The 132865-nt window shown below is 35.1% G+C and overlaps 3 protein-coding genes and 1 non-coding gene across 6 annotated transcripts; 3 read left to right on the top strand and 1 right to left on the bottom strand.

Annotated features, from left to right (window-relative positions):
- Window positions 1-53565: 53565 nt before the first annotated feature.
- Window positions 53566-110313, top strand: LOC121416354 (peptidyl-glycine alpha-amidating monooxygenase B-like). 3 transcript variants are annotated; one of them, XM_041609926.1, is made up of 20 exons: window positions 53566-53713; window positions 57156-57686; window positions 65075-65129; window positions 65710-65800; window positions 66726-66811; window positions 69527-69613; window positions 75193-75241; window positions 79849-79916; window positions 80735-80895; window positions 82242-82342; window positions 83982-84439; window positions 85142-85271; window positions 86379-86492; window positions 88631-88923; window positions 90311-90514; window positions 99391-99503; window positions 99813-99915; window positions 102281-102382; window positions 104740-104960; window positions 106007-110313. In XM_041609926.1, exons 2-20 carry the CDS (start codon window positions 57501-57503, stop codon window positions 106172-106174), a joined length of 2790 nt encoding a protein of 929 aa, XP_041465860.1. In that variant the 5' UTR covers window positions 53566-53713; window positions 57156-57500; the 3' UTR covers window positions 106175-110313. The 3 variants fall into 3 exon arrangements, with proteins under 3 accessions (XP_041465860.1, XP_041465861.1, XP_041465862.1); XM_041609927.1 differs by having other exon boundaries at window positions 53566-53727; XM_041609928.1 differs by lacking the exon at window positions 102281-102382.
- On the bottom strand, window positions 96295-96426 carry LOC121416398. Its single transcript, XR_005970167.1, has one exon. It is a non-coding gene; the product is annotated as a U4atac minor spliceosomal RNA (small nuclear RNA).
- Window positions 110314-113257: 2944 nt separating the features above from the next.
- On the top strand, window positions 113258-118797 carry LOC121416353 (parkin coregulated gene protein homolog). The gene is made up of 3 exons (XM_041609925.1): window positions 113258-113813; window positions 114574-114756; window positions 115946-118797. Exons 1-3 carry the CDS (start codon window positions 113466-113468, stop codon window positions 116261-116263), a joined length of 849 nt encoding a protein of 282 aa, XP_041465859.1. The 5' UTR covers window positions 113258-113465; the 3' UTR covers window positions 116264-118797.
- Window positions 118798-121010: 2213 nt separating this feature from the next.
- On the top strand, window positions 121011-132204 carry LOC121416352 (neo-calmodulin-like). Its single transcript, XM_041609923.1, has 6 exons — window positions 121011-121236; window positions 128382-128409; window positions 129282-129425; window positions 130159-130288; window positions 130569-130684; window positions 131808-132204. The coding sequence occupies exons 1-6, from the start codon at window positions 121096-121098 to the stop codon at window positions 131837-131839; spliced, it is 591 nt and encodes a 196-aa protein (XP_041465857.1). The 5' UTR covers window positions 121011-121095; the 3' UTR covers window positions 131840-132204.
- The last annotated feature ends 661 nt before the right edge of the window (window positions 132205-132865 follow it).

Raw genomic sequence — 132865 nt, 5'->3', positions numbered from 1 at the left:
TAAAAGAACTGTCATGTGAATTTGCTCATTTCTGCCTGCATACTTTTTTTTTTTTTTATAATACATCACCATGAGAATTACCATGTCTCAACTTGCCCCATGTTGATTTGGCTTGAATTACCCCAGTCCAAACTAATTGCGATATTTTCACATTAACACATTTCTTATGCATTCATCATGTAAAAGAGTATGACAAGAATGAGAATCCATACCTGGACTAACAATATTGTTGTTATTTCAATAATATTTTTTAAGACGTGTGTGGGTAAAAAGCACTTATCTATTTAACACACTTTTTTACTATTTTGGCTGAAATTTGTATTTTTCCATCTAAAAAAGTACTTTTTGTTTCAAAGTTGAAAACAAAGTGGTGGGGTTAAGGGTTATGCAATGGGTCATCAATACACCACCACAATCTCTGACTCATTCATTTTTAGCCTGGGGGTGGTGGCTCAACTTGCCCCTATGCTCAACTTACCCCGCCTTCCCCTGATTTTAATATAACTTTACATATTTAAAACCAATATCCTTAAAATTAACCTATTTTTGTATAATATAGGTCCATAATCGTACATATATATATATATAATCTGCCTACACAGATGATAGAGAGTATACATATATATTCTTTAAGACATCTGTTTATAGATTTTCTTAAGGCTCCTGCCAAATCATGATCGACTTAAATTAGCCTTACTTAAAGCCTGTGTATAGCTTTGGTAAAGGGTCAATAATGTGATTGATAATCGAATATCATCTAATATGACAGTCTTACTGAAGCGTAGAGACCGTTAGATATTTTTCCAACTGAACTTCTCTGAGAAAATTTCAAATATTCAAATCTTGGATATATAGCGCCCTCTCTCGGCGATGCTTGTTTTAAATTAAAAAAATGGGCATTCAAGCACTTATTTTATAAATTTAGTGATTAGATATCCAAAAGTTACAGACAAAGAACATATCTTGAAAGTTTCAGCCCATTCCATGATTTGGAATAGGATTTAATTGAAAGACAAAAACACACAGATATTTTAATTTGATCGGGTGACCCGATCAAGTTAAATTTCCATGTAAAATCGCAAAATTTATCCTGTAAAACACATTTTCATTTCATATCCTCCACATCATAACTGTTATAGGGCATATCCATTCATATTAGCTAGCAATGAATTGGAATAGTGATAGGTGCATTTTGGTGGATTTGCCAAAACTATACACAAGCTTTAAGTTGTAGTAACCTTCTTCTGTTTATACATATTCCGCAAATTTGTTTTTTACGTTATGATCACTTGTTTTTCTTGTATTTCAGAAACATGATAAGAAGGCCCAATTATGGCCGAAAACTTGTGATTAAACTGCATGAACCCTGGCTACGTCTCATTGCTTTTTCTCGCTGTATTAGCATCCTCTCAAATATATACTAGAAAGCACCTCGCATGTACATGTAACTATAGATCCCTGCTTCTCACAACTATATATATATATATATATATATATAAAGCTTTACACACACACACACACACACATATATATATATATATATATATATATATATATATTTCTTTTTTCATTCAATAATTGCTCATTTATTATTCATGATGACGTTTCCCTTCATTTATCTTTATATCATGCTATATTACTTGTTAATTTTTACTTCAGCTGCTAACTAAGGACTTTCCAATACACTAATGATAATGAAAAAATATTGTTTGAGAACGATTGTCTACCTTTATAAATATTGACGGATGTTTTGAGACAAAGCCACGGCGACTAAGACATAAACAAACCGAAAAAGCTTTTTATCTGTCAACACCAATATCGGATTGGAAGCTTCTATATCCTTTCAAACGGTAGTTCCCAAGCTCCCGGGTATCAGATTCTAACAAGGTAAGGATACTAGGTATATATCCTTTGACAAGAAATAATAATAATAATTACAATAATTGTGACTACTTATAGTGCACAGGTCCTCATTTTGCTGCTCATTACGCTTCAAGAAAATTAAACACACGTACACAAATACCAATGTGGGTTGAGCTGAATAAGAACCATCTGTCAAAGGCGGATCCAGACCTAGGGTGAAGGCGGTCACCACCCCACTACCACCAATAATCTTGAAATTAATTTTTGTACAAGGATACTTGAAATATTTGTTTATATGTCAAAATGAACAAAACAAACTGTAATTGTTGAAAATGTAAATAAACGAAATGAAATGAAATATATGTTATTCGGTGAAAATAGAAAATATTTGAGGTCACTGATAACTGATATATTCACTCGTTCTTTTCGCTCGCATGCTTGTTTAATGAAATCCACATCTTATTCAATAGGATTGAATGGCGCTTTAAATTCCTCGTTTCGAACTCAATATACAAAGAAATATTTAAGCTTACACAGTAAATTTTCACTATTTTGCTCTATTACACACCCTGTTTATGAGAACAAAAAAGTGTTAAAATGTATTCTTCTTTTAAGGTCTGAATATAAAAAAAAAGAATAGCTCGCGCTGCCCGCCCGCATAAGTTGTGAGATATGTCCTGTTATATAACAAATTAAGTCCTCAAAATATATCCTGTAAGGGCCCAGGCGCGTAGCCAGGGGGGCGGTCGCCCCCCCCAAAAAAAAAAAAAAAACGTCGCCAAAAAGAAAAAAAAGGAAAAAAGAGAGGAGAAAAGGAAAAGGGAAGGGATGAAAGGGAATAAAGGAAGGTAGCTTTGTGCTTTTTTTATTTTTATTCTTTATTTTTTTCTCAAAAGAGAAACTCCTTCACTCTTCTTGCTCTAAATTTATGAATTTTGCTTCCGCGCTGCGCGCGGTTAAATGACAGTATTGAAGTTCTCCATTGTTTCCCCCATCTTTTCTCTAACCCTGTTTTTCCACCTCAGCTATGTGCTTCTTGCCAGTTAAGTTAAAATTGTATACATTAGGGCATGAATTTGATCAAGGTTAGGCCGAAGTAAATATATGAAGTTATCTTTTTTTCAATTGATCGCGCAACTTCTGGTCTGGGCGGCTCCGAGCGGGTAAAATTTTTATATCAGTTTCTGCCGTCACCTCCATAAAGTCAACTTCTCCCGCTTTTCAGCTCATTACTAAACAACCATAATTTTGGGGCAAACAGGTTCCTAATTTAAAAAGAGGAAGGTATGCAATTCGTGTCGTATTAAATAAAAAAGTACAATATTTTTTATCAAATTGTATTAAACTTCATGTCATTTCCCTGTATACATTCATGACATTCATCTCCTGTCCTGTTTTGCGCCCTCAGTTTGAAATTTTGAATGACACTTCAGTTTCTTTATATTCAAAATGGAGCGCTTTAGGATAAGTCAAAAAAATTAGGCATCCTTTTTTTATATAGATAGATAGTTTCAATAAATCACAGAAGTTTCAACTTTTTGCGCACTATTTGCATTGTAATTAAGTTCAATAATCTTAGAAAATCAATTGAATTAGAGCCGATTGGGTATTAGAGATATCTACATTTGATGAAACTTCCGTCCTTTGAAATTTCAGAGTTTCATTGCTCTGCGCGGGGAGGAATATCTTTCTCTATCAATCTTCTCCTCTGTTTTGCGAGTTAAAATATGCACTGTTGCTAAATTGTTTGTAATCAAATCTGATCTTTCCAAAGAAAGTATTCAATATATCTTTGAGAAAACCCTTTTCTCGGGACCCTTTTTATGGCAAGAAAAATTGATAAAACGCTTTAGCTTCCGCGCTTCGCGCGGAGTTATTATAATCTTAATTTCCTCCATTGGATACCTCTTTTGTGCATTCACAATCACTTTTGAAAACAAGGTTCAAAATCGCAATATAGTCAACCGAATTGGAGGTACTAGAGACAAGAGAAACGGCTCCTTTTCATTTTAATTTATGAAACACTAAAAGCTTCGCGCGGGAGGGGGAAACTCCCCCTACCCGCACCCACCCCCTAGGGAGCGCGCTTCGCGCGCTCTGTAAGTGTTGGCACGCTTCGCGTGCATCTACCGCTCCCTCCAAAATGAAATCCTGGCTACGCGGTTGTGTAAGGCCTGATTGTTGAAACTTATATCAACTCATTTGGATGAGTGAAATTTGTATCCTATTCATGACCTCTTGCAAACAGTTCGACTGTCCCCTTGTCATGTCAGTATAATTATTCAAATTTTCGGCTCATGCTTCGCGATTGCATGATTAGTGAGTAGTAAAGCCTTGGTATGCTATGTTTTATTACAAAAAGTGGTCAAAATATCCCGTTTTTAGGACTGAAATATAAAAACAAATCCAGCAGCTATCCGTGATCGCAATAGGCATATATATCCTGCACATGAATTCCTACAAAAATCCTTTTAAAAATTCCTTTTGAGGTCACTATATCAACAATGTCCACCAAACATTTCGTGCTGGTAATGTCCTGTTTCTTGGTCTGAACGTTATAAACCTACTCCGGGCAGAACTTATTTACATATAAATAAGTAATAAGAGTATAAGTCACAAAGCAAAATGCTGAAAATGTCATAAAATTCTGATAACAAAGTTATTAAATTTACAGTTAAGCTATATTTTGTGAAAACAAGGAAAAATTTATTAAACCTAATTTCATATAATAAAATACGAAAGAACAAGTGGGGATATGACATCATCAATTTTCTCATCGAACATGTCGAATATTTATGAAGACAAGCATAGAACTATTTCACCAGAATAATGCAAAACTTTAAAATGTCATAACTTTTCTATTCCTTGTCCGATTTTGATCACATTTTCAGTGCTTCGTTTGTGTGATTTTTCTGTATCTGTTAAAATCATATTATCCTCAGTCTGGAGTATCCCTTAAAAAAACAATTCGCGATTTATGATCACATTATTCACTGGGTTGGTATATGATTCTTTTTTTAAGTTTTAGTATCACACAGAGCTTAAAATTTTCTTTTTATAACATTATCTATCAAAAATAGCTCAAGCTTAGCTTTCGCAGTTGCGTGGAAATCCACTTTATCTCCTATTAGTTTTATATGTTTAAAGTGCTTAAAATGTCCCCTCTGAATTTATATACATATATATATATTAAGATAAATCAACTCGCCCTCGAGCTTGCATTATTTTATCATGATGGAACACTGTTGTCCTCGTCATGAGCCCCTGTTGAGCGGACAGTAAATTCTCCTCTTTTTCAGGTCAATGAATAAAATTTCAGCTCGCGCTACGCGCTTGCATCAATTGCTATGTTATAGATACGCATATTACAAAAACTGCTTACACTTAAAAAATATATATTAGGTAAAAGTGCTCCATGAGGGTAATTATCATGATTATGTGTCCAATCAACATTGGACTTTTCTTTTGGGCATTTTTATTCATCCAGCGTGATGAAAATTGTGCTCATTCTAATGTAACTGCTGCTTATTTACCTTACTGGACAATATGCTTCCCACATTGGGTAAAATACTTCCCCAAATTTGGTGGACACATAATTACCCTTGTGGTATTAAAAATTGTAGCAAATATTTTTACAGTGTATAATGTTTCGATTTCGAGTTGTTTGGGGGTCTGAATGCATAAAGTATAAAAAAGGGAATTAATTCATAATCTTACCCCCCCCCTCCCTCTAAGCAAACTCAGTCCTTGGCTCTTCAAACTACCCATTTAGGGCTAATGGGGATGATTTTTTCCACCCTTACCCTTATTGCAAGGCTGGACCCGCCCCTGGATAATATAGGGTCGGCTGAAAATATATGCGTTCTCTACTTAGACATAACATAGAACTGAAATAAAATGTCCGGAGGTTGTAAGACAACATCTCATCGAGTGAGTGCTAAGACGGGTATATGAATGACCCTGTAATTTTCAAGTAGTGATAATAAATGCCGGTACATAATTAAAGCAAAAACTTATAGCAAATGGCAGGACTTAAAATAATACGAAATGTTTTATCATATGCGATCTTTAACATGGATGTACAAAAAAAAACAGGGTTAAGTGCAATGTCATTTTGTTTGAATAGTTTAAGAAAAACGACAACAGAAAGTTAAACATGATCAGTAAAACCATCGGAAGTCGAAACTGATTCACAATTCTCGTCCAATCAATGTCGAATCTAGAAAATGAAATGATACAAAATAAGCACAGCATCGGTAACAAGGATTCAGGTCTATAAAAATTGTCTGGTGATTATTTTGGTTTCGAAGGAAGTTCGCAACTAAGCAGATGTTTGTTTGATTCTCTTCACATGGATTCGGGTTGGAGTTCTGCATGGATGAGAGAAATTTGATTCCAATCTTCCTTTCACACAAGTTCGAATGAAAATAGAAGAGCTAACTGTATCGATGGTTAACCTAAAGTCACCGTTAAAGGAGTACTCCGGGATAAAATAATTGATACCTGAATAAATAGAGTAAAATTCCCCAAGCAAAACTTATTGAATTTCAGGATTTAGCAATATTTTGTTAAAAAGGCACTTCGTCATGGATATTCATTAGGTTAGATCATGATGTCACATCCCCACTTTTCTTTGTTACTTCGTGTTTTTACATGACATCATAATATATTCAATGTTTTCATACACGTGTGTATATGCCTCTCTTTTAATACAGGAAGTTGCAATATAATATCCAATGCATTAAATCAGATATCAATCATAATAGGGATGTGACATCATCTCTTTGCTCATTGAATATTCATGAAGACATAAACATAAATGTTTTACCGAAATAATTAAGTTCTTTAAAATGTCATAACTTTGTTATTCCTTGGCCCATTTTGATGCAATTTTCAGTCTGTCTGTGTTGTGTGTGTCTGATTTTCTTTATCTGTTCAAATCATATTATTTTCAGGCTGGAGTATTCCTTTAAACGGCTTCCCAGCCCTGTAGGTCTGCCAAGCGGGGGTTCTGTCTCTAGTCAATATTAAGAACTCAGTACGATGAAGAATTCGATTCTTTATCAAATCACAATTTTGTGCCCAAGAATTTGTTTCTTTCAAGAAAAAAAAATTGATATCAAGTAATGTGATTATCCAGTAAATTGGATTGACATAAGTAAGTGATCATACACTGATTATAAGGTGTAATGGGGGATAGTAATGAGGTGATATTGATCATGTAAATGCGAACAATAAGATTTCCCATTGTGGACAATAACAACAAACTTAATCTGAAGAGTGCTTATTATCTACTGTTATTATTTTTTATTCATATTCTATTCCATTGAAATTTGGTAATAGGAAAACAATGATTACGATGTACCCAAATTAATAAATAAATGATCAGCATAGCCACAGTAGCTATCTGGTTGAATTACACGTGCATGGATTTATAACAAAATGGAACGTAATATAATGTTGTTTAATAATTTGATATAGACAATATTGGAGAGATATAAGGTTATAGGAGAAAGGGAATAATAATGATAAAAAATAAGGAGTTACAATAAGAAGAGGTAATATTAAAACAGCACGCACTTTTTATTATCTGATCATAACATAATATTATGTCAAACTCACCATGATTGTCAGATAAAATGGGTACGTGTGTCAAATCACTTTCCTGGTTACTTACCAACAAAAATTATTTTTGTTTCATAAATTGTATGGTATATCATCATCCTTGCAATGTTCTCCGATAGACATAGTATGTATTATGTATTACATAATCATCAGTATGCATATTCAGGAGAGTGTGCATAAAACAATGCTAAACTTAAAAATTCAATATCTTCGTTATTTATTATCAGAATTTGATAAAACTTTCAGCGTTTTCCTTGGTGAATTTCACTCTATTTATTACGTATAAGTATTCTCAGCCAGGGTCACCCATTGATTATGATAGAAAAAAGGTATGCTTTATTTCTAGCGTGTTTTTCTTTTTAATTCATTACCATAACGTGATCAAACCGCATCGCTATAGGAGGCTACATAGTTTAGCAGTGATTCCATCTACTTCCAGCTGTGCATCTAAAAAACAGCTCCATATATGGAACAATGTCGTCATGACACACAAATCATTTACCTGTTTATGTTTTATGTTTGACCAAGGAGCTTGGTTTGACGTAGCTGGGGCTATAATGAACCCATAAACAAGATAAACAGAGCCATTAATGGAGAGAGTTCGGCTACTCGTACACACTGATCTAAATACATCATAATTAGATCATATTTAGATCAGTGCTAGTAACCCGGTTTGCGTAGTTTCCCCTACCTGCGATCAGGACGATATTAGACAAACTCTGTTTTGAAGGCTTTAAATCAGACTTCAAATCTTGGACTTGTATTTTTCAGAGTCTTGTCTCAATTTAAATTTTTATAAAATGGTTGTGTGAAAAACTGATGACGCGTAGTCTGCCTATAAAAATCCTATTGTGTACCATTCATGTTATCGTAAATGGGGGATAAGCACCCGGTTTCAATGGGTTATTGGCGCATCATTCTTTGTAAGGCCCCCATTCCACAGAAGATAGACTTTTGAAGCACATTTGAAAGACCAAGAATTGACAAGGTCTTACAGCAGTCTCCAAGATCACTGAATTTTGTCATCTCTGTGGAATGGCTCCGAAAGACTCCTCAGAGAACTCCGAAAAACTGATTGCTTATTGGGCTTACAGTAGACTAGTCAGCTAGTCCTGTAGAGATCTTACACTAGTCACCTAGTCCTGTACAGATCTTTCAATAATCTTTCAGAGATCTTTTCTGCAAGCGATTTTTTAGAATTCTTTCAACGGACTTTTCCTGGTCTTTCAATTTCTCACAAGTCTTTCAGTGATCTCCGCACAAAGCTCGATAGATGTCAAAATATCAAAGAATAACAAGAACTTTGAGAGTTCATCAAACAGTGTCAAAAGACCGCTGAAAGACCATCAACAGACCATTTTCCTGAAAGACCACCGATAGACTGTTTTGAACTGTTTAAAAAAAAGTGTTTGAGAGATCACTGAATGATCAATCAGGAATTTGAAAGACCTCGGAGATCTTTGAAAGTTCATTGAAAAACCTCTGAAAGTTCAAGCTTCATGATCTTACAAGGGTCTGAGGTCTTGCCCTCTGTTGAATGAGGGTTCCATTCAAAGAAATAGGGCAAACCGGATTGGACAAACTATCTCTATCAATGACTTGCATAAGATCAACATGATCAAGGTTGCCATCATTTCATATTTCTACTTTTTGTTAAAAAGCAGTGAAAAAAAAAATTCTAAAATTGAGTTAAAACACTTTAAGAAGGTGTGTGTACGACTTAATGTCGAATGCTTAGATTCATTGGCGGCGGAAGCCAAAAATTTTAGGAGGGGACAACCAAAAAATTTTTGACAAGCAAAAAAAAAAGTTCTCAACCCAAAAATTTTAGGGGGAACGTAGGAAAATAAATTGACAAGCAAAAAAAAATAAATAAAAAAAAAAGGTCATCAACAACAAATTTAGGGGGACCGTCCCCCCCTCCTCAAATTTAGGGGGGGACACGTCCCCCCGCTTCCGCCGCCTATGCTTATATTGCACCATAACTTGTTATTTATATTGTCCCATTTACAAGAGTCGTTGATTTTTTTCGGGGGAATGGAACTTCTTTGTTGTTGTAGTCTTTAGTTCTGAATCATTCAAAACTTTAAATAAAATGGAGGGTATATACATGTACTTTCTCAAATCATCTAGTTCTTATATTTCATTTTACTTTGTCTTGTTCTTGTAATGTATTCCTTAAACGTTTTGTTTTGTGGTGTCCCATTCTCTTTTCTTGTCATATCTCGTTATTCATTTGTCTTTCATTATGGGGATTATAATAAAAGTAATATCAATGCATTTGAAAGAACTTTATATTTACATAAACCAAAATATTATTGATGTATTGTTTTAGCCTTTCGCGTTATTTGTCACTTATTCATTTATTCAAGGGTCCTTTATTAAGAATTTTTGCTTTCCAGGAGGTTCCTATTTCATTTCATTATGTTGCCTTGTATTTTTGCCTTACTTTGTGATTTTTGGTTAAAAATTCGAAATTAAATAATTTCATTATCAATCGATATGAATGAGGGATTTTAGAATCGGTGCATTGATGTTGTCAACTCAAAGTTGCCCCATGCATTACTGAAACCTTTAAAACAAATAAATAAATTAAAAAAAACAACTCTGTCGTGGTTTCAACAAATCAAACATAATATATGTTTGGATAACCTATATAAGTATTGTGAATTTTGAAAATGGGGAAAATGAGAATTTAAAAATCATAAATAAGAAAACTATGGTTCTATTATTTTGAAACCAAATAAAGGCATGGGAAGGCTCCAATCCTAAGTAGCTTGTTTGATAAGATGGGCAGAAATTAAAATGTTTGATCAATAAAGTAAAGCTTAAAATGTATATACAGTGCGTATGAATAAAACGTTTACACTTTTAAAAGTCCTGGGAATTGAAAAATATTTAACATGGGGATATATTTTTCACATTTTTGAGGGGTTTGGGTCTCATCTATCAAATAAAAGTAAAGGAATTGACAGCAATTACTCTTGAGTGAGCACTGTCCATTTTGTAATGCCCATTTTCACGTTGTGTAAAAGAAAATGGCGATAAAAATTGATTTATTTTGCATGTTCAGCAAATTGAAATAAAACAGATACAGGCAAACATTTTGTAACCACCAGTTTGCTACCCATATCAATATTTCAACCCGAGGAAAGCACAAACCTTTACCTTTCTGTGCAAGCTGGATCTGAGGACATAACTGAATGGAAACAAGTTTATATCAGACATCTCCAGCATTCCATCACTAGGTTTATATCATTTAAAGCGGGACAACGTTTCATATTTCATTTAAAACTTGTTTATCCACACTTTTCTCAAGCTAGACAATAATATTAATGATTAACAAAACAAACATCAAGCCTCAGCCATCATGTGAATCACAGCTCCGTGTAAAGCAGATATCACCACGACGGCCTCGGTGTGTGGGGAGATATGGGAGGGGCGCTGTGGCGCTCTATGAAGTGTTTTGGGTGAGAAAACAATTTAAAAGGGTAAAAGATATCTTCAAATCAATCTTCCTCGCTAAATACCTTGTGTTCTCCATGATTAAAGTCTACTTCTTTTTAATGATTTTTTTCAAAAGTAAATGGTGTTCACTCAAGCGGAAAGATTTTTTTAGCAAATTTACTGTCATTGCTTTAATAGATCTGTATCTATCTTTAAATGTGGAAAAATCTTCAGGATATTACAAATATATAATTTTACTTGGTTATTTCTAAGAGTAAACTGGTTAGCCGCTTATATTACAGATCAATAATCATGACTTAAAGGACAAGTCCACCCCAACAGAAAAAATATCTGAATAAAAAAAGAAAAATTCAACAAGCATAACACTGACAATTTCATAAAAATCGGATGTAAAATAAGAAGGTTATTACATTTTAAAGTTTCGCTTAATTTCACAAAACAGTTATATGCACATCCTGGTCGGCATGCAAATGATGAGACTGATGACGTCACCCACTCACTATTTCTTTTGTATTTTATTATATGAAATATGAAATATTCTAATTTTCTCCTCATTGTCAAGTGAAACAGTGATTAATTCCTTCCTATACATGTGGAATTAGCATTGTTTAATACAATATGGTTCAGTCAAGTCGGTTCCTATGGTCTTATCTGTAAAAAAAATGAAACATTGTATAATTCAAACAATAAAAAACAAAAGAAATAGTGAGTGATGGACATCATCGACTGACTCCTTTTCATGTCACTGAGCTGTGCATATTTTGTGAAAAATAAGCGAAACTTTAAAATGCCATAAAATTTTTACTTAACATCCGATTTTGATGAAGTTTTCAGTGTTATTCTAATTTGATTTTTCTCTATTTATTCAAATCAACAGTTTGATTGGGTGGATTTGACCTTTATTAATAATTATTGATGTGTATTCCACCTTGACCGTACTGACGGCCGCCGTTGAGGGGGTATGATCATACTATCCACTATCCTCTATGTCTAAAAAACGTCATTAAAGGGATGGTTCAGGCTGGAGATATTCATATCTAAATAAATAAAATAAAATTCACAAAGCAAAACGCTGAAAATTTATCAAAATCATATAACAAATAACAAAGTTATTGAATTTGAAAGTTTGGCAATATTTTGTGAAAACAGTAATTTGCATGTCGTCATGAATATTCATTAGGTGGGGTGATGATATCACATTCCCACTTTCCTTTTTCTTATTCATTCCATGAAATCATAATTTTTTCATTTTTTCATACATGTGTAAATGATGTGCCTCCAATATGACGAAACAAGTAGCAGCAATAAATAACTAATGCACTTAATTAGTTGTCAATCCAATTGTTTTAGTTCTCGGTAGAAAATACTTGAATAAACCTTATTTCATATAATGAGATATAAAAAAACAAATGGGCATATGACATCATCAGCCCATCTAATGAATATTCATTAAATTATGCTAAGAACTTTTTCACCGGAATAATGCATAACTTTAAAATTTAATAACTTCGTTATTTGTTATCCGATTTTGAGCATTTTGCTTTGTGAATTTAACTCTATTTATTGATATATAAATATCTTTAGCCTGGAATATCCCTTTAATGACGTTGAAAAACATAAGTATAGGTGATCATTATTTCATATTTACTTACATCAGCTTTATAGTCTACCATTAATGAACACAAAACTAAACAATCTCGTAATTTTGAATACTTTGATGACGACAATTTTGTTATATCCATTTTCACTATTATTGAATGAATGAACGAGAAAATAGGAAATCATCTTGTCGTTAAATCCCGTTTCGAAGTGTGATTCTTGAGGACAATGAGATTTTAGGTTTCGATGTGTTTTTGTTGAAATCCATTTTGATTACTAAGTACACACCATTCTTACCAATGTCGACACAATCTCTCACTGACTTCTGACGAATATCAAGGTAAGAGATTGGGAACAAAACGTTTATACTGAAATAAAAAAAATAATACCATGGGAGCTATAACTCCATGATTATACTGCATACATGGCATACCGATCTGCTAATTGAAATAATCGTCCATGTATTCATTTGTATCTTATATCGTGGAGATATATAAATATATATATTAGCATATCCATGACAATTTTTTTTCTGCTTATAAAAGTCACGCAGAATGAATCTTAAAACAAAAAGGTAACAATTACCTCCCAGCTAAAACTGTGATCTCGCGAGCATGAACGAACGAACGTAGAGGGCAGCAACATACAGCTGAGATCGACATGATAAAGTCAAAATGCTGCACTAAAAAAATGCAATTCATGATCACTCATGCATTAAATTTCAATTTAATATCGCATGCAATTTTTTCAAACAACAAACTGATCACAATTGATCATTAATTCATCACAAAACCCTCAACTTTGCAAGTTCCAAACAAAAAAAAACTGAAAGAAATTGGAAGGCTAATTCCAGCCTAATTTTCATTCCCTTTGTTTCAGTGAGCAGTGCTCGCTCAAGCATCAAAAGTTTTCCAACTTTGAAAGTTGACTTTATTTGCTTCTATATGTATAAGCCTACCCCTCCAAAGTGAAATATCTTTTATTTTGCAGCCATTTCAAACCCCTTTTTTTTTGGGGGGGGAGGACCCACTGTACGGCGATATTTTAGTTATGTCACAGACGTCGGTTTTACCTTAAGCTATACATCATTGGGTATACGGCCCAACCTCCCACACCTCGCGCAAATCGGACTCTAAACAAGAAGTGTTGATGGGGCAAAAGTACATCTTTCATCACATTTTTATACCCTCGCAAATGTACTTCTGTTTCCTAAACACGTAGCCTTCCTATCGAAATAGATACCTTTTTTCATTATCTTAGTGTTTTTGACACCCTTATTACGTTACGTACGTTACGTACGTAACGTGCCCTATCTTGAAATTCTTTTTGGGTAGCGCATGGTATCAACTCGTCAATGTAAGGTCACCCCCCCCCCCCCGATTAAAGAAAACAATACTAATTGTGATTTAGGTTTCCTATGAATTAAAAAAAAAATCTTTAAAATTCTTTGGTGTTAAGATTTACCGCAAAACGTGGAAAGACCATGCATATCAATTTATAAAATATGGGAAAGCATATCGATTTTACACCAAAACGTACAAAAAGATTAATTACTAATTCAACATACATTTCCCATACAGACCCATTGGTTTGGAAGATTACAATTCAAAAGTAATGGCTATTTTCTTACATGTTTCTTGATTTATTAATCCGAAGGGGCCCTACTATATGGTTACTTTAAACAGTTAACAGTAACAAACAAATGTAATCAACAAGAAATATCAATAAATTTCATTTCCAAAATATGTGTAGATATTTTTATCAAAAAATGATTAGATACGAAGGACTACAAAGCAAAAACTGTGGTGTTAACCGGTGTACATAGAGGACCACACAAGTTGTTTTATACCGGTGTTAAATTGGTGGTGTTAGTTTTACACCCATAAGTGTTATTACAACACCTTTGCTTGTTATGTTTACACTCTTTGGTGTTATGTTCAATCTCTAGGGTGTAGTTTTAACACATCAGGCATGTCAGGGTGTGGTCCTCTATTAACACCAACTGGTGTCAGTTTTAACACCACAGTTTTTACAGTGTAGTCACCTGTAACTATTTGGACAACATAAATTGAAATGTGTTCATCTCTATCGTCATGATATAGGGAATAACTAAGTAGGCCTCCCTTTATTATATTATTTAAAACAAAAATGTAAGTCATTATTTGTCGGCTCTCCATTTGTATAACTTTATAGGGCTTGACCTCGATATAGAACTCTGGCCTTTGCCAATCATTTTCATCATCTGCATGTTGGTTTTACCGTTTTCCTGTAGTCATGATACTGATTTGTAGTGTATTGTTTTAATTTCATTGTATATATTCACATTATATATATATATATATATATATATATATATATATATATATATATATATATATATATATATATATATATATATATATATATATACAATTGAATTGAATTTATTTCCGTTAAAAAACAAATAACAATACAAATAAAATGATACATGAAAAAACGGGAGGATGGCCATACTCAGAAGCATCATGGTACTGCTGGTCTACCGAGGGGTCCTCATATAGCATAAAAGAAAATTACACAAAAATTATACACTATATAAAAATAACATAACAAAACAATAAGAAATTAAAAAAATAATCTGTCAGGACATCTAGCCCCCACCCTCCCCCTACGTTAACACACCATACACTTCAATGTATAGGAATTGAGCAACAGAGAATAATGTACAGTCAGATCCAATTCTCATTTAATAACTACGTTATTAAATGAACTATAAGAAACATAACATTTAGCATCACGTGGCAATTCATTAAAATATGTCGTACCCCTGTATGAAAACATTCTTCTACAGTATTCAGTCCATGGTTTTGAGAGAGAAAGATTTTTTATCAGAACGGAGAGAATATTTATGAGTACTGAAATATTATTACTGTTATAAACCATTGAAAGAGTATGTTTTATACGCCTAGATTTTAATGACTCCCTGTTTAAGAGTACGTTTCAATTTTGAGCATTATTCTACAAGTTCTAGCTTACATTTCAAATTTGATGAATCAAAGACTTCATCAGCATAATCAAACAATGGAAAATTACTGAACGATAAATTAATTACAGACTATCCTCATTTAAAAATGTACGAAGCCGACCAAGGAAATTTACTAATTTACTGATTTTAGCAAAAATTTTATCAATGTGGCAATTCCATTTTAACTCTGGATCAATATAAGAACCTTAAATATTTCAAAAATTATTTAGACTGAATATATTTTCCTGAAATTCTGACATTAAGAGACTTGTGCACAGACAACATATGACGTGAACCAAATAACATACTTTCAGTTTTGTCGATATCCATTCGTATATAAGTTTTAGATCAGCATTTAAATTGCTTTCAAGATATTTACGTCATTATCAGAAAAATACAAAACGGAATCATCACCGTAAACATGGATTTGACAGTGCTTAACTTGTTTAACTAAGTCATATATATATATAGTAAATAAACACATAGTAAAATGGGGGATGTGACATCATCAGCCCATCTAGTGAATATTCATGACGACGTGCATATAACTGTTTTTAAAGTATATTGCTAAACTTTAAAATTCAATATCTTCGCTAGTTTTTTTTACATATTTTTGATGAGAATTTCAGCTTTTTACTCCATTTATTTAAAGATATGAATATTTTCAGCCCAGTGCATCACTAAGAGTGAGGTGGTTAAAGGAGGGTCAAAAAGGTAATATATATCGATTTATTCCTTAGTGTTTAACTATAACGATTTGGTTATCTGAAATCGTAATTCATGAAATGTTTGAGTTATGACAGAAGTGTGCACTAGTGATGACAGATCGTTATATACCTCAGTCAAATTACCACGGTCGTACGGCGAGTCGAAAACAGCCGTTTTATTAATTTTTTTTTATTCAAACCACATATAATTATGTAGCTGTTTTCGACTCTCCTTCGGCCCCCGTGTGGAAATGTGACCGAGTTATTACCATGATTAATAGTGTCCATGCTATGTGGGGTTCTCAAGCAACGGCCCGAGGCCATGGGCTTGATCCGGCTCTCGTAGCTTCTCTCAATCTATGGTGAGGCTCTTCGACAATGATCCTTCCCTCATTATGATTGCTTAGTGTGTCCATGCATACAATGATAAAACTGATGGAAGTCAAAATATTTTGACTTTTAAACAAAGGTCTCTACTAGTTTGTTATTTGGTGTTACGAAACATAATTAACAAACTTAATTGCACAGATTAAATCACTCATTTATTACAGGTGTGAAAGCTTATTTTCCATGTAAAGTGAACATTACAAAAAATCAACAAACTGACCAGTGAAGACAGTGTCAAGTCTACTTTGATTTAGAAAGTTCTGTCTCCTACTTTTTAAAACTGACTTCGGTAAAATTATAATTAATTTATTTAAAAATACAACTTTCTTTCATTACAGCTCTTGACTCTCATGCATTTTGTATATTTGAGATCACGAAGCATGTGTTCGACTTAGGATGTTCATTTTTCCCCAGAGCTAACATATTGTACTTTATATTCAATAATCAGAAATCTTCTTCAAATGGTTTTGCTCAACTAACGTACCGCTACTTAATCAGGCAAAACGTAATTGTTAATCTGTTTCCATCCAATTACCTTTTGAAGTTTTGTTACTTGAGTATCCCCCTTTCTTTTTGCCCCTAACGAAAACACTTTCCGCTGCCACTGATCCCACCTGAATAAGTTTATCAAATATCCATTCAAAAGTATGAACACCTGTGCGTATATGTCCTTCTCAAAAGAGGAAGTAAGTCCCTTGTTCGCTGTGCATCGATCCCCCTCCGACTTTCAACTTCGCTCCACCGTCTCTGGGTAATACAATGTGAGTGTTTTAACGAATAGTCGGAGGAAATATCTGATTCTACTGACATGATAGAGAAATATGGCAGGAAGTTGTAATTGTTATCATTACATCCAGATCCATCTGTGCAAGGAAAATACAAATTATTTCAATAACACTTTCATTTTAATATTATCATTAAACGATAGTTAAAGTGGGGAGGAGTAGAATATTATAGATGGAGAACGATGGAGACCATTCTTCTATTCATTTATTTATTTATCTACATATTTATTTATTCATTCTTTCATTTATTTATTTATTTATTTATTTATTTATTATTCATTTATTTATCTATTTACCTATTTATTTATTTATCATTTACATGATTTATACATTAAAGTATACTTATTCAGGTATAATAGCAAAAATCTGTTTTTCATCAAAGACCTGATGAAAAAAGAGTCACGATGTAAATAAAATCTAATTCAGTCATTAGTCCATATTCTGAAGTCAGGTTTAATTTAGACCACGGTCTAACTCTGTGCTAAAATTATGGGGAGCCAAAAGTTCAAAATTCTGTATATTTCTTATGTTTACAATTTGGTTTCCTTTTGCTTTCATAAGGAAGAAAATACTTAAGTGTATCATTCCCAGACAATTATGAACAATTTGGATGTCGTATGAGTTAATAATTGAATGTGTACTGTTAGGGATTTGTGCTCCAATCGGCTCTCCATAGTTAAACCACAACTTTAAACCAGGGTTAAATTTAAATCTTACTTCAGAATACGGGCCATAAGCTTTATGCTTGATAACATAAATAAATATTTTACATACATGATAGCATGACAATGAATGAAATATTTAAAGTTATCACAAGGGAAAATGTAGATAAAAACTAAAATTGAATTATTTGATATTGTACAATGAATTTTTTTTCGATATTACACCTATACAAGAATATAATCCTGACCATATATCCTTGAAAACAGGATATATATCAACTTTTACAGTCACATCAACTCGAAATAAATCTTTAATAATCGGTGTGTGTGACTGCACCGTGACACAATCATTGTTACAGAGGAAGGACGGAAAGGGTGAGGCTAAATTATATTTTGATGTTTATCCTTGGACTAAACATGGATCCTAATAGTTCTAGTGGGATTCATGGACTTTGTTTATATTGTATAGGCTTATATGATTGCCCGAGGATTGTAGAACTGATGATAATGATTTCATTCTGAAACTAAAGCACACATTGCTACCATCACATCTGCCATTCACACCTAACTACATCCATCACCATTTCAACAATAGAACCACACTCTTAACTATTGCTAAGTGTAATGAGGAACTAAACCAAAATTGGATTAATCCAAGTTTTTCAGAATGGAAAATCAATCTTATTGATTAAACTATAAATTCTAAATCCGATTTTCTATTGGTCCCTGATAAAAAAACGTTAAGATTTATTTTTAATCTAAGACAGACACGACTACCAATCCTCGCCACACTACATCCAGTGCCACTAAGAACATAATCATTACCATTCATCACCACAAAACCCACCACCGTTATACAAGAAACCTACCATTATAACAACAGATCCACCCTACACCCACCATTAACAAAAGATCCACTAGTCAAATCATCACCACGCTACCCCTACCACTATTAAAAACAGCCTACCATTAACAAGAATTATCAGGTAATATGAAATGTTTTTAAACGAAATTATGAATCTAGATGTCTAAAAACCCTTGCCTGTCAAGTTTTAATGTCGAAATATAAAAATTTTCAAATCGCGCTTTGTGCACTTATAGTTTTAAACCAATCCTGTTCATCATGTTCGTGTTAAAAAAGGGGGGTGCTTACAATTATTATTATTATTAGGTAATTCAATTCAATTTGAACACACTTGTAATCGATTTTCAGCCCATTCTTGCCTCTGTCCTTCCTAGCTTGTTATGCACTTCAAAGTCAGTTTTAAAGTCAGTTTTTAATGTGTTTTTTCTTATTATACACAGCTGTGTATCCTCGCTGCAATTTTGTATTGCCTAATTATCATTCCGTTTAAGCTTTTTTCTCTCCCTCTCTATCTCTTTCTGTCTCTCTCTCTGCTATGATTTCCCTTTACCTTTTTTGCTCACTTTCCTTCTCCAGTGTGTCCACTTTTGTTCTATCCAACTAATTCTTTCTCTTCCTGCTTGCATGGTCTCTTCAATCTATCTCTAAGCCGTTTCTTACTCTTTGTCTTTGATGGGTAAATTATTTGACATCTCCCTTCTATGTTGTATTGCAATGTATGTTTGCATTGTTTATGTATATTTTATTTTAATATATTCGCCCAATGTATATGTCGTTTGTGTTTGTATATATACTTTATATCATTTGTATGTACAGCCTTTGGAGGCCAAATTTCTAAGCATTTTATCATAGATCAATAATAAATGAATCTGAATCTGAAAGTCATGTTTTTCAGGTGGGATTCAGCCCCATTCGGCTTGTTTTTCACTCTCGCGTTAAATGAAAACTTAGATACTAGGAGTTCAATGATTCCAAAAAGTGCTTTAAACGACACGTTTTATGTTGGAAATTCATTTTTTGGCTCGCCGTTTGCGATCAAATCGTGTCTTTTCTGTACTTAAATAAAACGTGTTTGAAATTTCAATTTTCAGGTTCACGCTGCGCGCTCGCATTAGTTATGCTCGAAACTGTACATAAAGGAAACCAAACAACAGAAAAAAAAACTTTTATTGGAAAGAGTAAAATGAGAAGAACAATTTAAAACAAGTTTCATCAAAATCGGTTATGAAATAAGCAAGTTATGGACGTTTAACAAGTCCTGGTGTACTTTCTATGGGGATCTTCAAATTGGCCACCATTCTCCAGAATCACAGATTTTGTGGATAATTCTCCGTTTGTTTTGTACACAAATTTAAAGATTTTCCCCCTTCATCTTTCAAATTGCATATTGCCTCCTTCTGAGCATAACATAATTATGTCATGGCAAAATACAATGCACACCACATTATGTCAAGGTCAGGAGAAGATAATGTGAAATATTCAAAATAAAGGAGAAAATACGAAAATCTGTGTACAAAACAAATGCAGAGTTGTCCACAATTTCAGCCATTTTGAAGTCTGTTTGCCAATTTGAAGATCCCCATAGAAAGTACAACAAGACATTTCAAACTTCCATAACTCGTTTATACAACATATTTTGATGAAACAAGTATTAGATTACTCCTCTCATTTTATTCTTTCTGATGGATTCTATTCTTGTATTTTGGTTTCCTTTAAAACAATGGTTAAAGTGTGTTTTTTTTAGATGTTATGCATGAACTATCCACAAAGATAAATAGAATACATATCTTTCAAATCTAAAAATGTGAGCGCGATATTTCGACCTGAAAACTCGATTGTAACTATTACGGAGAGAATGGATGTATTAACCAAACAATTAATGTGAGCGCGAAGCGCGAGCAGAAAATATTGATTTTCGACCATAAAACCAGACATTCTAAGCTGAAAATGATGAAAATCCATAATTTATTGTTCGAAATAGACATGAAATGAAAAATTTGCTTTGCCCAATTGATCGTGGGCCCGGCAGCCGCTGTGCAGCGCCAGATCGACGAGGCTCTACTCGTATGAATCATATGTAATAATATTAATGATAATGATAATAATAATGATAACGGCATATTTACCTAGGGTAGCCAATTCAGTTCCGAAAACTGTTCTCCCAGCGGGCTCTGCTATTATTATTATGTGTATATAACTCAACAATTCACGTAAACGCAAGCTTTAACTTTTAATTAACTAATTTAAGAAAAAAGATATGTTAATGGCTGTTTGCAGTACCTCATGAATAGAACAACAATTGTCACTTATCAAATGGAGCAAGCGAGAAGCGCGAGCTGATTTTTTTTTTTTTAGATATTCGACCTGCAAATTGGAGTAGTTAAGCATCTTCTTGATACAGAACACAGTAAACAAGAGCGAGTTGAGTTTTCCTTCGGATTTAGGACTCAAAAACAGGACATTCTTAGCTATATAACCATGAATAGGACGGCAATAGAACTATATTAGCTACTGTTGCGAGCGCGAAGCGCGAGTTGAAAATTTTCGATTTTACAGCCAGAAAATTTGACATTCTTAACCTTTTTTAAAAATTTAATCATGAACACGATGGGAGGCTATTTGATAACACAAGCAATACGAGCGCTTTTTTTAGATTTAGACTTAAAATCAGACATTCCAAGCATTTTTTGTCAAAAGAAAAGGTATCAATGAATGATGCGGGAGTGAAGCACGATTTTAAAATTGTTGATGATATTTTGACTTGAAAAACATTTTTACATATTTCATATAAAGAACAGACTCACATTCCGCATGTGTGATTGAACAAGCTGTGTATCTCAATAAAAAAATTGAAAAAAACGATGCAAAGGCGAAGCGTAAGCTGAAATTTTTTTTTAGTGACGCGAAAGGAAACTTTTTAAGCATTGTCTGACATGAAGGAAAATTGTGAAGAGGATATGAATCTCGCTTGATATATGATGCAAGCGCAAAGCGCGAGTTGAAAATTTTATGACATTTAGACCATAAACCGGGACGGCAGAGGTAATAATGGCAGAGGTAAAAATGGCAGAGGTAAAAATGGCAGAGGTAATAATGGCAGAGGTAATAATGGCAGAGGTAAAATGGCAGAGGTAAAAATGGCAGAGGTCATAATGGTATAGGTAAAAAAAAGGCCCCGCATGTAAGCCCTACATAGATTAACTAAGAAAGGTTCTAAGAAAATAAAAATAATGGAAGGGGTGACATTCTTAAAATCATAGATAGATCGTCTGCACCAAATTGATAATCTTTTGGCTAGAATATCTTATTTTTTCTGGACTCTCATGGACGGCCTTCTCATGTCCAATCGCTGTATTAGTATTCGAATTTGAAGCACACTCTTGATCGCAATTGTACTTAATTCATTACAGGGGAAGTTCAACGTCAGTTAAAAGTCATTGTAGAATAGCAGAAAAAATAAAAAATTATTGTGAGGGTTTTAGGAAATCAATCAAAGATTAAAAAGCTATATTTTAATGATGACGTCATTTGCGAGCAGCATAGAAAATATTAATGAAATGTAATTTTCTAGAAAAAATATCATTTTTTTTTAATCTTCAGTATATATCAAGAGACAAATCATTTCACTGACGCTCCTGAAATACTTTTTTTAAAAACAATTATGAACCATTTTTAGTGCATAAAATGTCATAGGACAGCTTCCCATATATGACGTCAAACCTTTTGGAAACCTGGCATACACTTGGACTAGCTGCATTGAGGTATTGCCGAACAATAATTGTATCATTTAAATTTAACGTATCACATTAATCAGGGGCAGATCCAGGATTTTCCAAGGGGGGGCACATTTTCCTTAAAAAAATGACAAGCAAAAAAGTTGTTCGCCTACTAACTCGTCCACAAAAATAATTAGCAAGCAGAAAAGGGTCTCGCTTTAAAAAAAGGGCACACTTGAGTTAGCATATTTCTTAAGATTTGTACCTCTCAAGGGGGGGGCACGGGCCAGCTGTGCCCCATGGATCCGCCAGTGACATCAATATCTATTCATTATGATCCATCATGATATATAAATAAAAAAAAATACTTTTATTACAGAATGTTCAGTTATTTTTTTATCCAGTTTAAATTATGAATTCGACGTAGACCCGAACTTGTTCGTTTCAGAGGGTTAGTGGCTGCACACATTGGTGTTTACATTTAAAAAAAAATCGTTGGGTTTCTATGTAAAGCGTTGTTCTGCTGACGAACTTAAGATCCTTTCATCATGCAGTCACTAATTGAAATCATTTTGGCAAGAAAATGCTTGAAATTAGTCATATAAATGATAGAGTATAGATCTTAAATGACGAAATACAACGTAATATTTAATCAGTTTTTATAGCCCATTTCGTCGACAAGAGTCCGGTCATGGATGATAATTATTATGATGTGGCTTATCTTTATCATCTTTACCTCTGCCATTTTTACCTCTGCCATTACTACCTCTGCCATTTTTACCTCTGCCATTTTTACCTCTGCCATTATTACCTCTGCCATTTTTACCTCTGCCATTTTTACCTCTGCCATTATTACCTCTGCCATTTTGACCTCTGCCACTTTTACCTCTGCCATTACTACCTCTGCCATTTTTACCTCTGCCATTTTTACCTCTGCCATCATTACCTCTGCCATTTTTACCTCTGCCATTTTTACCACTGCCATTATTACCTCTGCCATTATTACCTTTGCCATTACTACCTCTGCCATTTTGACCTCTGCCATTTTGACCTTTGCCATTATTACCTCTGCCACTTTTACCTCTGCCATTATTACCTCTGCCATTTTTACCTCTGCCATTTTTACCTCTGCCATTTTTACCTTTGCCATTTTTACCTATGCCATTTTACCTCTGCCATTTTTACCTGGCACCAACCGTGACATATATTCATGTCGGTATGTAAGTACTAAAACTGACAACTTTGGATATTTCGACTTGAAAGGTTTAAAATTTTACACGTTTTTATAAAAAGAACAAATTCAGATTCCGCAATAAGCAATGTGAGCGCTAAGTGTGAGGTAAAATTTTGATATACTTAAAGGACAAGTCCACCCCAACAAAAACTTGATTTGAATAAAAAGAGAAAAATTCAACAAGCATATCACTGAAAATTTCATCAAAATCGGATGTAAAATAAGAAAGTTATGGCATTTTAAAGTTTCGCTTATTTTCAACAAAATAGTTATATGAATGAACGAGCCAGTTACATCCAAATGAGAGAGTTGATGACATCACTCACTATTTCTTTTGTATTTTATTAAATGAAATATGAAATATTGTTATTTTATCGTCATTGTCATGTGAAATGAAGTTTCATTCCTCCCTGAACACGTGGAATTCCATTATTTTAACATTTTGTGCTTCAGGCAAGGAGGTCCTAATCGTCAAATTCGTAAAAATTGAAATATTGTATAATTCAAACAATAAAAAACAAAAGAAATAGTGAGTGAGTGACATCATCGACTCTCTCATTTGGATATAACTGGCTCGTTCATATACTATTTTGTTGAAAATAAGCGAAACTTTGAAATGTCATAACTTTCTTTTTTTACATCCGATTTTGATGAAATTTTCAGCATTGTGCTTGTCTGATTTTTCTCTATTGATTCAAATCAACATTTTTCTGAGGTGGACTTGACCTTTAACCGAAATGAAACTTTATACCAACATGAAGGTAAATTGTGGAGAGGATATGGATCTCACGAGCGCGAAGCGCGAGCTGAAAGGTTGTATGACATTTAAACCTTAAACTGGGACCTTTTAGTCAATATCTGTACAGAGAGCTCTCCACGCTCCCATTTCGAAAAAAAATCAAATTAAATGACATTTTAACGATAAGCATAAGCAATTTGACAATTATCGTCAAAGATAATGGAGCTATAAGACCGAGCAATAACAAGGTACATGGATCAGTTGGAACAGCCAGTCTTGTCATTTTCCCGGCAGGCGTCAGTCCAACATTCATGTGCTTGCGCAACAGATAATGTATCATTTTCAAACAACTCCGCATCTTTGATAACAACGACACAATACCTCGTCTACCCCGTCCCCTTCTCTTTTTTGATTCTTTCCTTCCATTTTCTCCCTTCTTTGTTTGTACCTTTCTCTTTGCCCATTTTTTCTTCCTTCTTTTCTTTTTCTTTTTTATCATTTTTTCTTTCGCACTTTCTCTTCTGTCCCTTTTACTTTCATCTTTCTTACTTCTTTTTTTATCTCTCGCCCCTTTTCTTCATTATTCCCCACGGCAGTGCAGATTTACCGACAATATTCAAAGCAGTGAGGGTGTCGCAACCCCCCCCCCCCCCCTTTAGCGACGGTCCTGTATTCAACTCCTATTCCCCGTCCAATAAAGGTCGACTGCAATACCCCACCCCATGTACTGTCCTGAATGTCTTTAATCATATCACATTTAATAGTTAGCACGAATTATTAATTATTGATATTTAAAGGGTTTTTTTTAAGAAGCAACCGAAATAATACCAAATATGAATAATGAAACTCATAGAGTGTACACAAAACAAATTATTCATAAATTATTAAAATTGTATGCCTTTAGTCTTAATGTCGCGTCCAGAATAGCAGTCAGCGACCTGCTTTCTAATGATCTAAATCTACTCATCCGAATAAGATTGATTACAACAGGAAAATAAAGATTCAAGGAGAAAAGGAAATACCCTTGACTACCACATCCTTATCACGATGTATGATGAATCCGGTTTATAGTGTTATCAAATCCGCATCATAATATTTTTGGAATAATTAGGATAGGGTGGATAATTGTTAAGTACCATTCGTTTTTATTGTATCTGCAATAAGAATTTCCTCTTGAACGGCTCCTTACAGTTAATTAGACGGAATTAGTTTTCAATCAGCTACGTCACGCTTGAGTCGTGAGTCGATACCTTTTTTGCATCTTTTATTTCCATTTACCTAGTCTCATTACACGGGAAAAAAAATAGGGTAAATACACTGTTTTGATATCTCATTCAAATTATAGCACAATATCTGAATAGAAATCAGACAAAGCGCAATGGTAAAATAATATTTTTGGTCAAGTCAGGGGGCGATAATTAGGGAGGAAGGGGACACAGTGCCCCCTCCCCACACACACACTTTTTGACTCACTGAAAAGGTTCCTTCTTAACACAAGACAAAATAAAATGTACCCTCACGATCGTATATGCCCTTTTCAACTGATGAGGACCTGTTTTAGGCGCTACCAAGTGCCCCTTTTTCGTAATAAGTGCCCATTTTTAACCCCAAAATGCTTTTCTCGAACGTGTGATGAGCCCTTTCCATCTGAGGAGGACCCATTTTAGGTGTAACCAAGTGCCATTTTAAAACAAAAATATGCCCCCTTTCGATCTTCTTCTGTACCCCTTCCGCCTGAGACGGACCAGTTTTATGTGCAAGCAAGTGACATTGTTTGTATTAGTACCACTTTTTACCCAAGAAATGTGCCCCTCACGAACGTGTTCAGTTGCCATTTCACCTGAGAAGGTCCCCGTTTTATTGCCATCTCTAAGGTGTCTTTTGTTCTTATCAGAAAAGTTGTCCTTAAAAACCGCTTCCAATTTTCTTTAATTAGTGTTCTGGTTCCTTCTACAAGTTATTATTATTATTATATTATTATAAAGTCTTATTTATCCAGGGTAGCCTCATCAGTGACGTACACTGTTCTCCCAGAGGGCCCTGCTACATTTAAACACATACAAAAGGAAAAAACAAAGGACAACAAATTAGAATGATACAAACAGAATAAAGTTTAGCGAATTGTGTCTTAAAACCTGGAATAAGATCTTCGGTTTCTCCAATAAGATGAAATAAATGATTGCAAGGTTGCCGCCCTTCTTACTGTAGATGGAATATTATTCCACAGAATTGAACCGTGTACTGAAATCCTTTTCTTTCCCTTCTCTGTTTTACACTTTTGTATTATGATCCCATTACTATCAGCATTTCTGGTACGGTATGAGTGGGTGTTTGATAATTGGATAAACAAATCTGAAATATATTGTGGGCAACTACCATTAAGGGCATTGTAAACAAGTTTGATTATTTGGAATTTCCATCTCTCCTCTATTGAAACCCAGCCTAACTTCTGCAGCACCTCTACAGTTGGGGTCCTAGTATCAACTTGTAAGATAATTCGAGCCATTCTTTTTTGTTGTTTGACAATTGCGTCTTTTACATTCAAATTACAATTGGACCAAGCCGGACTACAGTAATCAAAATGTGGCATAATTAGTGCATTGGCAAGTACTTTAGAGCATGTTTGAGTAAGGGAAGGCCGAAGCCTTCTGAGAAGTGATATTTTAGATCCTATCTTCTTGTTAATGTAATCTAAATGATTATTCCATATGAGGGATTGATCGAGGAATACACCAAGATATTTATAGGAAGTTACTCTTTCCAGTATAGTGTTTTCTACACTCAGTTCAAAAGCTTCATGAACATTACCCAACTTCTGAGGTGTTCCCATTATCATATATTTAGTTTTAGTTGTGTTCAAAACAAGTCTATTCTCTTTCAACCAGAGATTAACGTGATACAAGTCTTCATTGAGGCAGGCTTGGATTTCCATTGCTGATGAACCACTGTAAAGAATCATTGTATCATCAGCATACATCATTACTTTCCCATTCTTTATCGAACTTGGTAAGGTATTCACATAGAGTGAGAACAATTGGGGCTCAAGGATTGAACCCTGTTGTAATCCTAATCGTATATTTCTTGGCTGTGACAATGCATTTCCCAAAGTCGTGCATTGACTACGATCTTGTAAGTAATCGATGAACCATTCCCTTTCAATATCTCTGATTCCATAGCTGGACAGTTTATCTACCAATTGGTCATGATCTACGGTATCAAAAGCTTTCTTTAGATCAAGAAAGACCACTCCAGTCAAATTTCCATTATCCATTTCTTTGTATATGAGATCACTGATGTAACATAATACCATAGAGCTATGCTCCATGATAATACAGAGTTTGTTGAATGTGCTTTTCGAAAACCTGATTGTTCTTTAGTGAGAATGTCATTATCCGTGAGATATTCAAGTAGTTGACTGTTAACTGCTTTTTCAAGCATTTTCATTATTATTGGAGTAATTGAAATTGGTCTATAATTAGACATGTCATCCCTTTCTCCCCCTCCTTTGTATACAGGGGTAACTCTTGAACGTTTCCATTCCACAGGTATTTTGCCAGAATCTATAGAAAGATTGAATAAGTGCATAAGATGAGAGCATATGACTGAGGATGCTATTTTCAGTAATCTAATACTAATGCGATCAAGGCCAGTCGCTTTATTCACATTCATCACTTTTATCTCGTTTCGTATAAATTCCTCATTGACATGTTCAAGTTTGAGTTGTGACTGTGAGTGATTTAGCATCTTTCTTTGAACTGATGTATGATCGATCCCAGATACACAGTTGATACCAGCTGTCGCAAAAAAATCATTGAATTTTTCTGCAAGAACATGTTGATCGGTTTCTTGTGTACCATCAATATTACCACTCCTAATGACATTAGTCTTCTTTTTAGAGGGTGTGAGTGTTTTGAGAAATTTCCATAGCTTCTTTGGATTATTCTTGTTTTCCATTATCTGTTCCTGATAGTAACTCTTCTTAAGTTTCTTCCTCAAATTATTCACAAAATTTCTCATACTTCTGAATTGTTTCCATGTATCTCTATTTCTAGTCTTTTCTGCCCTTTCTTTCATTGGTCTCTCTGTTGTGAATAGCGTACAAAATCATCTGTCACCCATGGGGTTTTGGCCCCTCTTGCTCTTATGGAAACAATAGGAGCATGTTTGTCACACACCATTGTAAACAATTCTTTCCAAACTTGCCATGCGTCTTCAACATTAACACTTTGTAGTTAAAGTACATCCTTTAGTCGCATAATTCCTTCCAAAAGATGATTTGCCCCTTTTTATTTTGATAATGAAACTCATCCCTTTTAACCTTTTAATAAATGCCTTGCTTCAATGTGCCCTTATATTTTCTTTTAATAAAAAATGCCCCTTTCATTTTATTTTCTAGTTTGTTAAAAATTTTCAGTCTCTTAATGTCCTTTGGAACACGTGTCCCCATTTATATAATTCTAGAAAAACACATTTTAAATTTAATGAAATTCACATACAATTATCTCGCGGAATACGAGGATGTTTTATTCGAAACAAAATGCTGCTCAGAGGAAAACATAAGCGTGTTCAATGCCGTGGATCTCAGAGCCTTTGCCACACATTTTCGAAGAATTTTTTTTACCCGTGCCCCCCCCCCCCTCCCACACACACACTTTCAACTTCGCTCAGGCGCCTCTAGGTCAAGTGCTCTATTGTGGGGCTCCTGTGAACATGGTGAAGCGACCGAGCCAAATGCGAATTATTTTGGAATGAAAATGTTATTCAGCTTGCAAAGAAAAAATGTCGATAGCAAATGGGCCATATAACATAATTTTCAATAACTTATATGGGATGTGAGTTTTTTCAATCAGTACCCATTGGATCACAATTGTCAATGTTGTATAGTACACACTGAGGCATCGACTGGTATAATAATCTGAACTATTAAGAGTTAATTAACTGGAATTGATTAAAGGAAAGCTTTTAAGGAATTTAATGACCCCACTTGATGATGGGTGTATACACGATCGGTGACCAGATTATGAGGTCAGTAGTTTGATATCGACCTAGACATACACAGGGCCCCTGGATTTAGAAATTTGCATACTTAGAATTTTGTCCCACTGTCCACGCCCCCCCCCCCCCCCCCCCCCCCCCGTTGCACCACAAATTGTCGCCCCTGGACAATTTGTGGTGCACGAGCCGGTCTCAATTTTTAAGCATAATATTGTGACAATATGTGTCGGCAAAAAAAAACCCTAGATCCACAAATTGCCACAAATCTTGGTGTGTAATGTATGTGCGTCCTGGTGTGTGTCGTTCTTTGTGGTAAGGTTTAATAGTCGGTATAACCATGGACCTACCAGCAAATAGGTCCATGGTATAACTGCATAATCGTCGAATACAAAGAATGGTCTAATCGCATTTTCGTCTAAATCCCAATTAAAAAGATACGATAGAAATGAATAGATGATTACTAGTATAACTAAATGTACCTATCGTTTCATCAAAATAGTGATCATCAAATGTAAGGCACCCTAAACATTATTTTATTATTTGGCAAGCATCTGTTGAATGATTCATTAATAGAACTTACAGTAGCCAATTTGCAGGAATTAATTTCGAAAGTAAAAAGATTTTTATCTTGGGAATTATCATGGTCAATCATTCCGTTTTCGACTTTTTTTCTTGTCTTTCGCAGATCTAAACTTTCAGAATTGAATTGGTATGGTGAATCAAGCACATAGAGTTCAAGTGACATATTTCCGCCAAAACTCACCTCGATTGCGAGACAGATAAAAGAAATAAAAGTAAGCCTGGAAAAACGAAAGAGGGAGAGAGAAAACAAGAAGGGGAAGGAGTTCAGAACAATGCCCTAACACATAGAGGTTGAGTTGATTTTCTCAAGATATGATTAAGTTTTATATCCCGCTCGGAAGACACGTGGATTCCGTTGTTCATAATAGAGATCAACTGCTGCACTCCTTTATTGCGTTGAACAGAAGCAGTGCAGATCTAAACCCTTTATCATCCGGTCACAAAATATTACAATGAGAATATGATAACCCGTGCGACGAAGGGTGCTGGTACAAAAGAAAATGTGTTTGTTTTTTCTATGTTAGTTTGGCCCTGTATTGTAATATTGGTTTACCATCCGTGTCATGTCGGTAAAGAGTTATTTCAAAGTGCTTTATTTCATTCGCGAACGTTCGAATTGGAAGTGATGCGACCTACTTCATGTTTGTAAATCGAAAAATACACCCAACCCATTCTGTGATGAAGTGAATTGAGCGACTTTTGAAACAACAAGCTATAAATATTTTGAAGTACAATTTGGACGTCGAGATCATTGTCTAATTTTTTTTCTGCTAGGCCTCTCCTAAAAGCAATAGATTTTATTCGTACCATCCCTCAGGATTGTGGGGGAAATGTGGATCCGCTATCGAAATTAATTGCAGCTTGTGATGACAAATTTGTACAGAATCCGCGAAGGAAGTTGCATTATATAGCGGTAATTTAATTGAAAATGTTTTAACAGTATATACGTCCGGATTTGCGTCGATTTCAGCTATTTTTCTACCCTTATCTGTTCTCTTGCTTCATTTCTTCGATTGCTTGGCGTTGGATCGAATTCTAGACTAAGCCGACAATCATTGTACTAATAAAGAATGAATTTGGCAGGAGTTTTGCATTGCCTATTTTAGTTGACTTCATGGAATGAGCTTATTTTGAGGGCGTGTGCAAATTTAACAGGGTGGAAACAGTTTTCCCACTATTCCGGCAAAACAATTCATCACTGCGCTGAGCTTGAAAAGCATTCTTTTGAATTCGAGACCATTTTAGTTATCAGCAAACAGATATTGGAAAGATATTCAGATCATTTCACACAGATTGGTGAGACAACTAGACTTATATAATATTTATCAACCAATTTGGAATTATTGAGGAAACTACTAGAGACGATGGCTATATTATTTCAGTGTGTTCTTTTTGTAATGACTGTCGATGTGGTAGTAGGAAGCAACATTAGTATTATGGGAATTGTTAATACTACCATTACAATGCCATGTGATATAAGTGGTACGAATGGATCTCTTGTTTTCTGGTACTCAAATGAACAACGAAGATATCTCAGCTCCCAACGTGATGTTCAACAGACACTTGAATCTGATCTTTACTCTCGACTGGCCGTAAAAGGGACCAATAAGCGATACGATCTCCAAATTTCATCTTTACGATACACAGACGGTGGTGTGTACAGGTGTCGAATCTTTACTATCATCAATCGAACAGAGCAAATGTTTGTAAAGACAGTCGACTATGAGGTAGTGGTTCATGCTACTCCATTGCCTCAGTACCCTAATTGTTTGGTTAGTGGTTCAACTAACATTCATAACAGAGTTAGTATATCATGTGTATCACGTGGCGGTGTGCCACCAGCTCAGCTTAATTGGTACAGGGGAGATCAACTCTTACCAAGCACCAAGAATTTTGCAACAAATACGATAACTTACAATAAAAATATTAGCGAGGAGGATAATGGAGTAAATTTTACGTGCAGGGCATCGAGTCCTGTGATTAGAGATCGAGAATGCTCTCTTACCCTTCTTTCGGTATTGCCAACGGTTACCCTGAGACAATCACGTGGACATGTCTTTGAAAATGATGAAGTAACCTACTGGTGTTCAGGTTCTGGGATGCCTTCCGTATCATACCGATGGATGATGAATAATGTCATTGTGTCTAAAGACTCACCGAATGTTTCCTTTTATGACGAAGGTAGGGAGCTTCTATTAGATGCAGCGATGGCAGATAATGGAACAAAAGTAACGTGTCAGGTGATTACACCATCAGGATTGATGTCATCAGATAGCATCACTCTTCTTGTGTCAAAGAAAGATGATTGCAACACCAGCAGTATCTTCATCCATGTTCCCTCAAAGATTCCAATCATTGCCATCTTTGTTGCTTTCGTCGGAGGAATAGGAATGACCCTTCTATTTATGATTCTGATAAAAGCTCTGTGTAGACACCACAGAAGACGTCGTGATCAAAGAGCCAAGCGAGCAGAAGAGCTATGGACATCAAAGCACAGTGATTATTCCACCGCTGCTGAGCCGACATCTGGTGAGGATATCTTCGGCAAAGATTCGGCTTTTGTGACAAGCAGCAATGGTCTTCAGCAATCGCAGAACCCACCACCTGTAATACAAAACATTCAAGCACAAAAGAATCAATATTTTGAGATGCATTCTGGGGCATTCCGTGAGTCCTCAGCCACATTCCCTAAAAGTGGTCCTAGAAACGATTACCAGATGAAATCCACTGCTCATTCTCCTCCTATTCTTGCCATGGACCAACGAGCTTTCGGTTATGAGAATGTTGCTCGTGGTTCTGGTACTGATCTCACTGAAATCTCACATGATCTATCAATCCATGATGGTAAACCAATGATCAATATCTACATGGAGCCTAAAGTACCAAGTAGACCCATGCCTCAATCACCAAACAGAAACATGCGCTCTCAAAGCTTGCAACGAGTTACTTACGATGCAGTACCGAGAGGTTTGCGACATGATTGCGAAGTTAAGAAAAATCATCAAAGGGAGAAAGGAGAACAACCAGAATATACAGAAATAGACTGCATGGCTTATTCTCCTGTGCGAAATACGTACGAAGCATCCATCATCTCTAACTTTGAGCTGTGACATTTTATAGTGAATCGATGATTATATTAGATCATATTCCCATTTAATCACTGAAATTTTAAACATTCTCTTTTCTTGAATTCATGATGGTCCCTTGTTTTTACGCATCTTTCCGACTGCCTTAAAGAGTTTTTTGTACGGAACAAAACCTACAATTTAGTACAAAATGATCAACACTTTAATATTGAGTAGATTGTCCAAATAATAAAGAATACATATATATTTTAGGCTCCATGTAGATATATATATATATATATATATATATATATATATATATATATATATATATATATATATATATATATATATATATACATGTATATATTTCATGTATATATATAATAAAAGAAATATAATAAATAAAAATGCTATTGATTAATGAACGCAGGATACCGCCAATGTTTCTACTAATGTATATATTAATTTGTAAAGAGATGATAATGTATTTTATTTTGTATATGAATTGAAGGTGTTATCAAATGAAAAAACTTCGTAAAGGAAAACTTCGGGCTAAAGATATTTATATCTTAATAAATAGAGTAAAATTGACAAGGTGATATGCTGAAAATTTCATTAAAATCGCATAATAAATAACAAACGATTGGTCCGCGACTCAAATTTGGAATAAAACGTAGTAGAATTTGATGCTAATATTTGGAATATCTTACTGTGTAATGTTTTAATTCATCGTACGAATACCTCTGTTCAAATCTGTGACTATGCTGTCATCCTAAGAATAAAAGCAAATTTAATATCTAGTCGTAATGGCGTCATAGCAGTCGTACGATTGGCTACGATTTGAAACTAATTTGGCCTGTACTCCAAACTAAAGGCATAAAATCTTACAAAATTGTTATATTAGTATTCTTTCAATTAATTTCAACCTCAAAAAATATATGTTCCATTCACATTTTCAGAAAATTAGCAAAATGCGATTTGATCCAAAATCGGATCGCGAGCAGTCGTAAAGCCCCTTTCACAATTGATGTACGACCATTTGCGACCTTTGCGACAGGCTGCAACAGGCATCAATCGCTAGTCATCTCATAAGATCGCACAGAGGCTTTCACAGTTGCAACAGCTGTCGTACAACAGAAACAACTAGTAAACCCCGTTGCACGAGTAAGTCGCATTTGCTCTTTTGGTGCTCGTGCGATCACATGCGAGTGTTGCACGAGGGATTGCGAGTGGAACGGTCGCATAAATGCAAATGAAACGGTAGTGCAATGTTGTAAGCCGTTGCGATCGGTCTTGCAACATTCTTATGACCCATATATTATCGCACCCAGTCGCAAGACAGGTCTCTGTACATGTAGGTCGCTAGCACATGTGCAAGTGTTGTGCGAGTTCCAGTCGAGTAAATGCGACTACTTAGTTGTGCCACCTCTCGCACCAAGTCGTATAACGTTGAACAACACTCGCAAGATGATCGCCCGACCGATGGTACGACACTGGGTACGGCTGATGCGAGTGAATCGATCGTATTTGATCGCGTTCGGATTTTGAACATGTTCAAAGTTCAGCTGTGACCAGTCACGACCACCTCGAGTTCGTGCGACCGTCTACAACGACTGCGAGTTCTCGCAAGACACCAAGAGATCGATCGTGCAACAACAAGAAAAACTATTGCAAGCGGTCGTAAACTGGTCGGACGTCAATTTTTAAGGGGGCTGAACGGTCGCATACATGCGAATTCAACGGTAGTGGAATGTTGTAAGCCGTAATTTCGATCGGTCTTGCAACAGTCTTATATAATCGCACCCAGTCGCAAGACTGGTCTCTGTAGGTCACTAGCACATGTTCAATGTTGTACGACCTCCAGTCGACTAAATGCGACTATACTTAGTTGAGCCACCTCTCGCACCAAGTCGTACAACGTTGAACAACACTCACACGATGATCGCCCGACCGATGGTACGACCTGATGCGAGTGAATCAGTCGTATATAATCGCGTTTGGATTTTGAACATGTTCAAAGTTCAGATGCGACCAGTCACGACCACCTCGAGTTCGTGCGATCGTCTACAACGACTGCGAGTGATCGCAAGACACCAAGAGATCGATCGTGCAACGACAAGAAAAAACTGTTGCAGGCGGTCGTAAACAGGTCGTACGTCAATTGTGAAAGGGGCTTACGGTACGCGGTGGCCTTTATGTTATTACATGAAATCGTTATTGTTTCATTTTTTTCATACATGTGTGAATGATGTGTCTCCTTTATGATGAACTAAGTTGTAGCAAGAAATACCTAATGCACTTCATCAGTTGTCAATCCAATTGTTTTAGTTCTTGGTAGAACAATTTTGAATAATAATTTATTTCATATAATAACATACAAAAGAACAAGTGGGGATATGAGATCGTCATCCCACCTACTAAATATTCATGAAGACATGCCTAGAAACTTTTAACCGGAATAATGCAAATCTTTAAAAAATCATTAACTTTGTCATTTTTCATTCGATTTTGATCAAATTTTCAGCAATTTGCTCAATGAATTTTACTCTATTTATTCAAATATAAACATCTTCAGTCCGGAGCATCCCTTGAATACAAAAAAAGCCAGCCCAAGAATTTTGTTGGAAATGTTCCATTGAGTATTATCAACTCCCCAAACAGAAATCTTGAGAATTGTCAAAATTGTAAAACAGGGGATCGACATGCCTAATTTGATTTAATTTAAAATCTGAATGTTTATATGAAGTGTTGCTCATATACATATGGAGTGAGGCTAAAATTCAAGGGGCTGGGTTTTAACATGATCTGAAAATTTGCGAGAGCGGAAGCGAAACAAGCGACTCAACAATTATACAAAATGTATGACTTTACATTTAAATGAAACAAGGAGTTATTTATTGTAAACCGATAATGTTGTACGTATCGAATGTATTGTAATGTATTGAATACGTTTTAAATGACACCTCCTATTTTTATGTATAACCCCCCCCCCCCCGAGTGTCGTCTGAATATATTTTACCAATAAACAGCTGCAAGTGTTTCTGTAACGATTCCAGTAAAACTATAGCAATGGAGAACACCATGAAAACATTACACTATGTTTGTTATTTTGTTCAAATAATGCATCCACCGCGCAAAGCTTTGTAATGGAATTGAAATTGTTTTTTGATATCATGAAAAAACAAATGTGTTTACGTCAAACTGAAAGTCTAAAATGAAAACGAAAAAAATATATCCTTTGGTAATTTTATGGTAGATCCCGAAGTCATTATAATGATATAAATCATCTTTATTTCAAAATCAAACAGAGACAGTATAATTTACCCAGGTCCTTTGCCAATGATGATGGGACAAAGTACCCTTCATTGGCAAAAGGCAGGGTTATAATGATACGCGCATTTTTGTGATAACCACATACATGACATAGACTTCTATTTCCTCTTTAATGTAAAAAAAATATTTTCTTTTTGTAAATCTTTTATATTTTGTTCATATAAAATATATATTGTATATTTCAAACACAAGTTTAATGTGTATATGTTGATAAATTTTATTTAATTGTCCTATAAACATGGTATATGTTTTGAATTCCGATATGTAGCGAAATTAAGACCTGAGTTTTTATGCTTTGGTATGTACTTTATTCTTCTTACGTCATCATTTCATTGACAACTTTTGTGTGTGGCTAAAAAGACTTTGTAAGAACCACCCGTACCTGCAATGCATGATGTCTATTTGCAAAAAAAAAAGAAAAAACATTGTAAAGACGTTGTGAGCACGTAAATACATCTCACTTATACCACGTGTACAAAGTACGATGGTTACGGCCTTGTGAGAGACAACCCACTCCCTCCCTACTCTTGCTACTCTCTCCTCAGCTTTTTCAGAAGAAAAAAAAACGTGACTGCAGCAGTCTCCCTAGATGGTGATACATGTACGAAATCGGTCATCTCAGTGGCCATAGGTAAGGATTATAATAGAGTTTTTGGTTCAGAATAATGTAAAGATAAGGATTAGGGTTTATTCAGTTTCTGAGGTTAGATTTTATGTTTGGCTTAACTTGTCCATCGGAGCAGAGCAAATGCCTCTAAGATACGTAATTATCTTTTCATAAAAGGAAATTCGTACTGTATAAATGCGATGATTTTATATACTATATATTAGCTCTATATTTCGATAATTTTTTATCAATATCAGAAATGTATTTAATCAATAAATGAATCGCAAGAAATACCAATTGTAACGTTTTCTCTATTTAATTTATTTGTATTTCCATATCATTCCCATCTCGTTCATTATTAGCTCTTCTCATTATTACCTTGGTAACCGAATATCGTTACAGATATCAAAGCAATCTTGTCACCTATCGATCACTGCTTATGATGTTTGATTTCAATTTAGCAATTTGGTTGAACTATTTTTTTTTTCATCTCATTGCCATTTGCTATCATGATGAAGTAATGGTCTGATGAAACTTTAACAGAGAGTTGACTTGAATAAAAAAGAGAAAAATCCAACGAGTATAACAAGAATTTCATCGAAATCGGTTGTAAAATAAGAAAGTTATGACATTTCGGAGTTTCACTTAATTTCACAAAATATTCTGTCCGGTATGCAAATGAGGGGACTGATGACATCACTGACTCACTCACTCACTCTTTCTTTTATATTTCATTATATGAAATATGATTTATTCCCACTTTCTCCGCATCCTCCCCGAACACGTGGAATTACCATCGCCTTAAGATTTGTGGTTTTGTCAAGTTGGTCCTTAATGTCAACTCTGCAAAAATTGAAATATTATATATTTCAAACAATAAAAAACAAGAAATAATGAGTAAGGGACGCTTCGTCTTTTTCATAAGCATGTCATTGAAGTGTGCATATAACTGTTTTGTGAAAAATAAGCGAGAGTTTAAAATGTCATACTTATTTTACATCCGATTTTGATGAAATTTTCAGCATTATGCTTGTTTGATTTTTCTCTTGATTCAAATCAACATTTTTATAGGATGGTCTTCACATTTAAGCATAGTCATTACGGCAAAATCGCATTTTTTTTTATTGGCCCAATTTACGGTGGAAGTAGTGTAAAACTTACGAAGACCCAAATTAAACCGACGATGAAGTCTGTTTCACCGTGAACCGTATGATTTCTCGGTCATGTCGGTGGAAAGTCGCGCAACATACAGTGCGTCCACCCCCCCCCCCCAAAAAAAAAAAAACACGAAAGTTTAGCGATGACTTATCATAACTTAATCACAAATACAACAAACAAATGACCTACCATTGTAAAGCTTAGAATGTCCTCTTTTAGGTGGTATAAATACAATATTTTTTTTATTCGCGCATGATTGAGTGAAACCAATTTAAAGAAAAGATATCAAGAAGTCATTTGGCGGAGCGTTTTAAAATTTCAAAAAGCAAATCACGTGCCTAACAAGTTCAATATCTGCTCTTTAATTTGATAGCTTAATCGCAGAAAATGGTAAAAAAAATAACGAAGTTATGTTTATTCGAAACAATGCTTATAATATTATTTCCATAATTTTATGAAACATACGTGTGCATTGCTGATCGTCAACAAACGGAGTTAGGCATGTTAGGAGTAAGTCTAAAAGCTATCCTGTAAAAAACCTCTTCACCTGTTCACTTCATGAAATTATTGGAATTCAAGCCTTATTTCAAATAAACAGAATGTTCTTTTTTCTTGACCGTTTTCTGTAAGGTATCAAATTAAAGAGCAGATATTGAACTTATTAAAAGTGTCATTTTCTTTTCGAAACTCAGATACCGCCCGTTAAGTGACTTTTTGGTTTTCCTTTTTTCAAATTGTGTTTGCTCACTCATGCATGAATGAGGAATAATCTAAGTTATTACAAATGAAAGAAATAAGAGATCCTAAGCTTTACAATGATATGTCATTTGTCTATTGCATTTGCGATTAACATGATTAAGGCATGATAAATCATTTATAAATCTCGGTTTCGTTTTTTGTGGGACGCACTGTATAACCAAATAACTTTGACCAGAAATCGTGCGCAAATTTCCACGGTAAATGTTACGATTTATCGTAAATTTTAAGGGATTTTACACTGATTCCGCTGTTAATTTGGGTCTTTCGTAAATTGGGTCGGAAAAATATGGTTTCCCTGTAAAGATTACTGCAACAAACTATAACACAGGAAACGATGTCACCATTTTTCTCAATTCTGTTATATGAAATATGATATTCTCCATATTATCATATAAGTGTTAATTCCCAGGGAACTTAATCATATTAATGTGATCATGTCTTCCATGTGAACTTGTCTTTCATGTCTTAGGTGTAAACTGTCTTACATGTCTTTGGTGTAAACTTGTCTTTCATGTCTTTGGTGTAAACATGTCTTTCATGTGTTTGGTGTAAACTTGTCGTTCACGTGCAGTGTTTGACACGTTTGGTGCATGGGGCTTGTTTTTCGTGTATTTGGGGTAAACTTGTGTCATGTCTTTGGTGTAGACTTTTCTTTCATGTCTTTGGCATAAACTGTCCTTTATGTCTTTGGGGGTAAACTTGTCTTTCATGTCTTTGGTGTGGACTTTTCTTTCATGTATTAGGTGTAAACTTGTCTTTCATGTCTTTGGTGTAGACTTTTCTTTCATGTCGTAGGTGTAAACTGTCCTTCATGTATTTGGGGTGAACTTATCTGTCATGTCTTAGGTGTAGACTGCAATGGCAGAGCAAAAAAAGAAAAAAGGGAGAAAGAAGACAATAAAAAGGAAAAGAAGAAAGACAGAAGAAAAAAAGAGGAAACTAAGAGGAGGAAGAATGAAATAATGTGAGGGGAAGACTTGCCAAAATATCTTTCATATTACTATATACAATTTTTGCTTGCGCTTCGCGCCAGAATTGCCTGTTCAATGAGATTCAATATCAATCAATATACAAAACATATTTTAGCTCGGACATCGAGCTTTCGTAAAATTTTCGTTTTACGGTCTTACATATCAGCATTAAGCCCACGCTGCGTGGTCACATTGTTTGATTTGCCAAGTTCCTATTGTCTACTTGTATTCCATAATGTTCCATTAAACAAATGTATTCAGAATGCCCAGATTCTAGGTCTAATTCTAAAACATGCGCGATAGCCTGCATGTTCTTTATTTAGAATGTACTTAAATTATCCAGTTTCACATCAGAATATCAAAAATTGTCTGCTCACGCTTCACGATCGCATTATTAATGATTCCCAGTTAACTATTTCCTATTTATGATTTACAAAAATTAATATGAATAGAGTGTCCCGCTATTTTAGGTCTAAAATCTCAATTTTCTTCCTCTCGCGCTTCGCGTTCGAATCAATTGTTTACTTACATACCTATCCTATTTATTTATACAAAAAGTGCTTATAAAAATGACAATTTTTTAGGTCGGAATGTCAAAAAAAAATTGCTCGTGCTTCGCGCTCGTATTATTGAAATATATACCGTCTTCGTAGGTAACTGTAAGCAGTCCTTAACAGGTCCCTTTTCGGTAATGCTGAACAGTTAATAAAAATTTCTGCTCGCGCTTGGCGTTCGCAGTAACCATCTAGTTACATACGAATCTTGTGCAGGATCACACATAACATTGCCCAGAATATCAAATTTTCAGGACAAAGCACATGAAAGTAAAAAAAAAAAAATCGCTCGCGCTTCGCGCTCGCACTGTTTTTTTTTTATAAGGATCATGGGATTATTTCATGTTTATGTTATTTTATAGAATAAAATTAAGGTGTGACTGATCGGGTAAAATATAGGTGAAGATAATTTCAGGCCCCATCCCCTATTGACGAAAGTCGGATCCGCCCTTGTTCACACACACCGGAAAAATGGTGCCCCCCTTGAAAAAACAAGGACCCCCCAGTGCCCCCCCCAGGAAAAAAAATCCTAGCTACGCCACTGGTAAACTGTCCTTCATGTATTTGGGGTAAACTTGTCTTTCATCTCTTTGTTGTAAACTTTCTTGACACAATCAAGACCTTCCTTGCCAAATCTACAAATAAATTAATAAAATGCAAAACTGAAACAAAAACTGTGCGACGGTATGGCCCATTTGTTATGGCATTGTGTTTATCACCCATGTTATTGCTTTGTGAAAATAAGCGAAACATTGATAGACTGAAAATAAGCATGATTTGAACAGCTAACGTAAAATTATGATTTCATCTAATCATATAAGGAAAAAAGTGTTGAATGACATCATCAGTTCGGAATACGCATGACAGTGTGCATATGACTGTTTTCACAACATATTGCTAATACAAATTTAAAATCAATAAGATTTCAACCAACAGCTTTTTAACTTGTCAAAATCACACAATTATTTGGCTTTTACTAAATATCATAAAATACAATACGTAAGTGTGTGACATCACCCCCCCCCCCCTCTCTCTCTCTAATTTGCCTATATGGTTGTGAGTGCTAACTTTTTAAAACCAAAATATAGTTTTTCCTGTCCAATTTCAGTTTCGCCATTGTGCATCCAATAGTACAATTTGTGCATGCAATTTAGCACACGTATTTTTTCTATTTGTTTTATAACTTTCTCATGTTTATATTTTCCATTTTATGGGCTCACTATGTCCATATTAAAGATAAATTCCAGTTCTGGTAACGATCTCAAAAAGACTTTTTACAGAATCTAATATAATGACCACCCAAGTGTCTGTATGAATAAGAAATATGTACCAAAGGATTCTGGAAGAAATTGTGTAATTGCTGGGAAGTAAGCAAAATAGGCGTCACTTCCGTCGGGTCTTCCAGCAATAATAATACACTGTCCCACGTGTGCCTATCTGTGTTGGCGATCTTCAGTGTGAACATTTTTCAGCGTAGATTTCAAGATTTCACAAAGTTCAGTTTAGGTAACTGTACCAGATCTAGATCCTCGATGATATACTGACAAGCCTGGTTTTACAGACTTTCTCATGAAATCAGTGTTTACTGCAACTACTTGCATTTCTCTTTAACCCTAAAAAGACTGGGGGGGGGGAGCTGATTCACCCCCCCCCCCTCGACATTTTTCGCAATAAATCCGCCGCTTGAAATTTTTTGACCCCGTCGCTCGCTGACTTTTTACTTTCAAGTCTCACGCAACTTTTGAGACCAAAATTGTGACCCCTGGGTACGCGATTCCGAAATTACGCAACATTTCCTAAGAGCATGCAGACCCAATGTTACTCAAAAACGTGACTGTGTACAAATCCAATGCAAATAGTGTTTTTAGCCAAAATTCATAAATGTATCATTATTTTTCCTTTTACAGCTTAAAATCAATTTATTTTGTCTGTTTTATGGTCAAAACAACGTCCCCAACAATTTCCATTGAAAAAACAATAAAAAACAAAAAGTCGAAAAACAAAGAAATACATAAGAAATTTAGAAAACAATAGAATACATAAGAAAATAAATGTGATTTTGAATTTTTTTCAAAATGAATTTGATCAGATGCCTATCTAGAGTATGTGAAATAAAAATTAGCATTTTAGGGGCATTGTTTTATTAATTAGAGCAAAGTTATGATATTACGCATAAATTAGCATAATTACTGAGCAATGAGATTTTTCGCAGAATTTGATATTATAGTTTTGTAGATAATGCCATGGGTAACGCGCGTGCCAATTTTCGTGGCGGTTGCGCGATCGACGGCCGAGATCATAAGGGAGGGCTGAATCAGCCCCCCCCCCCCCAGTCTTCTTTGGCATCAAAATAGCCCGGTCTATTTAGGGTTAAGTTACCGAAAAAAATATAAATATCGGATGGCGAATTAACAAAGGGAAAATTTCCTGACATTTCCCTGTTTTAATTAATATGTCTTTTTTATCTTTGTAATTTTTTTGTTCTTAATGTATATTTTCTTGTATTTTGCACCATCTCTTCGATATATGCATTGACTAGAGACATAATCATAGCATGTATACAATATCATGATTTTCTTCTTTCATATTTACGTTTAATGTTCTTTTTATCTCGCATCTGTTTTCATATGACTTTAATCATTTAAAACAATAATCTTTTCATCAAAACTTAAGACATTGACTTCGATTTTCTTCCCTTATATAATTCTTTTTGAACCCTTTATATTCTAAAAAAAAACGTAATAACTAAATGTATATACTTGATATGATATCGTAATTGCAGATGGTATATAACTTCCAAAATAAGCAGGCCACTGCTTTTATGTAATTTACATGATTTTTTACAAGCATCTAAAGAATAATGTAAATTGTCCAGTGCAGTTTTATGAATGGTCACTGGTGGCACACATACTGCAGGTTGGGAAAAACAAGCGAAGAATGTTTGAATATGTATTACAAGTCATATACAGTGCTAAATTGAATGCACTAGTTATGAACATGGATACCCAATAGCGAAATTGAACGCTCTGTCTTCAGTCACGTGACCTCCGGTGTTAACTTGAGTGCACTATTGCGAATCTGAATGATGTTTTCACACTTATGATTGTTCTCAGGGTGACCAGATTTCACAAAATAAAAATACAGGACAATTGACAAACGAAGATCAACAAAGAAGCCCACACAAAGTGTTAGACTTGGGAAAAAAATATAGAGAATTGGAAGAGAAGGTGAACGAAAGAATAAAGGAGAGAAAGAAAGGAAATGATTGAGAAGGAAAGAAAATAAAGGAAAACAAAAAAAATAACAGAAAGTTAGAATAAATGAAGGATGAAAGAAATAATAAAAGGGATAAAAAAAAGGTTTCCGTCATTCTTTGAAATGAATATAGAAAGAAAGAAAGAAAGAGGAAGGGAAGATGAATAAAATGTCTGAAAGACAAAATAAAGGAGAGAATTAAAGGAGGAAAGGGTGAGAAAAAGAAGGAGGAAAGAAATAATGAAGAAAATAAACAAGTTTCCTTCATTCTTTGAAAGAAAGGAAGAAAGAATAAGGGAAAAGAATAAGAATGGAAAAAATAAAGAAAGGAAGAAAGAGCGGTTCAAGGGAAGAATGAAGGGAGGAGAGAACGCAAAAAAGAGAAAATAATGGGAGGATAGAAAGACCGAAAAGAAACATGAGACGAAGAGAAAAGGAAGCCAAGGTAATTATAAGGAAAGAAAGAATGAAGGAAATAAAAAAGGATATTTGATAAAGAAGGAAAGTAAGAGAAAGAAGGAAAGAAAGAAAAATGAACAGAGAGAGGGAAAAGAAAATGTCTATTGGAAAGAAAGAGAGGAAATAAAAATAGATGGAACAAAATAGGGCAAGCATAAAGGTTAGAGTAAGTATATAAAAGAAAGAAAAAGGGAAAAGTTCAAACTTCAAGTAAACATAATAATCCAATCATCTAATAAAAATCATAATTTTAATTGGTGTTTTTTTAAATGTATTATTGAAATTTAAGAAATAAAACGTTTTGGAAATGAATAAAATTTCAAAGTGAAACATATTGTCAAACTTAAAAATTAGGTGAAACATCGCGGCATCGTACACACCAAGACTCGAAACGAAAGCTGAAACAACTAGATCTATATGAGAAGCCAATAACTTGTTCCTCTGATTACATCTCTAAATCATTAATATGAAATCCATAGTATAATCATAAGAATTTCCCGCCGATTTTGTGATTATTTTGGTGGAAAAACTGTTTATCATGTGAGATTGTTTGCACAATTGAGAATTTGCTTCGATCCTATAGCCTAGCTAGTAGCCTGCCACACACAGGCAGGAGGCCAGTTCGTTTGCAATAATTGGGTTAGCAAGAAATCACCGCAGAACTTGCAAAAGTTTACAGTTATCGATTTAATTGTTGTCCCTGCTTCGTCAGCTGTTGGTTATTTAATGAAAATTCGTCTTTTTTTGAATGTCTTATCTACATTTTGTTCAATATTCTGAAATACGGGACAAATAGGTGTCCCGGGAAGGGTTTGTCGGGACGCCGGGACACAGGAACAAAATACGGGACAATCCCGGGAAATACGGGACGTCTGGTCACCCTGATTGTTCTATAGCCAAACTGAATGCCCATTTTGATTTTTTGGCGGCCCTATGGCGATTTTGAATTACTAGTTTGAATTTTTGGTTGCTCTTTAGCGAAATTGAAAGAACTATATCTATACTTTTGCATGCACTAAGTGCGAAATTGACCGGGAAAACTTATAATTGCGTTAGTTTTTCTTATCAAGAATTTCAAACTAATGTGTGTTTAATTTTGTGTTACTTTTATTACAAATGCAGAGTTTACAAGAGGCAACCTTTTAGAAAATAACAGCCAAGAACCAATCGGTTTTTCAATTTGATATTGCTTATGCATTTACAATAAATTCGGAAAGAATGACAGATAGAAAGTTTCATTCATTTCATTTGAATGGGCAAAAATTGCAAACAGTCGATAATAACAGGCCCAACTGGCTTGTTGGAAATTACTCTTCCAGTGAGAATTACATAAAACAAGCTAAACTGAAGTGAAGAAATAGAAACAAATTCAGTATGAGGCGATGGTGGAAGTTCTTTTTGACACTTTAAATGATTCGTTTCAATCATAGATTATGGCCTTCGATCAACATCCGTGGATTTGTTTTTCTCATTTTTAAACCTTCAAAGTAATTGGATTATACATGTTAAATGTCGTGAAGATGAAACATAATAATACTAGGTTATAGGGTTGTGCAGAAACTAAAATTGATACACCTATATTGTATTTAGTCACATAATGTTAATTATTTCATTACTCTCGCCACGTGAATATAATTGTTTCTCATGCAATGTTATTCTCATTGTACTTTCTTTTACACTTGGATAAAGCGTGAAAAATAATTTTCGTTTATTAGTACTATGCCAGTGAAAATAAATATTGTGCATGCTAGAGTATACTGTGTATAATTTGAAACTATACATGCTATACTTGTTATATAAATAGTTAACGGAAGAGGTAGGGAGAGAGGGAGTCCTAAGCTATTTTCAGGTAAAACTGTCTCCTTCCTCTTTTCAATTTCCTACCAACGACTTTAAACTTTATAGTACAGAATCTCAAAGTTTATTAGAGTTTACATGACGGAATAATAGTTTGAAACAGGGGCAGTGGATCATATTTTGGTTTGTGGGTTTGGAACAATACTGATAGTGTGATAAAAGATATAAGTCTTCGTTTGTTTGTGATATTTAAACAGTAAAATCATTGTGCAATATTGGGTTGGTATATGTTCAAAACGTTAAGAGAAATAAAAACAGGTTTTGATGAGGCTCTAACAAAAAAAAAGACGAAATTTCAAGTTGTAAAACCTGTTTTGTGGTCTGTAGTGGCGCTAATTACAACTCTTCTTTTATGTGCAGGTCATTGCAAATTAGACATCAAATTGAATTGAATTTATTTTCATACTTCGACACAAAATATAATGCCCTAAAATAAACAAACAAACAAGCCCCCCCCCCTAAAAATGTGAAACAGTTTTGTTAATAAGAATTTTCATCATTATCATTGGCTTGTCATCATGCCGGATGACTCGGCACTACATAGATAAGCGATTTTAATCAATTTTAATATAAGGCAATTGGTTACACTTCGTAATTCCAAAGCTTCGTAATTCCGAAGGTTCGTAATTCCGAAACACGTAAATTGCCTATACCTCGATGTTCGTTAATCCGAGCATTTGTGGTGTTATTCCGACGGTTCGTTTTTCCGAAGGTTCGATAATCCGAAAACGAAATAAGGTACGTTGTTCCGAAAGTTCGATAATCCGAAAACGAAATAAGATTCGTTGTTCCGAAGGTTCGTTAATACGAAAACGAAATAAGGTTCGTTGTTCCGAAGGTTCGTTAATCCGAAAACGAAATAAGGTTCGTTGTTCCGAAGGTTCGTTAATCCGAAAACGAAATAAGGTTCGTTTTTCCGAAGGTTCGTTAATCCAAAAAAGAAATAAGGTTCGTTAATCCGAAATGAGGTTCGTTTTTCCGAAGGTTCGTTAATCCGAAAACGAAATAAGGTTCGTTAATCCGAAAACAAAATAAGGTTCGTTAATCCGAAAAAATGAAAACCGGGAAAGCAGAGGCAGAGGCAAGGGGGGGGGGGCGGGGGACACTGTTGCCGTTCAATTGTAATGAGGGTGGGAAGGCAAGGGCGGACGAACGAATTTTCGTTTGAGGGTAAAGCCAAAAAATGAAACTCATGCGTCAAAATGGACACTTTTGTGATATATTCACCTTAAGATTATCATCTGCTTGAAGTCATTGTGTTTTTGATAGTGATTAAGTAGAGAAAAAACATTTTTGAAGTGATTTCTTATTATGGTAAAACGTATATTTAGGCTTTTTTCGGGAGAGAGTATAATGAGCGAGCGGCTTGGTAAACAAATTCAAAGTTGAAGTTGTAAAACGTTTTTGGGGGTCAATTATTCATTAAATGGCATTATTGTGAGGTGTTGCGAGTGTGAATCACAAGCTAAAACTTTAGGGTATTCCAATAAAAAAAAGAAAATAAGTTTTCAAAAATCCGAGCAGATTTCTGCTGTCATTAAATAGATGTGCATCTAACTAAAAAATCAACACGAGCGCAAAACGCCAGCTTAAACATACTGACCAGAAAAGGAACCTGTGAAAGAAAGCATTTAGTGACCTCTTTAGGATGCATACTTCACCAATCGAATGAGAGTGCGAAGCGCAAGCTGAAAATTTGCAATATTCCAGCATTCATGAAAACTTAACTTAACTTGTATACTTTAAAAAGAGTATTTTATTTCGAAAAAACACGAAAAACGGGATATTTATTTTTGAAAAAGGAACTTTCCCATTTTGGAAAATATTCATTTACCTGTTTTTTGTTACATTTGTGGGGTGCAAGTGCCCCCTGCCTCCCTCCCGGCGGATCCAACTTTCGTCAAATGGGGGGGCAAAAAAAAATTTCAGCCATATTTTCCTCGATCGGCAGCTTAAAGTTGATTTTTGTTTGTTTCTTTGAAAGGGTAGTCCTAACAGTCAATAATTAGCTTTATACTAATAAAGTAAATATGTAATAACATGATAAACCCTTTTTAAATAATGCGAGCGCGAGCTATATATTTTTTTATATGATGGGCAATATGTTTGTGATCTTCAAAACGAGATGCCTATGTAACTAAATTTAGATAATAACTGCGAGCAAGAAGCGCAAACAGAAATTTTAAATATATAAGCTCTGACCTGATCTAAAGGGGACATTTTAAGAACTTTTTGCAGTTAGCCATGAAGACGATGCGTGTTTCAACCAGTGGCGGCGGAACATATTTTCCTGGGGGGGGGGGGGCAAAGCAAAAAAAGGGGCCAATAGGGGCAATTTGGTGCAAACGTATATTTTCACCGTGAGATTATCATCTGTGTAAAGAGGTTGTGTGTTTTGTAGTAATTGAATTGAGCAAAATTTGTAAGTGATCACTGATTGATAAATTATATATTCACGTTTCATTTCTGCGAGCGTAGCGAGCAAGCGGTTTGGGGGGAAAGAAATCAAATATGAAGATGTAAATTTCGCCTTTTTGGTCAATTACTGTTTAAAGGGCATCATTGTGAGATGCTGCGAGCGAGTCAGGTGCTCAGACTTTTGGAAATTTCATGTAGGCCTAGAATGATAATACTGATAATAATGATATAGATATTATTTACCCTGGGAAGCCACTTCAGTTCCGAAAACTGTTCTCCCAGCTATTTTTTTTTTACAAGAATGCTTGGAATGTCCAGTTTTCAGGTTGGAAAATCGGAAAATTTTGGCTCACGTTTCTCGCTCGCATCAAGTATTGTTTATTGAGGAACTCATTCTATTCCTGGTTACAAAAAAGTATAAAATGTCCAGTTTTCAGGTGGAATATCACAAATTTTAAGCTTGCGGTTCGCGCTCTCATTATTTAGTTCGTGAGATATATATTCTATTCATGAGTCACTAAATGCAGTCCTTAAAAGATATAAACAAATTACAGCTCGCCCTCGAGTTAATTCTTTAGAAAGATACACATCTTTCTCACGATTACAAAAAAATGGTCAGAATGTTTAAGTTCACGTCTTGTTACAAGAAATGTCTACTAGTTTGAGCTTGCGATTCGCGCTTTCAACATCTCACAAGGATCATTATTAGTATTATTTTTATTACCAGCAGAAGCTGTTATTAAAAATGACATCCCCTCCAATACAAATGCTATAGAGGTTACTCGCACGCGACCAACACACTTGATCCCCGCATCTTTAAACCATTTGCTTAGGCAGCAATTGCTCAGATAAAATCGAAATTAGCCTAAGTTGATCAGGGCGCCTATTCTTATGATATGCTTTTGGCCACAACACACGCAGGTATCATCGATCGTTATTACTATCATTGCATGATATCGTGTAATCTTGTAATGACAACACCGTTTTTGTTACCAAAATAAATAATTTTCATGTTCGGAAATACGAACCTTATTTAATTTTCGGATTAACGAACCTTATTTCGTTTACGGATTGACTAACCTTCAGAATCACGAACCTCATTTCGTTTTCGGATTAACGAACCTTCGGAATTACGAACCTTATTTCGTTTTTGGATTGACGAACCTTCGGAATTACGAACCTTATTTTGTTTTCGGATTGACGAACCTTTGGAATTACGAAGGTTCGAAATTACGAATGTATGCGGCTAGTCCACTGTTTTGATTTATATTGTTATGTGACCACAACCGCGTTGCATTTCCACCTTTTACTTTTCTTGAAGTGCGTCAATTTTTTTATGTGCTGATCTCAACATGGGACCTCTGATTTATACATCCGATCCAAGGGACGGGATCAGTGGCGGCTCCATGGCGGGAATCATTATCTTACTACCTCCCCCCCCCCCCCCCGAAATTTTGAAGAACTGAAGAAAAAAAAATGTAAAGTACAAATTAAACAGGAGTTTTCACCCTTCAAGTTCCAGTTAGACAATTGTCCTATTCGGTCACTGTTAGCTCCAAAAAGTCACTAACATCTATTATGGCTAATTATCTCACAGTGTGTATCATGTTATTGGTTGAGAACTGCTAATTTAACTTGCTAAGATTTACCATCAAAATAAAATAACAAATTTTCTTGCACAATAAAAAGATAAAGAGCTCCTCTCCCTTAGACAGACAACTGAAATTATTTTATGGGGTGCCAAAAACTCCTATTTCCATGTAACCAAATTATTATAACATTTTGACATCACCTTTCACCAAAGAAAAAGCTGCATCTTCAATGCCTAATTATTTTCTAGCATCAAGGCACACTACTCAACCGGTGTGTTGGCTCCATTGCAAGAGCGTCAATAATTGGGCAAAGCAAATTTTCGGAATATTTTATTTCAAGTCTACTTCGACCAATAAAATATGGACTGGACTTTTTTTTACTTTAACCCTATCTAGGCCGGGGTATTTTCGGAGTTTTTTTTTTCATGCGAATTATTATTACGTAATTGTGATAATTTATGCGTAATTTTATGCGAAATCATACTTTTTCCTCTAACTCCATAAATAAAGCTCCAAATGTTCTAAATTTTGGCATAGAAACTTTTTGTGATGTTCTTAGCAAGTGTACATGAAAAAAATGTGATATCAGATCAATTTCTTATGCTTTATATTGTTTTTTGCAATTTCTTATGTATTTCTCTGTTTATTAGATCTTTTGTTTTTCATTGTTTCTTCAATGAAATTTGTTGGGGACTCTTCTAAGATCATAAACAGCATAAAATACATACATTTAGGCCAGCAAAACAAAAAATAATCATACATTTATGATTTTTGGTTGAAAACACAATTTACATTGACTTTGTACACGAAATCACGTTTTTGAGCAATTTTTGGTCTGACATGCACTTACATAACGTTGGGTAACTTCAGAACCGCGTACCCGGGTGAGGCAAAATTGGTCTCAAAAGCTGCTCAAGACATGAAAGTAAAAAGTCAGCGAGCAGCGCGGTCAAAAAATCGCGTGACTCGTTGAGGGGGGGGGCTCCGAGGCCCCCCCCGGCCTAGATAGGGTTAAGATATAAGCCAAGAAATAAACTTCACTCTGACTACCAAAATTATTCCCTGCACTGTAAAAAATATTGGGCAAAATTTTAACCAGCACGAGGGTAATTATATGTATCCAACCAATTTGGGGCAGTATTTTACCCAATGCGGGAAACATATTGTCCAGTAAGGTTAAAAAATAAGCAGAAATTACTTTAGAATGAGCAAATTTTCATCACACTGGATAAATAATAATCCCCAAAAGAAGTGCCCAATGTTGGTTGGATACATAATTACCATCATGGAGCATTTTTACCCAATATTTTTAAGAGTGTGGACAAAAAAGGTTTATTGTGTATTACAGAAATCAAATAGAATGAGTTCATGCTGTAGCTTTCATAGGCGGATCCAGGATACACAAGGGGGGGGGGCGGAAGGAGAAGGGAAAGAAAGGTTAAGACATGAACTTGTGACATAGAAAGGTGATTCAATATCAGACAATCTTTCAGGTCATTATTTCGCTCGCACTCTGCACTCGCATTATTCATCTGGTGAGATAAGTATATATCATTTTCAGGAGTTACTGCAAATAATCCTTTCCAAGTTCCTTTTCAAGACAGAATTATTTTGTGTAAATTTCAGCTCGCGCATCGCGCTCGATTTTGTAGCTTGCAAAAAGTTTTTTCCGTCTTTGCCCCCTCCTCCCTATGTTCGTGTTCTAATGAATGTATTTTAAGATGATTTTATATTCTAAGGAGATAAGGAATTAAATTGCGAGGCCCCACGGTGTGAAAACATTCGACGACGTAAATCAGTACGTGGCTTAGGTAAATAAAAGTTTCCATTGGAGCGTAAGGAATAGTTCTGATATTACAAGAATCTTTCATGCAAGGGGCACTGAGATCATGAATGATTTTGAAAACCATGGATTGCATATGTTTTTGTTGACGACATTCTAAAAATTCCCAGTTTAATATGATGTTGAGTTCGATATATATGTTTTATATGAGTATTATTCTTCCAGCTCCTGTTTTGCAGCTTTTGCAATTGTGTACTGACACATCGCACACTACAGACAGTATAGTAAAAAATATGAAGAATAATAATTGATTGGTAAATACATTTCAAGCTAGCCTTATTGTAGAAGACGGCCCAAAAAACGTTTCATCATCATCATCATCATCTGTACGGGAGGGTAGGTAATCCTGTACATCTCCCGGCCGTAAACACTTGATGCATAATGCGGGCGTACACGTCAGACAATTTAAATGTCTGCTTCACCAAAATAATTTAATCCGTGTTTGAATGGGTTGATGCTGGAGGACATTAATAGTATTGCAGGCAAACTATCCAAAATGATTGGATCACTTTTGAGTTAGCTTACTCGAAATTATGTTTGTCCCAATTTAAATGATGATCATCATACCCCGAGGGGGGGGGGGGGCACTTCCATTCACAAGTGGATACCATGCGCGACCATGGGGTCTCGAAAAGCACCCTAAACACGTAATTTCCATTTTCTGAAAATGCACCCCTTAACAAGTATTGGCGTTTGAAACCCTACCCTTAACAAGTATTGGAAACAAAACGATACTCTTGGCAAATGTTCCCTGAAATGAACCCCTAAACAAGTAAAGGAATGTTTCAGTTATTGTTACGGGTCCTTCGGTCGTCGGTTTTACCTTATTTGGTTTAGTACGACCCCACCTTCTACACCTCGCGCAAATCGGACCCTAAACACGAAGTGTTGGGGCAAAAAAGACATCCTTTATAAATCATTCTATCTTTGTTTTATCATCCCCGCAAATTCGACCCTAAACACGTAATTTTCCTAGCGAAATAGATACCCTTTTTTCATTATTTTTGTGTTTTTGACACCCTTATCACGTTACGTACGTAACGTGCCCTATCGTGAAAAAGACATCCTTTTTACTAACCCAGGGGGCTCCCGACCGCTACGCGGCCGGGAGCCCCCTGGGTTACCTTTTACGTGTTTTTTTGGTCGCGCATGGTATCTATGCACTCGTCAATGTAAGTGCCCCCCCCCCCCGGGTCAATAATCACTCCAATATATTTTGCACTTTCTTTAGGTAATGTGTGTATTTGAGTTTTGTCAGACGTGTATCAATCAGATATGATTATTTACGTCTGGGACCGACCTTTAACGTCACCATCCGAAAGACGTGACCAGGGCTCGAACCTCGAACCTCTGCATCAATTTGTAACTTCCCCACAGCTTGGATTACAGGCGCACGCCACAACGCCCTGTTTGACTATACTGAATCAGAAGCTCATAGGCCCGAGAAAGTCAATGATGGTAGAAGTTGGTACTGGTACATCGCCCTCATTGTACAGCTACATGACTGTTTTAGCTGAGAAGCTACGGTACATGTACTGAGCTAGCTAGCTTGCTGTATGCATTTAAGCGAGAGTAAACCGGTGGAGAGAGAGCTTGGGACCTGAAGAGGTAAATAAAATAAGGTTATGAACGCTATCTATATATCTACTGATATAACTCTATAGTGATTAATATTCAAGCTTTACGGAATTCGATTTGTATTTGTTTTAGCACCTCTAATGTGTTGAAATTAGTGAAGTAAGTGTGAGATAAATTGATTAAATTGCGAACATCTGTTTACGAGATGGCATCGTAATTGTGACTTTGTGTAATTGACAGCCGGCTGGCGCTGGTACCTACTACTAGACCTCGGCTCTGTTTACGTTTGTGTACTGTATTGATCGAGCTGGCCAGGGTCTATATACGACAAAACGTTATTGTCTTGTCTTTCCGTTAATGTCCACAATCATTGTCTTCTTGTCTTTCCGTTAATGCCCACATATGGGCATTTTCACGGTAATGACATTACATGGCACGATGTTTTCACACCTTTCATTTTGTGTATCTCTACTCTATACCGGTACTCTAGATCTAAACAACAAATGATGGGAGTTTGCTTTTGATAGAGTTAGTAAAGTGAACCTTGCTGTATACTCTGATACTAAGTTTTCCTATGTAACCACATTTTTTTAAGGCATCAGCAAGCAAAAATGTGTTGGTAACTGACATTACGCAAAAGGACATGCAATTTCAGGGTGTTCATTCAAATTGAAATATCTCATGTCCCTGAGAGTGAGAAGATGTTAATATACCTCCAGCTCCATTACTAGTGTCAAAATATTAAACAATTCGTTTTTGTCTTTTGGGGGCTACAACCATGCTGGTAACTGACATTACACTTAATTTGCCATAGAGATATTACACATTGAAGTCAAATCATTGGGAATGATGTGGAATCATTGTGTTGTATCTTCTGTGCAGGCTGGGCCTCACATGAAAGTGAGCTTGATGTGGAAGTATACCCGTCTTTTACCCGAGTTTCTAAGAACATTTCAATGAAAAAATTTTCTTAATTCCTTTCTTTGATTTGAAATTTTTTTATCATTACTTGTCGGTATTAACATTTACCAGTGCTATATGATTTTCAAAGGCATAATTTTCTTGGTACTTATGTGTATAAGGCTTTTAAAGTCATAAAAGTTTCATAATACTTCACATTTTTAATTATCAAAAGATAAATGTATGTTTTTACTTACTCGGGGGGGGGGGGGGTCATAGCAGCTACATGTTTTCCTATAGTAATTTAATATTACATTGACTTTACACAGATTTTTCTGACTATACACCCATAATATATTCATCAGTTTTATATCAATTGAATTTTTAAACCTTTTCCTTCTCCAACCTCCCCCTCCCCTCAAAAAAGGCAAAATGAATAAGGGTCTCCTCCCCTTGGCTACATGTACCCTGTAACCCCTCCCCCGAATCTCATGCAACCATGTAGTTTTATTGATTTCTATTATGGTCAGTGCAAGCAATGCTTGTTAATATCTGTCAGATTTCAATTCTCTTCATAATTTGTTTGATAATTTTCTTTGCTAATTTCTTTTTCAAGCTGTCAACAAAAAATAAACTCCAGCTTCGAAACTGAATCTGAATTATTTTTAAATTAGAAAAAAACAAAACACAGTTTTAGTAGATCCATGCAACATTGATCACAACTGTCATATTTCACCTTTCATCTATACTCGTAAACCAACAACAAAAATTGTATCACACATCCACACTACTAATACCCTTTTACACAGGATTTTCTTAGCCCCGGACTATCGCTAGCCCCGTACTATACTTAACCCCGTACTATTTTTTTCCCTTTTCACACATGCCAAATTGTTATTGCTAACCCCGGATAAGGAATGATTGCTTTTCACACACGAAACTCGCTAACCCCGGACTAGTGGTTTTTGTCGATCATTCGTAGTACAAGTACTTCACTCGTACACTTTTTACACACGCTAAAATTTCCTTAACCCCGTACTATAGGTGGGGCTAAATTGCCATTTAGCCCCACCTATAGTACGGGGTTAAGCTTAGCCCACTTTCGTTTTACACTAGCGATCTTAACCCCATACTATCGCTCTTAGCACCGCAATTGCTGGGATAACCCTGCTTTTTTGCAGGGCCAAATAATCCCGTACTAAAGGTGGGGTTAGCCCACTTTGCAAAAATGCTGTGTGAAAAGAAAGTGGGCTAAGCTTAACCCCGTACTATAGGTGGGGCTAAATGGCAATTTAGCCCCGCCTATAGTACGGGGTTAAGGAAATTTTAGCCTGTGTAAAAAGGGTATAACAGGCATAAAAACCAGGAATTTACTTTTAGCGAGGCAATGCTCAAAAGAATCCTAGAAACTAAAAAAGGGACACTGGAAATCCCCTTCATCAAAATGTTAAGCTTAAAAAATGTTGCAGATTTAGGCAATAGGTTTGGAAAAGTACCCCCCCCTCCCCGAAAACCAAACAAAAATCGTCTGATACAAACAATTACGTACTTGGTAAGTGCACGTACAAAACAATTTCATTGTAATTTTTTTTGCATGATGGGAATGCAACTTCCTTCATAATTTCATACAGTATTCCTTGTGAACTATACCTTTTAAAAGTCAGTAGCAAGCTCCTTCTGGTGTGACTTTTAAAGTGAGAGACTTCAATAACAAGTATACAATACACCGGGTGAACACCCTTCTCTTTTACGAATATATTGGTTTTAACGTGCATAGGTTGTGACTCTCCTATATGGTACGCTGGACCAACATTTGCGTCCTTTCCGATGGACGGAGTGTTTACCGACTGCATTCTCACCTGCACTGAATACAGTGGTGAGGCACGCTAACACACAATGCTAGAGCATCAGATTTTTTTGTTAGATGCATTTCGGCATGAGCGGGATTTGAACCCCTCACATTGAGATCTACGATCTTATCCGAAACATGCGCTCTAACCGACTGAGCTACGCTGCCTCCCTGTTCCAACATGACATTGTGAAATGTCCAACTCTACCTCCAGGTCGCTCAAGTCAAGACCAGAGTGACATGACAGCATTAAATTCTCTACCATTTATTTTGTCAGGGTGTGCGCTAATTCTTTCCAATTCTACTCGTACTTGTCCTAGCACACTACTACGATGTTAACCCTGGACTTGTCCGTGTAATACTAGGCAGACACATACTCTCCAAAATGGGGTAGAATGGGGTCGCATAGCACTCCAAATAAAAGGGGGAAAAATAAATTATATGCACTTACCTTGATTATGAATCTATCGTGACACAGAATCCTGATGTCGAGGCACAAACTGGAACCTCGAAAAAAGGAAAAGTTCTGTCTTGTTCGTCAATAATTGAAAACAAAATGGCTGATTGATACCGAGAACGAACGTGACGAGGTCTAACTTTTCCTTTTTTTGAGGGTCCAGTTTGTGCCTCGACCACAGGATTCTGTTTTTCAGACCATGAGGGTGACATTGTGCTTTCAAAGCAACAACAAATCATAACCCTTTCAACAATTTTTTTTTTCAGGTTGTGCATTGGAATGAAGACATTGCTTTGAGAATGGGATCAACAGACAAGGATGCTTGACCTCTGACCTACTCACCAAAATCACAAACATACATGTAGATCAGGACTGGGGAGAAGTATGCTTTGAGAAACTGGAAAAGTGCTATTTGTAACCATTTCTCAGAAGCTGGTTAATAAATTCACAGGCCATCTGATAATGAGATTCCTCTGTTAAAATATAACTTTACCTACAACTTCCCTATGTATTATTATCTAGATGAGTGACAGTACTAAATTTATTATTCCAACATTAAAGTGAGATTCAACTGATATTTATGAATATTGAAAGAAATTAATCTCGCCAAGATGACCAATATCTACGTGTATGTTCTCCTTCATGTGGTATGTGTGATGTTGTGGAACTTTTTGTCCATGTCGGATGCAAGAAATTACTACTATCAACCTTTCTCTCGGAGTAGAACACAATATACAAGACAAGAGAATGATTACTACACAATGGACATCCTCATGCCTGGAGTCAAACCATCAAGAGTAAGTCAAGGGTTATATGTAGGCCTACATGTAAATGTAGAAGTGTTTCTAAAAAAGGGTGTGGTAACCAAAGTTTAAAGGTCAGCTATTGAAGGAATAAATGATGTACATGTATTCTTGTGAATTTTATTCTTCACAACTGAGAAACTTTAAAAGTCAACTTTAATTTGACACCTTGCCCATGTCACAGAGTTCCATACATGTATGGTCCTTAAAATGGGAAGGGTACAGAACCTACTTTTTCCAAGTTTTTGGTTTTTGATAACAAACTGCAAAGAACCCACTTTCTTGTAAGGTTTGGGTTTCATCAGAGTTTTTCCCTGCAAATTTATATGTTATTCCTTTTCTATTTTTTTGGCAAAAAGAAGCTGCTGTAAACTGCTTATCTAAAAAAAGAGCCAATGGAGTAAATAAGAGAGTCAAAAGGGGCCTAAGCTTTCGATCCTAGAAGAATCTTCTTCGGAGGCAAATGGCAAACATATGAGGTGGAACAACCATGATATAGACCACAGACCTTCAACAGCAACACTGGAACAAGGAGACAAAACACCAATCAGGTTAATGAAGGGGATGAAAGAAAAGGAGTAGGCAGACACAAAGGGTAGTGTGAGTAAGGCGAAAGAAAGACCTCAAACCAAGAGGGATTAAGATAATGAGGCAGGCAACATCAAACAGGATCTGGAACAAAACAGTGATAGGGGTATGAGGAAGATATGAATAACAAGAGAATTAGTGAGAGGTGGGTCAAACAGGTAACAAAGAAAGGCATAATAAACTGGTGCATAAGAGTGGGGAAAAAAGGGAAAGAGAAGGGAACAACTGATAATGTGCAAAAGACATAAGTATGTATGATAGAGCATTCAACAAACTAAGAGAAGAAAGTAAGTGTAAAAATAAATCTGTAAGTATAAAAGTATATAAATATATCCAAAATGAAAAAATAATATATATACAAATGGTGTAACTGATATTGTAATCTGCTGGGTGTGAGGGGAAAAAACAGAAGACTATATAGTAGGAAAAAAACCCTGTATATATGGAAGGGAACCAAATTGCCCAAAAGGGTAAAAGCAAATTAAGAAGCTGATGCTGTATGAGAGAGGGGTGTATTGAGAAGAAAAAAACTAAACATAGTAAACATGAAAAAAAGCAAAATAAATAAGTGGTAAATCTAATCTAATCAAGATGGAAAGTGCGCTATATAAATCTTATGTAAACATACTTTTTTGGGGAAAAGTGGTGTCATCTAAATTAGGTCTTGTCCAAGGATGGAATGTCCCATACTTGAGGATTTTTCAAAAGTTATTTCTCATAATACAATTCTTGTATTGTTGCATCTCTGGAAAGTTCTAATTTATTATGTATGAAAATGTGTACCATAAAACGTTTCAAGAATATAGTTAACTTTTTAATTAAAAGTTAATTAAAAATTTGTTATGTATGGGACATTAACACACAATGTCAATAGGGAGATTTGTGTACAAAGTGAAGGTAGACAAACAAATTTAAAGAGTGCTCTAAAAAGTGATTATTGAACTTTTCTTCAGTATTTAAAGACGGATTTGTTATGAATACTGATTAATGAAAACAATCAAAGCAAAAAATTGTAAAAATGGAAAAATGTGAAGAAAGAAATAGAAATACATACTAAAGTAATTCATGAAACCATGAAAAACAAGAACAAAAAATTGTTGAAATGGCTAATTTCCGTTTCAGTCATATCATATGTCTCAATAGAACAAATAACTCTTATTTCCATATTTTGAATTATTTTAATTTTTGAAATTATTTGGAAAACTGTGTGTGTTCTCTATTGGGACAAACTAGTAACTGTATATGTAGCATGTCATTAATTAGAGGAATTTGGCTTTTGACATGAAACTTGCCTTTAGAGTGTTGTGACTTATCACACTAAGTTACAAGTTGTCAGATGAAACACTTTTAGAGGGGATCAGGACAACTGCCCTCAGGATAATTACCCTCCCCCAGACAGTTACCCCCCCCCGACAATTACCCCCTGGACAACTACCCCCCGGACAACTATCCCCCAGAAAATTACCCCTGGACAATTACCCCCCCCCCCCCGGACAATTACCCCTGGACAATAACCCCCGAAAACAATTACCCCCTGAGGTCAATTACCCCTGGACAATTGCCCCCAAGGAAAATTACCCCCTGGACAATTACCCCCAGAAAATCCCCCCTTCTCTCCAGCATCAATTCTAATTCTGTCCTCTGGGGTTATTGTCCAGGGGCGGTATTCTGAAAGCTCAATTAACGCTCAATTAGCATTTTGGTATTCTGAAAAAATGCCCCTTTCCTTATTTGGCAGGCTTATTTGGCGGTGCGCGCACTTGCAAGAGTACGCGTAATGACCGCACGTAGACTTAATTGAGTAGTTACGAGACTTTTGGTATTCTGAAAAGTCTCATAGCGCTCAATTAGCGGACTTTAGATAATGATGATAAGAGGTCCATTAAGTCTCATCATATCTTGCTAAATGTGGCTTTCATTTCGTATAAATATTGTCAAATCGGTTTAATACTGCGACCAAAATTAGGAGGAATGAAGAGAATAAGAGAGGGGTATAAAAAGGGAATTAGAATAAAGAGGGAAAAGGTAACAGTATATAGAAACAAGTAAAAGGACTATATTTGGTAATAAAGAAATTGGAAAAAGGGGAAAAGGAGACAGAAATTGTGTACTTATAGGGGAAATATGACTATTATTTTGTCTATATTTTATCAGCATCATAAACTATTTTGTTTTTGCACACTATTTTGACAATAATGAGATTGCCAAATCATGGTAGATGCAGCAATTTGCAGGGGTGATTTAAGCCTTGTTTCTGACAATGAAAAAATAAGCATACCGGCAGACCCTTTTAGTACAACGAATATAGAACAAAATACAAAAGAAAAAAATAGTGAGTGATGCCATCGTTTTCCCCACCTATAAAAACCTATATATGTCATGTTTTCACACCAAATTTTAATAAAATTTCGGCTTTTTTTAATTATGCTTGTTGGAGATGATTTCTGAAATATTTTTATTCAAATCAGCTTTTTGTTGGAGAAGATTTCTCATATATTGAAAAGTACGTAGTTTTTAAAATAAGTAGGAATTAAGTTAAAGAAGACCTCCCCCTCCCATCATGACCCCGAGACAGAAGCAAATAAAATATTGTAAAAAAAAAGGAAAAAAAAGAAAGCTACAAATGGATTCAAATAGGGGGTGTGAAAATCAGAACTCGTTCGAAAAAAGAGAAAAGCACAAAGGTACAATAAACGTGATAAATGAGAGAGAAAGAGAAAAGACAACAGTTAATTTCAACACCATAACGAACCTCTAATCTCCAATGCAAATGCTGTTAGCATTATTTTTCAGCAAAATTCTTTGTATCAAGATCGTGGTGCAGTGCACCTGCAGCAGCCGGCTAGCCGGGTGCTGCGCTGCAAGCCAGCAAAGTGAAGAGACACTGCGCGCTAGGAGAACGTTTTACATTGTAAGAGTGCATTTGATTGGCTAATTCGGCTCAGTAGGGGAGTGGCCTAAAGTGATTATTGAGCGCTAATAGTAGAAACTTACGAGACTTTTCAGAATACCCCCAGGGGTAATTTTCTGGGTGGGGGGGGGGGGGGTAATTGTCCGGGGGTAGTTGTCTTTGGGGTATTCCGGGGGGTAGTTGTCCGGGGAATAACTGTCCGGGTGGTAATCGCTCTTGGGGGTAATTGTCCTTGGGGGTAATTGTACGGGGGTAGTTGTCCGGGGGATAACTGTCCAGGGGGGTAATTTTCCAGGGGAAATAATAGTCCGGGGGGGGGTAATTTTCTGGGGGGTACATGTAGTTGTCCGGGGGGTAGTTGTCCGGGGAATAACTGTCCGGGAGTAATTGTTCTCGGGGGTAATTGTCCTCGGGGGTAAATGTCTGGGGGGTAGTTGTCCTGGGGATAATTGTTCTGGGGGTAGTTGTCCGGGGGATAACTGTCCAGGGGGGTAATTGTCCTCGGGGGGGTGATTGTCCGGGGGGGGGGGGTAATTGTCCTAGAACCCTTTCAGAGTATTCTCAACTTTAAAAAAATGTTCTAAAAATTGTCTTTTTTTCTGCGTCCTATATGTAATGGCACATCTCTTTCTCTAGAAGGTCAAGGTCACATGTCACCATTTTTTGTGTTCTGTTTACCATCATGAGGGTGTTCAATCTAATCAAAGTCATTAAACACTATTTTTCACGTCATTAAACCCTCTGAAATGTCCCTTACATGTACGTAACGCGGGCGAATTCTTGGACTTGCCCAGTTATCTTTGGTGCGATATGAATGCCCCAAATAAATGTTGAATTTTTAAATTTCATTTATAAAAATTTGATATGCTAATTTATGCTAATTTAGGGCACCTATTTTAACAGTTTAACAGTTTATGTTAATTTGTCTTGTTTTATCCATATATGTTTGATTTTTCTGTACTTGTATTTTAGTGTTTTCTTTTGTTCCACTTTATATGTTTGTCATTTTGCCTCCGAAGAAGATCCTGCTAGGATCGAAAGCTTAGGCCCCTTTTGACTCTCTAATTTACTCCATTGGCTCTTTTTTTTAGATACAGTGTAAGCAGTTTTCAGCAGCTTCTTTTGCCATTGATCTCCTTTTCTGCTGTTGTATCACTCCCATGTGATCCTCCTTATCTAATTTGTCTTGTTTTATCCATATATGTTTGATTTTTCTGTACTTGTATTTTAGTGTTTTCTTTTGTTCCACTTTATATGTTTGTCATTTTGCCTCCGAAGACGATTCTGCTAGGATCGAAAGCTTAGGCCCCTTTTGACTCTCTAATTTACTCCATTGGCTCTTTTTTTTAGATAAGCAGTTTTCAGCAGCTTCTTTTGCCATTGATCTCCTTTTCTGCTGTTGTATCACTCCCATGTGATCCTCCTTATCTAATTTGTCTTGTTTTATCCATATATGTTTGATTTTTCTGTACTTGTATTTTAGTGTTTTCTTTTGTTCCACTTTATATGTTTGTCATTTTGCCTCCGAAGACGATTCTGCTAGGATCGAAAGCTTAGGCCCCTTTTGACTCTCTAATTTACTCCATTGGCTCTTTTTTTAGATAAGCAGTTTTCAGCAGCTTCTTTTGCCAGTTTATGTTACAATTTATTTGGATGTTTGGGATAAAAAGAAGCATAATTATATATTTTACAAAAAAATGTTTTATGGTTTTGTAAACTATTAAAATTTAATATCCCGGGGGTACCCATCTCAACATCTACTAGTATGTGTTTTTTTTATTCATGAAATTAATTATTTATAATTTATTTTCCCAGCAATTGAATGCTCCAGTCTTCATGGTTTAGGTATACATGGTTTACTTCTGCTATTATTATTTTGATTATTTTTAATCATGCTTTTTTGTGACTAAGGCTTTGATATGAAGGGTTTCTACATACTTAAGAAGCCTTTTGTGAAATTTAGGAAGCTTTTTGTGAAATGGGTTTGGTGTTAAAGATCTACATGTATCTAATAGTGGTTGGTGGATAAAGTTATTCTCGAGGTTCTCGAGAGAAACGGGCCCCCAGGAGTAAGCTGGCTTGTAGTGTACATGGACATCCCATATTTATAAACTTAAATTAATACATGAATACCAAATTAATTCTGTCCTGTGGTCAATTTATTTGCTTTCATCATGACCTACATGTCCTTTTGATGTGTCGGCCTTACACTGTACAGTAGGCCCTACATTGTACAGTGCTTGACCATGCATCATGTATATAAAATTGATTTTATAATGCCACACACATTCCCTTCTCTCCGGGAATCAGTACTCAATCACAAAACTGTGTAAACAGCATGCACTGGAGGACCAATGATGTCATATTGATATCACCATGGAAACTGTTCTACATGATGGTCACTGAGTAGATGGGTGTATAATGCTCCTGTATATTTTGCTAAATATTGTTTTATCTTGACAGGCTTGTGTGAATTTCATCATGCATACTGCACATTATGTATGCAGGTGTACCAAAGGTACTGATTATTGTCTCGCCTGCTTAGCGGAGCGAGACATACAATGTAGCCTATCACTATTTCCGGCGTCGGCGGCGTCATCAACAATTGTGTTCTACACCCAATAACTTCCTATAGCTTCGAGGTGGGATCACCAAATTCATACCAAAGGTCCATCTCCTGAAGGCACAGGTCAAGTTCGAATATGAGTCGAATTTGAATAAGGTCAAAGGTCAATGAATTTTCCATGACTGGCACTGTGCTGTGTTGTACACCCAATAACTTTCTATAGCTTCGAGGTGAGATCGCCAAATTCATTACAGAGGTCCATCTCTTGAAGGTGCAGGTCAAGTTCAAATGTGAGACGAATTTGAATAAGGTCAAAGGTCAATGAACTTTCCATGACTGGCACTGGCTGTGCTGTACACAGAATACTTTCTATATCTTTGAGGTAGGATTGCCAAATTCATACAAGAGGTCCATCTCTTGAAGGTGCAGGTCAAGTTCAAATGTGAGTTGAATTTGATCAAGGTCAAAGGTCAATGAACTTTCCATGACTGGCACTGCTGTGTTGTACACATAATAAATTTTTATATCTTCGAGGTAGGATTGCCAAATTCATACTAGAGGTCCATATCTTGAAGGTGCATGCATGTCAAATTCGAATGCGAGGTGAATTTAATTAAGGTCAAAGGTCAATGAACTTTCAATGACTGGCACTGTGCTGTGTTGTACACACAATAACTTTCTATAGCTTTGAAACAGGTATTAAAGATATCTGACTGTTACTGTATGTTCGGATGCTTTTTGTATGATCTTTTTGTTCCATTAATGACATGACCTACATGTACATGTATAGTTTTGACATGCAGTCTCTTCATGACTGCAATATGCAGGCGAGACAAGTCAGACAACACTTGGCGTTTGCCTTGTAAAAAGAAAGATTTGCTTGGTATTAAAACAAACCTGGTAATTTTGCAAAGTTTAAAGGTCTTCGTTCTTTTATATTTGTTACTTTCTCAAGGCCAATGGCATACATTGTACTTTTAATATGCAGTTCATATTTTCATTGCAATTTCTTGAATTGTATATGTCCTATGTTGTAAAATTGTGTTTTGGTATAAGTCAATAAAAGAAACATGAAACAAAATGAAATGAAATGGAGTAGATTACGAACCCAAACACTGTTCAAATATTGTGAGGTACTGAGGTACATGTACATACTTGTAGGCCTACATGAGCAATGTACATGTATGATGAAACCTTAGATTAATTTGATCTTGGGCAACTCCTCTCATCATAAAGGTAAAAATGTGATTTTTTTTGTGCAGGTTATGTGTATGGCATGTATATATATTATAATTTACTTTCACATTCCTCTTTCAGCCTGAAGAGTATCTCTGCTATGCTTTAGCTGCTCCACCAAGAGATTCTTATATTGGTAAGTCCTACAACAATTGTCTGCTCATATTACTAACCCTAGTCTGACAAGTTGATGCTCCAATTAATAATTCTTCAGTACAAAGTTGCAATCTGGATAATCTAAATTTAATTACTTTTTTCTCTGTAATTTTTTAAAGTTGCAAAGGGGATTAACACTTCATTTTGTTTGTGGAAAAAAAAGTATAGAAACATGTTGATGAGAAGTTTGATTAGTCATTATATTCATTTCCATTTGAGCTGGCAAAACCATAAGGCATCAATGCTCCCAAACTACTGAACAATATTCCATTTTCTATAAAAGCAGAGTAAAACAAACCTGTTATCAGCCGAGGGCACTACAAATCATTTCCCTTCAATATCAAGAATAAGGCCTTCTAAAAATCCACCCAATCTAAATTTTTTTACAGCCAATGTTTGGCTCACTCAAAACCTTTATTTTGTTATGGCCATCAAATTTATTAGTTAGTGATACACGTGTAGAAGCACATGTGTCTTTAAAATGTAAAAAAAATACATACTTGTACTACATATTCAGATCTAGCATGATTGATTTTATTTTAATTTGTTGAAATTTACAGTAAGTTTTGAGCCGAGAGCATCGATGAAAACCATACATCACATGCTTGTATATGGATGTACAAATATACCTAACAATGAAGGGGAAGTTGAGTAAGTATCATTCTTTATCGTATTGTTTCTGTAATGCTCTCCATGATGGCAAGAAATAACAAAAATGAAAGAGTGCACTTGTATTTTAATTGAATGATACATTTCTTTTGTCAAATATTATCTTTACCAGAATAAAACATACCAAATCATTTCACAGTACTTTATACTAGGTTTTCTTTTGCTTTTCGTTTGTTTTGCTTTTAAATAATTTGTTTTGTTTAGTGTATTGGTATATGGGAGCTACATGTACATGTAGGAGTTGCTTATTTTAAATTGTATTCGGTTTACAAACTTTTAGTCAGTTTTACATGTCTCCTCTCTTAAAACCTGATTGTTCTAGGATCCATATTGCTGCATTAGCCAAACACAGCAATACACCACCTATTAATCACACCATACACAGCAATATATTTGGTTGCAATCACACTTTGCCTTTGAGCTCAATCAGAACTCATACAAAGTTGCAGGCAGGATTTCAAGCAAGGTGTTGCGAGCTAGAACAAGGTAATTCATGGTTAATGGATCACAAACACTGTGTTAATATCTGCCGCTCGCTGTTGATCGTGCTTGCTTGTTTCCACTTGTATTGGTTGTATAAATTTTGGTTGTGTCTGGTTGCGTTCAGTTGGGAATGTTTCTAAAACTTTCAAACTACTGCTCAGCGGAGCTGGTCTGCAGATTGACTTCTTATTGACACGTTAAATACTGCGTTGTGTTGCATTGACCGTGTTAGTCTGTTTTCAGCCAAGCTGCAGCTGAATGCAAGCCCAAAATGCAAAGGGGTGAGCCAGGCTTCATAAGTGACATTCTCCTAATTCTGAATTTTTTTCATATTATTGGGTGACGGTATCTACCATGTTTAATACTACATGTACATCTATGCACTAATGAAGTCACTTTTATTATTTACCTTCATTTTTTTCAGTAAATGTCAGGGGAGTCCTTGTTTAGGGAAGAGTAACATCATGTTTGGATGGGCTAGAGATGCTGCATCTCCCAATATACCTCAAGGTGAGAGAAATTGTATTATTGATCACACTTTTCTAATGATGATACTACATGTAGGTCATGTAATTTTGTAGTATTATTTGGTTAAAGTTTATATGCTTTTGCTTCTTTATTAGTGTAGGTTATGAATGATTCTGACGATGCTCTTGAATGAATGTTATTTACAGTACACTACTAATAATATAAAATTATTAACAAAATTACAGCTTTTTTAAAGTTTGATTTTTTATGGGGATTACTCGGGATCAAAAAATGTGATAACGATACTCTTCCATTGTTTTCTATTATGTGATAGATCTGTACAATGTGAATGTTTTTAGCCATGTGCTATACAGTAGGAGAAGGCGGGGTAAGTTGAGCATAGGGGCAAGTTGAGCCACCACCCCCAGGCCAATAATGAATGAGTGAGACATTGTGGTGGTGTCATGTATTGATGACCCATAGCATAACCCCTAACCCCACCACATTGTTTTCCACTTTGAAACAAAAAGTAGTTTTTTAGAGGGATGAATTTCAGCTAAAAAAGTAAAATAGAGTGTGAAATAGATAAGTACTAATTCTTACACACGTCTTTAAACATACATGTAGTAAAGACATGATAACAACATTGTTAGTCCAGGTATGGATCTTCATTCTTGTCATATAGTCTTTTATATGATGGATGCATAATAAATGTGTGGATACAAAATTATCGCACTAAGTTCGGACTGGGGTAAGTTGAGCCAAACAGCATGGGGCAAGTTGAGCCATGGTAATTCTTATGGAAATGTATCTTAAAAACAAACCATAAAAATTGATTGAAATGCAGGCTGAAAGGAGCAAATTTACATGACTGCTCTTTTCCTTTTAAATGATGTTAGTATTTATAGAGAATTAGCAAGTGAAAAGACTTCAAACAAAAAATTGACATGCGGGTTCTCCCCCCATACATTTTGTACGTAGTTTTTGTGGCTCAACTTACCCTAGAAGGTGGCACAACTTACCCCATATATGGGGCAAGTTGAGCCATTTGACATCGTTTTTTTTCAAAGGTCACGATGACTTTCAGTGTGGGGGTAGAAAGTTATATGTAGGTGAAAAAAATTTCCTAAGAATCAAATTTAAAGGCAAGGTCCTTATTTCTACAATAGTACTAGTCATATCAATTCTAACATGCAAAATGCAAAAAGTGTCACAACTTACCCCGCCTTCCCCTACTTGTTCATATGTTGAAGGAACTATTATGACAAGTGACATTGCTGGCCATTATTTTGATGTGCAAGTACTTTGAAGGGATCCAGGGGGTGTTTCACAAAGATTTAAGTATGATCTACATGTAATTGCACTTAAATGCCGACACGTACATGATATGCAATGCACAATCTTATTGATTAATACGCAGTAGTGTGCGTCCATTTGCCATGATCTGACCAATGCGGTGATGTCTTTTATACCGCACGCAACTAGGCATTTAACTGCGACTCTACATGTAAGTCACACTTAAATCTTTGTGAAACACCCCTCTGGAGTTAAGAGTATTCTTTCATGAATCTTTGTATCAAATGTTTCAAAATTTAATTATACTTGAAAGCTACATTCATGTACATATAGTAGCAGACATAGAGCTACCAAGTAGTTAAAGTTCTCAGTATTTAGTACTGAAAATAATAGGAATACTGATGGTTTCATGCAATTCTAAAGTTCAATTTTACATGGTATGAGTTGTCCTATGGTATTTCTTTGAAAATACTGATTTCCTCACCAAAATACTGATTTTCAGCTTTAAAATATATGGAAATATTCATGTTCAGGTTGGCAGCTGTGCAGACGGCTACAATTGCCCATGCTACTAGACTGCCAGCTTATTTTCTCATTTGAGAATTAAAAAAAATCATAATTTATTTTAGGAGTTGTCTGAAAAGGCAGGGAGATTCCATATGGAGAGCATGCATAATGTATAGTAGTGACAAAGGGGTCCTGTTTTACATGTTCACATGCATTTAGCAGCAGTTTTCACTGAAGAGCATAGTAGCTTTACTGTATCTATCCAAGGATGCACAATTTCAAATTATGCTGCCCTTAATATTATTTCATTTCAATACAATGTGCTCTTGTCTTGTTTTCATCCCTCTCAATCACACATAACAGGACAAAAAATGTGAGATAAAGAAAGATAGGAGCGGGGGGGGGGGGGGGGGGGGGGGTAGAAAATAATAATCCAATCTAATCCCAGTATAAAGTGCCAAAATGAAGTTGCCTTTATCAAGGCACTTCTGAAACCACTCTAAATTTACATAAATGTCTACTGAAAAGGGTGAAGGTGCCATAGACATGTGTACAAACTATTGTCCAACAAAAATATCAATGATAGCATTCCCAAACTAAGCTCCTTATTTTAAAATCAGTGGCCTGTAATAAACTTGGGTCATGATCTAAACCTATTCTAAAATTCTAAAATTCTTTGAAGCCGAAACTGCCACAAGAATAATTTGGTTAAAATTGCATGTTTACTTTGTTTAATGTATACTCTTTCATCATGCTTTAACTGCGAAAAAAAATACCATTTATAGTTATTACATGTAATCCCCAGTCAGTATAAATGATCAGAGTGAGTTGGAAAATTGCACTTATACTGCGAGATAGTTGTATCACTAACTTTAGACTAGTGATAACCTGATACACTGTATGAATATCAGAATATAACTTTTTATGTACGTGTATTGCTTTTGTTTCATATAGGTGTTGGTTTCTATGTGGGCGGGGAGAGTGGTATCAACTATATCATGATTCAAATGCACTATGGAGACAAACTGGATCACCTAACAGGTATTCTCTCATTCCTATATACTTTGTAAGAGATTATTTGGTTCCTGTAGACAATTGGTTTTAGTGGTCATAATAATGCTGATATCACTGACATAAAAAGCCAGTAATGTCATTTTATAAATCATTTGAATATGGCTTCTTGCATTGTTTCAATCATTCTTGAAGATCCTTTCTTGATCTGATCAATCACACTCATAAAAGACAGTACACTGACTAGATATTCCTCATTACACCAATATTACCAAGCCTTGTCAGCAGGGGAATATACATGTACATGTACCTACTGAAATTCCCTTCAAATATCTGACTTTTTCTGTTTGCTATAAACTTGACTTGATGTAGAGCAGGTAATAATGGACCCGTCTATCATGAGGAGAGAAGTCATTAGAGATGTGGACATGTTGTGTAGGGGTTTGGGTGTCTGGGCATGGGAAACACCATTTCTCTGACATTCTCTGATAGGAGGGGGGCATTGCAATCGTTTCCATTTCAAGGTTGTGGGTATACTCACCTGCATGGGGGTATGATTTCAGCACTGGTTCTGTTCCTAGATACAGTGTACATATAGATTATGTTTAAAGTATTTAACATTGATTTGATTTTATATTTTTGAGAAGAATATTTAAATAATACAGTACATGTAATTGGAATTTGACAGTAAAATTATGTTTCTAATACTTGTACTACATTGTACAGGTCTCAGCCTCAGTTTTAATCTTAGATATTTTGCTGTAATAAATGTAGTCCATGCATGTGTCTATTTTGTTTGTGCCATTTCACTTTTGTTTATTAAAGAAAATGCATTAGGAAAATTATTTTGCATGAATGTATATTTGGCACTATTTTTTTAAAATCTAGATCAGCAGTGAAAGCACTCAGCTCAAATGACTTCTGCTTTATATCGGTTTACCATGGAGATGAATTTACTATGGAAGCCCCTAATTTAATTATATTCCTAGCAAGTTTCTTTGAATTAGAAATGGCTGCATTACATATCCTTTCCCCCAAGACAGATCTGTAAGTGTGATAAAACTTATTTTCTAGCAACCAATTTCCCTTCATTGCTTTCATCTTGGAATACAGCCATCACCGTGATGCTGCAATAATTTGTACAGTCAAAATTCTCTCTTATGACGGTCTCATTCATAGCTCTGCAAACTACATGAGTAGGGACATGCATGTACAATGGCACTCTAAAACAGAACAAAACAAAAATCCTGTATACATTAAAGTACATGTACATATGCATGCACTTTTAGGTACATGAAATTCATCATAATAATAAACTGGATTTGTGAAGCACTTATGCCTGAGGATACAAAGTGCTGCTATTATTACCCTGGCTTTAGCTCGAGCTACCATCACCAGTGCTCGGTGCACGCAAGGAATTAACCCTGCTGGGTAGGGGAGATCGGGGTAAGTTGGAATGCGGGATAAGTTGAAACATTGTAATTTTCTTTTTAACGCCTGTAAAATAAATTTATGCAATACTGCCCTCAAATTATTGCTATTGATAAAACAACACTCTTGTATTTTTATTAGCAATAAATTGAGGGCTGTATTTCATTAATTCATTTTACATGCTTAAAAGAAAATTACAATGTTACAGTTTACCCTGCGTTCCAACTAACCCTGATCTCCCCTACCCATCTAAATACCAATTTACTACAACTTCTTTAAGGTGCCCTTTAATTACGTTTCAATCACACTATATTGCATTGTTCTTATACATATCAATTTCAATATGCTTTTTCTATATGAATTATTGCTTGTATTAATATAATAATCTATATACATGTTTTTATTCTTGGGGTGTTTACATACAGGTCCAGGTCGGGAAGGATAGCCTGCGGGCTAGTTATTTATTAAACTTTTTTCTTTTCCAGGCAACCTGGACTTGTTCTGCAAACATCCCTTTCCACTCTGTAATTGTATTTTCTCCTGTAAATTGATTGTAAACTCTTTTTTGTTGAAATGCCGAATAAAATAATAATAATAACCTCAACGGGGTCGAGTACAGCTCAGTGGGGATAAATTTCTTGCTGAAGGAAAACACGCCATGGCTAGGACCCACGGTCCTCTGTTTGAGAGGCGAGAGTCAGAACCCCTAGACCCCCACCCCGCCCCGCATGTACATACAGTTGAGGCAAAAGTTAATAAAAACACATTAGGCAGCATATGTCATGATTTACCGGCTACTTCGGAAAAATTGGCTTAGTCTGATTTTTCACTTTCATGGAATTGGTGACATCACAAGGAAGAACTTTCAACTTGGTGACAAATTTCTAATGGTCATATTGAACATGTTAGGGGTCAAAATAAGGTCAATAGGGGTCAATTTTTTAAATTGGTTCAATTATGTCGAGTGACACATCAAATTGTTTGTCTTGTTATACTGAACAAAAAACTGTACATAACCATATACTCTTGACCTCCCGATAAAAAGTTATGACCAGAAATGTCAAAGGTCAACGAACTTTCGTTAAATAGCAAATTACACTGAAGGTGTTAAGAAAGTTAATTTTTTCTGTGTTTTTATGCATGTGTGTACTTTTTATTTTCGATTTTGATAAGTCCATCGTCAGAAGTCCTTATCCAGAAGATATATTAAAGGGTCAAGACAAGGTCAGGAAAAGGTCAAAAGGTCAACAAACTTTCATTGGAAGCCAAAATACACGTCTAAAAGCGGTTAGAAGTTTAGAAGTCTTATTTTTCGTGGGTTCTTTACTTTAAGTCTATATCTAAGAAGACATTTTATATATTTGAGTCATGCAAATGTGCTTATTAAGGAACAAAAGAGATAAACAGAGATAGACGTCAAATGCATTCAGTGTGGTATCATCGTATTGCAGGAACACCTTGGAACGACTTGACAAACCCTATGCCCTTAAAATCTTATCATCTTCATGATGTGATAAGTGCAACCAGGGAGTTATTTTTACTTAGGAATTCAATTCAAGTTTAATTCATTTTCAATTTACTAGTCTTTGATATGTAAAGAAATACTTATTTCATTTTCTTTGTACAGAATATCTTAATTAACAGAAATTATTGTAATGTTTTGGAGTATAAGTATAATACTATGTTAACAGAATAAACACATGGATTTATCAGTGCTCCCAGCTCCTAAGAAAGATGCCTAACATTTAATTTGAATTATCTTGTGAATAAGATAATGAGGTTAGGATTGAGGATGATAAGTTGGGCTCCAAGCCTCCAATTGCTCCTCAAGTATGATGGTTATATTATTTCTGACAAAGAAGCAACATCTTGTTGGCATGCTCATTGTAGTCATGGGTGTCCATTATGCTGATATGATATATTCTGACCAGTACTCGATCTCTGGAGCCAAGAAGGACTACACAATTATGGTGCATGTGCTGTTCTGAGCTTTTTGCATTTTGTAAAGTGAAATTTAAGAATTTCGTGCAAACTTTTGGTCAGTTATATTTATTTTTCAGTAAAAATGCAAGTCTTCACAATTTCTGGGGGCAGCTGCCCCCCCCCCCCCCCCCCTTTCCGCTGCGGTATGAACGTGGTTTACCTCAATGGCATATGTGATTATTCTTTCTTGTAACATCCAGGTAATTCAGCAAGTAGGAAAAAACAAGAACGACAAAAGAACACAAACAAAATCTGCATCTGGTATTAAGTATAGTTTCATTTTGTATGCTCTGGAAAAACATACTTGATAAATTATTACAAGTCGTATAAAGGCAACACATAATCAGGAATGTGTAGTCCTTCTTGGCTCCAGAGATTGAGTAATGGTCAGAAGCATGATGGACATCCGTAAATGACTACAATGAGCATGCTTGCACGATGTCGCGTCTTTGTCAGAAATAATATAACAGTAACACATTAAAATTAATTAAGGAGCAGTTGGAGTCCAACTTATCATATCATCCTCAATCCTATACCTCATTATCTTCTTCGTAAGTTAATCCAAATAAGATGTTAGGCATCTTTCCTTGGAGCTGGGAGCACTGATCAATCGATGTGTCTGTTAACATATTGCACATATATACCCAATACATTACATACTTTCTATGATTAAAATATTATGTACAAAGCAAATGGATGAAATGTATCTTTACATATCAAAGACTAGTAAATTGAAAATAAATCGAACTTGACTTGAATTCCTAAATCAAGAAACTCGGAAAGAGCTGGTTGCACTTATAACATCATTAAGATGATATGACTTTAAAGGACATTAGGGTTTGTCAAGTTGTTTCAAAGTATTCCTGCAATACCATGATACCACACTGAATGTATTCGATGTACGCCTATCTGTTTATCCATTTTGTTCCTAAATAAGCACATTTGACCCCTTTATATAAAATGTCTTCTTAGATATAAACTTTTCACAATAACGAACCCACAAAAAATCAGACTTCTAAACTTAGACGTGTATTTTGGCTTCCAATGAAAGTTTGTTGAACTTTTGACCTTTCCCTGACCTTGTCTTGACCCTTTATATCTTCTGGATAAGGACTTCTGAGGATGGAATTATCAAAATCGAAAATAAAAAAGTATACACATGCATAAAAACACGGAAATTGAGCTTTTTTAACACCTTCAGTGTAATTTGCTATTCAACGAAAGTTCGTTGACCTTTTGACATTTCCGGTCATAACTTTTTAAACGGGAGGTTGTGGACAGTTTTTTGTTCAGTATAACAAGACAAACAATTTGATGTGTCACTTGACCGAATTGGGGCAATTCAAAAAATTGACCCCTAATGACCCCCATTTTGACCACTAACATGGTCAAGATGACCTTTAGAAATTTGTCACCAAGTTGAAAGTTGTTCCTTGTGATGCCACCAATCACGTAAAAGTGAAAAATCAGACTCGGCCAATTTGTCGAAGTAAATTACATATGCTGCCTGACTACATGGATTTAAGTGAAATTTGTTCGCTTGCCAAACATTGTAAAATTGACTATATCTTCAGGTACATGACAAATCTGGTATCAAATGAAAGAGCATATTATTCCTTTCACATGATTGGGATGCCGTTGGGAATCAAAGTACATGTAATTGCCTAAAAGTTTGATCTATCATATAACCTTGTTGATATTTAAAAAAATCTTGCTTTTAAAATAAAGTTGACATTATATGAAGCTACTTGTAGTGTCCTTTAGATTTCAGAGAAACTTTTCCTAAACTTTGTGTTGCAGTTTGCAAGTTGCAAATGCAAAGTGACTCATTTCTCTGGTTATTCTGTTGGTATTTAAACAGTACTTATCATCTTGTCAACACTCTGCACATATCAGTCATTTGCATCTGAATGTGTGAGAGGGTTAAAAACTTAGTCTAGAATATAGCATGAGTGGCCATGCATTGTAATATGTACAGAAAATGGGAAAATATTGGGATATCTGGCTACTGTGAGCAAAACTAACAGCCAAAATTCTCTGACTCGTACATGTAATTCCGTTACCACGGAATTGCCCTACAAGTTCTTATATTCTAACGGTCATATTTTGTTTAAGAAACCAATGATTTATGAATGATGTGCATGAATCTGTGTGAATCTATGTAATCTTTTCTCCTCCTCTTTCTCTTCCCTTAGGAACGTCTGGTGATCACTCAGGCATCTCTCTTACAATGACTCATACTCCGTAAGTATCATCTTGTCCACACTGCTGAAATCTGATACCTAGAGGGGAAAATTGTGTGCTTCACATGTTTGTTTGCACTTGTATGAGAGTTGATGATTGTGTACTGCTAGATACCGTCATTTGCCTTTTTAATATGTTCCATGCTCCAAACAGACAATACCATGTTGTTTGTTGTGATACATGTGGGATAATAGCTGTACTATTTGAAACTAGTTTTCATCATTTCCATTAGGAAATTAGCATATGGTTTAACTGTGCGATGAGCTTTATTTTATTTAGTTTAAGCTAATCCACACAAACCCTGTGTTGAAATGATGGGAAGCTGAAAATGTCAAATTTAAACATTGTACAGTGTATTTTTTCAAAGTAAGTGTGCTCATGTTATTACATTTATTATTTCCAGTTTTATTTCAACAGGGTATCTCCAGTTTTACAAAATGCTATCACTGAGGGCCCTTCACAATAAATATCAATGTATATGGCAGACAAGATATAGCAATATATACATGTACATGTACATATGAACATAAAATTGTTTTTACAATAAAGGCTTACAATGAAAATGTTGGTTCATCATTGGTGATACCACATATTTGGATTGAGAGGGGAAAGAGAGGGAGAAAGTGAGAGAGAATAAGATTAGGGGAGGTGTGGGGAAGAGAAAGAGAGAGGGATTGGTTAGAGTGGGAAGAAAAGGGGTAGCTTTTGGAGGGTTGAAAAGGTGTGATACAACCATCCACACTCGATAATAAACATAATCAGAATGTAAACAAAATTAACGACTCAAAAAGATTAAACAATTACTATTATTCAACATCCTGAATAACACATAATAGGCTAAATGAGTAGGTGAAGCTGATCTCCTCTTTCATGAAGCACTAAAAAGAAGATTTAATTTCTTTGTTCCTAAGTACTGAAGTGTTCTGTTCTTTTACCACTCTCCATAGCAATTACACCTGTTTGTTGGAGGGATTCAATTGATCTTGAATGTGTTTGAATCGTGTATTTGGGTTTGGTAAAACGTTGGCTTAAATACATCATCATCTGTACGGGAGAGTAGGTAGTCCTGTGGATCTCCCAGTCGTAAACACTTGATGCATGATTATAAGTCTAAACAGTACCATGCGGGCGTGGATGTCAGACAATTTCAAAATATTTGGTAGACCAAAAAGAATTTAATCCACGCTGATACTGGAAGACATTACTAGTGTTGCAGGCAAACTATTCCATGCTTGGATCCCTCTTTTAATGAAAATTTGCTGCAGACGTTCAACCGACAGTGAGTTGTGAACAGTTTGAAGGGATGACTTCTTGTTCCCTGACACTGGGACCTCATGAAGAGGGATTCTGGATCGACTCAGTCTATAGTTACCATGCAATATTTTAAATACTTGTATCATGTCCCCTCGTTCTCAGTAATGTAAGGAGTACACATTTAGTTTCACAAGTCTTTCACTATAGGATAAGGAGCTAAATCCTGGAAATAGTCTTGTTGCTCTACGTTGAATAGATTCAATCCTTCTATCATCGGTGATGAATGTAGGGCTCCACACAACACTACAATACTCCAAATGTGGTCGAACAAGAGCCTTGTACAGGGGCAGGAATATATCCGGTTTAATGTTCACAAACTATGCACGTTTGATGATGCCCAATATTTGGTTAGTTTTTTTTTATAGATGCAGATACATGTTGATGAAATGTGACTTTGCTATCAATGAGAACACTGAAATCCCTCTCACAGTTGACATCAACCAGTGAACAATTATCCATAGAGTGTGAACGATGGATATTGTTATTTGCTATATGAAGAGTCTTACATTTATCAGAGTTCAGAGGAAGCTGCCATGAGAGTGACCATTTCTCAATGCCATTCAAATCATCTTGCAGTGATTGACTACAGTCAGAATTTGGTACTCTGGCATATATCTTAGCGTTGTCAGCGTATAATAGTGTAGAGCTTGAAGTAACATTTAGCAGATCCTTTACATACATGTACATAACAAAGAGGGTTGGCCCGAGCACACTACCCTGCAGTATGCCACTAAGTACTTGTTTGCAATCCGAGTTATGATCGTCAACAACAACGCGCTGTAAACGTTCAGAAAGAAAGGCCTTGACCCATGTTAAAAGGGGATCAAGTATTCCAAAAGATTCAACTTTTCTTATGAGTCTGGTGTGTGGAACAGAGTCAAAGGCTTTTCTGAAGTCCAGGTATATCACGTCAACAGGATCACCACAATCGATACTTCTGGTCCAATCTTCAAGCTGGCAAAGCAACTGTGTCGTACATGAACGGCAAGGTACAAATCCATGTTGTGCTTCACAAAACGGCTGCTGATGACTCATGTGCTTGGCAATGGCGTCTCTCAGAATGGATTCCATAACTTTCACCACCAAAGACGAGAGACTTATGGGCCGGTAGTTACCAGCATCCTTTCTGCTACCTTTCTTGAAGATGGCATTAATATTTGCTGCCTTCCATTCTAAAGGGAGGACACGTTCCATTAGTGACAAAATTCCATTAGTTGAAAATCATGGTAAGTGGTTCACTAATCTGGTCTGCCAGTTACTTTAATACACGTGGATGCAATTTGTCCAGTCCAGCTGATTTACTATTCTTTAACAATAATAGCTTCTTTTTCACAGCAGCAGGTGGAAAAGTAACAGTGTCAAGCAAAATGTCATGTGAATACGCAAAGGGAGCTTGTATACATGAAGTATCTTCAAAAGTAAAAACACTACTAAATTATAGATTTAATTCATCAGCTTTCTCCTAATGTAAGTAGCTGTTGATCCATTACTTTTAGATACATGTAGGTTGCCTATTTTGCTTCTACTCTTCGTCTTGCTGTTAAGATATCTCCAAAAAGATTTGGGATTAGATTTGACTTCCGATGCAAGCTGAAGTTCAAAGTTATTGCACAGATCCTGAGTCATATCTCGTAGAGAGTTTCGTGCACGAGCATAAACATTGTAATCGACAGAACTCCTATAATCTAAGTATCTTTTCCACAATCTCTGCTTCTTCTTTGAGAGAGTCAAAGCCTCGTGAGTGATAGAAATGTTTCTCTTTCTACATTTACCTTTCACACGTTTGGGAGTATTTGCTTCCATACATCAATGAAGTTTGGCAGAAAAATGTTTCCCATGACTCATTGCAATTTAGATTGACAAGAATGGAGACAATCCATTGACACATTATAAACCTCACATAATCTATATGTGAATCCCATCTGGAGTGCATGTTTTTCCAATTTAGTGCTCATGGATATGGGTTCTGGGATGAGCCCCCAATATCATCCTGGCAAGTCTATTGTGGAGTTTTACAAGTCTAGCAACCAGACTTAACAATTGGACCAAACAACATCACAAAAGTTGAAAAGAGGCATTACTAGTGAGGTGTATAACAATTTGAACATGAAGTTTGGAATATATTCTTTCCCCAACCTTCTAAGAATTCCACTTCTTTTTTATATTTTCTTTGCTGTGACAGAATTTTCATGTAGATAGACTCCTAATTTTTTGAACTATGTCACTTTCAATTTCCTCTATTCATTTCAAGATGAATGTTGTTAAAGGAACCGAGGTGTTGCTTGGTGCCAAACACCATGAACTTAGATTTTGTAATATTGAGTGTTAGTTCATAGTCTTTCAGCCATGAGGAATCCTGTTTTGCATATTTTTAAGTCATTTTTACATGTTCCATCAAACAAAAGGATAAAATCATCTGCATACATATTCACTTTTATTTTGTTGGAGGTTTGGGTGACTGAGAGTGGTAAATTTACATGATATACATTATATTAAGGGGCCAATGATTGACCCCTATGGCACCCCATACTTGAGAGTATCCACTTGTGAGTTTTCCCCATTCATTTAGTAATCTGCTTTCTTTCATGGAAGTAAGAAGTAAACAAATCAAGTTCTAAGTCACATACTCCAGCGTCTTTGAGTACTTTAATACAATCTGACGATCCACTGTATCGAATGCCTTTTTCATGTCAAGGAATGTTGCACCAGTAACTTACCTGCATTCATGTTCATTAGGATAGATTGTCTTGGTATATGGTAATGCTTACAAATATTAAAAGTCTACTCTCTTTAGGGGCATTCCCTCTGTCTTGGAGCCATTCTGTAATGCTCAAAAAAATCGAAAAAAGTATCTGAATTCTGTAGTAAATGCTCGATAATATTGAAAAAATATTTGAATCAAAATCTTGAGATCAATCTCAATACTGGGAAGAAAAGATGTTTTCTTTCTTTTGATTTGTTTTTCATCCCCAGACATTTGTGAATGAATTGAGTATGATCCTATCAGCTGATAGATTGAACCTCTAATTTGAATTGAGTATGATCCTATCAGCTGGTAGATTGAACCTCTAATTTGAATTTATAGAATTTTATTTAGTCCAGAGTGCAGAATATGGGTCCTTGAGACTGTTTTATTGTTTCACGCTATTTGTACATCTCCCTTAGAATACAAACAGGCAATAGAATGCCCTTCAAGCCTCTGATGTATTGCACCAGCAAATACTGTACATGCTATTATTCTGAAATATATCTCTCAGTGGACTTTCATTCTGTTTTTTTTTTGTATGATACAGACAGCCATTCATTGGTGGAATTTACTTGCTTTGGTCTGGTGATATTAATATTCCTCCTCATTCTAAAAGTAAGTATTCATTTGAGTGATTTATTTTTATATTGTATAGTGTGCTATGATAAAGATTGAAATACCTACTCATAAATTACAGGTCATTGTAAACAGCCCTTCACCTTCTTCTTAATGTCATACTTTATTCTTTTTGTGAGAATAGTTTGTATATTAAAGGTGCTTACTACTGGTGTTTCAAAGCACACTGTGTTCTGTTAAATACTTGGGATTAAAAGAAAAATTCTATAAATGATTGAAAACAAGAGGTGACAATACACTTTTAATGATCACTGGTAAGGATAGGAAAATCTGTGAAAGTGTGAGGACCTGAAGATGGTATCATGTATGCCAGAATGTTTCAGGTCAGTGTAATTCAAAACTCAGTGATTGATTGTGGGGCTGATGTTTATGATTGACTATACACAATATTTAATGCAACCAATCCTAAAGATATTAAAGCCCAATGAATATGTCATAGGGCCCTGGTCAGACAAAGCTTAGACCTAGGTTGTCTATTATTGATAATCTATAGATAATTTTACTGTACTTGGTATTATAAGAAATGCAGCATAAGTATGGCACAGATCTACCAATCTTTGTAACAAAAGGATTAACACCTTTTGGCCTTTAGTGTATGTAGCATTTCTTTACAGCTTTCTCAATCTCACATTGTTTAGCCCATGTAGAAGTTCAAAAACTATAAAGAGAAATATGTTTCATAGAATAATTTGAATTGCTGCCAAAAGTGCCCAAGACTTTAGGAAATTTCTGAGATTAGAAGAGAAATTTCTGTTTTCCAGACACTCATGTTAATATTTATTTTGTTTTCTATCCAGATACTCATGTTGATATTGCTTGTAAGTATGACAGTTCTGCCAACATCCATCCATTTGCCTTCAGAGCTCATGCTCATGATCGTGGTAAAGTCATCACTGGTTATCTCATACGTAATGGTGAATGGACAGTCATTGCCAAAGGAAACCCTAAGTGGCCACAGGTATACCATCTTTTACTCTTTCCTTCCAAAGTGATCCTACTAACTTTCTGGGACAGATATGCACAGAGTTTCGTACTCATAACAAAACCTTTAACATATTAATATCTTGTGTGTCTTTGGTATGTGTGAGTTTGTAAAGGAGATGCGGAAGTAACCCATTTTTATGCCCCCGCAGGCGATGTCTGGAGGGGGCATTAAGCATTGTCCCTGTCCATACGTCCTTCCGTCTATCTGTCCGTCCGTCTGTCCCTCCACTTGGTTTTCACGCAATAACTCTAAAAATATTTAAAGGATTTTAAAAAATTTTGGTGTTTAGATAGATGACACCAAAATACAGGCTAGGTTCAAATTTGGAGTCCGCAGGTCAAAGGTCACAGCTCATTAAATGTACAAGTTGGTTTCCACATGATAACTTATGAAATATTCAAGAGATTAAACAAGATTTGGGTGTATATGTAGATGACAACAAAGTACAGGCTGGGTTCAAATTTGTAGTCAGCAGGTCAAAGGTCACAGCTAATTAAATATGCGAGTTGGTTTCCGCATGATAACTTCAATTATTAAAAGTAATTAAGTATTGAATGAATTTCTGATTCATGATAACTTCAATTATTAAAAGTAATTAAGTATTGAATGAATTTCTGATCCCGTTAGGCGGGGGATCTGTGTCATTTGGACACGTCAAATTTCTAGTTTTAATTATTATTTGCACATAATTTCTCAGGGTTGCAAGTAAGCAAATTGCAAAAAAACAATAAGCAAATGATGGGGCTCTTTTCTGTTCTAAGCATCTTACTCTATTGTAGGACCATCCTCCTACCATCTTCATCCATTACAAAGAGAGGTAATAAATCAAATTCCCCAGCATCAACAGTAGCTTTTTTATTTGTTCTGTGTTCTATGGGGTTGGCCATGGCAATTCTTCACTATCTGCTTTATCTTCCTGTATTATAAGGGTCCATATGGTCAAAACCAAATGATTTTGTATCTTGTAGTATCTATCCGAATACTGGGTCTCCTGGAAGGTCTCCTAATAATCTGAGAGCATTCTAGAAATATAATCTCTCAAGCCTGTATTCTTTTCTCTCTCACCTTGTGACATGGTCATGTTTTCAAAGTCCACTTGGTTCTTAGATACCAATAATGTATTTGTAAAATTGTTTTTAAGAATTACCAAAAATGAACTCTAAATTGACTGATGTGACTGAAAAAATGAGATATTGATTAAAAGTCCAGTTGAGAGATGTACCTAAATGTAAAGCCCAAGTTATTTATTTTTGTCTAAAACTTTCTGCATCCTTTGTATATACGTGTAATGATGATATTTATGTGTTTTGTTTTGTTAGGCCTTTTATCCCATTGAAGAATCCTATACTATTCAGCCTGGTGATATCCTTGCTGCTAGATGTACCTATGACTCGGACAAAGACGTCGCTACGTATGCAGGGTAAGCTAGACAATACAAGGCCTTTAGATGCCAGTCTTCATGCCGGGGCAACTTATCCTTCATGTCTCTTTTATTAGCATTGGGGATTGCATTGTTCAGCACACAGTTGAGCATTAACACTATCCAGGCCGGGGGGGGGCCTCCCAGGAGGCCCTCCCCCCTCAACGATTCGCGCAATATTTTCGCCGTGCGAAATTTCTTGACCGCGCCACTCGCTGGCTTTTTACTTTCAAGTCTTGCATAACTTTTGAAACCGATTTCGGTCACCCGAGTACGCGGTTTCGAAATTACGCAACATTATGCAAGTGCATGTTAGACCCAAAATTGCTCAAAGACGTGATTTCGTGTACAAAGTCAATGCAAATTGTGTTTTCAACCAAAAATCATAAATGTATGATAATCATTATTTTTTGTTTTGCTGGTCCAAATATATTTATTTTGTACTGTTTATGATCTCAGAAGAGTCCCTAACAAATTTCATTAAAAAAACAATGAAAAACAAAAGGTCCAAGAAACAAACAAATACATAAGAAATTGTAAAAAGCAATATAATACATAAGAAATTGATCTGATATCACATTTGTTTTAATGTACACCTGCTAAGAACACCACAAGGAGTTTCTAAACGAAAAATTAGAACATTTGGAGCTTCATTTAGGGAGTTAGAGGGAAAGCATGATTTTGCATACTAATTATGCATAAATAAGCATAATCACTTAATAGCAATTTGCATGAAATAAATTACTATACAATTTTGTAGATTATGTCCCAGACAACCTGCGTGCCAATTCTCGGCGCAATCGCACGGCTAACGGCCGAGATCTCAAGGGGGCCACCCCCCCCCCCCCCGAGCCATATGAACTCCCAAATACCCCGGCCTAGATACATTGTAGGGTTAACATGTTCTAATAAAATGGATTATCATCCTTGAACATGTACTTGTATTGAATTAGTCATTGTGTAAATAATGTGTGTACCTTAATCATTGAAGGGGAATTCAACCTAAACATTTAAAAGGGAGCATTTTCTTATTTATTTGCTTGATTATTCAGGGTAGTCCATTAATTAACCCCTTGATGGAGTTATTTAAAGAGCTGATTAAAATAAACAAACCAGGGACGTGTTTCATCAACATTTTCATCCGACAAGTTGTCAGATCTGACATCTTTCTCTGATGTTGATTGGCTGAGAGGTACTGTTACTATGGTAACTGTCGGAGAAAATGGGACTCGTCGGATAAAATGTCTGACAAGTCCTTTCATGAAACGCCCCCCAGATAATAGGCTTTTGCTATATATATCATCATCATGAGCTTTTGTAAAATCCTACTACTGTACATGTACGTACAGTGGTGCACAAAAGTTAGTGAACCTTACCAATAAATGAACATATGTAGAGTGTTGAGGTTCTGCTATGTTTTAGACATTTAATTGTGATGTCAGCTTAAATGATTACATTCAATTAAGTTTGTTCCCCCGGGCTTGCCAAGCATTGTAATGTTGTTTTCTACATTCAACACTCAGCATGGAGAAGTGCATCGTATGGTGGGGTTTACTAACTTGAGCACAAGTGTATTACATTTATACTTGTTTGCAATTGACTTACTTTTTTCTTCCTTCCTTTTTTTTATGATGTGCAGAGCCACACACAATGATGAAATGTGCAATCTGTATCTAATGTATTACACTGATGCAACCCGTGGTGAAGCATTCCAAGCTTGTGGAAGACCTGCTCCAAGCAGCTTCTTCTCATCCGTTCCTCCTGGTTCCAATCTCATCCCTGTCATGAAACCTGACTCTCAATCTGAACCTCATTCTCGTTACCGACCTGCTCCTGTTGATCCATGGGATCGTTATTATGATTATGATAATCAACAAGATTATGATGAAGGTCAACAGAGTTACCTACAAGATGGAAGCAATGTTGATTATGTTTCCCCTTCTTTAGAAGATGAGGATGGTGGTGATGAGGAAATACCATCAGTAACCTCTAAGCCTGTTGACATCATTCCACCAGATTCAGAATCAGACTCTACTCCGGTTGCTCCCAGTAATACAGTTACTCAACCAATCATATCAAGCAAAATACAATCATTTAGTAAGTTGCTTCAATTTGTAGCTATTTTGGGGTTTGTAGTTGACTGATAACTATTGTTACTTACATAATGTTTCCCAACAGCTAATGGGCCTTTTTTTCGTGGAAAAGTTAAAGTCCAAACACAGAAATTTCTGTGAATGAAGCATCTTGTTAAAGATTCTCGTAGTTTTAGTTTCCATTTAATCTCTATCAAAAATTCTATAATGGAAAGTTCTAATTTGAAGTTAACATTTATAAAATCACTTATGATTTTTTCAACATAACTATTAAGACTGCTCCGAAGTAAGTTTTATGTTGTTCAAAGGGCAGTAGTTGAGCCCCATCTTTTGATTTAAATGAAGCTTTTTAAGAGACATTATTTACATGTACCTCTGCCCATCAGAATAAGGGGAGTATGCGACAGTGTTGTCACTGTTTAATATGATATCCAAAACACTAGAATGCAGTATATTCTGAAAAGAAAAAAAAAAATATTGCATAACGTATACCAGACTATCAAAATCTGTTCAATCATTATAAAAGAGAAGAAAAAGCTCATCCAAATGGGGTAGGATGGTATTTGAAAGCTTTTATTGTAAATATGCTTACTTTTTTCTGTAATTGTATACACTGTCTAACAGGGGTGTGACAGTTCTGCTTATTTCAGCTATATTTATCTGTGATCTCTCACACCCCTAGTGTATGTTGATTTCTATATTGCAGCTGTATCTGATATTGATGGATGGCCATCTAGTGATAATGAAGTGACCTTAGGTCAAGTGTCAGGGGTCGCTGTTGATTCATCAGGGAACGTTCACATCTTTCATCGTGCATCAAGACCATGGGATATTCAGTGAGTACCAACTTTTCAATGATCCTTGCTATGATAACTAAAAGATAGAAGATATTTTATTTGCCTTTTGAATGCACATTAAAGTATGATTGCTACATGTAAGTTAAATACTATTGCAGCATTTAGACCTGCAATACTGAAGTGATTGGTATTAGTACTGTTGTTAAGTAAAAAAAAAAAAAAAACTAGAATAATATAGAAATAGAAATGAATCTGTACTAACCAAAAGTCAGATGTAATTTCAAAAATGTTTCCTAAAAAGTGAAATTAATCATGAAAAACTGTCAAAGATTAATGTTTCCTGAACTGAAAATAAAAAATGTATTTGTATAAAGAACACATGATTAAAATAAAAGTTTTAACCCTATATAGCCCGGGAGGGGGGGGCCTAAAAGGCACCCCCCCTTGACATTTTTCGCGATAATTTCTAAATGCAAAAAAATAATACGCTGAAATTTCATGACTTTTTTCTTTCACATCTCCCGCACATTTTGAGACCCTGTTTGCGAATATCGGGGGTGTACTTGCGGAGATATAGCACATATTCGTGACCAATGTCACCGAAAATGGCAATTTCCATTGACTTTTGTGTGTACAATGTATGGGTTTTACAAGAAATGTCGTCAGATGAATGTTTTTTTCTTTTTTTTCCTCACATAACTTCCTTTTTGGGCTATCACCAACTATTCTAGATTTAAAAAAACAATAAAAAATAGAGATTTCAGAACAAAGAAATACATAAAAAATTAAAAACAAAGAAATACATAAGAATTTAGAAAAACACGAAAGGAAACAAGAATATTATCGCGAAAAATTAGCATATGCGCATAATTAATTACTATTATAATGTAATAATTATACAATTTCAATACAGTTGAGTGAGCTGTCTTTTAGATTACATGACTGGCTACTAACATGCTTGATTCCATTGCATTTACACACCAAATTTGGTTGCAATCGGTCGATAAACGGCCGAGATCTGAGGGGGGGGGCCTAATAGGCCCCCCCCCCCCCCCGGGCTATGCAATTTCAAAATAGCCCGGGCTATATAGGGTTAAGTGTAAAGTGTGTAGTCTAGTAATTTTCATGATTGTTTCCTTATTTTAGTTCATTTCAAGGAGATGTCTTCACTCAGTCTAATCAAGGACCAATAAAAAATAATACAATCATCAAATATGATTCTAGCACAGGCAAAGTACTCAGTCAGTGGGGAGCAAATCAGTAAGTACTTCACATCTCTTTATACAAGCAAATTATCACATACTCAAAGAAATTGTCTTGAATGAATTCAACATGGTGATTTTATTTTGTTTCATGGCACCCTCCCCCCCCCCCCCCTTCTGACAAATGAAATTGTTATGTTGCCCTCATGAGCTCAAATTTTATGTTGATTACAATCCCCCCATTGGTTATTTTGATTATTATGTGTTTGTATTTATTTACCGCCATGTGGCACCAGTTAAAGCTATGCTTATGTTGGAACCCTGCCAACTTACATACAGTGTGTATCAAAAAAAGTTAACACTTAGAAAAAGTCCTGTAAAATTATAAATTTGTAATATCCTGAAGATTTTTTGACATTTTAACATTGGTACAGATCCATGTAAGCAAATGACAATATATAATAACTATCGAAAAATATTTCCACTTGAGTGAGCACCACTTACTTTTGAAAAGTTCGCAAAAAATGATTTGCGCAGAACTTTGAAATAGTTATGCGAATGAAAGTAGACCTTAATCATAAGGAACACATAGAATTTACCTAGTGAAATTGATTTGAATATATCTTTTACCTTTTTAACTTGTTTCCTTGCCCAAAACACTTCGAAGAGTGCCATTGCGCCCACCCCACTCCCCTACACACCGAGGCCATCATGACGATATTTGCTTTACACTGAGCTGTGATTTTCATGGAATGGCATAGGCTTGATTTTCATTTTGTTAATCATTGTCAAGTTTCAGAAAAGTGTGGAGAAACAAATATGAAATGTTAACCCACTTTAAGTGATAAAAACTTTAATAGTGAAAAAAAAAATGTTGGAGATGCCTGATATAAGCTTTTGTTTATGTCGCTATGTAGTTATGTCCTCAGATCCAGCCGGCACAAAAAGGGAAAAGGTTGTGCTTACTAAGTGTTAAAATTTTAATTTTGTTGGCAAAGTTGTTACAAAATGTTTGCATGTATCCATTTTACCCCAATTGACTAAGAGTGCAAGGTAAATGCATGAGAAATATTTTGCAGGTAAGTTTGATTTCACCTTTTCCCCTTGACACAGCGTGAAAACAAGCATTACTACGCAGATTTCTGCGAGCTTTACAAAAATGGACAGTGCTCATTCAAGTGTAACATTCTGTCAAAATTATTACTCTTATTGGATAGATGAGGCCCAAACCCAAGAATATATGTGAAAAGTTACACACATGTTGTATATTTTTTAATTCCCAGGGTTTTTTCAAAGTGTAAATTTTTTTTGATAAGCACAGTATATATACTTTTCCATGTATTGTACAACTCTCAGAAATGGATCAATGAATTAATGAAATGAAATCAGATTTAAGTAATTTCACGATGATGGTGATTCTAACCTGCAATAGATAATGACTCAAGTGACAAGACTTTGTGTCATCATTGTTTAGAAAGAATCATATTTTATCTTGTCTTTATCACAGAAGGCGATGCATGAATTAAAGATATGAAAGTATCAATTATTATTCTGTCTGTAGTCTTAAAGCAAAGACAGGGTTCAAAGCCCATCAGGGAAAATTATCTTACCCTTTTCCAGTCAGGGGAAAATCAGGGAATTTGATTTTAAAATACCTCAAATCAGGGGAAAATGCCCCAAATGAGGGAAAAATCAGGGAATTTTTATTGGCACAAAAGTCCAAAGCATGTTAGTCAGTCAGACTCTGTTATATTTTGTTACAGATAATAGCCATTGAATGACTGGTTATGGTGGTACTAATTAGTTTTACATGATTGATTTATACTGAAAATACATGTAATTCACTGCAACAACTTAGAAAATATGTGGAACTGGGAATGGGTGTAAATAATTTATCACTGAATTTTTAAACTTCATCAGGAAAAATCAGGGAATTTTGTTTTCTTGAAAAGCTGGGAACCCTGAAAGATTGAATTCATACCTCTTGTCTCCTCCATCATATAGTTGAGTCATGTGATTTCATTAGTACAGGATAGGTTGCAATAACAAAAATGAGATGCTATTTTGTAAAAATTGTAATCTAGTTAATATTGAGCAAGAAAATTGAATTAAATAATCTCTTGAAATTCCTCTCTACATTTTGATTATCCTTTTTTGAAAGAAATTTTAAATAATTAATCTTTGTTTTGTTTGTAGATTCTACTTACCTCATGGTTTATCTATTGATCATGAAGACAATATCTGGTTAACAGATGTAGCTATGCATCAAGTCTTCAAGTATCCTCCAGGGGGATCTGAAACACCCCTACTCACTCTAGGTACCAAGCTTGAACCAGGTGATGATAGGCAACATTTCTGCAAGCCATCAGACGTCACAGTTGATCCTAAGACTGGAAATTTCTTTGTTTCTGATGGCTATTGCAATGCCAGGGTTATGAAGTTCTCTCCTGATGGAAAGCTGTTATTACAGTGGGGACACCAACTTAGGGGTAAGCTTTCCTGCCTATGGTTTCATTTCCCACTTCATGTGAAATATAATCTAGGGACAGTGATTTTCCGTTTCTAAAAATTGCATTTTCCATTTCAGAAAATCTTAAATTCCTTTTCAGCATGTTTGAAAACCGAAATTCCATTTCCCCTTAGACTTTGTGTAGAGAAAAAAGTGACAATTTCATTTACATAGAAAATAAATATGCTATGAGTAGCGATGTCAAAATGCTAATACGCTGGTCAAAATTTGTACCTGCTACTGTAATAACGATGCTTTGAAATTGATTTTAATCAATGAGATTCGAGTACAAAAGTATCTAAAGAAACAAAATCAACATGAATACATCCTCACCTTTCACAGTATTCGCATTACTTTATGGTTAAATGAGATTTTATTGCTAATTTTGGGTTTTGGGGGCATTGTTTTGAGCATTCAACGACTTTCGCCTATCTGCCATTTTGGATTGAATAACGCGATCATTTCTGCTGACATGCAGACGTGAGTATAAACTAAGTTAGATAAGAGACTAGATGGAGGGGCTCGAGTGCAGTCACGATGTGTGGATTGTCATGATTGTTGTAGCGAAGTGAGATAGTGTTTCTTTTCCAGTTAATATTCATATTTTTGTAGAGGATTTTGGAGTAATTTCTGTTGCTATTCTGTGCATTTTGAGAAAAAATTTCAAAAAAAAGTTTCAAAAGGCAGATTCCGTGAATTTCGACCGTTTTCCGCTATCGCAAAAAATCACTATCCCTAATAATTGTCTAACAATTGTTATGTGGCAGTTCACATGATACTAACCAAATTATCAATCATATGATAGTTAAAACCTGCTTGAGCAACCACCCGTTTACAAGAACCACCTGTCAATAATGCCACAAGCTGAGCTTCTTTTGAATAATATTCCATTTTCAACCTCCTATTATAGGTATCTTTCCATAAAGACCACCTGCTTATAGTGATCTCTTTTCTTGTTTCCCTTTGGATAGTCTTTGTTCACATTTTAAATTACACATATTATAAAAAAATAATCTGTCAGTCAAATTCATGGCATTCAATGTCTTATGATGTGAGTCATGACAACATAATAAGATGTATTGTGGAAAAATTTTAAGTTGGAAGCGTATAGTATGCATTTTTGAGGAGAAATTTGTCTCACCATGTATGAATTACAATTTTTAAAAATGATGAGCTTTGTTGCATCATATCTGAGCAATGATTTATTGATTGTTTTCTCATGAAAAGTCCATTTAGCATTTAGAAAATTGATTTACCTTCTACCTACATGTACCCATATTATCTACCTTGTACAGCCATGCATATAACAACAACATATTTTCATGACTACTAGTCTTAAAAAAATTTTGTTTCCATCTTTGAATCAGGTATGCCTGCCAGTTTACCAGTTGGACAATTCAATCTTCCTCATTGTATTACCATGGTAACGGATAAGAATCAGGTTTGTGTGGCAGACAGAGAAGCGGGACGTATTCAGTGTTTCAATACTGATTCAGGTGATTTCACCAAGCAATTCCATCTCCCTGAGTTTGGTGGCCGTCTGTATGCTGTAACCTATACAAGCGCAAGTGGTAAGTACATGTACACTCATACAGAGCCAGTCAGTAATCTTTGAGCATACAAGCGCAAGTGGTACACTCATACAGAGCCAGTCAGTAATCTTTGAGCATACAAGCGCAAGTGGTAGATACACTCATACAGAGCCAGTCAGTAATCTTTGAGCATACAAGCGCAAGTGGTAGATACACTCATACAGAGCCAGTCAGTAATCTTTGAGCATACAAGCGCAAGTGGTACACTCATACAGAGCCAGTCAGTAATCTTTGAGCATACAAGTGCAAGTGGTACACTCATACAGAGCCAGTCAGTAATCTTTGAGCATACAAGTGCAAGTGGTACACTCATACAGAGCCAGTCAGTAATCTTTGAGCATACAAGCGCAAGTGGTACACTCATACAGAGCCAGTCAGTAATCTTTGAGCATACAAGCGCAAGTGGTAGATACACTCATACAGAGCCAGTCAGTAATCTTTGAGCATACAAGTGCAAGTGGTAGATACACTCATACAGAGCCAGTCAGTAATCTTTGAGCATACAAGCGCAAGTGGTACACTCATACAGAGCCAGTCAGTAATCTTTGAGCATACAAGTGCAAGTGGTACACTCATACAGAGCCAGTCAGTAATCTTTGAGCATACAAGTGCAAGTGGTAGATACACTCATACAGAGCCAGTCAGTAATCTTTGAGCATACAAGCGCAAGTGGTACACTCATACAGAGCCAGTCAGTAATCTTTGAGCATACAAGTGCAAGTGGTACACTCATACAGAGCCAGTCAGTAATCTTTGAGCATACAAGTGCAAGTGGTAGATACACTCATACAGAGCCAGTCAGTAATCTTTGAGCATACAAGTGCAAGTGGTAGATACACTCATACAGAGCCAGTCAGTAATCTTTGAGCATACAAGTGCAAGTGGTACACTCATACAGAGCCAGTCAGTAATCTTTGAGCATACAAGCGCAAGTGGTACACTCATACAGAGCCAGTCAGTAATCTTTGAGTATACAAGTGCAAGTGGTACACTCATACAGAGCCAGTCAGTAATCTTTGAGCATACAAGTGCAAGTGGTAGATACACTCATACAGAGCCAGTCAGTAATCTTTGAGCATACAAGCGCAAGTGGTACACTCATACAGAGCCAGTCAGTAATCTTTGAGCATACAAGTGCAAGTGGTACACTCATACAGAGCCAGTCAGTAATCTTTGAGCATACAAGTGCAAGTGGTAGATACACTCATACAGAGCCAGTCAGTAATCTTTGAGCATACAAGTGCAAGTGGTAGATTCACTCATACAGAGCCAGTCAGTAATCTTTGAGCATACAAGCGCAAGTGGTACACTCATACAGAGCCAGTCAGTAATCTTTGAGCATACAAGTGCAAGTGGTACACTCATACAGAGCCAGTCAGTAATCTTTGAGCATACAAGTGCAAGTGGTAGATACACTCATACAGAGCCAGTCAGTAATCTTTGAGCATACAAGTGCAAGTGGTAGATACACTCATACAGAGCCAGTCAGTAATCTTTGAGCATACAAGCGCAAGTGGTAAGTACACTCATACAGAGCCAGTCAGTAATCTTTGAGCATACAAGTGCAAGTAGTACACTCATACAGAGCCAGTCAGTAATCTTTGAGCATACAAGTGCAAGTGGTAGATACACTCATACAGAGCCAGTCAGTAATCTTTGAGCATACAAGCGCAAGTGGTGAGTACACTCATACAGAGCCAGTCAGTAATCTTTGAGCATACAAGTGCAAGTGGTACACTCATACAGAGCCAGTCAGTAATCTTTGAGCATACAAGCGCAAGTGGTAGATACACTCATACAGAGCCAGTCAGTAATCTTTGAGCATACAAGCGCAAGTGGTAGATACACTCATACAGAGCCAGTCAGTAATCTTTGAGCATACAAGCGCAAGTGGTAGATACACTCATACAGAGCCAGTCAGTAATCTTTGAGCATACAAGCGCAAGTGGTACACTCATACAGAGCCAGTCAGTAATCTTTGAGCATACAAGCGCAAGTGGTAGATACACTCATACAGAGCCAGTCAGTAATCTTTGAGCATACAAGTGCAAGTGGTACACTCATACAGAGCCAGTCAGTAATCTTTGAGCATACAAGCGCAAGTGGTACACTCATACAGAGCCAGTCAGTAATCTTTGAGCATACAAGCGCAAGTGGTACACTCATACAGAGCCAGTCAGTAATCTTTGAGCATACAAGCGCAAGTGGTAGATACACTCATACAGAGCCAGTCAGTAATCTTTGAGCATACAAGCGCAAGTGGTAGATACACTCATACAGAGCCAGTCAGTAATCTTTGAGCATACAAGCGCAAGTGGTACACTCATACAGAGCCAGTCAGTAATCTTTGAGCATACAAGCGCAAGTGGTACACTCATACAGAGCCAGTCAGTAATCTTTGAGCATACAAGTGCAAGTGGTACACTCATACAGAGCCAGTCAGTAATCTTTGAGCATACAAGCGCAAGTGGTACACTCAAACAGAGCCAGTCAGTAATCTTTGAGCATACAAGCGCAAGTGGTAGATACACTCATACAGAGCCAGTCAGTAATCTTTGAGCATACAAGCGCAAGTGGTAGATACACTCATACAGAGCCAGTCAGTAATCTTTGAGCATACAAGCGCAAGTGGTACACTCATACAGAGCCAGTCAGTAATCTTTGAGCATACAAGTGCAAGTGGTACACTCATACAGAGCCAGTCAGTAATCTTTGAGCATACAAGTGCAAGTGGTAGATACACTCATACAGAGCCAGTCAGTAATCTTTGAGCATACAAGCGCAAGTGGTACACTCATACAGAGCCAGTCAGTAATCTTTGAGCATACAAGTGCAAGTGGTACACTCATACAGAGCCAGTCAGTAATCTTTGAGCATACAAGCGCAAGTGGTAGATACACTCATACAGAGCCAGTCAGTAATCTTTGAGCATACAAGTGCAAGTGGTAGATACACTCATACAGAGCCAGTCAGTAATCTTTGAGCATACAAGTGCAAGTGGTACACTCATACAGAGCCAGTCAGTAATCTTTGAGCATACAAGCGCAAGTGGTACACTCATACAGAGCCAGTCAGTAATCTTTGAGTATACAAGTGCAAGTGGTACACTCATACAGAGCCAGTCAGTAATCTTTGAGCATACAAGTGCAAGTGGTAGATACACTCATACAGAGCCAGTCAGTAATCTTTGAGCATACAAGCGCAAGTGGTACACTCATACAGAGCCAGTCAGTAATCTTTGAGCATACAAGTGCAAGTGGTACACTCATACAGAGCCAGTCAGTAATCTTTGAGCATACAAGTGCAAGTGGTAGATACACTCATACAGAGCCAGTCAGTAATCTTTGAGCATACAAGTGCAAGTGGTAGATACACTCATACAGAGCCAGTCAGTAATCTTTGAGCATACAAGCGCAAGTGGTACACTCATACAGAGCCAGTCAGTAATCTTTGAGCATACAAGTGCAAGTGGTACACTCATACAGAGCCAGTCAGTAATCTTTGAGCATACAAGTGCAAGTGGTAGATACACTCATACAGAGCCAGTCAGTAATCTTTGAGCATACAAGTGCAAGTGGTAGATACACTCATACAGAGCCAGTCAGTAATCTTTGAGCATACAAGCGCAAGTGGTAAGTACACTCATACAGAGCCAGTCAGTAATCTTTGAGCATACAAGTGCAAGTGGTACACTCATACAGAGCCAGTCAGTAATCTTTGAGCATACAAGTGCAAGTGGTAGATACACTCATACAGAGCCAGTCAGTAATCTTTGAGCATACAAGCGCAAGTGGTAAGTACACTCATACAGAGCCAGTCAGTAATCTTTGAGCATACAAGTGCAAGTGGTACACTCATACAGAGCCAGTCAGTAATCTTTGAGCATACAAGCGCAAGTGGTAGATACACTCATACAGAGCCAGTCAGTAATCTTTGAGCATACAAGCGCAAGTGGTAGATACACTCATACAGAGCCAGTCAGTAATCTTTGAGCATACAAGCGCAAGTGGTAGATACACTCATACAGAGCCAGTCAGTAATCTTTGAGCATACAAGCGCAAGTGGTACACTCATACAGAGCCAGTCAGTAATCTTTGAGCATACAAGTGCAAGTGGTAGATACACTCATACAGAGCCAGTCAGTAATCTTTGAGCATACAAGCGCAAGTGGTAAGTACACTCATACAGAGCCAGTCAGTAATCTTTGAGCATACAAGTGCAAGTGGTACACTCATACAGAGCCAGTCAGTAATCTTTGAGCATACAAGTGCAAGTGGTAGATACACTCATACAGAGCCAGTCAGTAATCTTTGAGCATACAAGCGCAAGTGGTAGATACACTCATACAGAGCCAGTCAGTAATCTTTGAGCATACAAGCGCAAGTGGTAAGTACACTCATACAGAGCCAGTCAGTAATCTTTGAGCATACAAGTGCAAGTGGTACACTCATACAGAGCCAGTCAGTAATCTTTGAGCATACAAGTGCAAGTGGTACACTCAAACAGAGCCAGTCAGTAATCTTTGAGCATACAAGTGCAAGTGGTACACTCATACAGAGCCAGTCAGTAATCTTTGAGCATACAAGCGCAAGTGGTACACTCATACAGAGCCAGTCAGTAATCTTTGAGCATACAAGTGCAAGTGGTAGATACACTCATACAGAGCCAGTCAGTAATCTTTGAGCATACAAGCGCAAGTGGTAGATACACTCATACAGAGCCAGTCAGTAATCTTTGAGCATACAAGCGCAAGTGGTAAGTACACTCATACAGAGCCAGTCAGTAATCTTTGAGCATACAAGTGCAAGTGGTACACTCATACAGAGCCAGTCAGTAATCTTTGAGCATACAAGCGCAAGTGGTAGATACACTCATACAGAGCCAGTCAGTAATCTTTGAGCATACAAGTGCAAGTGGTAGATACACTCATACAGAGCCAGTCAGTTATCTTTGAGTATGATTTCACTTGATTTTACATTTGAGCAAGAATAAAGAAAATGGTCCAGTGAATCCATTGTTCTGCTATTGTTCTGTCCCTGAGTATAGATTTCTGTGTTATTACACTCAAAGATTGCTGACTGCCACTGTATACAGGACTTTGTAAATCCAATGTAAATTTAAGCTAGTCATATACATGATGTACTTTTTTATATGGGGATTTTTTTAGATATGGCTAGCTCATAAAGAGTTAAGTTTGACTTTATACATTCATACTTGAATTCCTGTGTTAAAATGGTTCCTGCATTAATGTGCTCAGAAAATGTGAGATTACTTGAAATATACATTGCACTCTCTGTTTGTGAAGTTATTACCTGTACCATTGCTAATTTGATGGAGCATTATCATTCCTTCTACCTTATTCCTTCTGCTAAATGCATCATTGTTTTCCCCAACTCTTCTTTCTCTCCTACAAAAATATATATTTATTATAAAAAATGATAAATAAAAGGTTTGATTCAATATCACTTTATTGAAAACACAATAAAGGAAAGAAATTTACAAAGTCAATAAAAACATGATAAATAATATTAATAGGCCCATGTCTTGACACATAACTTTATATGTATGTGGAACTAAAGGAAGCAAAAAGAGGAATGAGTGAAAAATAAAAAAGAGAAATATTTCAATAGGGCAGTGAATAAAAAAAAGGAATTTAAAACATTGATATTAGTTGCAAAACATATTCCTGGCCACATAGTGTTATGCTTTTGTCTTTCACTGTTTCATAAGTTATATTCCCCATCTGGTCTGAATGGGAATCTTCCATAAATTGCACCAAACCTATCAGCCTAAACTGGAGGCGGTGACGTATGTGTTGGTAATTGGTGTTAGCAAAATCATCCTCACTATTCGTTCATTGAATGATCATGCTTCCCCAAGATAAGGACTGTCATCTGAATTATAAAGGCAAATTGACACTATCCAAAATTCTGTATTTTATGTCATGGTTAGTAAATTGTCAAAGTAAATAAAGTTATGTATTTATTGTATCTGTTATTGTAAAAAATCATGTGATAATATCCAACGATAAAAGTTTCAAAAAGTTAGAAAAAAGAAATATGTGTAAAAATAGGAAACCATTATAAAATGACTAAAAGTTGTATTGTGCATATGTAATTAGATGTTAATGAATATTCATATGAGTTCTGAGAACTAGGTTGACTCATTTCCCACATTAAATTGCCTTGTTAGTTTGAATAAAGCTGCTTGCACATTAAAATCTTAATTTTACATTATGACATTTGATTTACTATAAATGACAATTTCATTCTTTTGTATTATTAAGAAATAAACAATGGTTTATGCTAATAAGGTAAATTTGGTCATCATACATGTATGCTTTATTTTGCTGTCAAAGCAAATTCATAACTAAATTGGTCAAGTGTTTATTACACAACTATCTGCTCATGCTTTTCACTTCTCATTTCCCCCATTGAATCCAACATAAATGAAATGATGTCCTCATATAGATAAGACAGAATGTGTATGATATTGTATTTGTAATTTTTAATATTCATTAGGGAGTTGTATGCTACATGTATGCTAGTCTTATTCACAGACCTGTTTTACTAGTATAATTTGCTCATTTTTATAATGAATAAAAAAAAAGAATGTTTAATTGATCAACTTAAATCTTGGTCCATGTATGCATTTTGGTGAGATTGGGATGTGAGTCCCTTAGGGTTATCAAGATCAGAGGTCAAAGGTCATACAGGTCAACATACTCCTGAAAATTCTTTGCTCAATATTTAAAAACTCAATAATAATTTTACACATCAACTTCCAACTCGGCTCATCCATGCAGTTTAGAGAAACGATGATCTGATAAGATTTTGGGGTTCAAGAGGTCAAAGGTCATAGAGGTCATTTACCTGAAAATTAAAATCTGTAGATTGAGAGATCGGCTTCAACCTCAACATGTGTTAGCATTGCTCACCTGATCAGATCTGGGTTCACAAGGTTGTACATTTAGGATATAGATGACAACTGATAAATCTATTCATGAAGATTACCTAGGTCCAATATGGCAGATCAGCTTTCAACTTGGCTTATATTATAGGAGTGACAATGGTTTTATATGATATTATTAGGACTAAAAGCTCAAAGATTATTTAAGTATGTACTGTACAGGGTTCATTGACATAATGAATGAAGGTCCATTCAATAGAACATCATGGGGCTATAGGTATGTATTTGAAAGGCCACCGCACACCTTACGACCCAACTGGTCTACCACTGGTATGTGACTGAGTGAGGGGAGATGAATCGCAAGGTAGTCATAAGCCTTGATACCGCACACCTTGCGATCTGACTACCATGCTGTCTGCGACTCATGCATGCGCTTTTTGCCTTTTGCCATAGCAACTGAGAAAATGCACTTCTGCATATGCGTGTTGTTTATCGTATATGCGTTGTGCAACTCTGCTGTCTGATTGGCTGGAAGTTGGATTGAGCTTGTAATCCAGTCATAAGGATTCGACATTTCAAATCCTCACAATTTTCCTCGTGACTTGTTTCTGACCGGTCTGCAACTCTCAAGCTGACAAGAGCTGTGGCCTCATATCTCACCTCACTCAGTCGCAAGCCAGTCGTAGACCAGTTGGGTCGTAAGGTGTGCGGTGGCCTTACGCCTACATCATGAGATAATGTTGATTACAGTATATAATTTCATTTTGGTTACTGTTTTTATGTTGGGTTGCTCTGCCCGAGTCAGTAATGTCCTGGGTACCGTACACAAATGTTACCAATAATTGTACGCTTGATATTCATGATTGATTGTACATTATAGTCAATGGAATCAATCATAGAAAACTATTCTATGATCATTGCTAAGCTTTGTGTTTAGGGCCCCTGGACTATCTTTTGAATAAGCATCATTCACTCTATAACATGAATCTGTATTCCCTTTTCTTTATTGGTATTTATTCAATAAAATGATATGTAATGCAAATTATTATATTCTGGGATCATCGTGATCGATATCATGGATCATGTAATCCTGTGTCCAGTAACACAAAGGTAAGCAATTAAACGTACGCTTGATTTCTACGATTGGTTGTACAGTGTAGCCAATGGAATCAATCGTAGAAAAATGTTCTACGATCATTGCTAAACTTTGTGTTATGGGCCACTGTTCTTGTAAAAGAACCCAATGACCAATCTTTATTTTACAATCTACCCTAAAAAGAGGCTTGTTTCAATTAAACCCCTATACTATGGAGTAAGGTACGTGATTCCCCTTTGACAATTTTTGTGATAAGTCTCACGCAACTCTTGAGACCAAATTTGCTATGCTCGGGTATGTGGTTACAAAATTACACAACATTGTGCATGTCAGACTCACGATTTCATGTATAAAGTCAATTCCAAATATTTTTTTTAGCTGAAATTCATAAATAAGTGATTATTTTTGTTTTCACTTTTATTGTCAACTGTTGTGTAATTTGATGCTGTTTGACAATTTATTGCCGGAAATCTTTTCAAATAATCTTTTTTCAATACTGTCTTTAAAAAATTTTGTCAACAAATATAAAACCAACGAAATACAAATTAAACAAATACATAAGAAATTGATGTTGGTGCAGAAATTTGTTCCATTTGCAATTATTAGGTATGCTATTTTCACGAAAAATTATTCTATGAGTTGTATCAACGAATTAGAGTAAAAAGTGTAATTTCATGAATAGATTAGAATAAATCATATGACATTAAATATATGAGTTTGTGAATTTTACCTGTCGAACCACATAGATTACTTCAATTTCTACTATCGCGCACATTTTTGTCACAATCCGCAAAAATTGTTTGTCTTTTTTTAATGACTAACTAATGTATACTTTCTAAATCCTTTAAAGGTGGATTACTATATGCAGTGAATGGTCCCTCTAATGGTCTGAAACCTGTCAAGGGATTTGCTCTCAATTATACAAGTACTGAGATATTACGCATGTGGGAACCACATAGTCAGGTAGTACTATTACAGATTACCTTTTACATTTTTATTATCAATTATTTATGTCAAAGTAAATATAATAAAATGGTAATTTCTATTCATATGAGAATTAGATCATATGATCAATAGAATTTGGAAATCTCTTTAGGACTTTCTTTAAATATGTCCAGTTGTGGCTTATATTGATTTCATACACATTTCAAGTTTAAGGACAATCACGACCACCTCCCATCCAAGATATTCATTTTAATATTTTATTAATCACTTGCATTTACTTAATATGATGATGTAAATAATCTCTTTTCCCTCCAATTTTATTTCTAGAACTTTGAGAAACCACATGATATTGCCTGCACACCAGATGGCAAACTTGTTTACGTGGCTGAAATTGGTCCAAATAAGGTCTGGAAATTCACAACTAATGCAGGTAAGAAGTATTGTTTTATCATTGTAATTCAATGTACACAGGTAAAGCCCCCCCCCCCCTTCCACTTAAAGAAATGTTTTGGTTAGATTTTTGGATATTAACCTTATCCTTGCTGTTTAGAAATTGCATAGGCAGGGGTTACTTGTCCTCTTATTTTTGACAAACTGCTATTTATCAACATTAAACTTGGCTCTTGCAATTTTGTATTTGATGCTCATTTTTAATCAATATTTGATTGATTGAATGAAAGATCAGACAGTCAGGTGATTTTATTATCTTTACATTTTACACTAAGAATGATAACATTGTTACAATACAAATTTAATAATATATATGGGATATATGGTAATTTCCTTTGTGGTTGCACGAGTCAGGCATCACGCATTTATATCTCTATCTTTCCTTCCTTTTTCTTATTGTTCATGGCCTTTATTCAGAACTCTTGGTTGATTTAAACTCTGGTCTAAAGTTGCTTGTGACAAATCACTAACAGTGCATGTCTGTCTTATTTGTCAGCTCATCTATCACTTAGATCATTCATGACTCTCTTAGAATAGTAACTGAATTACTTCTTATTGCCATTGTAGCATGATGAAAGAGTACAGTGAACAGAGGAAACGTACTACATGTATATGCAAAAAAATTGACATTTTCAGCCTCCCTTAATTTTAGCACTGAGTTGGACGATGGTCTAAGTTAAATCAGAATTTAGAATACTGGCCAATTTATTCATTAAGTTTTATTCCAAAAGGAGCTAAATCCACTTTTGGAGTTTTTACATGTATGCAGAGCTGCCAAGTAGTACGGATTTTCAGTATTTAGTACTGAAAAATGAGAAGAATACTGATGGTTTCATGCAAAATACTGATTTCTCAAGTTTCAGTTTTATGTGTTGTCCTATGGTATTTTTTTGAAAATACTGATTTCCTTGCCAAAATACTGATTTTCAGCTTTAAAAATACTGAAATGTTCTTGTTCAGGTTGGCAGCTCTGTGTATGTAAATCAATGCTTTTTAATTTACCGCTTTCCTTCACTGTTATTTTATTTTGATAGATATCATTTGAGATTAATTAAATCGTGTTTTTAAGAGTCTGGCATTTAACATGAATGATTAAGATTTTTGTTTTTCTATTTTAATGTGTTTAATGCCAATTTTTTGTCAGTTTAAACATCTTTAACACTAGAAATCGAACGGGATGTTTATCTGTTGATAATTTTGGAAACAAAAAAGTGATATTTTTCCTTCTTTTCTACAGACGGGCTTTTTTTATGTTTTTATACCAAAAACTGCTCAGTCCAAAAAAATATTCATGAAAATAGTAAAATTTTGTCATTTTCATCAAAATATGCACTGGTGGTGTGAGCTTGTATCCACGACATGTGCCTAGTGATTTGAATGCATAAAGTTATGAAAAAGTAGTAAAATTAACCAATGAATTATTTTTTTTATCTCTCCATTGAACATTGAATAATATGATTATTTTTCTTATATTACCAACATCTCTCTTTTTGATAATCCCCCCCCCCCCCCCATTGTCTTCATCTTTTTTGTTCTTGCTTTTTTTCCTCTACTTGAAAAATTGTAAGGGGGTGGGGACACTTCTACTTTGTAGTGCAGACTCTTTCAATAGCAGATTCAGAAGATATGTTTTGTCATGATGCTGCCCAGATACATGTATGGAAGATCTTTATTCATACTTGACCCACATCTATCTTATTAGTTTAAACTCAGTGGCCCATATTCTGAAGTCGGGTATAAATTAAACTCTGGTGTAAAGTTGTGGTTTAACTAAGGACAGCCTATTGGGGCACAAATTCCTAATTGTACACATCCTATTTATTAACTCATTTGACACATTGTTCATAATTGTCTATTGAAGTATTCTAAAGTATTTTCTTCATTATAAAAGCAACAGGAAACAAAATAGTAAACATAAAAGAGATATACAACATAAACAGAATTTTTGGCTCTCCATAATTTTAGCACAGAGTTAGACCGTGGTCTCTGAAGTTAAACCCGACTTCAGAATACGGGCCAGTATGTAGTAAGGCAATTTTGAAACATCAAATTAATGTCATTCAAGCAGGAATCTTGCTCTATCAGAATAGCAATAAATAAATGTTACCATTGGATCAGGAATGATACTTTCCTTCCAATCACATTCAATTAATCTTTAAGACTCAACCTTGTAATTATATTTGTTTTGCTGTAAATTGTAAGCTTGCTGTAAATCAAATATAAAATTTTCTAAATTACTAATTTCAGCTGCATCCATATAGTATTTTTGCATGATAAAGGAATGATTTGTGTGTTGGCATGTTTGTTAATTGTGGTGTTCCTTTGTCTTTCCTTGGTTTCGTTAGAGGTTTTATCGTTTAGTGTGAATTCATCTGAAACTGTGTTGTCAACAAATGAAACAGATACTGCCACTGTTACTGAGGCAGGTCATATGCTTAATAACACAGGTGAGATGATAGGTTTCTTGTCTTAAATATTTGTATGTCTTTCCTCTCCTACAATAGACAAGAAAAACAAGTGATATAGGCATTATATATTGAAAAGCAAATCAGTTACATTGCTATCATTTACCATATAATCCTACCTCCTAACAGGATGAGTGCTGCGAATGCTGCAGTTACATTTCCTCCTACAGTGGCTATACAGTCAGTTGAAAACAGCCGTTTATTCATTTTCATTCAAACCATCTCCATGTACCGTAACTGGTACAAAATATGTTAAAACAGCTGTTTTCGACTCACCGTTTGGCCGCCATAGGAAAAATGTGACTGCGCCATTACTATCATACAAATTAAAAGCACCGGCATGAGTATGTTTGTAAATTACTCAAGGGTAATTACAAAAAAAGACCAATGTGGAGTACTTTTGAATATCCTTATGAATACCCAAGATGCCCACATCACCTCTAACATCAAAATTTCAAAAATGTGCATTATTTGTTTCATAAAATGGGTTGCCAGTATGAATTTGAAGTGGAATGTTTTTTTTTAAACCCTTCAAAACTTGTTTACACACATGAAGAGACCACATTTATTGGTTTTCTATACATCACATTTGTATCATTCAGCACAAGAAAGAGTGATCATAATTTGCAAAGAGCTTTATCAACACCCAATAGGGCCCAGTAACACAAAGATGATTAATTGCTAATTTGAAAGAACAATTCTGATTGGTTCCTAGTCATTCTACCAAGCAATATGATCTCACATTTTATAAATTACAATATCAATACAGTAGTTAAGTCTTTATTGCATGATCATCTTCTCAATGGATATTTGTAGCATTTTGTTGTCTTGCCCACCAGAGGTGAAGGAGAGACTTATATCCCTTCCATAAACCTTTCCTCCAATTAGCCGCCTAATAGTAATGCGGATAATTCAATAAAAATTGCGTTCACAAACACCGAAAATAAGCCGCATTATTTTTACGAGCCCCCGTCCTGAAAAAGGCTGATAATCGTCATGACAACTGGACACGCCCCCTCCGATGCGGTTGTGTTGGAAAAGGGTGACCGCACCATGGCAATTATCTGCATTATTTGGAAATGCGTTCATAACTCAAAATCTTGTCCCGATGCTGCTATTATGCGGATAATAGCAGCATCAAAATAATGCGGATAACTCTGGTCCTCCTCCAATTTTACGACCAAATTATGATGCTATTAGCAGCATAATTGGGTTCATGAAAGGGGTATTAGGGATCCAAATGTCGTCCATCCGTCACAAAATTATGACACCTAACTCCGCAACCGTATGTCACTTTTCAACCAATTTGAATGGTAGATGTACTTAGGGGGACCTGCATATTAGGCTGCAGTCGCAGGTCACATGGTAAGGTCATTTTCAGGTCAACGTTAAAGTTTACATGCAAGACTCTCTTATGACACGTAACTCCGCAAACGTAAGTCACCTTTCAACCAAACTTGGATGGTAGATGGACTTGGGGGACCTGCATGCTATTGCATTTGGAGGTCACATGGCATGGTCGAAGTTCATTTTGAGGTTAACATTCAATTTTACGTGCAAGACTCTTATGACAAGTGTTATTCCTCGCAAGTCACAATATTTTTGGTTATTTTCAAAAGTGGGCGAGACTCAAATTTGTTTTTGCCTTGTTTTATTGAATGTTTCCCAGATTGACATAGCTTCATGTTAATTGTGTTACAATACATGTAAAATGTATCTGCATGTAATGCCGTTTTCATACTGAAGGTGAAGTGGAGTTACTCCAGATTGAGTTGATACGCTTGTACTGTGGACCGACATTACACCCCCTTTCAAACTGGCAAGCTCCGCAGCAGGGTATCGGCAGTCGTTTCCGTCAAGTTCCACCATATATGTGGTGTGCGGAATCTACCCCATGCGGAAATGAATGAAGTTACTTGCGAGATAGGCGATACTGCACTTCTAACTCTGTAACCCTGTTCTCAAAGTGGGTTGAGTTCTCTACTTTGAATATGGATCAAAATAATCCTAGAATTTTCACTGCCCTCCAAAGCTGAGTAACTCCTGGACTCTGGAGTAATTCCACTTCGGCTGACAGTATAAAAGTGGTATAATTTGGTCAGTGCTCTTTTTTTCTAATATAACTTGTAAAGTGTCTTCTTCTTTTTTCCAAGTTCCCCTAAATAAGATTAGGAATGTACATTTTTGATCACCTTAATGCCAGTCAAGCAACAAACTATACCAGCAATAGATCCAAACTGACACTCAAATTATTCAGTGTTTTATCAATCAGTAACAGGATATGGTCCAATATTCAGTTTATAATTTTTTATATTTCTTCATTTAATCTTTTCCCTCAGGTAATAGTACTACATATCAACCAATACCAGGAGATGGACAGTTGATGAATGAAAGTGTTAATACACGAGTGAATGGATTGAGCAGTGATGCCAGGCTAGGTACAACCACTATCATAGTGGCTGTACTAGCTGTACCCATCCTACTCATGCTTCTTGTTGCTGTGGCGATAAGGTTACATGCTCAAGGGCACTTCAGGCTCAAGAAAAGACGGAATTATAAGGTATGTGATATAGCCTACACTACAAACCTATATCAGACAGGTTTAGAGTTATAAGGTATGAGATGTAACCTCCACTAAAAACCTATATCAGACAGGTTTAGAGTTAAAAGGTATGTGATAAAACCTACACTACAAACCTATATCAGACAGGTTTAGAGTTATAAGGTATGTGATATAACCTACACTACAAACCTATATCAGACAGGTTTAGAGTTATAAGGTATGTGACATAACCTCCACTATAAACCTATATCAGACAGGTTTCGGTATAATGTAAAAGAAGAAATTTCTGTATATCCCAATGCTACCCCCCCCCCCCCCACCTTGTATTAGCCCATCTGTCAATGTACTCCAGAATCGGTTTTGTCTATGATATTTTTGACAAAACTGTTCTGTAGAGTGAAATATATTTTTAACAAGTAATCTGGAGTCAACTTATTCCAATTTCTCTTTTATTATTTTTGAACCTGGGTTAATAAAGGATGTTCCATAGTTAAAGTGAAAACCATGTCATTATCACCAAACCTTACACAGAGTTGCTTTGGAATCCATAGAAGCCAAATATGCAACTCAGAATATTGTATATATGTAGGTTTATGTGGCTTGATTTTTTCTATTGACCATTTAAGTTTGCCACAATGAAAGTCTGGTAAAATGGTGGAATGAAGAGATTTAGACCTCATGGGATCACAATGTTGATTTTACTTTGAAAATACATGCAAAATTTTATGAGATTCTCAATTTTAGTTCAGAAGATTTTGAGAGTAATTACTCTACTCCTTATGTAATAGCAAGCAGAGCTCTCATGTTGAAAAATGATGCTAAAAATTGTTAAAGCATTCCCTTAAGTTTTGAAATATCCATCAAAATTTTGAGAAGTACAAATCCATGTTGATTAAAAATGTGTGAAGTTGTAGAGGCTGGTATACATCCGAGGTAGAAACGTTAAAAATTTGGGGTTACTATACTTGTTTTCAAACTATCAGAACATAGTAAATCCTGCCATAGATTTGTAAGAATTGTGAATTATTTTGCTTTTGTTTTAGGTGTCAGCGGGAGATAAATTCAGTCTTGGTAGCTTACTAAATAAGAGGAATGGTTTCAGTCAAGTAGCTACTGAAGATAGTGATCCTGATGCAGCACAATGGAGTGAAGAATCTGATATTGAGGAATACAGTATTCTAAACAACACAAAGAGAACACAAAACCTGTAAACCCTCTCATCAACATTTTATTCCATTTACATCATTGCCAGTATCTATCACAAGGTTTGATTATATTTCTTAACCAAGATAATCATCCTCATAATCGTTTTCTTTTTTGCAGAATTTTTTTACAGATTATCTTTCAATAAAAAACATTTTCATAAAGGAATTAAGGTTAAATGAGAATTCCCTGAAAGAATGGGGGTGGAATGTAACCAACTGCTGAAATATTAAAACATATTTGTCAAATTGATATTCATAACAAAATATTGAGTTAATTGAAGAACGTTCATTTAAACAATGTTTCTTTAAGGCTTAAACTTCTCAGCTTATTGAAAAATGATAAAGGATGAATTTATCACTATGTCACATATAGCATTTATAGTACATTATTAGTATTTAAAGGGAACAGTACTGCATGAGATTATAAATTTGCTGTGCACAGAAAATGAAATGAGTTTCAAGGAAATGATAGTTAAAGAGAGAGGAGGGTGCTATTTTATTTGATAAATGCAATTAAGGACCAACATACAGAGAATTCTCAAAATTCCCCTTTTTTATACATTTCTTCATCATTCCATAGTTACGCTGAACAAATAATCTCAACTTTACAGTATTATCAAAAGGATATTACTATTGCATGAAATTATTCCCAAAATAGCACCCTCTTCATTTTTACTATCTTGATTTGGCTTTATTCACAAATCATAGACCTTCTGCTAACATACCAGTACTAGAATTGTTATTTTTTGTCATTTGTAAACAGTATTTATATGATGCTTAGAACTGCTTGAATCCCCTCTCTCTTTTTACTATACATTTACTAAAGCAATTAAAGCTGATAATCTTCTCACTTACAATAGTCCCCCCCCCTCCACCACACAGGCTGCAACATTTTTTTTTTTGCGACTATTGACAGTTCTTAAAATGTTTGGAACCTACATGTAAATTACTCAAAGGTGTGAATTTGTTATTTTGTTTATAAATCCAATACAAATTGGGTGTTTATCCAAAATTCATAAATATATCATTTCTATACCCTTGCTCATTAAACTTGTATATGATAGGAATAAAACTTGCTGAAATTTCCTTTTTTTTAAATAAGTAAAACAAAAAATGCAAAAGAGTTTTTTTTTAATGGTATACATAACAGGAATATTGTGAATTCATTTTTATTTATTACATTTGATCACATTTCTGCAAAGAATCTTTGAAAAAGAAATTAGTTAATAAGAGCAAACTTTTGATTTTGTGAATAATTTAAGCTTAATTAGTTATCAGATTTTGGGGAGAATCACATAATTCAGTATTTTAGGCTTTCAAAAAGCTCAGTCTCTTTAGGGATTAAGATGGAATAATGGAGCTTCTTTAAGTTTAATTCCCCTGTAATGTCTCATTTTTTTACATCACAGTATTTAACTATTCATACCTAATTTATGCCATTACCAAGAGCTCAGCAATCAATATGCAGTGGGGTTTTTTTGGGGGGAGGTGGGTTTACTATGGTATGCATTGTATTACATTGTCATTCTTTATCTACTTGGTCAGCCCAAGACAATCGTCTTCAAAATGTGCAGTTATTGCATTTTAAGAATTAGGTTATTACTTATTTTGACTAAGAATAAGAGTACCGGTAAAGATTAGATAACTTGGTCCATTGTAAATTATAAAGGTTGTATCCTCTTACTTATGTGAATCATAGTAAAGAAAACTTGATATGTTAAATGGTGGTTTCTGGTTTTTATCAGAATGTGGATTTAATAACTGGATAATGATTAAGTTTTATTTTTATGTTTATGAAACAAAGTCATTCCCTTTCACCGTTTTATACAAAGATAGTTACTTGACAGTCCATTGAAACCATTGTATATCATTTCTATTGTATTTAAAAGATATTCAAAGCAATTAATGTAAATACTTTTGATGATGAATTGCATAATTTAATTTTTCTTATTTTCTTTCATGAGAATTCTAGGTGGCAGATCAGTTCAATTGACTACTTGTAGCATATTAAATCAAATTAAGTAAACAATTTTGTTGAAATATGTGAAATAAATACAGCACTTCAAATTTTGCATTGTAAAATTGTGATAAGTTCACTATTTTTTCCTTTATATTGTGTCATACATGTACAATATTCAATACATTTCATTACAAATATATGATGAATCTTTCTATAGTATGATTAAAATCAGCTCGTATTTTAAGAAAAATTACCCTTAAGTTTTTTTTTCTGGAGTAATGCAAGTTCAAGAACATGTATTTTGTATTTCTGTTCAATTGTGTGTATCAGTTTGGAAATGGGTTGGATTGTAAATATAATGTACAGGATTTGAAGAAAAAGAAACACAATTATAAATATTTTTGTCAATGAAGCGTCTTTAAAATGGATGTTTGGTGTTTTTGTCTCATGCTGTTGCAATTGAAGTTAGATGCTGTAACTATTCTGCTTGTATTTGATTAGTTCTTCATTGATTTGATGGATACTATTGTAAATCCACCCAAATATCTAGATTGGTGTTTAACTTATATTGTGATAAAATATATTTTTGTACTAGATCTTGATTTCACAGTAGACGTGCCAAGATGCCCTTAGCAGAGAATATATATTGTGTTTACATTTTATTTCCTTAAAATGAATCATATTTATTTATTCACAAGTATTGTTTACTTAACTGCCATTGTTGACTGGATGCATCGATGCCTATTTTAACTTATTTTCTTGGCTATTTTTTTTCTTGAAGCATGTTTTGTATGAAGAAAAAAGTTTTCTTCATGCTGACTTTTTTTCTGCAAGCTTTGCTCGAATTTCCTATCCAAAAGGCACTTGATATAGTCTTTTTCTTTTGGTTACATAACACTGCACACACACACTACTTCATGTTTAGGTCACTAAAAAAACACCTCAGAATGATCAGCTTAGATGATCAAATTTCTCATACCACAGCATATTTTTTAGTTAATTTACACAATACAATTTGTTGTTGTATGATGCACATTTTGATTTACAACTCAGCTAGGTTCAGGAAGGGAGGTGTCATTCACTAAGATATATTTTAAAGTTAAACTATTCATTGCAATCAGAATTTTAACCCTTTTCAATGTAATAACACCTTAAATGAACATTCCAACCAATAAAATCTTGGAAATCAGAATTCAGAGTAGAGGTGGGACTATTGAAATTGAAATTCAGTCTTGTTTGAGCCTCTGTAGGAATGAAAGCAAGTTCAATTCCAAATTTTAATGATTTTACTATTCCTAACATTATACTTAACTTCTAAAATAATTTTACTTATCAGAATGGTCATATTTCAAGCAAAATCTGATTTATTGGATCATGTAGTGTGGGCTGGGTTTTCAAGAGATTATAATTGTGTAGCAAAGACATCTAAATATGTTTTGTGATCTGAATAAAATCACACTTTTTATTGAATTACAATTGAATTGAAGATTCTGTTTCATATACAAGGTTAGAGGATTGAAATCCTGTGTTGTCGAATTATCCAATATGAATTGAGTACAATGTATTAGTATTTATTCCATACAAATATGTATTATTCCACCAAGTTACAATGTTTAGAGTTTTGGCCAAACACATCTTATTTAATGCAATATATCGTCTCAGGTATAATAATGTCCTTTAAAACATGTTAAGTTTACTGTATGAGGACAGTTTAAAGGCTGATATTGACAGAATTTACTCAGTTCAAATATGCAAAATATTGAATCTCATAGTCCCATTGTAATACACATTTCTTATATCTTATCAGTGCAGTAGTCCTGGCAAATGAAAAAACAAATGACAAGGTAAGCAAATTGTTGGTGTCAATTGAAATTGGAAGAAGAGTGACAAATAATGAATTTTAGTCAAGTTTTGGACTTTCCACGGAGAGATTAGATTGAGTGTATTATGCAAATGTATTTATTTTAATATAGAATATTTTGTGTTTATTTGTATATCTTGGTTTACCCTTGCCATGCTGTGAACATTGGTGTTATTATTTGTAATGCTTAAATTGGTGTCTATGCTTGTATGTGCTGCTTTTGTAACAGTTCTATTATTATTTGGGTATAGGATTATTATAGATTTGGAGGATTATGTAAACTACACAGAATATATGGGAAGATGATTGTCTTCAGTCAAAGGATATTTACAGGTTCTTTGTCATTATCTGTTGTTGTGTTTTATTGTATACATGACTGTGAATGAAGTGACTGATAAGAGAGAAGAAAATATTCTAAGCAAGAGAGACACATTCCAGTGATGTACCCCAAATTAACACACCCTCATTATCTATTTCATTGGGAAATTGCCAGCGTGGCTGAATGCATTCTTCCACTTTTGGTGAAGTCAGAACATTTATATTTTCTTAACAGATGTGCCCTTTTAAACACATTTAGCAAGTCATTTTTAAGTATTATTATAAACTTGGGAGATATCAAGCCTATTACAATCGTCCCGAAATTATAATTATTTTTATCTATTTGTAAGGGAGGGGTAAAACTAGTTTTTTTTTTCTTTTAAATTCATTGTTTAGCGAGCCTTTATATATCTATATATAAATATATATATATCTGGAACGTTGTGGCCCAGTGGATTAGTCTTCGGACTTTGAAACAGAGGGTCGTGGGTTCGAATCCCAGCCATGGCGTAATTTCCTTCAGCAAGAAACTGATCCACAATGTGCTGCACTCAACCCAGTTGAGGTAAATGGGTACCGGTAGGAAGTAATTCCTTGAGAAGCTGTGTGCGCTATGAACGCCTAGCTTAGCCGGGTAATATAGGAGCGCCTTGAGCACCTAACAAGGTGGATATGTGCGCAATATAAATATCCGATATTATTATTATTATTATCTAAGTATACATGAAACAAACATTAAAGAATACAAGACATGTCCATGTAAAAGAAGGGGAACGGTTGTTCGCATGGATCAAACCTTATTGACAATTACGGCCACAATGCGCTGATTCGTGATTTTTTTATTTATCCATATATGGGGATGAGACGATCCTCTCCTAGGCTCCTGTACAAAATTTAAAAATCGATGTAACCCCTCCCCCTATCGCCGCCAATCCATTCGGTACACTTACAAATAAAATAATTGGAAGTCGACGGATTAATATCCTTCAGAAAGATATGTAATAAGTGTGTGTTGGTATAGCTTCTCTAATTTGTTTGGCATTAGGATGAAAACTATGAGAAAGAAAAAAAATAATTTCGATGGCATTGGCTTGTATCAATCAAGAAACGCACATATTCAAAATCTTTCCTTTCGCATCTTTCCACCGTAATAGTTTACCAAATTCATCCAACATATGCGACACTTTTTCCACCCCCTTGTCTTTAATAGTTCATCTATCTCTTGCAATATACTATTCTGTATTAAATCGGTCACATGTTTGTTTGTTTTTCTGAAAGCAAAATGAACTCGAATAAGAAACTTTCCTTCCATCTTCTCTCTGTTTCTGGTTTCTTTTTTTCTACCTCTGGTTGTGATGGATATAGGATATATCATCGTAGAAGTTTTACCTTATTTTGTCTTTTATTCTATTGGATTTAAGATAGGGATATGGTTCCTCTACTCCCATAGAATTTAGAGTAACAAGGGGCGGTGGTGACAGACACTGCACCTGCAACGAAGCCCCCAATCCCGATATTATTTTCGAAAAGAAAAGGGAACGTGAATAGAATAGGAGAAGGCAAAGTAAATTCACCCCCCCAAAAAAAAAAAAATAAATAAATAAATAAATAAATAAAATAAAATAAAATACATAGATAAATAAATAAAATAAAAATGAGTTGTGAATGTTCTATATTAAAAGAAGGCCTTACCCAAAACAAAGTCGGAGACTCATTTTCTCTTTTGCTTTAAAATATGATGAAATATTAGCCGACACTGAATGAAAAATCATGACAGACCACCTAATTCGTCCGCATGACGAATTAAATTCTAGTTTTGTCTTTTATTCCATTGGATTTAAGATAGGGATATGGTTCCTCTACTCCCATAGAATTTAGAGTAACAAGGGGCGGTGGTGACAGACACTGCACCTGCAACGAAGCACCCCCCCCCCCTCCCATCCCGATATTATTTTCGAAAAGAAAAGGGAATGTGAATAGAAAAAATTAGAAGGAAAAGTAAATTCACCCCCCCCCAAAAAAAAAAAAAATAATAATAATAATAATAATAGATAAATAAATATATGAATAAATAAATAAAAAAATAAAATAAAAATGAGTTGTGAATATTCTATATTAAAAGAAGGCCTTACCCAAAACAAAGTCGGAGACTTATTTCATTTTCTCGCTTAAATGTGATGAAATATCACATTTACTTTGGCGCCTTACTCAAGAGGGGTAAACACAGAACTTTTGCTTTCCCGGCTTACTCATTTTAACCGCTTTGAATAATGTGACCTTGTTAGATGTATTAATAAAACAAATTAGAGCATCCATTATGACTACTTTCTGTCTTCTAAAAATGGGAGAGAAAATGGCGGGAAAATGGACAGAGAAAGTGATGGGAGGGAGACAGAGAGGGAGTGAGTGAAAGAGAGACGTGTTATTTCCAAGCGGGAGATTGGCAGGACAAAACATTCAAGATACCTTCTCTTTTTGCTAATGTTTTATGTTGATGTAGGCCTCCTTAATAGAGCGATAAACAAACGTCAGGCGACAAACATACCGCGGACAAAAGAAAGAAATCATATTATGCCCGTTTTATGTTTTGTCATAGTTTTAATAATTTATCTTTGCCAATATCTCTTGAAGTGCACATTAAGCAAACATTGCATCCCATCACTTTATAGAAACAAACAAGATTTGAGATAACTTGACTACACATTGGGCAAAGGTCAGTTTGTTGTATGTGTGAAAACATTATTTTAGTAAACTTTGATATCATAATGTGTGGTAATAAAGAGAGTGAGAAAGAGATGGTGTGCTAGTACAGCTTTGTTATACAAGGTATGTCGTTGCTATGGCACTAACCGTCTTCACAACAAATACTGACTATAGCATGGTAGAGCATGAGATTAGTATATTAATACAGCTATTGCCTTTCAGCATACACCATACAAATGAACTCTACGATACACAAATAGACAGTGTGTATCCCTCAGCAACCAAACACTGGAGAACGGCAGTTCCTCCGCCGCAGCTGTGAGCTGTGATTGGATTTAGCAAGGCCATCTTGAAAAGTGATTGAAACTCGTATTTTCTGGTGGATTTAAGTATTTCGTCTTTGCATTTAACAAGCTTTGATCTCAGTATAATATAATTAAATTCAAAATTACAGTATGTCGACTCATACCACACGCTTATTGAACGGTACTACCTCAGAAGTACATACGCATCCTTGGAAAGCTCATTCATCGTCATCATCATGTTCACAGACGACTCGTCAAAATGGCGCGAAAAATGTTGGTGCTATGCATTCTATTGGAGGAATAAAGGGAAAGACTGTCCAAGCACCAGCGTTCTCGCCTCTTTCCAGGAGGGATAATGCTGTCGTCGTACCTCCACCGAAAGCTGGTGCGTTTCAGGAAAAGATTCCCCCTCCTTCTGATTTCAGTAAATTCTACGATAGAGGTGACTTTCCAATCATGGTTGAACATGATACAAGTCATAATAAAATAGCATGGAAGGTAAGTATGATCTCAAGAAGATGTTAAAATAGTCATGCTCCAAAATAAAGATTTATGAGACTTTTTTTAATTGTTAGATATTCATTGATATCGAAGATCAATTCAATAAAGTATATGTCTTGTCATGTTATCATAATAATAATCACGTTCTAATGCCATCATACTCTCATCTGCTCAGTGTCAGAAAGAAAACATCTCTGTAAACACACCATATACACCGAAAATAACTTGTTTTTTATCAAACAGTCTCAGGGTTGAGAAATCCAACAGCAGTTGCCATAGCTTCGATGAGATTATAATTTTGCTACGTTCCCATGACAACTGCCACGATCTTTATTGTGAATCCCGCTGTGAAGTATTACATGCCTGGGTGATTGCATGCTGCATGTTTGTTTTTTATATTAATTCTCATTATGCAATATTTATTGCTTGGAACCCACTATCCACTTTACACTACTTATTCTACAGTATAGTGATAACAAAACAAATCCGAAGGTTTATGCTTTTTGTCAATCAAAACTGTTTACTCAAAGTTACTCAAAATTTCGACGCTCCCAATGTCTTCATAAGGAGTAAATGACATTAATTTTTCATTGGCAAAAAGCATTAACTTTCGGATTTATTTAATTACCAGTGTATTAAGCCATAGCAATATACATAAAACAATAAGGTTTGGACCTACTTCCACAATGTACACTATTTTTATTTTACGGTAATTTGTTTTTCATGAAATTAATTACTTTAAAATCTCTGTTTACAGGTTGAGATTGAGAAGCTAGACTTTCACCATTACCTTCCTTTATTCTTCGATGGTTTATCAGAAACACGTCATCCATATAGCTTCTTCGCTCGTCAAGGAGTACATGATATGTTAACACATGGCGGTCATAAGGTACCACCAGTCATCCCACAGCTCATCCTACCTATTAAAACAGCTCTTCAGGTATTTCAAAGATTTAATACTTTTTTATGGATATCAAGATACACAAATTATTAGGGCCTACTATCTTAAAATTTGATCCATCCTTAAATGGTCGTGTCTCACGAAGTTCGATTGTGTTAGCCATTTTCATTTTTAAAATGAATATTACAATATTTAAGTAATTTCTTTGTAAGCCAATGTATGGAAGATAAAACTGTAGGCCAGTTTTTAAAGCCGCATTATACTCTATCGACGTACCACTACAGAGCTCAATTGACTTAAGAATTATATCAATATTGTATTTTATATATTTAGATACATAGCTCGATTTTTATTTTGGGGGCAAAGTGTGTAATTACTATACGAATTCATGAAATAGTTTTATTTGAATATAGTGAGATTCCATGAGAATCAAACTGTAGGCCAACAAACTCATGCCTATAAAAATGTGAAAATATTTAATTCAACATAGCTTAATCATATCTCCTATATACATGCATTTGATTGCATTGTTATTTTGATGATGTGAATATCATCGATAATAGACAAAAAATTTAGTGCAAATACATGTAGTATAATGATAATATATATACATTGTATATATATATATATATAAATGTGTAAAGTTATACATGTACAACAGCTTTTGGCAACTCTTTTTTATTTAAATATTGTAAAGAAATGGATGGAAATCCATTTCTTTACTATATATATATATATATATATATATATATATATATATATATATATATATATATATATATATATATATATATATATATATATATATATATATATATATATATATACATATATATATATATATGTATGTATATATGTATCTATACATTTTTTCGGCATCACCAATTTTTCCAAAGGGCATGAAGCCGAGATAGCTCTGGGGAACCTTGATTTAAGCTACGCCTACCATACTTCTCTTCATCCGTTTCTTTACAGTATTGAAATAAAAGAGTTGCCAAAGCTGTTGTATATAACTTCATTCAGTTATGTATGTATTATTTTCAATATAATATTTTGGATTGTGTTTCTTTTTTCATAATGTTTTTTTTTCTTCTTTATTTATCTTATTTTCTTTTTCTTCTCCCTCACTTTTTCTCTTTCTTAAATTCGTCCTCGTTATCATTTTATTTTCTCATTTCTTCATTTGCTTTTTGCTTTTTTTTCTTTCAATTCTCGCTTCTTTTCGCAGACGCGGAATGCTGATGTAATCTGTGCTACGATGCGTTTACTTCAAACCCTTGTAACATGTTATATGAACGGTGGTAAGCAGACATTGATTGGTGAAGCATTGGTACCTTATTACCGACAGATATTACCCATTATGAACATTTTTAAAAATAAAAATAAGAATATTGGTGATGGTATTGAGTATGACCAATGGAAAGGTCAGAATGTAGGTGACCTAGTCAATGAAACACTTCAGGTATTAGAACGTTATGGAGGACCTGATGCATTTATTAATATCAAGTATATGGTGCCAACATATGAATCTTGTATTATGAATTAAGAAATACATTTGTCAATAATATGATATTGATGTACGGTGCACATGTGGTTGATTTAACGATGCAATCTTTCACGTTAGACATGCTAAAGATCTATAGTCAAGCCAACATGAGGTTATGTGAGGTTCATCTCTTAAGTGGAAAAAAAAGAAGGGGAGATCGGGGACAATCGTAACAAAATTTACTAAATTTGAATTATCAAATGACAGCTTTGTTTTAAAAATCAAAGGTTTCCACTTTTTGGACAAAATCAATATTTCTTTACTTTGGAAACAATCTTATAAAATTCGGAATAGTGTTTTATTCAGATGTCATGTGTAAGAAAGATGTATTTCCTCTTTCAATTTACTCCCTTACCCTCTCTGTATAGCTAATATATCAGTGTCTAACATCATGAACATAGGGATATAAGCTACTTTTATTACCACCCTGTGTATATATATTATATTGAATTTTTAACCTATAAAGATTCATGTAATTCAGCATTCCTCTGCAAGTTTGATTTCATTATAGTGAACATATATTATTTATCCATCATGTTCGAACTTATTATTTTTTATGATTCTGAGCTTATAAAAAATGTTACCATATTCAACAAATCATTATAATCATGATAAGATTGACAAAACGTTATCATGTTTTAGCTTATCGATGAGGCTACTCTGTGCTGTGCTTGTATTTCCAACTATCCTATACTCAGATTTACAATTTTGATATTTGAAGAACAATTGTCCCCGGTCTCTCACTACTCTATTGACCCCTGAGGTAACTCCTCCCGAAATGAAAAGTGGTCATGGAAGTACAATACATATTGAAAGTATATTTGATATTTAGGAAGGAGGGGTTCTTCAAATTCATATGTCGTTATACATTCGCTCGTAAATAATTCGTTATTGATGTCACTCATTGGCTCTACAAAGGAAAAATACATTTTGAAAAATTACTTTTCTTTAGAAACTGTTACAGAATCAGTTATGCACAAATAATATATAAGATTTGTATAGCGCACGTATCCACTTTTACTGGTTCTAAAGGCACTCCCATATTACCCTGGTTTAGGTGCTCACAGTGATGGGCATCGCCCAGCTATAATCACTGTAAAACATAGTGAATTCAACAGGCTTTCAATTATGATAATGATCTTTGCATACTCTTTTGCAATTACGCGTCTTTTGCACAAGTGAAGAATTACGAATGAGAAATGTAAGTTATTTTTGTGCGAATTGTTGCCTGAAATGTAATTTAGATTTGAATGTAATCATATCTTGTTTTCTTTAAAAAAAAATAATGATTTGGTTATTATATTTTGCAAGTAAAATATTCATTATCTAAATAAATCAGATATGAAGAAAGTTTAGAAATTTTTTTTGTTGATTTCTTAAAGATTTTACCCTAACGAGACTACGTTCTGGAAATTATTTAATATTTGTTATTTTTTAATATTAATTGTTAAACATTTTTACTCATAAATCATCTAATTATCATGCACTTTTCGCTTTATCAATCTGAATTGAAATATTGATCTAAAACCAATATAATTGATGCTTATGATTAATGTGTCAATGATACAAATAATTTAGTTGCCAACATGTATATTTGCAGGTAAAACACTAATTCGCGCTATTTATTATTCAACTTTAGCTTTAAAACTTGCCCAACTCAAGCCTTTTATGCGTCTCTACGATCACCTCAATGAAACACCGTCATGCAACAGTAATTTTGTAAACTTATTGCTATTATTGTATGGTTTTAAACCCCTATACTAATGTTAAGTTCCTGAATTAGTGTCTTGTAAATTTAAGAAGTGAAGTAAAAGATGGTAAAATGTGGAGATAACGTGGAAGTCGGACGTTCAAAAAAGATTATTTTCAAGGAGGCTGCTTGTGTACACAAAACTAAATTATAAACAGCTTCTACTAATTTTAGATAACCTAATTCTAATGGGAAAATGACAGAATTACTGCAAAACCAAAGCGTTAAAAGATCAGACAAACGTGATAAATGTGATATATATATATATATATCGAGTATTGTATTACCAAAGAAGTTTTTTTTTTAAGTAATTTAAGAAGAAGTCATTTTTAAAAAGGTCTGATTGCAAGTATTGATAGTGTTATAAATAAGACAAAAGGTAACGATATCTCAATAATAAGTGTACATGATTTTGTCCATTAAAAAATATTGATGTTTTTCCAAAGTAATCTATTCTTAACATCGGATCGGGGGGGGGGGGGTATTGAGAGCCATATAGTCAATATTTTTGTTATGAGAACTTATGTCGTTCATACTCAAATGAGGACCTTGTTCTTCTTCTTCTCTTGTTTTCTGCTTGTCAAATTTTCCTCGGGAAAATGTGCCCCCACCCCTTTGGAAATTTCGTATCCGCCCTGATTGTTAAGCCACAGTTTATACCAAGAACTGAATAACACGATGTTGATTTGGGTTTTTATTTTAGGTAAGTATTATATTGAAGTGTACATAGAAAATATTGTACATAGAAGAAAGTCGACACTTTTATATCTAAATATTCTTAATATCAGCTTGCAAAAAAATCATAATACCAGATATTTTTGTTATTTTTACGAATATAGTGTATGTATTGTTTGATAGTTTTTACTTATTAAATGAATGATGTTACCACTGAACATTAAAGTGCTAAACGTGTTTTTAGTGTATCATGTGTCTTTACATAGGCCAGCAAAATCATTCTGTCGACATATTTCGTATACGAAGAAGAAGAAAAGAAAAAGAAATCGAAAATGAAGAAATAGACAAAGAAGAAGGAGGAGGAGGAAGAGGAAAAGAAACAGACGAAGATCGAGAAAACAATATCAGATATAATAGAAACATTGGAAATAAACCTTAATGGTCATTGAATTTCAATCAGCCTTTAAGACAGGCCCACCCCCAAAATAATAATAATAATAATAATAATGATAATAATGATAATCATTATAAAATTAATAAAAAATACATAATAATGATAAATATATAAATAAATAAATATAAAATAAAAAAAATGAATAAATATATAAACAAATAAATAAATAATAATTCATGTGACTTATAAAGTGCCAAATCCACTCTGTAGAATGCTCAAATCGCATAAAGAAATTAAGAAGTAAAAAATGTTTTAAGAACATTTTGAAAGACTCAACAGAGCTACAATTTTTTTATGCCTTCAGGAAGTTTGAAATAAATCAACAAAATTGCAAGTCTCGCCGTCCGTGCCATTGTGGGTATGGTGTATGATAAGGGATATTGGTCGAGTTTCTCGTGGCATGTCAGTTTATGTCACATCTGCCATGTCTGCGGTTGGGGTGTGAGGGTGGGTGGGTGTATATGAGTGTGTGTTTATAGTAACAAAGTGAAATGTGCACACACTTAAAATGTTGGACAACATACAGTCCACTGTGTTGAGTAATGTATGTTGGTAAAAGAATATTTATATTCTGGGCAATCATTATCCCTGTGAGCGAATTTAAAACCCAATACTAGCTTTTATTACCTAATTTGGACAAACTTTAACCAATAGTTGTGTGGACAGGGGTGGACAGTATGTTGCCCATGGTTGGTTAAACGTTCGACATTTTTCCCACTTATTTTAAGAGTGTATTGGATCCGATATTCTATATTATAACCAGTTTAAAATCAGTGCATAAATTGGACGATAAACTTTACAACAAAGAGTCTCTTCGAAGGTCGGTGCCTCTAATGGCGCCATCATTCGTCTTACATTCGGTCTATTTTTTCGATTTTTCAGTTTACTTATTAATTTTTTACTTTATTTCTATCCGATTTAAATGATTAAGTTACAATGATCTGATGATGGAATTGAAAGGAATGCAGAGAATATGATAAGCCATGCTAAATCAAGGTATTTTTGTTTATAAAGAAGGAAGGGTCGGTTGGCATGATTGGTGAGATAATAATTACGAGGATTGATATATTAAAAAGAATGAGAGAAATAAAATGATATGAGGTACCATTTTACAAAATGATAGATGCAGACTGGCAGAGAACGAGGCTCTTTTTTCATATTCCTTTCTGTAGAAAAAAAATGTTTTTACTAATCATTTCCTATAAAAAAAAGGTTAATGTAATTTGTAAGAGCAGCTCGCCTATGACGTCACAAATAAAAATAAATAATCAAAAATTCATCACTCTCTTAGACTTCAAAAACAACTGAGGAACACAACACCATGCAGTTAAAAAAAACAATGGGAAAATCGACCATCCTTCGTTTGAATAAATATTTGCTTTTGGAGTATTGTCCTCCAGTGTGTCACCAGCACTAAGGTCCCCCCCCCCCCGGCCCTCTCTCACCCACTCCCCTCTGTCTGTCTCTCTGTCTCTCTCTTTCTGCATATTCCTTTCCTATTCACCTTATATCCATATCATGATTTTTTTTTCACATAATACATAATACACGATATATGTAGGTATTGTATCATTATTTATGAAGGAGAATTATCTATAAAACAAGGAATCCCCTTTCTATTGTTAGGTGTTTTTTTTATTCTCGCTTCCTCATGACAAAAATAGCTCACTAATTTCCTTGTAACTGAGACATTAATAGGTTTAGACGATTTCGCTTTCAAGCCCTCATCAGTTGTGCTCATAAAACATGCGCATACCTCTCTTCATGAACAAAATCAACACCCCTCTCCCACAAAGTCATCCCCCGCCCCCCCCCCCCCCCTCTCTCTCTCTCTCTCTCTGTTTCATAGAGGCGTGAAACGCCTGACATTGGCTTGTGAACACTGCCTGCTGATATGTACTCTTTTCTATTGACAAATTCAATAATAAGCTTTCAATGTGAACGTTGTTTTGAATGATTCATCATTCGATAGGTCGTTATTGTTTGTACGAGGCCTGTATTCTATACATTAGATTTCTGCATTTCCTATTTGGATTTCATTTGGAAAGGTGTCATACTGGAGACAGATCGCAGGCAAATATTTATTACAAAATGGTAAGTCGGAAATTTAATATTAGCATGTAAGTTTTTGCAGTTTGTTTATATCATAGTTCCGAACAAGGGGTGACCTCTTCTTTTTTTTTGTTTAAGAAATAGGAAGGGTGTTCCAAAGTGGGGAGAGGCAAAAATTATTTGCATCAAACAAATGGCGTTGTTGTAAAACTATATCATGCCCTTTAGAGTTACCTCATAAATTCTAGTATCGTTCCCCCCCCCCCCTCCTTATCATTGTCAGTTATTTATATTTATAGTATATATGTGTATACATTTTTATCTTCTGTTTTTATCATAAAGCAAATGAAATACATCTGTTTTCAAAATTTTACCACTCATTCGCACGATACACATTCAACATAATTCATGTTTAAAATATTAGTATTCACATTATATATCGCAATTTTAGTAAACGATTCTTGTATAGATTTAGATGTAGATTCAGGTATATCAAAAGATTTTCAGTCCTTATAGAGCAAGCAAGACGATCATCTGCTATTGGCTGTTTTATACCGAAATTCGAGGGGAACACCCCTCCCCCAGGAATCGCCGTCAAGAATAGAAGAATGCATCACGTGTATATCTATTATTCATTTTTCAGGTGGTGGTAAGTAATGTAACAAATTTATGGGCGATCGAATAATAAACGCAATAATATTCAATTACAGTTAATTAAAATATGTTTATTCAGCTGTTCTTTCAGATAAACCCCCAAAAATAGAAAATATATCTAAACATCTTCTAAAATCACAATTATGAATATATTTTCCCAAACAGTAGGGTGTTTTATTCAATAAAGCTTCAGTTTACATTTGCGTTCACCACGTTCACAATCAATATATAACAATAATCAGCTAGTGAGTGTTGAACAGTGATACAACAATAACTGATAATAAACAATCTTGTCATGAAATAAATCATTTACAGTACAAAAAAATCATATTTTGAAAACTCATCCAAAATATGTATAATTGAAAATCTTTTTAAAGAAATGCTATATATTCTAATTGGTGAGGCCAGGAGAATAATTCAATTCAGTTCAAATTATTCCAGACATAACTGCATAAGCAAAGGTCCATATAAACAAACATCGTAGTATACATCAAGACAGACATACAAAGATAAAACTAGATCAGTCAGAGTACATATCATTTTGCACAGTATATAGAGTATAAGCATGGAGCTATTAATAGCTCTATGGTATAAGAAGGTATAAAATACTCACACTAAAATGATACTAGAAATGGATACACAAAACGAAATGACAGCAATGTATAAAAAGTACAATGGAAATATTTACAAATGACAATATGAGTAACTTAATGATCAACTTGCATTAATGGCCCTGGGGCATGTGGAAAGGGGTTGATGTTATCATGGACCTATAGGTCCATGATGTTATACACCATGATCCTGATGATAGGCAGCACCACTGGAAATCTAATTGGTATGTTGAAATATTTACAATTTACCAAATCAGCTTCATTTTGGAGTGAAAGTATCTTTTTTCTTTAGCAAGTTTGCTCCTTTAACAAGCACCTTCTTTTAATAAAATCGTTCCCAGCCCCCACGGTCGATTTATCAAGGATTTTCAAATTCTATTACAATTTGCTTCCAAGACGAATCAGAATTCTAAAACATAAAAGTACAAACTTCAATCATAAGAATAATTGTAAGAGAAAATTACATTCTTCCTCATCGTCTTCTTAATATTCTTTTACTGATTTATTTAGTATTAGTACGAACGCTACTAAAAAAATCCACAGAGGCTTACCTATTTAATTATACAACATTTGGGTCCAATGTAAAAGATACATATTATTCATTCACTTTTATCAGCTTATATAAATCACAAATAGGGGTAGAATGTATCAAATGAATCAAACCAAAGAAAAGACAAATGAAACTCGGATAAAATATAACATGCAAAAATAAATAGGCATTTTAAATATCAATAAACCAAATCGAATATAAACGATGACTAATGAAATATGCATTTATAAATATAAAATATTATTCTGCCTTGTAATAAAATGAATTTGGTAAATTATCAATTGAAAAAGAATGAAAATAAGTCTCGTATATTATGATATCTATGGTTATCGTGTGTGTTTACCTTTTATATATTGTGTAATCTATTTAGTGTAAAAAGCATCCATTACCCTTCAATTATAATATCATGGTCCATTTAACAGCCATTATTTTCCCATATGGATTTCTACAAAACAAAAATATGTCATGGCCTTCAATATATTATGACGTATTTCACGAACAATTAACTAACGGTGTGCCATTGTTTGGCATGTAGTTCATATTGAGGACATTGGTGTCATTTCTGCCATAGTATGTCCACGTTCCTACCTTGCTTGTATAGACTAAGTCATAGTAGAATAAATTTTGTATGAGTTTCGGGAGAAGGGACATTCGGAAAACGAGTATAGACTGGTCATTGGAGTAGGGGAGCTCGCTTTCAAACATCCTAGACATCAGGGAGTAACGGCCGGGGGAGGTGGATTATACCTTTTATCGTGGCCAGTCGCGCAATCGCGAAACCCGACCATTCGAGATGGGGCCCCTTATAAATTCCTGAAAAGTCAGATTCAGTTTACCCGACGCTTTGTGAAAATTATCAGTCTTAATGTTCCGGTCCAATTTACCGTATATTTTGTGACAAGGTTAAGCCAAATATACAAAGAGTAGGGTAAACTCGGCCGGACCCTTTGGGAAATTAGGGGTCACTTATCTCAATTTGTCGTTATTTTGTAATAGTATTTATTAAAATCATTCAGTTCAAAATCATGTTAGTGATAAGTACATTGCAAAATATAACCAAAAATGTTACAATATCAGCAGAAACACTGTTAACAAAATTCAAATAATTATTCATAATACAGAAAAAATGTTTTGAAGAATATCATAATTTGACATATTTATACAGGCGGGTAATTTTCTTTTGAAAAAATGAAAGCATTAAGGCATTTATATGAAATCACAAAATCATGCATCAATTGTTTCGCAGAAAAATCATTGCTCAACGTTAAACTGAATGATATATATTGTTTTAATAGTCCTTATTGAATTAATCACTTAGACATAATCTAAAGAACATACAAAACACATAATATAATAGAATATTACCCCTCCTCCACAAAAATAGATTACAAAAAATACAGAATATAACATTCAAATCATCTAGAAGGGGACATCCCGATAGACCGCGGGTCCGATAGACCGCGGGTCCGATAGTCCGCGGGTCCGATAGACCGCGGGTCCGATAGACCGCGGGTCCGATAGTCCGCGGGTCCGATAGACCGCGGGTCCGATAGTCCGCAGTGCGTGTAAAATTATGATCAGATATATCAAATGTCATCGAGAGGTCCAAAGGTCAAATGATACGAGACCATGGGGTTCTATCAGGTGCGGATCCATGGGGGGCGAGGGGGAACTGCCTCACCCATCCCCCCCCCCCTCAAAAAAAAGAGGGGAGAGGGGAAAAGGAGAGAATAAAAAGAGAGAGGAAGATGGGAAAAGAAGATAATAGAAAAGAGAGTAAGAGGGGGAAAGGAAAGACAAAGAAAAAGGGAGAAGAACAGGGGGAAAGAAGAGAAAAAAGAGAGGAGGGGAAAAGGAAGAGAAGAAAAGAAAGCTAGGAGAAAGGAAAAGGAGGAAAAAGAAGAAGAAAAAAAAGAGGAAGGAAGAGAATATTTAAATGGAGAGGAAGATGGGAAGAAAGATAAGAAAAAAGAGAGAGAGAGGAAGAGGGGAAAAGAAGAGAATAACAAGAGAGAGAGTGTAAGGGGGAGGGAGAGCCCCTGACTTAGGCCGGGGGGTGTAACAGTCCCGACCAGGGGCGGATCCAGCTTTCGCCAATAGGGGGGGCCGAAAAATATTTTGATCAACATTTTTTTGATTGGCCGCTACAATCTGGGTTCTTTTTTTTTTGTTGATTTTTCAGGGGGTAGTCCTAACTAAAGACTGAAGTTTTAAGTATATGTTAGTATTTATTTCTATAAACAATATAACGTATCTCATGTGGTCTTAATATATAATGCGAGCGCGAAGCGCGAGCTAAAAATCTTTGATATTTTATGTCCTTAGAACTGAAGATTCAGAGCAGTTTTTATAATCATGAACAAAGATAAGTATCCGACTAAACAATGCGAAGCGCGAGCCGAAATTTTATCATATAGTAACGTGAAAAGTGACTCAATTAGGACTGTTTTTATAGTGATGAATGAAGAGGATACAAGTATCACCAATTGAATAATGAGAGTGCGAAGCGCGAGTTCAAAATTTCTGATATTCCGACCTGAAAAAAAAGGAACAGTCTAAGCGCGTTTTTATTTAAATAAACAAGCTGTGTGTCTCAAACAATTAAATGCGAGCACGAAGCATGAGCTTAATTTTTTGATATACTGACATGATAAAGGAGCATTTTTACAAATTTTGGTAAGAATTTCCAAAGAGCATAGGTTTCTCACAAATCAAACAATGCGAGCGCGCAGGGCGAGCTGAACATTTTGATACACATTAACAATTTGTGTAAATCAAACAAAATAATGAAAGCTTGATGTGCGAGCTAAAAAAATGTGTGCAAATTGATATCAGAACTGAATATATTGTATATATATTGGTTATATATTAGTGTCATTTAACCCTCTTGAATGGGATTCATTACACAGGCAATGTGAGCGCGAAGCGCGAGCGAAAAATTTTATATAAAGTCCAATTTCTTTTATATAAAGAATTTTCCAATTCTTCCCCTCACCTTTTTGGGGGTATCCTTTCGGGGTCGGGCCGGTCGTTACGAGGCTGTAAATTAACCATCATGGGTAAAATACCTCTTTCTCACCTTTCTTTCTGTTTTTCGTAGTTTCTATCAAAGTAAAGAGTACACTTTTTTCTGCAGGTTGTCAAAAAATAGGGGGGCCGGGGCCGGCTCGGCCCCCTCCTTGATCCGCGCCTGCCGACGATAAAAATATGGAGATAATATTTTCCTTGAAGTAGATGTCAGGGGGCGATTTGTCTTGTGGGTCATCGTTATAGAACCCCATGGACTCGTATCAATGACCTTTTGACCTCTTGATGACATGGATTTCACTATGCTGTCCTGATCATAATTTTACACACACCGCGGACTATCGGACCCGCGGTCTATCGGGCCCGCGGTCTATCGGGCCCGCGGTCTATCGGACCCGCGGTCTAACGGACCCGCGGTCTATCGGACCCGCGGTCTATCGGGCTGTAACCATCTAGAACTAGGTAAATAGTCTAGAAAATATTCATATTTAATATAAATGTATATGAATATATTTAACATTAAATTGTTTACGAAGAAGTCGAATGGTGGCATTATCGCAATTGGCCGACGGGACCCGATAACCCCCATACCCTGAACGCACATAATGGGGGGGGGGGGAGGTTGCATGGTTATTATACATAATTAGATAATATTATATTACTTTTCTCAACGTTTCTGTTTCTACCTTATGTTTTATGATCATTTTTAAAACAGGTGTTGTATTCTACTATTGCTCTTTGTGCATTTTATTTCAACACTTTACTACTGATTCAGACGATTATATTTGATTGGAGGGTTTATTTGGAAACAAGAATTTCATGTATAACATGAAAATGTGTTTGTTTTTAATGATATTAAGATTCATTCTATGCCACAAATCATCTTTCTAAACAGGGGAAGTTTTCCACAAAAAAAGTGATTGGTCCTCAAAGTTCAGGAGGGGACAAATTCAAAGCTTTCCTTATGACTAGGGAGTTTATTCCCAACTCCCTGGTATAATATGCATAGATATACATATACTGTAGTAATAAAACAATAATAATGGTGCTTTATAGGATACGTTAACACGACAAACCCCTTATTGGTTTGGATTAATGATGTCCATCATATCCAGCATAACAGAATGACACGAATAAAGCAACAGTAAATATGACTTGACAAACCAACCCTGCCTGTTTACTTGGTAAAGAAAGAGTGCCACGCCCACCTCTTTGTGTATGAGCTATAATGACAAGGCAAGCATGGCAAGGTATGAGCTATAATGATACAAAAAGGCAAGGTACATGTATGATCTACAATGACGCACCAAGACGTGACCTCTGGTTTTTGGAACCACTTTCGTAAAGATGGGGGCTTGGCTTTTAGGATTTGGCCTCAAAATGTTTCACGACCATTAAATAGAAGAATGGAATAAAAGGGAAGGGGAAAAAATGAAATGTTATACTATTTTCTAAATATATTGTCAAAATCCATTACAAAACTTGCTCTTTGTATATGATATAATATAATGTATATGTAAATATATGATTTTGATAATGCGACAATGATAATAGTAATAACAATACAAATTATAAAGAAAATCATTAGAAAATAGCGTTAATAGTAATAACATGAGCAACTATGATGATGACACCAAATAACAACTGTGATAGTAAATAATACATACTTGACGAGAGCAAGTAATGATAATTTGAATGCCTCAAATCAAAATGACACATATAATTTAGAAAATTTCACTTTATGAATTACTAATACCTCGTTCCCATTGTCGTTTATGAAAGCCACGGTTGGCCTTTCGTATGATCGATCTGATATGATCTGATACGATCTGATAACATCAATACGATTGCTCCACGATTAATTATGCCGTTTGAATCGTGTCGTATGTCGTGACAGTGTGTACCAGGTATTAAGACGCATGGAATGACAAAGAAATATCATAGAAAACATAAATATCCATTTCGTATTGGTTCGCAGAACTTGTGTTTCAGTTATGATAGCTCTCTATTAAATGTAATAAACCACTGGCCATTAATTACCATGATGTGTTTGTTGATATTTTGTCCTTGATTATATTGTTCTCTCCTTTTTACAGAGAGAAATATAGTGAATAAAACAAGACGATAATGTATTCTATGGCATTCTAGAGGGTAGTTACAGTAAAGCAGTTCATCCCACTCCTAATATGTCCCTACCTTTTATTCAAAACCCTTTAGAGAAATGTGAAGCGCTTTTTAATAAACATTTTTGCATATCTTCCTGTATCCCATTCTCGTTGTGTTTTCTGCACACCTCCCATCTTTCCTTCTCTTTCTTCCTTTGTTTCACATGTTCATCATCTCAGTCGTCGCCAACAGAGAGTCAAATGAAAGGTAAGAGAATATTTATCACCCCTTCCCTCCCCACCCCTCCTCCCCCTTACCAAATCGACCTCTTCAGTCGACCAGCATTATTACTATCTTCTCATTATGTCAGTGTTATTATGTGGTTAAAGAAATTTCCATAACTCAATGAAAAAGTGAGAGAAACGCAAGAACGGGACGAGGGTTAGTTTTTTTCATCAAGTTTTAAAGAACACCATGAAAAGGGAAATCCATATAATTCGATTCCTAATTTTAAAAGACTGTATGGTTACGATTTATGCGCACTCTTGAAACCCATTCTTTATTTTTGAACACAGGGGTATAGGTAACATTTTTTCTGGCTCTCATTTTTCTTTCTATGCAATGCCATTTTATCCATGAACTTTTTCTTGACATTCATGCTTTTTTTTCAATCTAATATCGTTTCATTTGTTTTTGGTTTTACCTAAGTGGAAGAACAATAGCCAGAAACCCATTTCGAATTGAGAGTGATTTTGAGTATACTCGTTAAATGAGATAAAGTTGAATTTGAATTATTGTAAAAATAACGTTGGTTGATAAGTTCTCTCTCCTATTTTCGCCGGCGTTCATCAGTATTTTTTAATCAATTTTGAGATAATACTAAATAGGTTCATTATTGTGGATTGAAATAATCGCTAGAGGGTATTCATTTTGAGATATTTGGGCAGAAAATCAAAGTCCTACTTTACTCATAATTAGATTTCTTGGCAGCAATTTATTTTAGTTTCTGAGATATGTGAAGGTGATGTCATACAATTTTTTAAATATCATATTATGTTTACAAATGAAATACGGATTTACATCATTTCTATTTGTATTTAATTGTTCAACTTATTTTGAAATTTGTCTATTTGATTCAGAATTCAAGGAGGCATTTGGTCTATATGACAGGGATAATGATGGCTTCATCTCTACAGATATACTTGGAGAGGTCATGAGGTCATTAGGTTCATGTCCAACGGAAGCGGAAGTGGAGGAGTCAATTAACATGGAAGACCCTCATGGTTAGTGGAAAATTGTAATACTTCAAAATCATTATTCAAGTACCTCATCAATATAGGATAAGTCCACTCCATGTTGATTTGTATAAATATACAATACCTCATCAAAATCCAATGTAGAAATAGAATTATATAGCAGGTTTCAATCTTGCTTTTTCCAAAAAGGCGCAACAAAAATAGTGTAAATACAAATAAATTAATAATATTATTGAAATTAATCAAAATTATAATTACTCAATAGGCTGCATATCAAAATTCGAGAAATTTGGCGCCACTTGAAATTAATCAATTTCACATATATTCCTCTTTTGAGTAATTTACAGAAAATTATTTGTCGTAGCTTTAATTTTGGGCTAAACTGAGAAATTAGTGGTATAGGCCTACGTTCGGCAAAAATGAGTTATATCTTTCCACTTTTGGATCCAGATATTTAAATTCTATTTTTGTTCAATGTTGATTTTGGGGAAAATTCTTCGTTCTTGAATTGATTCTCCTCTTCGTTAGTATTATAATGATTAAATGAAAAGATCATTTAAAAGATACAAAGCCAATGCAGAATAAAAATATACTACAGGAACTAGTCCTCATCGTAGGCTTCAAAATGATTAAACATTAGCTTGCGTTTGATCATAACTCTTTCTGCATTTTAACTTCAGAATATTAAGAATTTTGAATGCAATAACAGTTATGACAACGAATCCGTCCTCTTCATTATCTTTCTTCTTCTTGTTTAAAGGTAAAGGCAAACTGGACTTCAGTACATTTTCTCGAATCATGGCCCATCATATCAGCCAATCACAGGTAGATGCTGAAGAATTTAGAGATGCATTCAGAATATTTGATAAAGATGACACAGGAACACTTAGGTATGTCTTTATTTTGTTTTATGTAACATAGAATGTGTATTTCATTACCGCATGTCATTTGTTTTGTAATAACTTTGGGGGATGATTCACGGAGATTATTTTCAAAGATAAGGGGCAAATGATTGAAAATGATTATGCCAGTCTGTTTTATGTGACAGATGAAGTATAATGTGAAGATGTAGAACGGAGAGAGTACGTTGTTCTCTGGTGCTGAAAGGGTTATAAATATAACGAGGAAATGTGGTAGACGGTTATATATTTTTGTTTCTTAACCAATCAGCGCAGCTGAATTACGTCATGTGATGACAACTCTTGGTGAGAAATTAACAGATGCTGAAGTTGATGAGATGATACGAGAAGCTGACGTTGGGAGTGACGGAAGGATTAATTATGAAGGTATTATTTTATTGCTATATAAAATGCATTTGATTAAATTTCGAATGTACAATCTGTCAAAATAAAACGTGTTGAAAATAATCTATACAGGCTTAATTCGGCAATTAAGGCCTTTGCACCGCACACCCTAACCTATAATCATGTTGGATCCTCCAGATCTGTTCTTTGCCTATATACGAGTTTGATGCTATTACGCAAAATGTCAGCAAAATACGTCTGATGCGGAGGACTACGAACAGTGAAAAGTAATATATTGACCGGTTGAAAGCCAAACCAAACAAAGAAGAATAAGTAGTCTGCGTTGTCTTCAGACGTATCTGTAAAACTACAGTCTCGCCTAGATTATAGGCTACCTACCGCATGCATTATAGTTTATCATCTGATCTTGGGACAAATCGCATTTTGCTTATTTTCTGAAAATATGAACGAATAACACTTGTTTTTTATTGTTTAAGGTTAAAATGCACAGTAATGATCATATATACTAATAATAAACAGTTCTTGTATAGTGCATATTACGTTATGATATAACGTCTCTATGCGCGTCCAAACAACTTGGATATTAATACCCCGACTTTATAGCTTGGCTGCAGTATACTTGCAGCGCACACGCATTTCAAAGAATTAATTCCTACCGGTATTTACCTTACCTGGGTCGAACTGTGGATGAATTCCTTGCTGAATGAAACTACGCCTTGGCTGGGATTTGAAACCACGACCCTCTCTTTCAAAGTCCGGAGACTAATCCACATGGCCACACCGCTCCAAAATAATGCTTAAATCGAATTTTGACTAATTGCAATGAGCTAATTTATTTTGGAGTAAAGGCACTTTTATTCAAAATCGTTGCCAATCGTATGATTGTTATATGATGTCACAATAAGATATTGAATTAACTTTTATTATAATAAGGACACTCAATTGCGTTTCATATAGAATTACCACTTATGTGTATAATGACAAACATAGTGAATGATATTCCATAATGTTACAAGTGAGTAAACAAGTCAATAAAACGTGATTATTATTTTCATTATCATTATTATTCTTTTGATTTTTTTTTTAGTTTGTGACAGCATTATCTGACATGATCTTTTATTCTTCTTTCTTCTCTTCCATGCAGAATTTGTACAAATGATGGCTCAGGCGCATTGAGAAAACGCATTATAGCCTACACAGTGCGTATATTAAAATATTCTTATGATACATTTGTAATATTCTAAACCTTTTCCACATGCACATAATTATTGCAGGTCTATTGACTATCGGCAAATCTTTCGTATGAGTGAGCAACATTTCATTTTTTTTTAAAGTTCGTGAAAATGATTTGCGAAAAAATAATCAAAGCAGACTTAAATCACGAAAAGCGCCAATGCCCCCCCCCCCCCGCCACACACACACACAAAGCTAGATCATCGTGATGATTTACATGTAGCAGTGTTTCTCATGAAATCGGATTTGGCACGGAGTTCCTCTTCACTGTCATGCCTGAGAAATGTGTGAAGAAACAAGTATTAAGTTAAAAAAATACAAGTCCCCTTAAATGACAAATATTCTGAAGATATCTTAAATAAACTTATATTTACATTGTTTTGCTTCATGTCTGATATCGTCAGAACCATCTGGCTATATAGGGTTGAAATATTAATTTGAGAGGCAAAGTTGTTACAAAATGTTGAAATGTACATTACCAAAACGGATAGTGCTCACTAAAGTGTTACATTCTGTCAAAATTTTTTACTTTCATTAAAAATATATGTGAAAGAAATATCCACATGTATATTTTTCAATTCCCAGGGCTTTTTCCCGTGTAAACTTTTTTATTAACACGCACTGTATAGTCATTCAAGATGTGGATTATTATACATAAAAGGGTAATCTATTTAAAACCTTAAAAATGGTAGATACTATTAAGTCATGTATGCCTATTGAAAAAGTATATTTTACCGCAATATGAACTTGTGTATCTATGACTTACCACACTCTAAGTAAAATTGATTTATTTTGTTAGGTGTCTACTAAGTGTATATAAAAATGGAAGTGGACGTAAATCTACACTTCATTAAATTTGCTTCTCTATATTTTCGAATATTGTTGTGTGGGATTTTCATAATGTATTGTCTTTCGTTTAGTGTATGAAATGTAAAATCATCTTTTAAAGGAGCTCTCTCACGTTAGAGC

This window comes from Lytechinus variegatus, chromosome 5, assembly GCF_018143015.1.
Source record: "Lytechinus variegatus isolate NC3 chromosome 5, Lvar_3.0, whole genome shotgun sequence".
NCBI lineage: Eukaryota > Metazoa > Echinodermata > Echinoidea > Temnopleuroida > Toxopneustidae > Lytechinus > Lytechinus variegatus.
Note: the sequence above shows the minus strand (reverse complement) of the source record. Positions and strands in the feature narration are given on the sequence as shown.

Bases quoted from the DNA above. Each gene is read 5' to 3' on its own strand.
- LOC121416354 (XM_041609926.1), top strand. From the start codon at position 57,501: ATGACCAATATCTACGTGTATGTTCTCCTTCATGTGGTATGTGTGATG. The intron at 86,493-88,630 runs GTAAGTACTTCA...TTTTGTTTGTAG, and splicing joins AGTCAGTGGGGAGCAAATCA to ATTCTACTTACCTCATGGTT. The intron at 102,383-104,739 runs GTGAGATGATAG...CTTTTCCCTCAG, and splicing joins TCATATGCTTAATAACACAG to GTAATAGTACTACATATCAA.
- LOC121416353 (XM_041609925.1), top strand. From the start codon at position 113,466: ATGTCGACTCATACCACACGCTTATTGAACGGTACTACCTCAGAAGTA. The intron at 113,814-114,573 runs GTAAGTATGATC...CTCTGTTTACAG, and splicing joins ATAATAAAATAGCATGGAAG to GTTGAGATTGAGAAGCTAGA. The intron at 114,757-115,945 runs GTATTTCAAAGA...TTCTTTTCGCAG, and splicing joins CTATTAAAACAGCTCTTCAG to ACGCGGAATGCTGATGTAAT.
- LOC121416352 (XM_041609923.1), top strand. From the start codon at position 121,096: ATGATTCATCATTCGATAGGTCGTTATTGTTTGTACGAGGCCTGTATT. The intron at 121,237-128,381 runs GTAAGTCGGAAA...TCATCATCTCAG, and splicing joins CAAATATTTATTACAAAATG to TCGTCGCCAACAGAGAGTCA. The intron at 130,685-131,807 runs GTATTATTTTAT...TCTTCCATGCAG, and splicing joins CGGAAGGATTAATTATGAAG to AATTTGTACAAATGATGGCT.